The following is a 144,179-nucleotide window of genomic DNA, read 5'->3' on the forward strand; positions in this document are numbered from 1 at the left end:
CTGTTCTCAGTAGCCGGGGGCCGCCGCTAATAGCCAGCATGCGTCGATCGCCGCGGCTGGCTATTAACCCTTTTGATCGCCACTGTCAAAGCTGACAGCGGCGTCTAAAGGGACAGTTGAATGCTCCCTGGTGGGCTAGTGGGGTGGATCGATCCCCCCCCCCCCCCCCGCAGCGCGATCGCAGGGGGGGCGATCCACTATGGTGGTAGCCGGAGGGCTTACCTCTGCTTCCTCCTGTCCCGCTCTGTTATTGATAGATCCTGGCTGGACCAGGCTCTATCAATGGATCACAGAGCACACAGATTAATAGAGTTCAATAGAACTCTATTCATCTGTCTGAGGAATCTAATGATTCCTCCTATAAGTATAATAAAGTGTAAAAAATAAATAAATAAAATAAAAGTTTTAATAAAAGTTTGAAAGACACACATTAACCTAGTGGTCTTCAAACTGTGCCCCTCCAGATGTTACAAAACTACAATTCCCAGCATGCCAGGACAGCCGTTGGCTGTCCGGGCATGCTGGGAGTTGTAGTTTTGCAACATCTGGAGGGCCACAGTTTGAAGACCGCTGCATTAACCCCTTCCATGTTAAAAGTTCAAATCACCCCCTTTTCCTATATAAAAACATGTAAACATAATAAAAATAAACATATTTGGTATCGCTTCGTGCGTAATTGTACAACCTATGAAAATATAACATTATGTATCCCGTACGGTAAATGTAAAAAAAATACCAAACCACAGATTTGCAATTTTTATAATATCCCAGAAAAAAAAGTTAAAAAGCGATTAAAAAGTCAGATCAATACCAAAATGGTACCGATACAAAAAAACAGATTATGGCGCAAAAAGTGAGCCCTCATACAGCCTGGTATGTGAAAAAAAAATAAAGCTACAGGGGTTAAAAAATGGCAATTAAAAAAATTTGAAAAAGTCCAGAATTAGTAAAACATGACGTAAACGATACAAATCTGGTATTACTGTAATCAGGCGTCTAAAGTATAAAACTAACATGTTACCTCAACCACAAGGTAAATGGCGCAGAAAAGAAAACCACCAAATCTGCTAAATTATCTTTTACTATTTCAATTTCACTTCCCTTAATATATATATATTTTTGGTTCGGAGAATATGTTATTGAAAAATTAAAAGGTGTCATTATATTAGGTAGTTATGGCTATTATAGGGCGAGGAGGAAAAAACGGGAGCGTAAAAGCGAAAATTGGCCGGGACAAGTGGATCGTCATGAGGGACAAGTAGATTTTGCTCCATTTTAGTCCAGTGGACAAGTAGTTTTTTATAAAATTTCCACACCCCTGCCCCTGTCCCCCGCCGCGTTCTCCGGTCTTCCTCCCGTCCTCTCCGGACTTCCAGGGGCCGGGCAGGGCGGGAGGAAGTAACCGCCCCCCCCCCCCTTGGGATTGGACGGTTAGCTAACCGAAGAATCGCAGGGGATAGGAGGAGGTGACAGGCTTGCCACCTCGCTCCTATACTTTAGCATGGTCCTGGCTATCTGTGACAGCCGGGATCATGCAAAATTACCGGGCAATCGGGTCTCAGAGACCCGATCAGCCCGGTATCGCCGCAGATCGCTGTTGCGATTTCAGCAGCGATTTGCGGCAATCGCCGACATGGGGGGCCTACATGGCCCCCCTCTGCGTTTGCCCTGGATGCCTGCTGAAGCATTTCAGCAGGCATCCGGTTCCGATCTCTGCCCGGCACGCAGCGGAGACCAGAATTACTCAGGACGTATGCATACGTCCTGGGTCCTTAAGTACCAGGGTCCCAAGACGTATGCATACGTCTTGGGTCCTGAACAGGTTAAACCTAATATTGCAAATGTGTTAAAAAGGAAAACAATATATAAACATTAACAATCACAAAAGCATTCAATATTTTATTCATTAAAGTTTAACTGTACAAAATGTTTTCAGGTTATAAAACAAGTTACTTTCACACAAAACACAATGGTAAACAGTCCCTTGTTAGAAATTGCTCCATTTTTGGAATTTCACTCGGCCTCTTGGCTGTCGGTTATTGTGTGAGGCAAACTCACACTTTTTCTCGAGTGATTTTGGAAGTACTCCGAGTGTTTTTTGTTTTTTGTCGGTAAAACGCCCATTTTTGCTTAAAACACGCCCATTTCAGAGTGAAAAAAAACCCACTCCGAGTGTTTTCTAAAATGTCAGCTGTGCGACTATAATTTGGTCGCATAATTAGTCGCACAGACGTTGCGACTAAAATTTAGGCGCAATAACTGAGAAAAAGAGTTGGTTAGACTTTAGTAGATGAGCGCCATAGTGTTTGATCGCGAAGGGTCAAATTGCTTGATCTTCAAAACTGGCCCATCTCCTACTTCAAAATAAATGGTCTTGGGAGTGACGGCCCGGTCCACCAATCACTGGCCGCAGCGATGCTCTGTGCAGGCTGTTACTCCTGAGACCAGTGTGTTCCAGAAGGTGGGGGCTGGAGCGCTTCGAGGTAGGAGATGGGCCAGTTTTGGCAATCGCCGGGGGTCAAAGCGGTCAGACCCAATGCGATTAGACACTTATCCTATCCTGTGGATAGTAGATACGTTTAATTCTCCAGATATCCCCTTTAAAGATGTGGACAATTAAAAAAAATCCTCAAAAACTATTTTATTTTAGGACATTAAAAGGCTTGCAAGTGTACCAGCAATTTTTAAGAAAACTTCAAAATCCTATTTTCTAAAGAACCAGTTAAGTTACTTGTTGGCCTTTAGAGGCCTGTATGGAAAAAAAAAAATTTTAAATAATAAATTGCCCCATGATTTAGAATGTAACCCCCTTATGTGGTTTGCATGAATGAAAGCTAAGTAGAGGTAAAATAAAAAATTTGCCTTTTTTGTGTGCAAATTTTCAAATCTATAAAATTTTTTCTGTAACACAGTAATTATACAGTACAACTTAATATTTCAGAGCTTTAAAAAGCTGTGTATCACACCTTTCTTCTTGCTCTCATAGTGCAATCTCCCAGCAGGAGAAAGTGGGGCGTTTCCCAGCAGGCATGACATCATTGAAGCCTGCTAGTGGACCACTTCTGCCCTCACATCCTTGCAGTGCTGTGATGAATAGAAGACCTCAAGCTCTGTGCATCTTTCAGTGAAGCTCTGTGCAGCTTTCATTGAGTTTCTATGCAGCTTTCAGTGAGGCTCTTTGCAGCTTTCAGTGAGGCTCTTTGCAGCTTTCAGTGAGGCTCTTTGCAGCCATCAATCAAGCTCAGTGCAGAGAAACACTTCCTGAGTTTGGTCTCCTGCCAGGTTGGGAGGAGACCAAACTCACTGTATTAATTGTGGCAGGGAACAGAACAGAGCCACCTAGTGGCTGTTTTTTTTATTTCATAACATTTTAAACATATTTATGTTGATAATTTTAAAAGCAAGTGAATTGGATTGTGTCTGCTAATTACACAAGGAACACTATATTAAAAGTTGTATTTGGTGACAGGTACTATTTAAGGGCATTCTTTTTATTACAGTATTTTTCAGGCACCTTATTGGGTTTGCAAAAGATTTGAGGTGCCAAAACATAAGATACACCCCCTTCACAAGACCCTTTTTTAGAAATAAAAAATGTATATAAGGGTGGAGTATTTGACCTCTACAGATTATTTATTCAATTTATTTATTTATTTACTCAATGTTTTAGAATTAGGCATTAAAAATAAAAAATAATTCAAATTTTCGCAAAGAATGTAAAAATATAAGCTCCCCAAAATGTTTTCTGAGTACAGCAAAACCCTATATGTGGCCATTAATGCCATTTCGTCCCAGGGCAGGGCTCAGAAGGGAAGGAGCATCATATTGCACTGCTTTTAATAGAATGGTTTTGGGGTACCATGCATATTTCAGAGGCTTTGATGTACCAATGTGGTGGCCCAGTACAGGAGTTGCACCCCTGTACCCTTGCTGCCCTGTCAGGCAGTCTCCATACAGTTACCCCTGGGCTCCCACTGCACCTGTTCCTTTGTATATCTGCTTCTATGCTTGTTATATAGTGTATTGTATATAAAATGTGTTATGCCTTTAAAGGGGTACTCCGCCCCTAGACATCTTATCCCCTATCCAAAGGATAGGGGATAAGATGTCAGATCGCCGGGGTCCCGCTGCTGGGGACCCCGGGGATCGCTGCTGCAGCACCCCACTATCATTACTGCGCAGAGCGAGATCTGCACGTAATGACGGGCAATACAGGGGCCGGAGCATCGTTACGTCACGGCTCCGCCCCTTGTGACGTCACGGCCCACCCCCGTCAATACAAGTCTATGGGAGGGGGCGTGGCGGTCGTCACGCCCCCTGCCATAGACTTGCATTAAGGGGACAGGCCGTAATGTCATGAGGGGCGGAGCCATGACATCACGCTGCTCCGGCCCCTGTATCGCTCGTCATTACGCACAGAGCGAACTCGCTCTGTGCAGTAATGATAGCGCAGTGCTGCAGCGGGGATCCCGGGGGTCCCCAGCAGCGGGACCGTGGCGATCTAACATCTTATCCCCTATCCTTTGGATAGGGGATAAGATGCCAGGGGCGGAGTACCCCTTTAAGACCTGTTGTCATGTGATTGTAACCCAGTGAGGTAACAGTAACCATGCGACCTAAGGGTGACCTATGGGACCCCACCAGAGTCTTCCCCATATAAGCCCTGGGTGGAGCCTTCTCTTTCTCTTTAAGTCTTTGCTGAGTTGCAGTAAGGTCAAGGCCTAGGTGTATGTCTGGTGTCCTAAAGAGTAGTGTTGCTCGCGAATATTCGCAATGCGAACGCAATATAGCACTATATATTCGTAATTACGAATTATTTTTTTTGTATTTTTTTGACAGTACACATCACAGTGATCATCCCTCTCTGCTTCCAGCTTGTGTGGTGTAAAGAAGGCTCTAATACTACTGTGTGGCGTGCGAAGTTTCGCATATGCGAAAATTTACATATGCTAATTTTCGCATCTGCAAATTTTCGCTTATGCTAATTTTTGTATATGCTAATTTTCGCATATGATAATTTTCGCATCCACAAATTTTGGTATATGCTAATTTTCGCATCCGCGAATATTCCACAGATGCGAAAATAAAACGCGAATATTACGAATATGCTAATTTTGCGAATATATGACGAATATTCGTCCATATATTCGTGAAATATCGTGAATTCGAATATGGCCTATGCCGCTCAACACTACTAAAGAGGCCTTAAGTCTACCACTCAGCCACGGATCCTAAAGTCCAGTACCCCACAGGTATAGTCAAAGCTTGGTAAGCTACAGAAGGGATAAAGTCAGTCATAGTCTGCCATAGTCAAGTCAGTCCAAGTCAATCTGTCATCAGTCAGCATGGCTCTGCAGCAAATTGTCCCAGTCCACCATAAGTCCCAGCAAGTCCTAAGGTCTCTGAAGTCACTGATCATCTCCCTGGGCCCAGCCAAGCTGTACAGACTGTTACACCTGTCTGACTCAGTAAAGCAGCTGTTGTTCCGTAACTTGGCGTCGGAGTCATTATTGCCCCCGTACCTAGCCCAGGATCCAGCAGCATTCCTTCGGGTGGTGTAAAGCAGTGTTTTTCAACCACTGTGCCGCGGCACACTAGTTTGCCGTGACATAGTGTAAGGTGTGCCGTGGGAAAAACACCCGCCGGGTGTTTTTGCCGCGGGACATCTCTGTGTCCCGAAAGTTGCTTTTGGGACACAGGGATGCCTCTATTAAGTCCCTGCGGCCCCGCGGGGACCGCCGAGAGGTAGCGCACGCAGGGACGTCACTGACGTCCCATGCGTGCGCCCATAGCAACAATCACGGAGGACTGGAGCAGCGAGGAGGACGCGCACTGTCAACTTGGTAAGTGTTACCAGCGACGCGTCTCCTTCGGTGTTCCGAGCACCGCTCCTCTGGTCCCGGGACCTACTGCTATAGCCGGACCGGAGGAGCGGTGCTCGGAACACCGAAGTGGGGCAGTACACAGGCATACAGCCTTCAGTAATACACTGTATGGCTGAAGGCTGTATGACTGTGGGGGAACTATACTGCACCTAATGTGGGGGGACTATACTGGACCTAATGTGGGGGGACTATACTGGTCCTAATGTGGGGGAACTATACTGGACCTAATGGGGGGGACTATACTGCACCTAATGTGGGGGGACTATACTGGACCTAATGTGGGGGGACTATACTGGTCCTAATGTGGAAGAACTATACTGGACCTAATGGGGGGGACTATACTGCACCTAATGTGGGGGGACTATACTGGACCTAATGTGGGGGAACTACAATCTAATATTGGGGAACTACAACCTAATGTGGGGGAACTACAACCTAATGTGGGGGTAACTATACTGCCAACCTAATGTGGGGGAAAATAAGATATATGCAAGATAAGATATATGCAGTGTGCATAGGAATTTGTTCATAGTTTTTTTTTTTTAGTCTGGCCCTCCAACGGTCTGAGGGACCGTGAACTGGCCCCCTGTTTAAAGAGGAGAAAAGTGCAGTAAGTACTGAGTGACAGTGTACTGAGTGACAGTGACAGTGTTTATTTGATTCCTATTCAAGATAATTACTTTATATATAGTCAATATAGGCCAGTGTTTCCCAACCAGTGTGCCTCCAGCTGTTACAAAACTACAATTCCCAGCATGCCCGGAAAGCCAAAGGCTGTCCGGGCATGCTGGGAGTTGTAGTTTTGCAACTGCTGGAGGCACACTGGTTGGGAAATACTGATATAGGCACAGAGTAAATTTTTTTTTAACATTTTCTAATGGTGGTGTGCCTTGTGATTTTTTTCATGAAAAAAGTGTGCCTTTGCACAAAAAAGGTTGAAAAACACTGGTGTAGAGGATAAACCATGCCCTGGCATCACGAACACAAGGGGTTAATGCCATCTGCCTGTAGGGTAATTCCATCTGCCCTGCATCACACCCTCACCACACTAATATAGTGAAAACTACCAAAAAATGTTCAAAAAAAATCATCTATGGATGTAGTGAGTATTCAGACTTTGAGGAAAGTTTGTAGCATTGGGCTGTGAAAATAAACATTAACATTTTTTTGTAATAAAATGTATTATTATTTTTTTTTTCTGTCTGACCACAGTGCTCTCTGCTGACACCTCTGTCTGCCTCAGGAACTGTCCAGAGCAGGATAGGTTGGCTTTGGGGATTTGCTCCTACTCTGGACAGTTCCTGAGACAGACAGAGGTGTCAGCAGAGAGCACTGTGGTCAGACAGAAAAGAATTTCAAAAAGACAAGAACTTCCTGTGGAGCATACAGCAGCTGATAAGTACTGGAGGGGTTAAGATTTTTAAATAGAAGTCATTTACAAATCTGTTTAACTTTCTGGCATCAGTTGATTAAAAAAAAAAAAAAAAATTGTTTATCACCAGAGTACCCCTTTAACTTTATTCTGTAGGTTGACGGCAATACTGAATGTAATACTTATAGAAAATATTCCAATATTACAACTTATTACCCATGTACAGGGTAGTTAATAGGTGAATAATGGGGGCCCGACTACTAAAACCCCACAAATCACAAGAACGGGGGTCCCAAGTGCCCCTATTTGAGTGACGCATTCGGCAATCATTTATGCACTCTACTACTTCATTCAAACTCTATGGGGGAGATTTATCAAAACCTGTGCAGAGGAAAAGTTGCCTAGTTGCCCATAGCAACCAATCAGATCGCTTCTTTCATTTTGCAGAGGCCTTGTTAAAAATGAAAGAAGTGATCTGATTGGTTGCTATGGGCAACTGGGCAACTTTTCCTCTGGACAGGTTTGGATAAATCTCCCCCTATGAGATTAGTGAAGATAGTAAACTACAGTCCACTTCTTCATTCAAAAGGTTCACTCAGGACCCCTATTCTCTTGATTGATAGGGGTCCCAGCAGTCAGACCTGCACTGATCAGACAATTAACACTGATCCTATGAATAGGTGATAAACTCTAATCTTGGCATAGCCCTGTAAAAATCTGTTGTGTTGCCATAATATTCTGAGAACTAAAAGTTTACTTTATATTAGGGATCGACCGATTATCGGTTTGGCTGATATTATCGGCTGATATTCACGATTTTTTACATTATCGGTATCGGCAATTACCTTGCCGATATGCCGATTATGCCCCGCCCCGAGACCGCCGCCACCGCTGCCCCATTGCCTCCCCCATCCCCGATTTTATAATTACCTGTTCCCGAGGTCCGCGTCACTTCTGGCTCCTGCGGCGTCCTGCGCTATTGCTGTGCGCTGCGCAATGACAAGTGACGTCCTCTACGTGATGTCACTGTCAGTGCGCACAGTGACAGCTCAGGACGCCGCAGGAGCCAGAAGTGACGCGGACCCCGGGAACAGGTAATTATAAAATCGGGGATGGGGGAGGCAATGGGGCAGCGGCGGTGGTTGGACTAGGGAGGACCCCAGGAAAGGCAGGGGGAGAGAAGGGTGTGGCGGTGGCGGTCTCTGGCCCCGCAAAAGCCGCTGCAGTTCATTGATTTAAAGCGCCTGCTTTAAATCATTCATCTGCAGCGGCTTCTGCGGGGGCGGGTGGGTGGGTGGGGGGTACATAGCCGATAACTTATACCGTAATATCGGTATAAGTTATCGACTATCGGCCTCAAAGTTCACATATTATCGGTATTGGCCTTAAAAAAATCAATATCGGTCAATCCATACTTTTTATTGGATGGAGCTGTGTGTGAGCTTATTTATTTATTTATTTTTTTTATGGGTCGAGCTGTAGTTTGGTGCCATTTTGGGGACAACCTTGGCTGTCCGGGCATACTGAGAGTTGTAGTCTTGCAACAGCTGGAGGCCCCCTGGTTGGGAAAAACAACTATAGATAACGGTCACCAACCTCCTCCATTAATATATAGAATACATATTTACAGCCATAGTGAGGAGACAAAGGATCAGGCATGTGGCAAGGTTAAGCTAAGGGACAAACCTTGAGTGCCAAAAGTCACCTAAACAGATACTCTAGACCATTTTGGGAAGAGGTTATCTAAATACAAGCCAACTCCAACAAAATCATGGGGGGGGGTGATTAATTAACAGGTTTAGAGTTTTTTTTTTTTTTTTTTGGTATAGAGCAATGTCACTCACAGCAATTTCTCTGTTGCACAAAGTTAGTGTGACTTTTTGCTGCTTCACCCCTGTATTGATTTTGGCAAAAAAATCCCTTTTTTTTTTTTTTTTATCTGGGTAGAGAAAGAAAAAAAAGTTGTGAGTTTGGTGCAATGTCCTCAATTACAACTTAAACATACACTAGCCCAGACCTGGCTTACAAAGCTGCTTGTGGACGACATTTTTTTAAAAGTTGCACATTTAAAAAAAAAAAAAAAAGTTGTTCACCAGGTCAAGATGTTTGGCAACCACTTACATCCGGCGAACGTACACATTGACACCACACAAATTGAAGGTGTAGAAAAATTGTTCACCTACACCCAGTGTGGGGGGGGAAGAGGACGCCGCTGATCAGAAAATACATAATTGTGAGTCCCTAGATGTAACTGTAATCACTTATATGGTATACACATCCTGTGTACAGCTGATATCTACCACCATATGGTCCTATATATAATCACTTATATTGGTAAAAAAATATTTAAATTAGCTCACCACACCACCTTCGCAAAACAGCTCAGGCTCCATTTAAGAAGTCTCAGAACTGATTGGGATTTATGTCAAGCCAGAACTCTCTCCAGAAGGAAAGAGGACCCATCTGCAGACAGCTGTTTCGGGGTGTTTGCCCCTCGTCAGTACAGAACAGGGTGATCTGGCTTGGCTGTGGTGAGAGGCCTGTGGCTTTAACCCCTTAAGGACCAAGGGCGTACAGGTACGCCCTTGGTCCTGCTCTCCTGATATAACGCGGGGTTACACAGTAACCCCGCGTCATATCGCGGCGGGCCCGGCGTCATAGTGAAGCCGGGACCCGCCTCTAATAGCGCGCAGTGCCGATCGCGGCACCGCGCGCTATTAACCCTTTAGCCGCGCGCTCAGAGCTGAGCCGCGCGGCTAAAAGTGAAACCGAAAGTTCCCGGCTAGCTCAGTCGGGCTGTTCGGGATAGCCGCGGCTAATCGCGGCATCCCGAACAGCTGACAGGACAGCGGGAGGGCCCCTACCTGCCTCCTCGCTGTCCGATCGCCGAATGACTGCTCAGTGCCTGAGATCCAGGCATGAGCAGTCATGCGGCAGAATCGTTGATCACTGGTTTCTTATGAGAAACCAGTGATCAGCATAGAAGATCAGTGTGTGCAGCGTTATAGGTCCCTATGGGACCTATAACACTGCAAAAAAAAAGTGAAAAAAAAAAGTTAATAAATATCATTTAACTCCTCCCCTATTAAAAGTTTGAATCACCCCCCTTTTCCAATAAAAAAAAAAACACAGTGTAAATAAAAAGAAAAATGAACATATGTGGTATCACCGCGTGCGGAAATGTCCGAATTATAAAAATATATCATTAATTAAACCGCTCGGTCAATGGCGTGCGCGCAAAAAAATTCCAAAGTCCAAAATAGTGCTTTTTTGGTCACTTTTTATATAATTTAAAAATGAATAAAAAGCGATCAATAAGTCCTATCAATGCAAAAATTGTACCGTTAAAAACTTCAGATCACGGCGCAAAAAATGAGCCCTCATACCGCCCCATACACGGAAAAATAAAAAAGTTATAGGGGTCAGAAGATGACAATTTTAAACGTATTAATTTTCCTGCATGTAGTTATGATTTTTTCCAGAAGTCCGACAAAATCAAACCTATATAAGTAGGGTATCATTTTAATCGTATGGACCTACAGAATAAAGATAAGGTGTCATTTTTACCGAAAAATGTACTACGTAGAAACGGAAGCCCCCAAAAGTTACAAAACTGCGTTTTTTTTTCAATTTTGTCGCACAATGATTTTTTTTTCCGTTTCACCGTAGATTTTTGGGCAAAATGACTGACGTCATTACAAATTAGAATTGGTGGCGCAAAAAATAAGCCATCATATGGATTTTTAGGTGCAAAATTGAAAGAGTTATTAAAGGCAAGGAGCAAAAAACGAAAATGCAAAAACGGAAAAAACCCCGGTCCTTAAGGGGTTAAACGGGGTCAGTACTTTCCTCGGGGAGAGGACACCTCTTCAGGTGTAACGGAGATTCAAGTTAGGCCATTTAGCACTGCGTGGGCTTCTGGGTAAAAAAATATTTTAATTAGCTCACCACACCACCTTCACAGGTAGTGTGTCCTGCAAAACAGCTCAGGCTCCATTTAAGAAGTCTCAGAACTGATTGGGATTTATGCCAAGCCAGAACTCTCTCCACTTATATTGTATACAGATCCTTTATTGTATACTGGTCTGTGTATAGTGGTTTTATTCAGTACAGTATGGTGGTATTATCCAGTTATTGTGTGGTGGTATATATTAACTCCCTGTACATATATAAATGTTAGTTTATTGTGTGTGTGGGATTTGGGTGGAATAGGGGCGTGGCAGAAGATTGACGAGTTGCAGAACCTAGCAGGGGCCCTTGTATTTTTTTTTGGTCCGGGGCCCCGAGTGTTGTCAGTCCGCCCCTGGGGGGAGGGGAGGGAGGATGTGTAATTAAGGGGGGGGGGGAAAGGTGGGGGTGTAATTAAGGGGGGTGCGTGTGTGTGTGTGGGGGGGGTGGGGGTGGGTGGGGGGTTGCCAAACAAAGGGTCCACCCCGGGTGCCAAATGCTCTAGGAATGCCCATGCCTACACCAGCCTTAATATACCCCCCCCCCCATTATATTTTGGTGTTCCTTGAGTTCATATTTGTCACATAACGATAAGGAGATTCCATTGTAAAATAAAATGATATACAGGAAGAAGATTCCAAACATTATTTCAGAGGACACGAGTCCCAGACCTATGAGTCCACATTTTACTGCACAGGTGAATTCTAAAGGCAGAGGATACAATCTGTACTTTGTCAGTATGCAAATCATACAGTATATCTATTCTTACGAACATAACTATACACTATTACAATACATTTTCACAGCTTGGGGTCAAGCAGCTTCTATTGAACTTGTTCTTTACTTTGCCTATATTGGAGACTAAATGAGTACCCAGGGTTGTCCGGTCTTCCAAACAAAACTTTATGGGAGAGGATGTATCCCTTATCCTGGGGATAGGGGATATGTTGTTAAGTACCAGAGTACCCCTTAAAGGAGAAATCTGTCAAAAATAAACTTATCCCATATACACAGGATAGGAGAAAAGTAGCTGATCACGCGGGGTCCGAGCACTGTGGATAGGAGATAAGTTTACTTTTGCCAGAATTCCTCTTTAATAACTGGTTGCTGTCCAGAGACGAGCCGGGTCATCCTGAGACAGAAAGCGGTGTATGGCGCGAGTTCCCGACTCGAGCCCGTGTCATACCAGCCGGCCCCCATCTGATTGCTGTAGCTGGGGACCGGCGTTAATAGCCGACATACGGAGATTGCTGCGGGCGGCTATTAACCCTTTAGATCTCCGCTGTCAATGTTGACAGTGGCGCCTAAAGGGACATTTAAACGCTCCCTGGTAGTCCAGTGGGGTGGATCCCCCCCGCTCCCCCCACTGGACTACCAGGAAGCGTTTAAATGTCCCTTTAGACGCCACTGTCAACATTGACAGCGGAGATCTAAAGGGTTAATAGCCGCCCGCAGCAATCTCCGCATGTCGGGTATCGCGGGGGCAATCCATTGCTGAGGTAGCTGGAGGGTTTACCTCATGTCCTGTGGCTGCTGCGGCTCTGACAATAATAAAGCCTGGCAGGACCAGGCTTTATCAATCAAGCGCAGAGCACACAGATCAATGTGGTTCTATGGACTAAAAGTGTAAAAAAAAAAAAAAAGGTAAATAAAAAGTTTTAAAAAAAAACACCCATTAACCCCTTCCATATTAAAAGTTGAATCACCCCCCTTTTCCCAAATTCCATATAAATTTTTTTTAAAATAAACATGTGGTATCGCCGTGTGCGTTAATGTCCGAACTATAAAAACATAACGTTAATTAATCCCTTAACGACACAGGACATAAATGTACGTCCTGGTGAGCTGCTACTTTATGCACCAGGAGCTACATTTACGTCCTATGCATAACCGCGTGCATCGGAGCGATGCTCGCGTCATGCGCTGCAGCGGATGTCCGCCATTAACCCCTCAGATGCCGTGATCAATACAGATCACGGCACCTGCAGCATCACGGACACTAAAATGGATGATCGGATCGCCCGCAGCACTGCCGCGGCGATCCGATCATCCAGCATGGCAGCCGGAGGTCCCCTCACTTGCCTCCACTGCCTTCCATGGGTCTTATGCTCTGGTCTGAGATCGAGCAAACCAGAGCAGAAGATCACCGATAACACTGATCAGTGCTATGTCCTATACATAGCACTGAACAGTATTAGCAATCGAATGATTGCTATAAATAGTCCCCTATGGGGACTATAAGAGTGTAAAAATAAAAGTAAAAAAAGTTTAAAAAAAAGTTTAAAAAAAAAGTGAGAAACCCCCTCTCCCCAATAAAAACATAAATTGTCCCATTTTCACCCCCAAAAAGTGTAAAAAAAATTTTTATATACATATTTGGTATCGCCGCGTGCGTAAATATACCAATTATTAAAATAAAATGTAAAAAAACATTTACAAAATAGCTGCTTTTTTATAACATTTTATTCAAAAAAAAATTATAAAAAAAGTATTAAAGGTTTTATATAAGCAAATATGGTATCAATGAAAAGTATGGATCACGGCGCAAAAAATGAGCCCTCATACCGCCGATTATACGGAAAAATGAAAAAGTTAAAGGTCTTCAAAATAGGGAGATTTTAAACGTTTTAATTTGGTTAAACAGTTTGCTTTCTTCTTTAAGTGCAACAGTAATAGAAAAGTATGTTATCATGGGTATCATTTTAATCGTATTGACCCAAAGAATAAATGTCATTTTTACTGTAAATTGTACGGCGTGAAAACAAATCCTTCCAAAATTAGCAAAATAGTGGTTTTCATTTTAATTTCCCCACACAAATAGTATTTTTTTGGTTGCGCCATATATTTTATGGTACAGTGAGTGATGTTATTACAACGGACAACTGGTCGCACAAAAAACAAGCCCTCATACTACCGTATATACTCGAGTATAAGCCGAGTTTTTCAGCACGATTTTTCGTGCTGAAAATGCCCCCCTTGGTTTATACTCGGGTGAAGTCTCCGCCTGTCAATCCCTTCATCAGTGGTCTTCAACCTGCGGACCTCCAGATGTTGTAAAACTACAACTCCCTGCAAAACTACAACTCCCTGCGTCCCATGCGTCGTTGCTATGCACTGCACGGCGCGGCGCAATGACAAGTGACGTCATTGCGTCTCGCAGCACATAGCAACGATGCAGGGGACGCACACCGGAGGCCTTAAGCAGCGCGGACCCGACCCCGACAACAGGTAATTATACAACCGGAGATGGGGGAGGCAACGGGGCAGCGGCGCCGGCAATGGGTGCCGCTGCCCCTTCCCTCCCCCTGTCTGTCGGCGCCGCTGCCCCTTTGCCGGCGCCACTTCTCTCCCCCTGGCTATTGGCGCCGGCAATGGGGCGCCTGCACTGATAGTCAGGGGGAGAGAAAGGGCAGCGGCACCAATAGCCAGGGGGAGAGAAGGGCCGGCAGCAGGGCTCTAGACCCCAGGACAGGCAGGGGCAGAGAAGCCGACAGCGGTGGCGGTCTCTGCACCTACAAAGCCGCTGCAGTTCATTGATTTAAAGTGCCCGCTTTAAATCATTGAACTGCAGCGGCTTATCGGCGTATAAGACGCAGGTAGACTTTAGGTTAAAAATTTGAAATACGGTATTTCCCACCCTAGGCTTATAGTCGAGTCAATAATTTTTCCTGGGTTTTTGGGGTAAAATTAGGGGCCTTGGCTTATATTCGAGTATATATGGTAGTCTGTGGATAAAAATATAAAAGAGTTATGATTTTTTGAAGGTGAGGAGGAAAAAACAAAATGTAAAAATAAAATTGTCTGAGTCCTTAAGGCCCAAATAGGCTGAGTCCTTAAGGGGTTAAACCGCATGGTCAATGGCGTAAACGTAAAAAAAAATCCAAAGTCCAAAATTGCGTATTTTTGGTCACTTTGTATACTCTAAAAATATTTATAAAAAGTGTTCAAAAAGTCCCATTGAAACCAAAATGGTACCAATATGAGCCCTCATACATCCCCATGTATGGAAAACATAGGGGTCAGAATATGACAATTTTACACATACTAATTTTGGTGCATGTAGGTATAATTTTTTTAAAGTAGTAAAATAAAAAAAACTATATAAATTGGGTATCCTTGTTACCTTATGGACCTTCAGCATAAAGATATGGTGTCATTTTTACCGACAAGTATACTGCATAGAATCAGAAGCCCCAAAAATTTACTAAATGGCGTTTTTTTTCCAATTTTGCCCCACAAATATTTTTTTTCTGGTTTTGCCGTAAATTATGTGGTGAAATGATTGATGTCATTATAAAGTACAATGGGTGGCGCAAAAAAGCCCTCATATGGGTCTGTATGTGCAAAATTGATAGCGTTATGATTTTTAGAAGGGGATGAGAAGATATATAAATGCAAAAAAAAAAAGGACAGAGCATGTAGGACCCCTTAATAATGATAACGGGGAGGTTGTCACAGGCGATAAAGAGAAAGCGGAGCTACTGAATGGGTTCTTTAGTTCTGTATACACAAGGAAGAAGGAGCTGACATTGGCCAGGTCAGTGCTGGTAACACATAATGTAATGTACTGAACTGGCTTAATGTAGAGATGGTACAAGGTAAGTAAAGTGATATAAATGTAAGCAAATCTCCAGGACCGGATGGACTACACCCAAGAGTTCTTAGAGAGGTAAGTTCAGTAATATCTGTACCCCTGTTCATGATATTTAGAGATTCACTGGTGTCTGGTATTGTGCCAAGGGACTGGCGCAAGGCGAATGTGGAGCCAATCTTCAAAAAGGGCTCTAGGTCTTCGCCAGGCAATTATAGACCGGTAAGTCTAACGTGCATTGTGGGTAAATTGTTTGAAGGATTTATACGGGATTACATACAGGAATAGATAGGGGATAATAGTATTATAAGTGATTGCCAGCATGGGTTTACTAAGGATAGAAGTTGTCAAACCAAACCAAGTAGAAGCCTTAACAGGAATGGCTGTGGATATAGTGTTTCTGGATTTTGCCAAAGCGTTTGATACTGTCCCTCATAGACGTCTGACAGGTAAGTTAAGGTCTTTGGGCTTGGAAACTTTAGTTTGTAAATGGATTGAACACTGGCTCATGGATCGTACCCAGAGAGTGGTGGTCAATGATTCGTACTCTGATTGGTCCCCGGTTATTAGTGGTGTACCCCAAGGTTCAGTACTGGGCCCGCTGCTGTTTAATTTATTTATCAATGATATAGAGGATGGTATTAACAGCTCTGTTTCTATCTTTGCAGATGACACCAAGCTTTGTAGCACGGTACAGTCTATAGAGGATGTGCATAAGTTACAAGATGACTTGGATAGACTAAGTGTCTGGGCATCCACTTGGCAAATGAGGTTCAATGTGGATAAATGTAAAGTTATGCATCTGGGTACTAATAACCTGCATGCATCGTATGTCTTAGGGGGGATTAAACTGGCAGAGTCACTGGTAGAGAAGGATCTGGGTGTACTTGTAGATCACAGACTACAGAATAGCATGCAATGTCAGGCTGCTACTTCCAGGGCCGGCAGGATATTGTATCAAAAGAGGCATGGACTCAAGGGACAGGGACATAATACTCCCCATTTATAAAGCATTGGTACGGCCTCACCCGGAATATGCTGTTCAGTTTTGGTCGCCTGTCCATAAAAGGGACACTGTGGAGTTGGAAAGGGTGCAGAGATGTGCGACTAAACTAATATGGGGAATGGAACATTTTAGCTATGAGGAGCGATTAAAGGAGTTACAATTGTTTAGTCTTGAGAAGAGACGTTTAAGGGAGGATATGATAAACGTATATAAGTATATTAATGGCCCATACAAAAAATATGGAGAAAAACTGTTCCAGGTTAAACCCCCCCAAAGAACGAGGGGGCACTCCCTCCGTCTGGAGAAGAAAAAGTTTAGTTTCAAGGGGCGACACGCCTTCTTTACCGTGAGAACTGTGAACTTATGGAACAGTCTACCTCAGGAACTGGTCACAGCAGGAACAATTAACAGCTTTAAAACAGGATTAGATACATTCCTGGAACAAAGTAACATTAATGCTTATGAAGAAATATAAAATCCCATCCCTTTCCCAATATCGCGCCACACCCCTACCCTTCAATTCTCTGGTTGGACTTGATGGACGTATGTCTTTTTTCAATTGTACTAACTATGTAACTATGTAACTACTAACTATGTAACTATGAGGAAAAAGCAAAAGTGCAAAGATGGAAAAACCCTGTGTCCTTAAGGGGTTAAGGCATCTATGGAGAGGGGTTATTTTCTAGCAGTCCTAATGCCGACATGTTCTACCTGCGTCTGATGTCTGCGGGATGTCCACCAGACATTTTCCGGGCGGACATTCTGCAATAAATCTGCCGTGTGAACATACCCTAAGGATAGTGTCACATACTACATACCAACTGCAGACCCATGGACCATCTAACATAGCTCCTCCTGGGTTCACTAGATTATAAAACGCTGCATGCAACATTTCTTGATCTGGTGCCTGCAAACCAGATGGCAACCCCCCATAGCATACTGATGATGGCATCAATATGCAATCTATTAATGTATGATGGCCTCGAATGAAGGTCTCTGGTCTCTACACACAGGATGGATTTGCTGCAGACTATTTCTGTAGAAAATCCACAGAAATCAGAAAAGATGATTTTGATAAGGATTTAGTGCATACTTGCTTCTGCAGATTTTCCTGTCGATTTGGATAGGCATTCATTCTTGCAACCCCCTGCTGCAGCCTGTTTTCTGCAACCCCCTGCTCCAACCATCACTCTGCATCCCAGCTGGGGTATGGCACTCCTCAAAAGAGTACTACAAAAATTGAAATTAACTGGTCTAGAGGAAGTTGTGTAGTTCTTTCCAGTCTGAGCACAGTGCTCTCTGCTGCCACCTATGTCCATGTCAGGAATTGCCCAGAGCAGGCGCAAATTACAGTACAGTTCCTGACACGGACAGAGGTGGCAGCAAAGAGAACTCTGGTCAGGCTGGAAAGACCTACACAACTTCTTCTGGAGCATACAGCAGCTGATAAGTAGCTGACCTACAAAGTTAAAGACTTCCATCTGATTGGTAGAGGACTCCATAAATGAGATTTTACTAAGGACCTGCCGGTAATCCACAACAAAATTCACCACTGCAGTTTTTCTCTTCCCCATTGAAGTTAATGGAGAAAATCTGCAACAAATCTGCAAGTAATCTGCCACAGAAAATGACATATTGGGGATTTTAAAATTGTCCAATATGCACTTACCTAGCATTGTACTTCACTGTGGATTGTACCTGCAAAAATCTGCAACTTTTCTGTACTGTGTGAATTTACCTTGGATGTTCTTTTTAACTCACAACAACCATATATCTTAAAAATAATAAAGAAATGAAGTTTATTATATTAGATTGTTGTACATTTTTCCTATGTCTAGCAACCAAGTGTAGCTACAGAAAGCTGCTCATGAGTTAGTATCCACCATCATCTGAACACTACCTGTTTTACCTTTGTATGTTGCAGTAAACAGGATAAAGCTAAACCCAATTGTCACACTAAATAAGACTAAATAAGAGTCACCAAACTGAGCAGAATCCAATAATCTCACCCACTTTACAACATGCAGTCTATTCCTTTCCATGCCTGACATTCTTGCAGTGTAAAGGTGTAAGTGACCTTTAGCTGATACGTCCACAGTTGCCCTGCTAAAGGTCAGTACCAGCTGTTGGGTGAGACTATTTTGAGCCTCTTCCCCCCCTTTCCACTTCTCCCATTGGACACCTGTCACTGCCTAGTGATTGGACACCATGAGAAGTAACACTGGGTATATAAGCCTGATGACCTGGGTGGGACTCGGGGGACATCTCAGGGACCAGGATATTCATCTGACTAACTTCACGGCTTTGTTTCCCCACTCAGAAGCCACAGTGAACATTCAGAGGCCATCAGCCTAAGGCATAGTAGTCACAGCTCTAGACAGTACACACTTTTGAAAGCCACCATGCCTCACCGTTTGGTCATCGTACGCCATGGCGAAAGCTCATGGAACCAGGAAAATCGGTTCTGTGGATGGTTCGATGCTGAACTCAGTGAGAAGGGGGTAGAAGAGGCTAAACGAGGAGCTCAGGCCATCAAAGAAGCAAAGATGGAGTTTGACATCTGCTACACATCTGTTCTGAAGAGGGCAGTGCGCACACTGTGGTATATCCTGGATGGCACCGACCAGATGTGGTTACCGGTGCACCGGACCTGGAGGCTGAATGAGCGTCATTATGGAGGACTGACTGGACTCAACAAGGCAGAGACCGCAGAGAAGCATGGAGAGGAGCAAGTGAAGATCTGGAGGAGGTCTTTCGACATCCCTCCACCACCCATGGGAGAAGATCATCCTTACTACAAGCTCATCTCCAAGGTAAGGAAGAACAATAATGGCTTCCATTAATCTCTATTCATAGATATACACCAGATAGCACAGAACTTGTTGCACACTTCATTTCCTTTGCTATCCCATGGCCGTACCATGATGTGTCTCAGAAGCTTTATGGTCTGACCATTTCTGTCTTATTATAATAGTGGATTGTATATTATATAGATTTAGACACCCATATGGTCCCATAGCCGTTACATAGGCAGGGGAGAACTGACAACACTTGGGGCCCCTGGACCAAAAAAAGGCAAGGGCCCCTGCTAGGTTCTGCAACTCGTCAATCTTCTGCCACGCCCCTATTCCACCCAAATCCCACACACAATAAACTAAAATTTATATATGTTAGAAACACTTTAATGTAGGTAAATTTCCATGACCAATAATACTGCTATACAAGGAGTAAATATATACCAGCACACAATAACTGGATAATACCGCCATACTGTACTGAATAAAACCACTATACACAGACCAGTATACTATAAAGGATCTGTATGAGTGATTATACACAGGACCATATGGCGGTAGATATCAGCTGTACAGAGATCTGTATACAATATAAATGATTACATACAGGACCATATGGTGGTAGATATCAGCTGTACACAGGATCCGTACACCATATAAGTGATTACAGTTACATTTTGGGACTCACAATTAAATCTTTTCTGATCAGCCGCGTCCTCTTTCCTTTTCTTCTCTGACCGGATAAGACCGCCATGTGGATCTCTTAACATCTGCAGGATAAACATGTCAGACTCTGCATTTTTCCAGTGACTTCCCCCCCCCCCTCCTCTACACAATCTTTCCATCTATAACCCCCTAACTGTTATAAAGCCATCATTGGTGTCCTGCACAGTAAAAGGGCAGGTAGGTAGGTAGCCAGGTAAATAGGTAAATAAGTAGGTGAATAAAGAAGCCAGATATATAGGTAGGTGACAAGCCAGGTACGTAGGGGCTAGCTAGGTAGTTAGGCAGACAAGTATGAAGGCCAGGTATGTACATAGTTAGGTAGTTGGGTATGTAGGTAGTTAGATAGCCTGGTATGTAGGTAAGTAGTTAGGCATCTTCCCTGTAGGTATAGGCAGCAGAGTTAAGCCCCTTCCCTGTAGGTATAGACAGCAGAGTTAACCCCTCCCCTTCCCTGTAGGTATAAGCAGCAGAGTTAACCCCCTTCCCCAAAGGTATAGGCATCAGGGTTAGCCCCCCACCCTTCCCCATAGGTATATGCAGCAGAATATACCAATAGGTATAGGAACAGAGTTAACCCCCCTTTCTTCTTAGGTATAGGCAGCAGAGTCCCCCCCTTTCCCTGTAGGTATAGGCAGAATTAACCCCCCCCATTCCCCATAGGTATAGGCAGAGTTAAACTCCCTTTTCCCCATAGGTATAGGCAGAGTTACCCCCCCTTTCCCCATAGGTATAGGCAGAGTCAACCCCCCTCTTTCCCATTGGTATAGGCAGAGTTACCCCCCCCCCTTTTCCCCATAGGTATAGGGAGAGTTATGCCCCCCTTTCCCCATAGGTATAGGCAGAGTTACCCCCCTTTCCCCATAGGTATAGGCAGAGTTCCTCCCCCTTTCCCCATAGGTATAGGCAGAGTTACCCCCCCTTCCACCATAGGTATAGGCAGAGTTAAACTACCTTTTCCCCATAGGTATAGGCAGAGTTACCCCCCCCCCCCTTTCCCCATAGGTATAGGCAGAGTCAACCCCTCTTTCCCATTGGTATAGGCAGAGTTACCCCCCCTTTCCCCATAGGTATAGGGAGAGTTACGCCCCCCCCTTTCCCCATAGGTATAGGCAGAGTTACCCCCTTTCCCCATAGGTATAGGCAGAGTTACCCACCCTTTCCCCATAGGTATAGGCAGAGTTACCCCCCTTTCCCCATAGGTATGGGCAGAGTTCCCCCCCTTTCACCATAGGTATAGGCAGAGTCCCCCCCTTTTCCCCATAGGTATAGGCAGAGTTACCCCCCCTTTCCCCATAGGTATAGGCAGAGTTACCCCCCCTTTCCCCATAGGCATAGGCAGAGTTGCCCCCCCTCTTTCCCCATAGGTATAGGCAGAGTTGCCGCCCCTTTCCCCATAGGTATAGGCAGAGTTGCCGCCCCCCTTTCCCCATAGGTATTGGCAGAGTTACCCCCCCTTTTCCCATAGATATAGGCAGAGTTACCCCCCCCCCTCTTTCCCATAAGTATAGGCAGAGTTACCCCCCTCTCCCCTCTTCCCCATAGGTATGGGCAGAGTAAAAAAAATGATGCTCACCTGATGTCCCACACAGCGATCTCCTCAGCAGCAGGGGCCCGCGTCTTCTCACCTCCACAGTACAGATGCTGATGAGTGACGTCATCGGCGCATGTACTGCGTGCTGTGTGGGGGCTGAGGTCACGTCTCCTCTGTGTAAGCTGCAGATACGGCTCACACAGAGGGGACGCCTTCTCCTGTATGTGCGTGCTGACGGCAATGCAGGGCTTGAGGACTTCAGCGCAAAGAATGAACATGTTCTTTGTTGCGCTGATCAATTTCAGACACATTCACACTGATGTTAACGTTCATTGCATGGAATTGGACAGGAATTACGCAGTGTGGACATACCCTAAGACAGAGAGATTTGAAATAAAAGGAGCCTGAAGGCGGACTTGCCCGTTATGTCGGCTGGCATACTGCTTCATGCACCATTCTGAAGCCATTACGAGAGAAAATTTTATGCTTTAGGGTAGGGTCACATGTGCAGTCTTTTGCTGCGTATTTGCTGCTGCATATTTTCCTATGCAGCATATATTTTTCTATGTAGCTAGTCAATGGGTACCAATTTTACTTCCCATTGACTTCCATGGGTAGGAAAATACGCAGCAGCAAATATGCAGCAAAATACGGCACATGTGACCCTACCCTTAAGGTCAATTTATGGCTTTATAAAAGCTGTGACTGACCCCTCCAGTCCAGCAAAAGGATTATGTTTGTCTGTGTGGTTTTTCTCTGGGGTGAGAGGGCAAGGATTGTTCTGACCCTCCTTTATTGTTGGTATTGTTCCATACAGTCCTGTGCACAAGTCCCGTTCATCAGAAAAGTGCTTGTGCACAGAACTTGGCTGAGAGAGGCACTGTTGCCTTAGCAACCGTACTGCCCACCGTGGCCTGCTTCTCCCCATGCTGGGCCGCGCGGGCTCAAAACTTTAAACTTATACTTTGAGGAGATTATGGGCTCAGGATGGCATTAAATTTAAAAAGAAATGTTATACTTGCTGTGCCCGTCCAGACAGTGCCCATTTCGGGTGAGCAGTGCCAGCGCTTACTGTTTTGTGCTCGACACACAGGAAGTGCACGCTCAGCCAATCACTAGATAGGAATCTACTGTGTCGAAATCTTATGAAAATGATGGACATTGAAAAAAACTGCAGCATTGGCACCAAAATGGGTGATATAGGATGGTGCAGACATCTGTTAAGGTGGTAGTAGCTTTCTTCCAAAAACACCACCACACCAGTTGGCACTATTTACTTCAGGGGAAATGAGCTGCAATACGACACACAGCCTGAGGGCAGGAGAGGTGCTGTTTTTGGAAAAAAAAAATCTGCTATGTTTTTCTCATTCTGGATAACTCCTTTAATCCCATCAATGTCTGTACTGATGTTCTGATGAACTTAAAGCCCTGACCTATGACAGTCTGTAGGCATAGACCAGTGGTCTTCAACCTGCGGACCTCCAGATGTTGCAAAACTACAACTCCCAGCATGTCTGGACAGCCAACGGCTGTCCGGGCATGCTGGGAGTTGTAGTTTTGCAACATCTGGAGGTCCGCAAGTTTAAGACCACTGGCATAGACCATCCACTTCTCAGAGTAGCCTATAGAAATCTGTGAAGGTGTATGTCCCATGTATTAATTGTATATACTACGTTATACAGGACACTACTTACATTCTCTGCTTCTTGTACAGGATAGACGCTACAAAGACCTGAAAGCATCTGAGCTTCCATCATGTGAAAGTCTAAAGGACACTATTGCCCGTGCCCTCCCATTCTGGAATGAAGTCATCGCCCCACAGATCCTCGCTGGCAAGAGGGTGCTCATTGCAGCCCATGGGAACAGCCTTAGGGGCATTGTCAAACATCTGGATGGTAAGTGTAATGAATCCTATATATACAGTAACCCCCCAACATGCGATGGCCCCAACATATGATCAAATCGACATACGATGGCCTCTCAGAGGCCATCGCATGTCGATGTCAGCATCGACATACGATGCTTTTATGTGTCGGGGCCATCGCATTAACTGCTGAGAATGAGCATCCTTTTTTTTTTAAGAACTGTCCAGAGTAGGAGAAAATCCCCATTAAAAAACATACGCTGCTCTGGACAGCTCCTAAAATGAACAGAGATGTCAGCAGAGAGCACTGTGCTCGTAATGTCAGCAGAGAGCACTGTGGTCATGATGTCAGCAGAGAGCTCTGTGTTCCAAAAAGAAAACAATTTCCTCTGTAGTATTCAGCAGCTAATAAGTTCTGGAAGGATTAAGATTTTTTATTAGAAGTCATTTACAAATCTTGTAAAGAATGGAGAGGCTCCTGTGGAAAGTTTCACTACAACAACCCGAGCAACTCAAACTGACACCTGTACCTAAGATGTCTGAGAAAGGGCTACTAAACAATAAAGATAGTTGAGGCTCAAGGTCTCTGGATAAGGAACACACTTGTTTATTAATATCAAGATAAATCACATATTTATTTATTAATTAATTTATATCAAACTGATAATCCGGGATCACAGGGCCCTTGTAAATCCACTAGTCAGAGAGATTTAGATATAAATATAACATAAAAAATCATAAAAATTCATATATAGAAATTCATAAATATAGAAATAAAAAAATATAAAAATATAAATATATATATGTATAAGACCACCGGAAATGGTAGCAGCTAATTCAAATCGGCACTCTGGATAGCAATTGGTATGTCATAAAATTATAGGTAAATGTCCATTAAAGTGCCATTGCAGTCCTAGAAGAACATCACAGTCTTTCACACTTATAGAATGTCCTTTTGATTGTAACAGTTAAGTGGCAATTGTGTAATAATCAGGTGTCTGTGACCTCAGACTTTGCCAAAGCAACAATGTTTCTTATATATCATACAGAGCAATTGTAGGATACTGTCTTCTTTAGTTCAGTAGCACTGGTTAGTATACTCAAATACCGGCAATTCATTCAAACGATGCGCATAGTATTAAAGTGGATTTATCTCACCGGTCCGGATGCAATATACAGATGTATAGTTACCGCTCCTTGCTTATCCTCAGCGATGTCAGGCAGCCGTCTGTCCCTGCTCTCTGGCCTGAGATCGTACCGCTGGAGTCTCTGCCGACTCCTATTTACGTGGTGCTATCGGATGGTGGGCAATGTACACAGGGGCTGCAGCGCTTGCAAAGGCAGGTATTCCAGGTGGCATCCTCGTGCAGGTAGCACGCGTTCCCGGTCTTTGACCGCGCGCTCAAGGAATGTCCGTGTGATAGCTGGTGGTTTCTATGGACTGCAAATAGTGATGGTTAAACAAGTGGTCTCATAACATCTCTTAGGGGGGTCGCCGGACGCGTTTCAGCGCCCACTAGGTGCTTTCTTCAGCAGCTTGGATATAGCCAATATATCCAAGCTGCTGAAGAAAGCACCTAGTGGGTGCTGAAACGCGTCCGGCGACCCCCTCTAAGAGATGTTATGAGACCACATGTTTAACCATCTCTATTTGCAGTCCATAGAAACCACCAGCTATCACACGGACATTCCTTGAGCGCGCGGTCAAAGACCGGGAACGCGTGCTACCTGCACGAGGATGCCACCTGGAATACCTGCCTTTGCAAGCGTTGCAGCCCCTGTGTACATTGCCCACCATCCGATAGCACCGCGTAAATAGGAGTCGGCAGAGACTCCAGCGGTACGATCTCAGGCCAGAGAGCAGGGACAGACGGCTGCCAAACATCGCTGAGGATAAGCAAAGAGCGGTAACTATACATCTGTATATTGCATCCGGACCGGTGAGATAAATCCACTTTAATACTATGCGCATCGTTTGAATGAATTGCCGGTATTTGAGTATACTAACCAGTGCTACTGAACTAAAGAAGACAGTATCCTACAATTGCTCTGTATGATATAAGAAACATTGTTGCTTTGGCAAAGTCTGAGGTCACAGACACCTGATTATTACACAATTGCCACTTAACTGTTACAATCAAAAGGACATTCTATAAGTGTGAAAGACTGTGATGTTCTTCTAGGACTGCAATGGCACTTTAATGGACATTTACCTATAATTTTATGACATACCAATTGCTATCCAGAGTGCCGATTTGAATTAGCTGCTACCATTTCCAGTGGTCTTATACATATATATATTTATTTTTTTATTTCTATATTTATGAATTTCTATATATGAATTTTTATGATTTTTTATGATTTTATATGTTATATTTATATCTAAATCTCTCTGACTCTGTGGATTTACAAGGGCCCTGTGATCCCGGATTATCAGTTTGATATAAATTAATTAATAAATATCTAATTTACAAATCTGTTTAACTTTCTGGCACCAGTTGATTTAAAAAAAAAAGTTTTCCACCGGAATACCCCTTTAAATGTGTAATACCACACACAACCTGCAGAGGGATGTGGCGCTGTTTATGGAAGACAGAGCCCATATTTTTTCTTAACTTAGACAATTCTGTGAACCCTACCTCTATAAAGAACATGCAATACTTTACTGCTGATATGGGTCACCACTGTAGGGTATATATATATATATATATATATATATATATCTATATATATATATATACTGAGCCATATAACAGGGTAACCTTTGGGGCTAGGTCACCTCTTAGACGCCTCTTTTAGTATCTGGCTTGGTTGCTTACATACACCTGTCCCCGCTCATCATCTGTCTGGTTCAGTTACCCTGACCTTTTCCAATTGACCTTATAGTGACATTTTCCAAAATGACCTTACACCGGTTCTTCCGCAGGAGTTAGCAAGTTATATGTATAACCCCCACCCTATAGGACAGTGGTCTCCAAACGGTGGACCTCCAGATGTTGCAAAACTACAACTCCCAGCATTCCCGGACAGCCAACGGCTGTCCGGGCATGCTGGGAGTTGTAGTTTTGCAACATCCGGAGGTCCAGCATTTGAAGACCTAGGCTATAAGATGACTATTCATGTGTATATACTCTCATTATAGCCATTTCTCCTCCTCAAACTACTGTCACCGCACGTACTTCTCCCTGACCTCTATACAACCCTTCCTCTTCTATCTCTCATTCCTAAGCCTCCCTGTTACTATTCTTGAGGACGCCAATTCTAGAAGCCATATAAAAATATCCACAGCTGCTTCCTCCCATTCTGCCCTCTTATAGTGCCACCTAATGGTCAGCAGCGGTAACACACCTGCAATATGACAATACACATAGGCCCTCATTTACTTAGAAAATCGGGTTGAAAGTCTATGTTGCTTTCTTACCCGACTGCTTTTTTCCCCTGGTATTTATTATTATGTCGCATCCTGTTTGTCGCATGTGGGTTTTGTTGGTTTTGGTTTCCAACTCCTCTGAGTTGTCGAGAAAAAATCCACAACAATTGAACAAAGTCGGGTTGGAAAGCTTTATAAATACGTGGGAAAGCTCAGAAATGTCGGGTTACGCCCCTTTTTTGGGTTTGGGAGAATCCACATCGGGTCCGTCGGGAAAAAATGTTGCATCGTGTCGCAGACTGGTGCACGATATCTGCGACATGTCGCAGACAAAGATGCGACAGACAAAACAAGTCGGCTTTAGAATAGTAAATGAGGGCCAATATCCGTATCAATAGATAACTACTGTAAACAATATTCTAATACAGTGACCCCCGACCTGCGATGGCCCCGACATATGATCATTTCAACATACGATGGCCTCTGAGATGCTAGGGCACCGCGTGAGCCGGCGCAGGACGTAAATATCCGTCCTGCGTCATTAAGGGGTTAGAGGCGTTATGCAGGATAAGAAAATCATGGCTTCTTTCTTCCCAAAACAGCGCCCCACCTGTCCCCAGGTTGTGTGGGGTACTGCAGCTCAGCCACATTTAGTTCAATGGAGTTGCGATACAACGCATAAACTGTGGACAGATACAACGCTGTTTTGGAAGAAAGGAGCCATGTTTTTTTTTATACTGACAAAAATATATTGTGTGGCGACCCACGGTGATGGTGGGACCTCGGGTGTGCGGTGTAGGTGAATGGAGCAAGATGATATTAATCCCAGGGGCAAGGTGATATTAATCCCTTAACCCCTTAAGGACCCGGGCTTTTTCCGTTTTTTCATTTTCAATTTTTCCTCCTTAACTTTAAAAAATCATAACTCTTAAAAATTTTCACCTAAAATTATATATAATGGCTTAATTTTTGCGTCACTAATTCTACTTTGTAATGACATTAGTCATTTTACCCAAAAATCTACGGTGAAACGGGAAAAAAAATCAATGTGCGACAAAATTGATGAAAAAACTCTATTTTGTAAGTTTTGGGGGCTTCTATTTTTACGCAGTACATTTTTTGTCAAAAATGATACCTTATCTTTATTCTGTAGGTCCATACGGTTAAAATGATACCCTACTTGTATAGGTTTGAATTTGTATCACTTCCGAAAAAAATCATGAATACATGCAGGAAAATTTATACGTTTAAAATGGTCATCTTTTGACCCCTATAACTTTTTTATTTTTCTGTGTTCAGGGCGCTTTGAGGACTAATTTTTTGCGCCGTCATCTGAAGTTTTTATCGGTACCATTTTTGTTCTGATCAGACTTTTTGATCACTTTTTATTCACTTTTTTGTGGTATAAAAAGTGATCAAAAATGCGCTATTTTGGACTTTGGAATTTTTTTGCGCGTACGCTATTGAACGAGCGGTTTAAAAAGCGGTATATTTTTATAAATCGGACATTTCCGCACGCGGCGATACCACATATGTTTATTTTTATTATTATTTACATAATGTTTTTTTTATTTTTGGAAATGCCGGGTGATTTAAACTTTTATTAGGGGAAGGGATAATTGAAAGGGTTAATGATTTTTTTACACTTTTCTTATGCAACATTATAGCTCCCATAAAGGGCTATAACATTGCATTAACTGATCTTTTACACTGATTGATCCATCTCCATAGGAATGGATCAATCAGTGTTTTCGGCGATTGAATGCTCAAGCCTGGATCTCAGGCTTGAAGCATTCATTCGGCGATCGGACAGCACAGGAGAAGGTAAGAAGACCTCCTCCTGTGCTACAGCTGTTCGGGATGCCGCGATTATACCGCGGCGATCCCGAACAGCTCCCTGAGCTAGCCGGGCACTTTTACTTTCGTTTTTAGCCGCGCGGCTCAGCTTTGAGCGCGCGGCTAAAGGGTTAATAGCGCGCGGCACAGCGATCAGTGCCGCGCGCTATTAGAGGCGGGTCCCGGCTTCACTATGACGCCGGGCCCGCCGCGATATGATGCGGGGTCACCGTGTGACCCCGCGTTATATCGCAGGACCGGGACCCATGACGTATGCATACGTCATGGGTCCTTAAGAGGTTAATGTTCGTGACGCCAGAGCCAGAGTGGTTTTTGGGTACCGGAACCACCCAAACGGTATCTCCGCTATTCCAATGGCTAAGCAGTGAAAATGAGAATCCACAACCAGGTTATGGTTTAACGGAGGCTTTACTGAGGTCAGATAGGTGTCATTATCTTCATAGCTAGGCCAGAATCCCAGAGAGGTGGCCAGGAACACAGAAGGACATTGCAGCTTCCTGGGACCAATTATACTTGTAATAGACGTTAGTTAATTGACTTGAGACTTGACTAGACTGTAGGTAGTGACAGCAGACATAGACCTGACTTACCGGAATGACTGTAGATTGGAGCCCTCCCAGGTGCTGGACACTAGCACTGAGATCTCTGGTGTTTGCTGATCTCAGTAAAGTGATGATGGTACAAGAGCCAAAGAGGCAAATTGCAGCACCTTCCTTCCTTATAGAGGGGGGCTGTGCCAGAGCCCATTGGTCAAGCTGCGGGTCATGTGTTTTACTGGAGTCCTCCAAAGGTCCTTTATACTGACTATCCATTGACATACTGAGGAGACACTGCAGGAGAGCCCCCAGGTCACCGAGGGACTCAACCTGACAGGACCTAAGTGTAGTGCAGGACCATGTTCCGTACTGGGACATCACAATTGTGCAACATGTCTGCTGCTTGCCATTGCTTAAAGGGGTATTCCAGGCCAAAACTTTTTTTTATACAGTGGTCCCTCAACATACGATGGTAATCCGCTCCAAATGGACCATCGTTTGTTGAAACCATCGTATGTTGAGGGATCCGTGCAATGTAAAGTATAGGACAGTGGTCTACAACCTGCGGACCTCCAGATGTTGCAAAACTACAACACCCAGCATGCCCGGACAGCCAACGGCTGTCCGGGCATGCTGGGAGTTGTAGTTTTGCAACATCGGGAGATCCGCAGGTTGCAGACCACGGGTATTGGAGGTTATACTCACGTGTCCCCGCCGCTCCGGACTGTCACCGCTGCCCTGGATGTCGCCGTCCATCACTGTCCCCGAGGTGTCTCCGACGCTCCAGCATGGCCTCTTCTTCCCTGGCATTCTCGTTATATGTTAATGCTGCCTCTGAGAGGCCATCGTATGTTGAAATGATCGTATGTCGGGGCCATCGTAGATCGGGGGGTCACTGTATATCAACTGGCTCCAGAAAGTTAAACAGATTTGTAAATGACTTCTATTAAAAAATCTTAATCCTTCCAATAGTTATTAGCTTCTGAACTTGAGTTGTTGTTTTCTGTCTAACTGCTCAATGATGATGTCACGTCCCGGTGTCACGTCACGGTATTCTCCCATCATGCACAGCTCCCGGGACGTGACATCATCATTGAGCAGTTAGACAGAAAACTTCAGAAGCTAATAACTATTGGAAGGATTAAACATTTTTAATAGAAGTAATTTACAAATCTGTTTAACTTTCCGGAGCCAGTTGATATATAAAAAAAAGTTTTTGCATGGAATACCCCTTTTACTTTATTACAGTTGTGATAGAAGTCGCAAGCAAGTTGCAGTCACACACGACTTGCATTGGGGTCAATTGTGCGCAACGTGCGACCGAAGATTAATCGAAGATGGACTTTTTGGGGGAGATTTATTAAAACCTGTCCAGAGGAAAAGTTGCTGAGTTGCCCATAGCAACCAATCAGATCGCTTCTTTCATTTTGCAGAGACCTTGTTAAAAATGAAAGAAGCAATCTGATTGGTTGCTATGGGAAACTCAGCAACTTTTCCTCAGGACAGGTTTTGATAAATCTCCCCCCTTTGCCATGCAACAGCATTCACTAACATTTTGTGTGACATTACACGACCAAAGTCTATGCAAACATTCATTTGAAAGGCAAAAACTGTCAGAAATCTTAAACTAATTTTTTTCAGCATCATTTTGCTTTTTGAGACTCTTTTTTTTCATTATTATTTTTTTTTATTTTTTTTTGGGTTTGAGCAAAATTTACAGCTCAAGAAACTGCTTTTTGCTAAAGAAAAGTTGTTCGGCATGTTAAAAAGGAAGACCGGGGAACTGAACCTATCAGACACTTATCCCTTACTCACAAGATGGGGGATAATTGTCTGATCGAGGGGGTTTGACCGCTGGGATCCCCACAATCTCTTGTATGGGGCCCCGGCTACTTATGTGTGCTCAGTGCACTTCAGCCCCCACCTTCCTGGATGGACGCAAGTGACGGCCCGCTCAGCACTCACATACCCACTGAGCCGGGACATCGATGTGGCCAGTGATTGGCTGAGCAGGCCGCCATTTGTGTCCGTCCAGGAAGTTGGGGGTGGGAGCTTGCCGAGGACATGTAAGTAACTGGGCCCTGTTACTGGAGATCGCGGATGGTCTTGTGGACCCAACCCCCCGCGATCAGACACTTATCTCCTATTCTGTGGATAGGGGATAAGCGTCTAAAAAATTTAGTTCCCTTGACTATCCCTTTAACATCCAAAAAATTTCCCAAAATACGTGCCAAAGCATGAAAGATTCTTTTCGGATGTGAGATTAAACTGAATGTGAACTAAGAGACATTTTGCAATTGAATTTATTAGTAAAAAAAAAGTTTTTCTGGGGGTGTAAAAAGATTGCAACCAGCAGGGTCAAAAAGAAACAAAAACACAACCCTAAATTTGTGGTTGCAACTTAAAGGGGTTATCCAGGAAAAAACTTTTTTTTTTTTTATATATCAACTGGCTCCAGAAAGTTAAACAGATTTGTAAATTAAGTATACAAGGTACAGAGTCCGGCACTGCAACGGTGATCACTGCGGTAAACCACGAGGACACAGGTGGATACTGACACAAGCCAATCCAACTAGGTGCTCAGTCCAAAAACACAATAATTGTAAGCACAAAGAAGATGTGAAAAGTATAAGACGGCACTCACCGGGATTTTCAGGCTTGCAAAAACTTTCTTTATTGCATAAGCAAAAGGTGCATAGCGGTGCGGTGTGAAGGCAGGTATCCGGCCAGGATACCTGCCTTCACACCGCACCGCTATGCACCTTTTGCTTATGCAATAAAGAAAGTTTTTGCAAGCCTGAAAATCCCGGTGAGTGCCGTCTTATACTTTTCACATCTTCTTTGTGCTTACAAGATTTGTAAATTACTTCTATTAAAAAATCTTAATCCTTTCAGTACTTATGAGCTTCTGAAGTTAAGGTTGTTCTTTTCTGTCTAAGTGCTCTCTGATGACACGTGTCTTGGGAACCGCCCAGTTTAGAAGAGGTTTGCTATGGGGATTTGCTTCTAAACTGGGTGGTTCCCGAGACAAGTGTCATCAGAGAGCACTTAGACAGAAAAGAACAACCTTAACTTCAGAAGCTCATAAGTACTGAAAGGATTTCCTGGATAACCCCTTTTAGTGTCACCCACCGGACCTGCAGGCATCACTGGCCTCGGTGGCGGTCACATGCAATCTCTTCGCAGGAAGAGACCACTAAAGCCAGTGATCTGCAGCATCAATGTACAGTACATGGTGTTATTACAGCAGTTTCAGTGGGAGACACAACAGGGACATAGAATTTAGAAGAAAGTGAAGTTATTTTTTTTCTTTTTTACCCTCAACTGGCTTGGATTCTGGCCTGGATTCTTGCCTGGATTCTTAAATTTTAAACAGTGAGAGCGTATGGGTCAATTCACATGGCGGAATTTCTGATTGCGGAATTCCGCCTCAAATTAAAGCCCATAGACTTCTATGGGATTCCACACTCCCATTCAACCTTCTGAAATTCCGCTTGCGGAATTCCGCACTTCTATGGGATTCCGCATTCCCATTTAACCTTCTGAAATTCTGCGGAATCCCATAGAAATTCTGCCGTGTTAATAGACCCTTATGGTCTTTTTGCTTTGCAGAAGTCATCACAATCCATACTCAAGTTTTTATCTCTGATACATTTCTTTTTCTTCTCCATCATGCAGGCATGTCTGACGCGGCCATTATGGAGCTTAATCTCCCCACCGGAATCCCTATCGTGTATGAGCTGGATGACAACTTGAAGCCAATCAAACCCATGTCCTTCCTGGGAGACGAGGAGACAGTAAAGAAGGCTATGGAGGCCGTGGCTGCACAAGGCAAGGTCAAGAAATAAAGAGAAGAAACGGCACTTAGAGAAAGTAAAGTGGACTATTAGAATAAATCCTTCTCTCGCGGCCCTTATAGAATTTTCTTGTTATTGTAAGAATCAAGAAAGCATCTCATTTGTATTCTACTGTTAATGTGTTCTATATTAGTCCATGTTATGTTGACTTTCTGCAGTCTTAATCTGAAATTACAATGGGAAGATACCGTAAGTGATAATTCATGGATCTACTCAATGATGTATTTAACATAAAGGGAGACCCAGTATCTGCTATCAGACACATGGAGATGGACCTGTTCTGCTTTGGATGCGTTCCAAGGGACCGCTCTAGGTTGATGTCCTGCTCCAAATTAGGTAATACGTGCACAGAGAAAACACACACTGACTCAAGGCTAGGTTAAAATGGATTTTCTGTTTGTTGTATTGCATACACACAATATGCATTCTTCAGTAGGGCGTAGCACATTGTGTAAGCATTGTAATCGGTTAGTAGACTATGTTTACGTAAGCATTGCATCATGATTTCTGTGCCAAGCTGGTTGGTCACACAGGGTGTAGTACAGGATGTAACCACCATCTTAGAAGAATGATCTTTATTTTATATCTATTATCCATAACAGTTCCCCCTTCTATATGGCCATGTAAACCAGTGCAGGTACTGTATGGCAGCATTATCAAAGCAGGAACAGGCCAGTTATGTTCTCATATCCTACAAGAAATGGGACAGCGGGTGGGATGGGCTGTCGTCTTCCATAGTTAAGGAGTATGAAGGCAATTTTCTGTCCTAAGTATGTATCAAGTCTGTAACTGTTTGTATACCTGGTCATCTATACCCCTTACCTTTGGATTTATACACATAAATGTGATGTTATCACTTCTTTACCCCTACTATCTAATCCCATAACTAGACCCACCCCATCCACCACAAATGGCCCCATTAAGTCTCACTTAACATATATAACAGCAATGTGTGTTCCAAATTCCAGTACAATTTTATGTCTCTGGTCAATAAGCGTTCATACTGTGTCTTTTTACAAACTATCTCTACATTGCAAGATGGAGGTAGTGTTCTTGTATCTGAATAAATGAATAATATGCCCAGAATACAGTGGTCCCTCAAGTTACAATATTAATTGGTTCCAGGACGACCATTGTATGTTGAAACCATCGTGTGTTGAGACCAGAACTCTATGGAAACCTGGTAATTGGTTCTGAAGCCACCAAAATGTCATCCAAAAATAGGAAAAAGTGAGGATTAAAGAAAAATAAGTAAATAACTAATACAGATAAAGCAAATCCTTACATATAAAAAGTAATAAAGATCTGCTGGGAGCTGTAAATCACTGTCTATGTCAGTGTTTCCCAACCAGGGTGCCTCCAGCTGTTGCAAAACTACAACTCCCAGCATGCCCGCACAGCCTTTGGCTGTGCGGGCATGCTGGGAGTTGTAGTTTTGCAACAGTTGGAGGCAACTTCTTTGGGAATCACTGGTTTATGTAGAGGACAGGAGCTTCTTCAGGGTCCTATACAGTACACGCAATGTCCTAAAAAAAAAAAAAAGGAAAGTGGAGCCGCCCTCACCTGATGCCCAAAGGAGCAGCCAACCCTGGCACAGGTAAAGAGTACAGAACATGTAATACCTCCCTGTACTGTAGGGGGCGCTACCAGACACCAGTCAGTGCATGCAGAGGTCTTACCAGTGAAATATCCATTCTGATTGGTTGGTTCCTCCAGCCATTGACACGTTTCACAGATTCCAAAGCATTGTATGTTGAGTCTGGTTTCAAGTTACAATGGTCCAGAAAAGACCATTGTATGTTGAAACTATTGTATGTTGAGGCCATTGTAAGTTGAGGGATAACTGTACATAGAGCAATGTGAGAACGTATGTGCGGAGGGATTGATAAAAATATTGGGGAAGATAAATAATAAAGTGTGGGGGCCAAAAATATGGTGAGGCTCGTGCAACTTACATTGTCTTATATGACTGCAGAGACTATAAACCCCGTACAAAACCTTACGCTCCCCCCCACCCCCCCCTGAATAATTACAAGGAACAATAGTATAACTTTTAACGTGGGTGGAGTTGGCCACAGCTTTATTTAAATTAATTATTAACATTTTGTATTAAGGCACCTAAGTAGTAGCGGTCACATGGTACTGCCTCACCGACTCTGGCAAGGAGGTGCAACCCCGGACCGGACAACAATTTCTTATCAGACACCGCCTGCTGTGATGTAGAAAAGAACATAACAAGATAACAACAGACAACCAAAACAGGGAGGGAGGGAGGGTGGGAAGAACTGGGGTCACAGAAGAAGTCATAATAGTGGGGGAAACAAAAGTGGAATAGAAGGTACTAATTACTGTGTGAAGCATTATTACCATTTAGGACCCTATAGATTGCATATATATATATATATATATATATATATATATATATATATATATATATATATATGGGGATGGTGCAGAAAAGTTTGAAGCCTAAGATGTTTTTCAGAAATGAGTTTGAGGAGTTAACGACTACAAAGAAGATGTCATCTGTGAGTCCCTGAATGTGTGGTGTCAGGGATGTGGATGGTGAAATACACAGTTCGTGATGCCAGGGCAACGTTAACCTCCACATTCCGAGGATTGAGATAGCTCTCCTGGGCCAAGCAAGGGGGCAATGATGACCATGATTCAAGGTTACGGAAAACTATCTTTAATGAGGCAGGAATGTTGTTAAATCCTTCACAGTACAGATTAAGCCCAGGAAAACTGTCGCCTTACAGGGATTTGTAGTTGCTGCAACTGCAGACTTGCGATTAATGACGGCCCAAGCTAAACTGGAGACTTTATACTGACTGACAATTGGTTCTCCCCTGAAGCGTTGTGCTTCCCGCCAGGCTTGAACTTCATCTGAGCGATGGGGTTGTCCTGAGATTTATGTGGCTGCAGATTTTAGGTTTCTTCTCCTTAGGCCTCCTCAGACTTCTCCAAACACTGTTATTCCACACTGTACCTCAGCTAGAGTACAACTCAACACTGACTAACCCCCCCCCCCCCCCCCCCCCCCTACACTACATAAGGACAATGTGGGTGGCTCCCATTGGGCCATCAGGGTCACCTAGGAACACTTCAGAGTAGTGGGCCCAAAGCAACAGGCAACATTTAACCAACAGGACGACATCCTGTGCTGGGACTCTACATATGTAACTGCACTGTAATCACTATGTGGTGTGCAGAGCCTGTGTAGTACTGGTACCACCATATTTACCTTAATGGGCCGCACAATTTGAGAATACCTCGCTTAAAATCTATGTGCAGCCCTGAGAAGTTTAGTCTATTTTAATTTTGGCCCACACCTGCTGCCAAGTTGTGCAGACCTGGTCTAAACTGAGACTAGACAGTTTTCAGATATACCAGATTTATCAACCAGCCTTATACACTTAAATTGGGCACATTTGAAGACTATGAGGGAGATTTATCAAAACCTGTGCAAAGGAAAAGTTGCTCAGTTGCCCATAGCAACCAATCAGATCGCTTCTTTCATTTTGCAGAGGCCTTGTTAAAAATGAAAGAAGCGATCTGATTGGTTGCTATGGGCAACTGGGCAACTTTTCCTCTGGACAGGTTTTGATAAATCTCCTATCTGTCTAACTTAGTGCTGTTTAATGCTGGGTTCACACAACATAATAATTTTTCTTCTTGGATTCATTTAACTTTTTTTTTTTTTGGACACATATTATGGCCGCAATTTCAGGGAAATAAATACCATATTTTTCGCCATATAAGACGCACTTTTAGGAAGTAGGTGCGTCTTATATGGCAAATACACATTAAAAACCTGTCCTATCCCGGCAGTCCATGCGGCCATCAACGGGCGGGACCCGCGGCTAATATAGGACATCACCGATCGCGGTAATGCCCTGTATTAACCCTACAGATGCGGCGATCAAAGCTGACCGTCGCGTCTGAAGCGAAAGTGACACTAACCCGGCTGCTCAGTCAGGCTGTTCGGGACCGCCGCGGTGAAATTGCGGCATTCCCAAACAGCTTACAGGACACCGGGAGGGGCCTTACCTGCCTCCTCGGTGTCTGCTCCGTGCCAGGATCCCCTGCATGGCTGGCGCTCTCCTTCGTCGCCATCACGTCGGCGCGCACGCCGTCCCGTCATCCAATAGGAGCCGCGTGCGTATCGACGTGATGGCGGCGACGGAGAGTGAGGATACCGGGCAGCAGAGATGTTCCAGAGCGACGGGGACACCCTGGGAACGCGGCGACAGCAATGGAGGGCGACATCCAGGGCAGCGGTGACGAGCGGGTCCGGAACGGCAGGGAGACGTGAGTACTACCTCCTATACCAGTCGTCTTCAACCTGCGGACCTCCAGATGTTGCAAAACTACAACTCCCAGCATGCCCGGACAGCCAACGGCTGTCCGGGCATGCTGGGAGTTGTAGTTTTGCAACCTCTGAAGATCCGCAGGTTGAAGATCACTGTCCTATACTTTACATTGTATTTGGTTCAGAATCTTTATTTTCTGGATTTTTATCCTTTAAAATTGGGTGCGTCTTATATGCCGGAGCGTCTTCTATGACCAAAAATACGGTACACTAAATAAATGGATAAATAAAATACACAGAGGTTTTTGCAGTGTGAACCCAGCCTATTAAATATACAGTTTTAGTAAATCTGGGTTAGTTTTGGCATTAATACATACAATGTAAACTTAGAGTAGACTGTTTAGTAATACAACTAGAGATGAGCGAACTTACAGTAAATTCAATTCGTCACGAACTTCTCGGCTCGGCAGTTGACGACTTATCCTGCATAAATGAGTTCAGCTTTCCGGTGCTCCGGAGGGCTGGAAAAGGTGGATACAGTCCTAGGAAAGAGTCTCCTAGGACTGTATCCACCTTTTCCAGCCCACCGGAGCACCGGAAAGCTGAACTCATTTATGTAGGATAAATCATCAACTGCCGAGCCGAGAAGTTTGTGACGAATCGAATTTACTGTAAGTTCGCTCATCTCTAAATACAACCTCTGCACAGTAAATAACATCACATTTCCTCATTTTGCAGTCGAAAGAGCAGCTATTATGTGCGTATGGAGGTGTACAATAGAGTGGAATTGTTATAGCTATAACTGTGGGGATGTTTTAGAGTTTACGGAGCTGAATTCACCTTGAGTTATCTTCTGACATATCACTGCTCACAGAACCCCACCAAGTGTCACAATGAAGGGACTGTGGCATTCAGTAAAGCACCATCAAGCACTGTGAAAAGATGTTAACTTGGGATCAGAGACAGCACTTCTTCAGAAGCTCCAACAGCAGAAAAAGAAGATCAAAGCGCACACTGGTAGATAAAACTCCATCCTTTATTCCATACTTCTTATAGCATAATATTGCAGATATCATCTTCAAGACCTTAGGCAACAGCTGTTTCCTGCTAAAGGTGCTTTGTCTTTGCCCAGGACAGAAGCATCATTGCTGTCAATTACACCTACAGTGGAACTGTTATTCTACATGGTCCATAATAGTCGAGCAAAAGAACCTCTATGCGGCGCTGCTGGTTCCGTGGATAAGTATAATCAGGGCCGGCCTTAGGGGTGTGCGAGCTGTGCGGCCGCACAGGGCGCCGGGCGGCCAACACAGCTCGCACCAGGTATATGTAATTTGTATTGCCCGACGTGCAGTCCGGGCGCCGGGTAGGTAGCTTCTTCAGACATTTAGCGCTGATTCAGGCAAGCAGCGCTAAATGCCGTTGTAATGAAGAAAACTGTGCCCTGTAGTGGAATATGACCCTCCGCACAGGGACACAGTTTTCTGCTTTGCAGGCCGCTCCCTCTCATTCCATTCCCACTACCCTCCCTCAACTGTGTCCCTATGCGGAGGGTCACATTCCGCTTCAGGGCACAGTTTTCTTCATTACACAGGGAGGTTTCACTTACCCCGCCCTCCTCCCCGTCTCTGGTTGGCTGGCCGGCCCGAGTCTGAAGAGGGACGTCGAGCATGTGACGTCCCTCCGCAGACCCGCACAGGAGGACGTCAACGACGTCACTCGTCAGGCCGACACCGGAGAGAAGCGCAGGACAGGTAAGTGTGTCTATGTGTGTGTGTGTGCATGTGTGGGTGTCTGTCTGTGTGTGTGTGGGTGTCTGTGTGTGTGTGTGCATGTGTGGGTGTCTGTCTGTGTGTGTGTGGTTGGGTGTGTGTGTGGGTGTCTGTGTGTGTGTGTGCATGTGTGCGTGTCTGTCTGTGTGTGTGTGTGTGCATGTGTGGGTGTCTGTGTGTGTGTGTGCATGTGTGCGTGTCTGTCTGTGTGTGTGTGGGTGTCTGTCTGTCTGTCTGTGTGTGTGTGTGTGGGGGGGGGGGGGGGGGGGGGGAGAACCTGCTACTACCTAATGTGGGGAACCTGCTTCTACCTAATGTGGGGAACCTGCTACTACCTAATGTGGGGAAACTGCTACTACCTAATGTGGGGAACCTGCTACTAGCTAATGTGGGGAACCTGCTACTACCTAATGTGGGGAACCTGCTTCTACCTAATGTGGGGAACCTGCTTCTACCTAATGTGGGGAACCTGTTACTGCCTAATGTGGGGAACTATACTATACCTAATGTGGGGAACTATACTGCCAACCTAATCTGGGGGAACTATACTGCACCTAATGTGGAGAACTATACTGTACCTAATGTGGGGGAACTATACTGCACCTAATGTGGGGAACTATATGGCACCTAATGTGGGGGAACTATACTGCACCTAATGTGGGGAACTATACTGCACCAAATGTGGCGGAACTATACTGCACCTAATGTGGGGAACTATATGGCACCTAATGTGGTGGGGGAACTATACTGCACCTAATGTGGCGGAACTATAGTGCACCTAATGTGGGGAACTATATGGCACCTAATGTGGTGGGGGAACTATACTGTACCTAATGTGGGGGAACTATACTGTACCTAATGTGGGGGAACTATACTGCACCTAATGTGGGGGAACTATACTGCACCTAATGTGGGGGAACTATACTGCACCTAATGTGGAGAGCTATACTGCACCTAATGTGGGGGAACTATACTGCACCTAATGTGGGGGAACTATACTGCACCTAATGTGGGGGACTATACTGCACCTAATGTGTGGGAACTATACTGCATCTGATTAAGGGGGGCAGGGGACTGGTGGAGGGGTACATGGGACTGATTAAGGGGGCAGGGGACTGATTAGATATAAAACAAAATATTTGTCACAAATATTTTTTTCCTCTTTGTGTACGTTTATGGGGGGGGGGGGGCGCGCCACAAGGTTGGCCCGCGCAGGGCGCCTGAACACCTAAGGCCGGCCCTGAGTATAATGAACCAAATCCGGGAGGTCTATTGCATTTCAATAAAAATAATAAAACCAGTGCAGGATAAGATTACGCATTTCAGGGGAGCCACCCCCTTCTTCAGATCAATGTGCAGACAGTAAAAACATTAACTCTATAAATAGGTGCAGGAAAGGGCGCCAGGTAAATTGGGGGAGGAGCCATGCAAAAACACATTCTATGTAAATACAGTGGAGAAATACATAAAAAACTTATACAAATTTACAGGACATAATGGGTATGCAAAACATATAATCTCAGAACAGAAAAATTAGCCTATAGTGTCAAACAACCTAGGATCACAGAAAGACACTAAAATAAAACTTTTATTTAGTTTCCACAAAAAAAAAAAAAAAATTCAATGTGGTTGCCCGTAACTGTGGTGTCTGGGGTGTTGCAACGGTGTAGCAGGGTCTGGTGGTATTAACCCTGGGGGGTAAGGTGTTATTAACCCCTGATTTGTCGTGACGCCAGGATGTGGTTGTTTTCTGTTTAAGGCCCTGCCGACAACCAACCCAGAAACGGCAGGAAATAAAGGAATGTCCACAGCAGGAATTGGGAGATAACTGAAACTTTTACTTAAACTTCTTACGGAACAGTCTTTACAGTTATGCAGTTTCTCTCGAGGCAACCGGCACACAGGATACCTCACAGGCTTGCTGGGACTTGTAGTATTGAGATTTATGCAGTGTGCTACTAGTTATATGCTTGAGTTGAATAGTAGTCACTAGGAATTGTAGATAGAGCTTGGTAACTCACGTTTTTAGTGGCTGCTGGTTCATTAGGCTTTGGCCTAGTTGAGATGAATTGAGTAGTATATGCTGATTGTGCTTGCTTTAGTGTCCAGCAGGAAGAGAGTGAATTTAGAGACTACAGCCCCTTATATACTAGGGGGGCTGGACTAATCCCATTGGTTGTCAAGCCTGGAGGTACTGTACCCAGGGAACTCTGGGTACATCACATGACAGTATCACATGACCCAGGAAGGTACTATACATTTTATACATTTGTACAACCTTTATACATACTGAACAATATGTACAATACACTTACAATGAATTTATATGAGGCAGGAACTGATGAGTAATGGGTGAAGCCCTGCAGGAGAGCCCTATGGACTCTTCCTGAGGGGACTTAATACAGGAACAGGACAAGGTCCTGTACCGGGACACCGCATAACCAAAAAATATATATAATGATAATAATTGTACTTATGGTCCTCACATGGAATAGAACTGATACATTTTTTTTTCTTTTTGTTTATAGTTGCTCCAACCAATCTGGAGACTTACCAAGTCGAAATGGGTACAAGATGAATAACTAAAGGGAAGGATGAGGAAATAGGGAGGGTGGAATGGGGGTGGGGGGGACGGGACCTAAGGAGCAATCGGCCTTTGGATGTACGGCTACTAACTGCTGACCCTATACCTCAGGTCCCTGATGCTACCCCTAATCCTGGGCGAAGTAGACGTCCTTATAAGGACGGCCCTGGTCTGGTACCTACCCCGCACGGCCTACACTCACCCTGGATAAATCACAATGAGGAGGCTAACTGTCTCACTAGATGTTGCTGTCTAGATAAAGGGATAGGAAAAGGGACAGTTAGACCTATGGTCACAATGATTGATGGTGAGAAATTTGCTCTGGATGCATTGCATGCTGAGGATATCACAGCATCTCACACCACATGACAGAGCACCACCAGGGGGACTTCAGTGCTATCCGGGCTACCCCTATCGAACGCATCGCCAAGGATGTAAACCAGAGATACAACACCCTCAGGAGATGTGAAAACTTTTGGATCCATACCCTCCGTACTCTGTCTCCTGGGGGTCTGAATGAAATGATCGAGTGCAATCTTTAATCCAGCTGCTACCCCCCACCTTTTCCAGTTCACCCCCACTCATCCTCACATGACGGTTACCTCGTACACTACTATCATGCAGACATCGTCTGCCCATTCCGTATACCCCGTGTTTGATATCCCCATCTCCCAATCCAATACCCATCCCCCTTCCCCCCCCCCTTTCCCCCACCAGTACTATTACCCACCATAGATTCTATACTTTATATAATTTATGATTCAATACCACCCATTTTTACCAACCTTTGCATCTTGTTTTACTCTATTTTGGTCATACCTATTACCCATATTTATTATTCATTATTATTATTTATATATATATATATATATATATATATATATATATATATATATATAAAAAGAAACAGCGGCACTCCAGAGATATGCAAAAACAAGCTTGAGAAAGGCCTCATTGTGAGGATGAAACATCGCACTGAACATGATGGGTGAAAAAAGACATCCATTTTTGCATATCTTTGGAGTGCCGCTGTTTCTCTTTTTTTGCATCTTACCAAGGAAGGTTTTGGAGTTTCGGACCTGTTGCAGCTGAGCACCCATCTGTGACTATAAGTCATTTTTACTGTGCCGGTTCCCCCCGCCCTTTTTTTCATTATATTGTTAGGTTCGACCCCAAAGGTTGAGTCGTCTTCTGTCGATGCCCAATTAGTGCCTTGAAGGCTTGTAAGGGGCTGCAGTCACCCTACTTTCCCCCCAACGTCACCCTGCCACTCAAATGAAGACACAGACACAAGTGATGTGACTAAGCCGAGGGCAGTAACAAGACTGGACCCTCTTCTCAAGTGTATTTTCTCATATACCTGATTTTTAATATGACATGCGCAGTAAACTTTACATTGTATGAAACACAGGAAACCATAAATCATTTGCGTAGTCAGCAGAAAGTTGGATACAAAAAATACATAGTTAAGCTGAAATATAATGAACCATTGTTTCAAGGACACATCTGTGGTAGAAAAAGATGTGTCCTTGAAAGTTCTGTATCCTGCGTCCTGTAGCCCTGAAGATAAGATACCAATTGTCTCTAGTCCATAAATTCAGTAGTTTTGTAGAAAAACAAGAATGATAGAATGCAATAACTTAGACTGAAAATATGGAGTCTTTGAACACAAAATGGAGTCTCCTCTACCCAATTCTATTAATATACATATATATTTATATTATCTATATTATTATTTATTTATTACCACTAGCTGCCAGTACTTTTATCAATCATATATTATTATTCTATAATATTACTTGCATCATGTTTTACTCTCTTATCTCCATATTTATTGCCCAGATTGACTATTCATGTACTAATTATATAACTACCACTACTTGCCAATGCATTCTACTATATGCCAATGCATTTCTTAATAATAATTATCATATCTTCTCATTATGCATCATCTTAAGTTGCAATACCATTTTTTGCTACCACTACTATGATTCATCTTTAGCTCTCTCCTGCGGCCACCTAGCTAACCCCCCCCCCCCCCCCCCCCAAGCTCCCTGGCGCCTGCACTCACATCCACAGGCGCTGCAGTCTATTTGCCATGGCCGCCTCTGATGTCACGCCTGCTCACATCTGGACCCCGGATGTTTACATCTGCGGTCTGGATGTTCAGCTTACTGTAGATCTATACGGGTTTTCATCTAACAAGTCACAACAATGAATTTCATTACAATTTTACATGACTTATGCTATGTTTTGAATACCCATCATGTCCTATACATTTGTATATACGTTTTTTTTATGTATTTCTCCACTATATTTACTTAGAATGTGTTTTTGCACGGCTCCTCCCCAATGTACCTGGCACCCTATCCTGCACATATTTATAGAGTTAATGTTTTTACTGTCTGCACATTGATCTGAAAAAGGGGGTAGCTCCCCCCAAACCTGTAATCTTATCATGCACTGGTTTTATTGTTTTTATTGATATGCGATAAACCTCCCAGCTTTTAAACCTACTCTTCTCCGGATTTGGTTCATTATACTTATCCACGGAACCAGCAGTGCCGCATAGAGGTTCTTTTGCTTCACTATTACTTGCCTTTCTCCAGGAGACGGTTTCACCTCACCTCTAACTTGCTCTAAGGTGAGCAGCCACTACCTAAGGGATCCACATGCCCAACATCTTCTTCCCCTCTCTTTCTGTTTCATCACCCAAACGGTATCACACGAGGCTCTCCCTCCGGTCTCTTGTTTTTTCTTCTCTCACACAGGCTTCCTATTATACATGGCTGCCACTTTTACATCAGAGAATCCTGTTTATTTCTGGACTTCTGCCTCCTGTAGAGTTATAAGCAGTGATGCATACAGTACTATGTGCATCAGTGTTCACTACTGTACATTTGCGTGTCCTGGTCTGGTCTACATGAACTGTATCCATCACTGCTCACTACCATATAAAAGCAGGTAGTCCACAGATAAACGGGAGTCCCTGCTCATGTACATGGTGCTTTTTTATGTTAGAAAACTAAATGTATTGCAAGTCTGCAGTTACAGAATATTCTCCAGATCTGCAGCATATCCACAGCAAAATTTGCAATACTTGCTTACTTACTCACAGCGGATCCAATTGATATACAACCATTCTGCCCTTACTGTACTCTAACAAAAACTTGCTTTAGCTACATTGTTAGGTTATACTGTAGTCCTTAGAAATGATGGCTTCTGTATGTGGAGGAAAATGTGAACATACAACCTGGTGTATAAATACAATTCTGAATTACAAGACTGCTGCTATAATCTTCCTGAATTACCTATAAAGGCCCTGTACGCCATTCTGTCAGCTAGATGTAAACTCACAAAATACATTTCGGAAGCATTTAAAGGCCCAGTAATATTTTCCATAAGGGCAATTTCTGATTCTATACATAAGCCTCCAAATTTCATGGTTGACTTAAAGGGGTACTCTGCCCCTATACATCTTGTCCCCTATCCAAAGGATAGGGGATAAGATGTCTGTTAGCGGGGTCCAGCTGCGGCACCCCAGACATCCGATGCACGGAGCAAACTACCGGATGACTGGTGATGCGGGGTGGAGGTTTGTGACGTCACGGCCATGCCCCGCTCGTGATGTCACGGCCAAGCCCCCTCAATGCACGTCTATGGGAAGGGGCATGACAGCCATCCCGCCCCCTCCCATAGACTTACATTGAGGGGGGCATGGCCGTGATGTCACGAGCCTCCGATGCTGCACCCGATGCTCTAAACGAATGCCGGGTGCAGCAGGGAGATTGCTGGGGTCCCCAGTGGACCTGCAATCAGAAAACTTATGCCCATCCTTTGGTTAGGGGATAAGATGTCTAAGGGCGGAGTACCCCTTTAAGGATATTATACATGTTTCTGGGTATAAAGGGATAAACTGGGCTTTTAAATCTGATGGCCTATCCAGAAGGTTAGCTCGGTGTGAATCTGACTTTCTGTACTTCAGCCGATCAGCTGTGGCGGTGGTGCTTGTGCGAGTGCCGCAGCCTCTTGAATGTTAACTGCTGCTTATTCTTTTCATTGCCATACTTTTAGTAGCTACATTATAAGGCACTGCAGGGTTGCCTTGTTCACCTTTGTTGCATCAAAACGTGTGAACCCAGCTTTTTTGTTTCTTTACACAATCATTCCTGTCAGCACATAATATAAAGCCTTATTACCCATTAGAACAAATTCAATACAAATCTGATTGCAAACAGATATTTTCAAGACCAGAGAGTGGAGCCATCCACTGGGGAGGTACGCCACCCACGTATGCAAGAGACACCACTGTCAAAACGTAGTACATCACCGCACAGTGTTATTATCCACCCAAGCTAGATATTATCCTGTATCCTCTGTAGTAAACAGCCATTCTTCCTCTATATACTTGAATATATAATCAACACCAAGTGCTCTGGTTCCTATCTAATCCGATCTCAAAACTAGACTGCATGTTATATGGCTTAGAACTTAGAAACTGTGGCTTTGTGAACTATTTTCCAGGTTTAGAACATCTATATTATATAACTTGAATTTCAGTTTTTAAAGGGTCAGACTTTAAGTGAAGGTCTGAAATTTGGGACCCTGCTGTTGAGGATCCCCAAATCCCAGTTCTCGAATAGAGAGCATCATGATTGTCATACAGTTACTGAATAGCACCAGTATAAAATGAACAAATATCACCATTAGAGATGAGCGAACTTTTCAAAAATTCGATTTGGCCGATTCGCCGAATTTTTCGATAAAGTTTGTTTCGATCTGAATTTTTTCGCGGCGAACCTATATTAACCCTTTAACGACGCAGGACGTATGTTTACGTCCTGCGCCGGCTCCCGCGATATGAAGTGGGATCGCGCCGCGATCCTGCATCATATCGCGTCGGTCCCGGCGCTCATCAACGGCTGGGACCCGCGGCGATGTGCGGTATTAACCCTTTAGAAGCGGCGGTCAAAGCTGACCGCCACTTCTAAAGTGAAAGTGAAAGTGACCCGGCTGCTCAGTCGGGCTGTTCGGGACCGCCGCAGTGAAATCGCGGCGTCCCGAACAGCTGACAGGACACCGGGAGGTGTCCGATCGGTGAATGACTGCTCCGTGCCTGAGATCCAGGCAGGAGCAGTCAAGCGCCGATAACACTGATCACAGGCGTGTTAATACACGCCTGTGATCTGTGTAGAAGATCAGTGTGTGCAGTGTTATAGGTCCCTATGGGACCTATAACACTGCAAAAAAAATGTAAAAAGAAAGTGTTAATAAAGGTCATTTAACCCCTTCCCTAATAAAAGTTTGAATCACCCCCCTTTTCCCATAAAAAAAATAAAACAGTGTAAAAAAAAGAATAAATAAACATATGTGGTATCGCCGCGTGCGTGAATGTCCGAACTATAAAAATATATCATTAATTAAACCGCACGTTCAATGGCGTACGCGCAAAAAAATTCCAAAGTCCAAAAAAGCGTATTTTGGTCACTTTTTATACCATTAAAAAATGAATAAAAAGTGATCAAAAAGTCCGATCAAAACAAAAATCATACCGATAAAAACTTCAGATCACGGCGCAAAAAATGAGTCCTCATACCGCCCTGTATGTGGAAAAATTAAAAAGTTATAGGGGTCAGAAGATGACATTTTTAAACGTATAAATTTTCCTGCATGTAGTTATGATTTTTTCCAGAAGTGCGACAAAATCAAACCTATATAAGTAGGGGATCATTTTAACCGTATGGACCTACAGAATAATGATAAGGTGTAATTTTTACCGAAATATGCACTGCGTAGAAATGGAAGCCCCCAAAAGTTACAAAATGGCGTTTTTTCTTCGATTTTGTCGCACAATGATTTTTTTTTATGTTTCGCCATGCGTTTTTGGGTAAAATGACTAATGTCACTGCAAAGTAGAATTGGCGACGCAAAAAATAAGCCATAATATGGATTTTTAGGTGGAAAATTGAAAGGGTATGATTTTTAAAAGGTAAGGAGGAAAAAAACGAAAGTGCAAAAATGGAAAAACCCTGAGTCCTTAAGGGGTTAAAAAAGGCTATTTCTAGCCTACATACAGCCTCTATAGGGGTATAGAACACTTTGCTGTGTTCTAAAACGCATATGGAGTGTGCTGGGTTAGTGAAATGATACTGTTATTCAGAATAACATGCAGATTACCGGCATCGCTCTTAGAATCACTGCCGCACAGCAGCACAATTACAGAGCCTGGTGGTGGCATCAGTGTCAGGAGACCATATAGTGGCTGAATGACATAGCGTGGAGGTGTTGGCAGCATGAGGACACCATATAGTGGCTGAATGACATAGCGTGGAGGTGTTGGCAGCATGAGGAGACCATATAGTGGCTGAATGACACAGCATGGAGGTGTTGGCAGCATGAGGAGACCATATAGTGGCTGAATGCCACAGCCTGGAGGTGTTGGCAGCATGACACAGCTTGGATGAGGCTGAAGCACGAGGACACCATATAGTGGCTGAATGACACAGCGTGGAGGTGTTGGCAGCATGAGGAGACCATATAGTGGCTGAATGACACAGCGTGGATGTGTTGGCAGCATGAGGACACCATATAGTGGCTGAATAACACAGCGTGGAGGTGTTGGCAGCATGAGGACACATATAGTGGCTGACTGACACAGCATGGACATGTTGGCAGCATGAGGACACCATATAGTGGCTGAATGACACAGCTTGGATGAAGCTAAAGCATGAGGACACCATATAGTGGCTGAATGACACAGCGTGGAGGTGTTGGCAGCATGAGGACACCATATAGTGGCTGAATAACACAGCGTGGAGGTGTTGGCAGCATGAGGACACCATATAGTGGCTGAATGACACAGCATGGACATGTTGGCAGCATGAGGACACCATATAGTGGCTGAATGACACAGCTTGGATGAAGCTAAAGCATGAGGACACCATATAGTGGCTGAATGACACAGCGTGGAGGTGTTGGCAGCATGAGGACACCATATAGTGGCTGAATGACACAGCATGGACAGCTTGTCAGCATGAGGAGACTATATAGTGGCTGAATGACACAGCAAGGAGGTGTTGGCAGCATGAGGAGACCATATAGTGGATGAATGGCACAGCCCGGAGTTGCCAGCAGCATGAGTAGGCACTAGGCCTTCACAATCCCTAATATTAAAAGATGAATTAAGAAATTTAAACCGAAGATTTTGGATAGCGGGTGCTACCTATGAGAAAATTTGAAATTCCCAGACCCAGGCCCAACAGCGGCATCGGTAACCCATATATTGCCTGAATGACACAGCCTGGAGTTGGCGGATGCACGAGTACACACCAGGGCTTCACAATCCCCCCCAAAAAACACCACAATTTTAGAAATTTTTTTAAAAGATTTTGGATAGCGGGTGCTACCTATGAGAAAATGTGAAATTACCAGACCCAGGCCCAGCAGCGCCATCATTTTTTTATTTGAAAATTAAAACAAACTTTTAGTGTCCTGGACCCCATCGTGTGAGTACGAAGGACCAAATCCAACAAGCCCCCACAGCAACATCAGTAAAGCATATATTGCCTGAATGACACAGCCTGGAGTTGGCTGATTCACGAGTACACAGCAGGGCTTCACAATTCCCCCCCAAAAAACCCACAATTTTAGAAATTTTTGAAAAAGATTTTGGATAGCGGGTGCTACCTATGAGAAAATTTGAAATTACCAGACCCAGGCCCCACAGCGGCATCAATAACCCATATATTGCCTGAATGACACAGCCTGGAGTTGGCTGATGCACAAGTTCACACCAGGGCTTCACAATCCCCCCCAAAAAACACCACAATTTTAGAAATTTTTGAAAGATTTTGGATAGCGGGTGCTACCCATGAGAACATTTGAAATTCCCAGACCCAGGCCCAGCAGCACCATCATTTTTTTTATTTGAAATTTAAAACAAACTTTGCGTGTCCCGGACCCCAGCGTGTGGGTACGAAGGACCAAATCCAACAAGCCCCCCACAGGGCTCATTTTGCTTATGCTAATTTTGGGATATGCTAGTTTTCGCATATGTCAATTTTCGCATACGCGAATTTTCGAATATGGCCTATGCCGCTTAACACTACTAAATGGTACAATACTTGGATGTACCTATGCGGTATGCACTGATGAGGGCAGTAATATGCCTAACTGTACGCAGAAAAAAACTCTGTATTTTTGTAAAACACCAGCCGGTGGATACTATTGTTTGGACTTTGACGGTATGGAGCACCTTGACAGCTTAACAGGTACTAAATGGTACAATACTTGGATGTACCTATGCGGTATGCACTGATGAGGGCAGTAATATGCCTAACTATTAGCAGAAAAAACTATTTTAAAAATAAAACAGCCGGTGAATAGTATTGTTTGGACGTGCACAGTATGTAGCCCCTTGACAGATTAACAGGTACAAAATGGTGCAAATGCACTACAGTCCACTGAACAATCATGTATTTCTGAACAGCAGCAGGACCCAACAGTGCAGCACCACAAAAAAAAATCCAGGGATTAAACCCTAAATTGCACTCTGTCACACAATTCTGAGCAGCAGAAGATTTGTGGAGCAAATAAAAATAAACTCAATTGGGCTGAACAATGTGGAGGTAAGATGCTTCAGAAAGTTCAGGCAGCTTGGAGATCTGTATGAGGCAGCTGACAGCTATCTGCCCCTCTCTGCTGCAATGCTCAATAACGTGAATAGGAGGTTTAGCAATCAATGATCCTTCTCAGAGTAACATCACAGCACTCTGCACTCCTGCCTTTCCCTAATGCTGATGTGACTAGCAGTTGCAGTGTAATGCTGTGGTATGAGCTATTCACACACACACAGTCCCGTCCTCTCCATCTGAGTGCATAGATGAAATGAAGAGAGGCAAGATGGCCGCCGATTATATAGGGGCTGTGACATCACAGGGGTCAGTGAACACTGATAGGCTGCATCTCACATGTGATTCAGGGTCATCCCTCCTACCTTCATTCTCGCTGCTGTTTCCCGCCCTCCCATAATCCCCTGCCCCATGTACTCACATGTGGATCCACCATCTTAGGTCTCCAATAGCCTGCAACGCTGTAAAATGGAGTTTAATTAAGCGATTCGCGTGATCGAATCGCGGCGATATTCGCATTCGTTGCGAATCAAATTTTTCATGAAATTCGTAACGAATTCGGGTTCGTCAACTTCGATTCGCTCATCTCTAATCACCATACTGTTACTGAACAAATCGGAGCAACCAATATTATCTAAAGGTGTACTCTGCCTCTAGACATCTTATCTCCTATCTAAAGCATCTAACATGTAAGGGTGTAGCGGTGTAGGTGGATGGGGCAAGATGGTATTAACCCCAGGGTCAAGGTGTTATTAACCCCTGATGTTTGTGATGCCAGAGTGGTTTTTGGGTACTGGAACCACAAGAACGGTATCTCCGCTATTCCAATGGCTAAGCAGTGAAAGGAGAATCCACAACCAGATTATGGTTTAACGGAGGCTTTACTGAGGTCAGATAGGTGTTATTATCTTCACAGCTAGGCCAGAATCCCAGAGAGGTGGCCAGGAAATCAGAAGGACCTCGCAGCTTGCTGGGAACAATTAGACTTGTAATAGACTTTAGAATCTTGACTTTAGGCTGGACTTGACTATAGGTAGTAGTGACAGCAGACATAAACTTGATTTACTGGAATGACTGTAGATTGGAAGCCTTCCAGGTACTGGACACTAGCACTGAGATGTTTGCTGGTCTCAGTAAAGAGCACAAGTGCTAAGAGCTAAGAGAGAGAATTGTAATGGCCGCCCCCTTATATAGAGGGGGGCTGAGCCAAAGCCCATTGGTCAACTGCGGGTCACGTGTTAAGCTTGTGCCCTCTGGGTAACATGTGACAACATAAACATAATATGTGACATCTCACAGGTCCTTTAGATGATCTCTCACAGGTCCTTTATACCAACTATACATTAATACACTGACTACAATTCTATGACAATAAATTACAGTATAGTAACAGCACGGGAGACACTGCAGGAGAGCCCCAGGTCACTGAGGGACTCAACCTGACAGGGCCTAAGTGTAGAGCAGGACCATGTCCTGTACTGGGGCATCACAGACATCACAAACATCCCTAAACACAAGTCGCCCTTAACGCAGGTTCTGTTAGAGTTGAGGGTCGAGGTGGACCTGGGGCCGGATGCAGTCCTGAGGCATTTTCTGCAAACGTCCATTCCAGGCTGGTAAATTTCCTTTGGTAAAAACTGATAACATAAGAGTTTCTGTAATATTGTGCACACATGCTCTGATTTTTGGTTACTCAATCGAGAACAGGATTAATAATGACTAGGACCAATTTATAGAACTTTACTTTAAGGACCTTTGACTATGCATTTGATGACTTGACTATGCAAAACAGTGGATTAAACACAACATGACATTTGGTCTATGCATGTAACATAATACTCATGACTAGACTTAAGACTATATATTAGACATTTGCGGATTGGGTTGTCTGAGGCTTTCTGCCCAATGCCTTGGCTACTGGGGTCCCTTGGCATTTAAAACATTTCTCCCCAGAACACTATATTAAGTTTATTCTTGTCACTTTTATGCTAGACAACTGATACAGATAACATTTTGACATTTCTGTTACCTCATATTGACAACATGCATTACCTAGTATCAGGAGTACCTTCTGGCCAGTAAAGTATCCTGTGCACGAACACAAGAACATATGACATTAGATATTTGACATATTACATGAAAGTAGACTGTGTGATTTTGAGTGCTACAGTACTACTGTATGTGACTTGAGGTGTACATTACTTATGGTGTACATCAGAGGTCAAGTCCTGGGAAAAAAAGTGTGGGAACTCACCCAAGATTTCCACTTGAAGGGGTACTCCACCCCTAGACATCTTATCCCCTATCCAAAGGATAGGGGATAAGATGTTTGATTGCAGGGGGCCCGCCGCTGGGGACCCCCGCATTCTCCCTGCTGCACTCGGCATTCGGTTACAGCATTGGGTGCAGCTCCAGAGGCTCGTGACGCCACGGCCACAGCCCCTCAATGCAAGACTATGGGAGGGGGCATGATGGCTGTCATGCCCCCTCCCATAGCCTTGCATTGAGGGGGCATGGCCGTGATGTCACAAGCCTCTGTCCCCCTTCGCCAGTCATTCGGCATGGAGCGAAGTTCACTCCATGCACCGGATGTCTGAGGTGCCACAGCCGAGATCGCAGGGGTCCCCAGCGGCGGGAGCCCTGTGATTAGACATCATATCCTCTTTCCTTTGTCCATGTTGGGATCGGGGCCCCAGGAGCGACGGCGGCGGCGAGGGACAGTCCTGTGACGGAGCAGCAGCAGGAGGTGAGTTACAGCCTCCTGCTGTTGCTTAGCAACAGCTCCCAGCATGCAAAAAGGGCATGCTGGGAGCTGTAGTTATGCAACAGCAGGAGGCAGACCACCACAAGTCCCAGCATTCCCTTATGGGCATGCTGGGACTTATGGTTTTGCAACAGCTGTAGGCACATTTTTTCTATGGAAAAGTGTACCTTCAGCTGTTGTATAACTACAACTCCCAGCTTGCACAAACAGCTAAAGTGCATGCTGGGAGTTGTAGTGGTGCATCTGCTGGTTGCATAACTACAACTCCCAGCATGCCCATTGGCTGTCGGTGACTGCTGAGAGTTGTAGTTTTGCTACAGCTGAAGGCACACTGGTTGTGAAACTCAGTTTTTTTTTACCTAACTCGGTGTTTTACGACCGGTGTGCCTCCAGCTGTTGCAAACTACAACTCCCAGCAGTCACCTTACACCATGCACCGTACATGCTGGGAGTTGTAGTTTTGCAACAGCTGGAGGCACACTGGTTTTGAAACACTGAGTAAGGTCACAAACTCGGTGATACATAACCAGTGTGCCTACAGCTGTTGCAAAACTAAAACTCTCAGCATGTACAGTCTGTCAGCGCATGCTGGGAGTTGTAGTTTTGCAACAGCTGGATGTCCCCCCAATGTGAATGTACAGGGTACACTCACATGGGCGGAGGCTTACAGTAAGTATCGGGCTGCAAGTTTGAGCTGCGGCAAATTTTCTGCAACAGCTCAAACTTCCAGCGAGAAACTACTGTGAACCCCCGCCCGTGCGACTGTACCCTAAAAACACTACACGTGTAGTGTAGTGTTTTTAGGGTACAGTCGCACGGGCGGGGGTTCACAGTAGTTTCTCGCTGGAAGTTTGAGCTGTTGCAGAAAATTTGCCGCAAAATTTGCCGGGGACAGAGGCTTGTGACATCACACCACAAAAAATAAAATAAAAAGTAAAAAACACTACATATACACATACCCCTACACAGCCCCCCTCCCCTCCCCAATAAAAATGAAAAACGTCTGGTACTCCACGGTTTCCAAAACGGAGCCTCCAGCTGTTGCAAAACAACTATTCCCAATATTGCCAGACAGCCACTGACTGTCCAGGCATGCTGGGAGTTTTACAACAGCTGGAGGCACCCTGTTTGGGAATCACTGGCGTAGAATTCCCCTATGTCCACCCCTATGCAATCCCTAATTTAGGCCTCAAATAAGTATGGCGCTCTCACTTTGGAGCCCTGTCGTATTTCAAGGCAACAGTTTAGGGTCACATATGGGGTATCGCTGTACTCGGGAGAAATTGTGTTACAAATTTTGTTTTTTTTCTGCTTTTACCCTTTTTAAAAATGTAAAATTTTTGGGAAAAGAAGCATTTTAGGTAAAAAAATTTTTTATTTTTTTTACATATGCAATAGTCGTGAAACGCCTGTGGGGTATTAAGGTTCACTTAACCCCTTGTTACATTCCCCGAGGGCTCTAGTTTCCAAAATGGTATGCCATGTGGTTTTTTTTTGCGGTCCTGGCACCATAGGGGCTTCCTAAATGCGGCATGCCCCCAGAGCAAAATTTGCTTTCAAAAAGCCAAATGTGACGCCTTCTCTTCTGAGACCTGTAGTGCGCCAGCAGAGCACTTTTCACCCCCATATGGGGTGTTTTCTGAATCGGGAGAAATTGGGCTTCAAATTTTGGGGGGGTATTTTCTGCTTTAACCCTTTGTAAAAATGTAAATTTTTTGGGAAACCAAGCATTTTAGGTAAATTTTTTTTATTTTTTTTACATATGCAAAAGTCGTGAAACACCTGTAGGGTATTAAGGTTCACTTTACCCCTTGTTACGTTCCCCGAGGGGTCTAGTTTCCAAAATGGTATGCCATGTGTTTTTTTTTTTTTGCTGTCCTGGCATCATAGGGGCTTCCTAAAGGTGATATGCCCCCCAAAAACCATTTGACGCTCCTTCCCTTCTGAGCCCTCTACTGCGCCCGCCGAACAATTAACATAGACAAATGAGGTATGTGCTTACTCGAGAGAAATTGGGTTTCAAATACAAGTAAAAATTTTCTCCTTTTTATCCCTTGCAAAAATTCAAAAATTGGGTCTACAAGAACATGCGAGTATAAAAAATGAAGATTGTAAATTTTCTCCTTCACTTTCCTGCTATTCCTGTGAAACCCCTAAAGGGTTAAAATGCTTACTGAATGTCATTTTGAATACTTTGGGGGGTGCAGTTTTTATAATGGGGTCATTTATGGGGTATTTCTAATATGAAGACTCTTCAAATCCACTTCAAACCTGAACTGGTCCCTGAAAAAAAGCGAGTTTCAAACTTTTGTGAAAAATTGGAAAATTGCTGCGGAACTTTGAAGCCCTCTGGTGTCTTCCAAAAGTAAAAACTCATCAATTTTATGATGCAAACATAAAGTAGACATATTGTATATGTGAATAAAAAAATAATTATTTGGAATATCCATTTTCCTTACAAGCAGAGAGCTTCAAAGTTAGAAAAATGCAAAATTTTTCATCAAATTTGGGGATTTTTCACCAAGAAAGGATGCAAGTTACCACAAAATTTTACCACTATGTCAAAGTAGAATATGTCACGAAAAAACAATCTCGGAATCAGAATGATAACTAAAAGCATCCCAGAGTTATTAATGTTTAAAGTGACAGTGGTCAGAATTGCAAAAAATGGCCGAGTCCTTAAGGTGAAAAAGGGCTCAGTCCTTAAGGGTTTAAAATGAAAAAATAAATAAATAAATAGATAATAATAATATTTGAATAGAATTGTGTTTGTCAGCAAATATAACATCTAGTACCTGTGTTATTGTTTTTTTCTGCCATTCTACCATTCACTGCTGCTTTTAGGACCTTCTAGCTTGGGCCATTAGATCCATCAACTGCTTGTGCAACATTTTTCTTTTAGAAATGAGCTAAATAATAACTGAAAACAGCAAAGTGTAACGAATATACTGCATTGAACGATTTACGATTCACTTATTATATAGCGTAATGCCACAAGGGTGTCTCATAAAGACATACAGTATGGTGCCATATGGACATTGAAGTAGAATAGAGGACATAGTAGATTAAGTAAAATACGATAAATAACTCAAGGACAAAAGAAAACGTTGAGAAACACAATTCACATCCAGGCCCATCAGATTGAATGGAAATAAATAAATAAAGAGGAAATTACCTTTCATTGGTAATGTGTGAGACAATAGGATGATCAAAACAGACTCGGCTTACGTGGGTATTGTGGCAGAGCGTATGAATGTTTTCATGAAAATTAAAAAAATGCTTAGGATAACATAAAAATACAGTAAATCTGGAGAGATAACGGAAGAACAAATATATTGGAGGAATTTAGAGGTTCCTAAAAAGATCTTTTAAAGAGCAATTCTGACACTACTGGTATTACCATTAAGCTTTTAAATACCTTTTATTTACTTACATCAACAACCTCAGCTGAGATACACATTTTGATTTTCCTCTTAAAATGTGCTGAAAAAGGAAGTGAAAGGGGAGATTATGGTCATCGACATGTTGGAAGGTGAACCTTGGGCACAGTCTCCAATCCAGATATCTCTGTATTTTCCTCCATTCAGCTTTCTCTAAACCCTGACCCCCAAAGCAGCATGCTTTGGGGATTGTTTTGCAGCAAATGTGACAGGGAGACTGGTCAGGGTTGAGTATAGGTTTAGTATGCTTTACTGTAGGGATAGTATTGGGCAGGTGATGAGCAGTGTCTGGTTTCCTCTAGACCAGTGATTCTTAACCTTGTTGGAGGTACTGAACCCCACCAGTTTCATATGCGCATTCACCGAACCCTTCTTAATTGGAAAAATATAATATTTTTTTTTAAATTCAAAACATAGGAGGTATATATTTAAGTATATATTTATACATAGGTGCACAAAATGAACAGAACCATTAAAGAACAAAGAACAAAGCCATAATGAATATTTACTGCAAATCAGTGTGACTTCTGCTGTTGTCTTTCAGAGACCAGTTCAGAAATGCGCGGCTTTACCTTGGCCAGTGCCTCTCTCATGTCATTTTCGCAACAATGGCAGTGTTCCCCCACATTAGGCAGGCAGTGTTCCCCCACATTAGGCAGGCAGTGTTCCCCCACATTAGGCAGAGTTCCCCCACATTATGCAGACAGAGTTCCCCCACATTAGGCAGGCAGTGTTCCCCCACATTAGGCAGGCAGTGTTCCCCCACATTAGGCAGGCAGTGTTCCCCCACATTAGGCAGATGTCACGATTCGGCTTACAGGTTGTGGATCCACTGTGTCAGCGAGGGATTGGCGTGGACCGTGCCTGTGGACCGGTTCTAAGTGGCTACTGGTGTTCACCAGAGCCCGCCGCAAAGCGGGATGGTCTTGCTGCGGCGGTAGCAACCAGGTCGTATCCACTAGCAACGGCTCAACCTCGCTGACTGCTGAGAAGGCGTGGGACAGAAGGACTAGGCAGAGGCAAGGTCAGACGTAGCAGAAGGTCGGGGCAGGCGGCAAGGTTCGTAGTCAATATGTATAGCAGGAGATCAGGTAACACAGGCTTGGACAACACTAAACGCATTCACTGGCACAAGGCAACAAGATCCGGCAAGGGAGTGCAGGGGAAGTGAGTAGATATAGCCAGGGAGCAGGTGGAAGCTAATTAAGCTAATTGGGCCAGGCACCAATCATTGGTGCACTGGCCCTTTAAATCTCAGAGAGCTGGCGTGCGCCCTAGAGAGCGGAGCCGCGCGCGCCAGCACATGACAGCCGGGGACCGGGACGGGTAAGTGACTTGGGATGCGATTCGCGAGCGGACGCGTCCCGCTATGCGAATCGCATCCCCGCCGGCAATGTCAATGCAGCGCTCCCGGTCAGCGGGTCTGACCAGGGCGCTGCAGGGAGAGAGCTGTCCGGGCATGCTGGGAGTTGTAGTTTTGCAACATCTGGAGGTCCGCAGGTTGAAGACCACTGATGTAGGCAGTGTTCCCCCACAGACATACAGCCTCCAGCCATATACAGTGTATTGCTGAAGGCTGTATGCCTGTGTACTGCCCACTTCAGTGCTCTGACCACCACTCCGGCTATAGCAGTAGGTCTCAGGACCAGTGGTCGGAGCACCGAAGATGACGTGCCGCTGGTCACTTACTAAGCTGGCCAGCACGCGTCTTCCACCTTCTCTATCCTTCAGTCCTCGGCGCCTTTGTTTCCATGGGCGCACGCACGGGACGTCAGTGACGTCCCGGCGTGCGCTATGTCCCGGCGGCCCTGCATTTTTAAACCTAACGCGGGGCCGCAGGGAGTTAATAGTGATGGGGGGAATTGCCCCGTCGCTACAAGATGGGCAAACACCGACTCTGCTCGGTGCCCCAAGCAATTGCTTGGTTTGCCTATCCTGTTGCGACCTCCCCCGCCTAACCCCCAGGACTGACTCACCGAACCACTCGGGTTCGATCGAACCCAGGTTGAGAACCACTGCTCTAGACATATTAAGGCCAAAAAAGTCCAGTCTTGGTTAAATCTTAGTTTCATGAGACCAGAGATAGTCTGAGAGTCCTTTAAATGCTTTTTTTTCCCCCCATATTTCTTGTACTGAGGATAGGCTTCTTTCTGGTTGCTCTGCCTTAAAGGGGTACTCCGGTGAAAACCTTTTTTCTTTTAAATCAACTGGCTCCGGAAAGTTAAACAGATTTGTAAATTAATTCTATTAAAAAATCTGAATCCTTCCTGTACTTATTAGCTGCTGAATACTACAGAGGAAATTCTTTTCTTTTTGGAATGCTCTCTGATGACATCACGAGCACAGTTCTCTTTGCTGACGTTATTATAATAAGTCTTTATTTATTTATTGTTGTCCTTAGTGGGATTTGAATCCAAGGCCCCAGCAATGCAAGGCAGCAGTGCTAACCACTAAGCCACCATGCTGCCCTTAGCATACATCTGCTATGCACGGTTGCTAAAATGGACAGAGATGTCAGCAGAGAGCACTGTGCTCGTGATGTCATCAGTGTTCCAAAAAGAAAGGAATTTCCTCTGTAGCATTCAGCAGCTAATAAGTACTGGAAGGATTAAGATTTTTTAATAGAAGTCATTTACAAATATGTTTAACTTTCTGGCACCAGTTGATTTAAAAGAAAAAGGTTTTCACCGGAGTACCCCTTTAATGCCTAGATTGGTAGAGTGCTGAAGTGATGGTTGACCTTAACAAAGTCCTGAGATAAGGCTGTCAGCACCACTCCACTCCCTCTTGTATTCATCAGGATTTTAACCCTGCAGGTCTGTGCGCTCTGTAGATCCTTCGGTGCCTGTGTCTGAAGTGCAGTATGCGCATATAACTTCTTAGAAGAAAACAAATGACACGGCTCCCGAACCTCTACTTCAAACTTGCTGCTTTATTGCCACTGGCAAGGCGTACAATGAGGATGCACTACACCAACAACGCATGGTTGATGGTTTACCTTGAAGTTTCTCCCATCTGCACACAGGATCTTTGGGGCTCAGCCAGAGTGATCAATGGGTTCTTGTCCACCTCTCTTACCAAGGCTGCTCTGCCCTGATTACTTAGATTAGTGGAGCAGTCAGCTCCAGGAAGAGTCCTGGTTGTTCCAAACTTCTTCCACATAAGAATTAAGGAGGCCACCATGTTCTTTGGAAGTGTTGTGGACCAAATTCCATCTGTGCTTCCATGCAACCCTGTCTTTGAGCTCTACAGGCAGTTGTATCCACCTCCTGATTTTTTTTGGTATTGTCAGCTGTGAAACCTTATAAAGACAGAACTGTGTTTTTACAAATGCCCAATCAATAGAATTTATCAAAAGTGACACTGATCAAAGTGTAAACACATCTCAGAGATGATCAAGAGAAATGGGAGGAGCCAGAGCTAGATCTCAAGTGTTTATACGTTCTATCTTTTAAATAAACTTGCAAAAATGTCTTCAATGCAATTTTTTCCTTCTTATTGTTCGATATTAATGGCGAAAAACTAGATTTTTGTAGTCTGCAACATAACAAAATTTGAAAGAACGTGAAAGGCTCTAAAGACTTTCATAATGCATTGTAGATAGGAAAAGACCATCAACCACTTGGGGGCTGCAATCATCCAAATAGGCAGGGAAAGGGGTGTGGGGGGGAGATTAGGGCTTCACATCACAACCCCTGTCCTGGCATAAATAGAAGGTTCTGACAATATTGACTCCATCATCTAGGCTAGGGGCTTAAATGACAAGTATTGCAGTGATCTCAGATGCCGGTCACTGATGGCGGGAGTCAGTCTGCAGACAGCGCCTCCTATGTGTAAACTAAATGTACAGTGTTTTTTTTTAAATGTCATATTCAACACTAGTACTGTAATACGCTACCGCTCAAAAATTTGCAGCATATTAAATGGTAGAAAGAAACAGCGGCACTCTCGATGCAAAGCTTCTAAAACCCCTTTACTCCTTAGCCTGTTTTGACCTTAACCCCTTAAGGACATGCACCGTAAATGTACGGCGCTGCATTAGCACATCTTAGCGCACAGCGCCGTACATTTACGGCGCGGCTGTAATACGAGCGCAGGAGATGCACTCACTTCATCTGCCTCTGTCTGTCTCCCAGGGTCTTCTGCACTGATCTGCATTCCAGCAGACCAGAGCAGAAGATCACAGATAATACTGATCAGTGCTATGCCCTATGTATAGCACTGAACAGTATTAGCAATCTAATGATTGCTATAAATAGTCCCCTATGGGGACTAAAAAAGTGTAAAATAAATGTAAAAAAAAGTTTAAAAAAAAAGTTTTAAAAATAAGTGAAAAATCACCTCCCCCAATAAAATGTTTTTTTCACCATATTAATACATAAAAGCGTAAAAAAATTATAAATAATAAACATATTTGGTATCGTTGCATGCGTAAATGTCCGAACTATAAAAATATAATGTTAATGATCCCCTACGGCGAACAGCGTAAACAAAAACAAAAAAAGGCAAAAATGTCTTTTTTGTCACATCAAACTGCTAAAAAATTTAATAAAAAGCGATCAAAAAGTCACATGTACACAAATCTGGCACCAAAACAAACTACAGATCATGGCGCAAAAAAGGAGCCCTCACAAATCCCTGAATACGGAAAAGTAAGAAAGTTAGAAGTGGTCAAAATAGGGCAATTTTAAGCATACTGATTTTGTAAAAAAAAAAAATTTGATTTTTTAAAAGAAGTACAATAATAGAAAAGTATATAACCATGGGTATCATTTTCATCATATTGACCCAGAGAATGAAGAAAATATGTCTTTTTTATCATAAAGTGTACAGCGCAAAAACGAAGCCCCCCAAATTAGCAAAATTATGATTTTCGTTTAAGTTTCCTTACACAAATTTTTTTGGGGGGGGGGTTTACCATACATTTTAGGGTAAAATTAGTGATATCATTACAAAGTACAACTGGTCATGCAAAAAACAAGCCCTCATATGGGTCTGGGAATGGAAATATAAAAGAGCTATGAATTTTAGTAGGCGAGGAGGAAAAAACAAAAACGCAAAAATAAAATTGGCTGCGTCCTTAAGGTGAAAATGAGTCCTTAAGGGGTTAATGACCAAGGCAAATTTTCAAAATCTGACATGTATCCACTTATTTGGTAATAACTTTGATACCAAATGTATATACTTATTTTTAATATTTTAGTTCATTTATAGCATAAAAACTATTTTTGTAAAAAAAAAATCATGTCTTTTTTTGTGGGACATGTTGACATTTTTGGGGGGACTATTTTTGGGTGTTTTGCAATGTATTTTATATATATATATATATATATATATAAGGGGTCATTACTTTCCTCAGGGAGAGGACACCTCTTCAGGTGTAACGGAGATTCAGGTTAGGCCATTTAGCACTCCGCAGGCATTCTGGGTAGGGGAATATGCAAAGCAGCTCATTACACAACCTTTTCAGGTCGTGTTCCCTGGTATCAGCTTAGCTCCTGTTAAGGAATATAAACTTCCCTTTTGGGGAGTAGTCTGGCTTGGCATATATCCCGTTCAGCTTTTTATATTCCTTACCTGGCAGGGGAGATACCATGATCGCTACGGTCTGAAGAACTCCAAGCATTGTGGTAGAGATTTTGCGTAGTACGATTGCAGTACTTTTCGTTCTTATTAGAACCGCATTTCTCAAGAGCATACCACCTGAAGATCGTCTCCTGCCTGTCTCGGAACATCTGAAGAAGGAGAAGATCTTGAAGACTGCAGCTCCGGAAGAAGCCGACGAAGAACCTGGAAGAAGGGAATCGGCGGTGAATTCTGGAACAGCGGCGAAGACGAAGGCGGCGCAGAATCTTTTCGAAGAAACTCGCTGTCTCTGGAGAAGGATTTGCATAGCTCCTCCCACCGGGACCGGATCTGCATAGCTCCTCCCACCCGGGAAAGAAGACTTTGCGAAGCCTCTCTCCACAAGCAAGCAAGGAAGCGAAAAAGAGCCTGCTGGAAGAAGCCATGGCCTCAACCAGCAAGTCCACCCAGGAGGCTGCAGGGCAAGGCCTGGAGGTCCAGCCCCAACCACAGCAAGCTTCAACCTCCACCACGGCAAGGCAGAAGGGCGGCAGAATTCCCAACCTGGAAGCTCCAACCCTGGAGCCCTGGATGAGGCAGACTGTTGCCTTGAAGCTCAAGCCCGTGGACGGAAGGGTGCCGGACATGTCCCACGACGTGTTCTGCAAGAAGATGCTGGCGGATCAAGGCTTCCCCACGGCTGACACCCTGGGAATAGCAACCTTCTTTTCGGGAATCTTCTACATCACCTTTGCCACCATTGGGACCTGTAGAAGATACTGGGAGGCGGTGAAAGCGGCGAGTCCCGAATCCCCTTTCTCTCGCTTTGTGGGCAACTGCCTTATTCAAAGAGAGGAGAGGCGGGTGACGGTCTCAATGCGGAACCCACACACCCCAGGCACGGACATCTCGACCTTCCTGAAGTGCTTCTGCACCGTAGTGAGGGAGCCCATCCGCATCCTGAACTCACTCGGATACTGGACCTGCAAGTGGTCTGTGGTCGTCAGACTCAACAAGAACCTTGCTTCTCCAGACGGACTACAGTACCTGCCAACGACATTTTCCTTGGGCAACTCCACAGGACTTATCTTCTACCTGGACATGCCGCAGACCTGCAGGAGATGTGGCAAGATGGGCCACGAGGGCAAGGACTGTACGGAGGATGCCTGCAGGTTTTGCCGTGTGACAGGTCACACGACCAAGGACTGCCCCAAGAGCAAGACCTGCAACCTCTGCGGATTGGCAGCCCACAGCTACAAGGACTGCCCCCAGAGGGAGAGAACATGGGCATCTGTGGCAGCGAGAGCACCGAAGCCAGCCCCAGCTCCGGAGCCAGCACCACGGATGGCCAAGCCGACCAAGGAGGGTAAGAAGGCGAAAGCCACCACCCCTGCCCCGTCCCTCCCCTGCCCCTCCCGCCCCATCCCCTGCCCCTCCTGCCCCAGACCCGTCCCACCCCTGCCCCATCCCACCCCTGCCCCTCCTGCCCCATCCCGTCCCACCCCTGCCCCATCCCGTCCCACCCCTACCCCATCCCGTCCCACCCCTGCCCCTCCTGCCCCATCCCGTACCACCCCTGCCCCCCGTACCCCACCCCTGCCCCGTCCTCCCCTGCCCGGCCCACCCCTGCCCCGTCCTCCCCTGCCCGGCCCACCCCTGCCCCGTCCTCCCCTGCCCGGGCACTCTCTCCTGCCCCCCGCCCCACCCAGCCTCCTTTCTCTCCTGGCCCAGCAGCACCTAACCCCCCTCCAGCTGCTGGTGCCCGCCCTTCGGAGGACTTTCCTGTGATTCCTCCCCCAGGTACCATACAGGACGGGAAAAGGAAGGGAAAACGCATCAGAAGAGTCCCACAAAAGAAAGATTATCGAGACCTGCGAGACCCCTCAAGCTTCAGATGAGGAGGAGGAGATAGAGCAGGTCTGCGAGAGCCTTGAAGCTTCAGAAGGAGAGGAGGGGATGGAGCAGGCCCAAGTGGAGCAGGTCCAAGCAGAGCCAGTCCAAGCTCAATCTATGGAGGAGCTGCTGCAGGACCCAGAGGTCAAGAAAATCCTGGACACTCCGGCCAACACGGTCTACGATGAGTTCTTGGAAAGGCGCTACGAGAAGCCACAGAAGCCGACAGGCGCCAGAGAAGAGGACCTGTCCGACCAGAGTGGTAACTAATATCTGAACTAACCTCTCTTTTTATTCCCATGGCTGATCTCAACATCTTCTGCATTAATGTGAGGAGTATTAGAGCTTGGTTTAGATTTCAGACTGTCCTTACGTTCTTAGATTCCCAGAGGTGTGATGTTTACATGTTGCAGGAATGTGCTTTGTCTGCTTCTAGGTCTTACAACCATCTGGCCAGGCGGTGGCCTCACGGCCCTTCCTACTGGTCTGGTGGGGGTGACAATAGGTCTGCGGGGGTGGCCATCCTGATCAGGGGAGGTAACTTTGCACTTGATTCCGTCCGGGAGCTCGTCTGTGGCAGACTTCTTGTCGCAGACGGTTCCTGGGCGGGTGCGGGTGCGGCTCATCAACGTGTATGCCTCCCCTGAGAGGGATGTCCGACTGGAGGTTCTCCAGGCCCTGCGGGCTGAACTCGCCACCACTAGGGCAGTAGTGTTGGGTGGTGACTTCAACTGCCCCATTGAGGTGGACGGGCGCAGTTCTGGCACATCCGCCAACCTGGACGTGACGTCTAAACTGCTGATTGAGATGGTGACAGAGGCATCCTTGCAGGACATTGTTGGGTCCATCGGGAACGGCTCCGTAAACTATACGTGGAGCCGCCCCGATGGCTCGCTCCGTTCTCGGATAGACTTCATCTTCACTTCGAGAGCAGTCAGAAAGGTGTCGTACTCTATGGTCCCCTGCTTCTTGACCACAGGGCCATTCGATTCCGGGGGACTCTGGGCCACGGATTACCACCTGTCCCAGGCTCCTGGAAGTTGAATTGTGCCCTGTTGGAGCGGAGGGAGGCAGACAACAGGCGTGTGCGAAGAAGTGGGACTTCAGGAAACTGCAGCGCGAGCTGCGGTCCCTGCAGGACCTGCTCCAGTGTGGCTGGGACGTCAGGGAGGAGCTGGAGGAGACCAAAAAGAGCTTGAAAAGGCACATCGTCTTTCGTTCCAAGGCGGAGAACCTGGAGAAGGGTGAGAAGTGCAACTCTTTCTTTTTCAGGAAGCTCCATGCTGGCCACACGCCCCTGACTGAGCTACGAGATGAGACCGGACACATGAGGAGTGGCAAGGAGGAAGTGATGTGGGTCGTCTCCGACTTCTACAGCAACCTCTACGCCCCCAAGTCATCCGACCCCGAAGCCGCCGAGAGGTTCCTGTCAGGTATCACTAACGTTGTTGATCCCGCAGGTGCGGCGGCTATGGACGATCCCTTGACGGTGGGGGAGCTGCTCTCTGCCGCTAAATCCTTTAAGCCCGGCAGGACCCCGGGCAGTGATGGTCTCCTGGCCGAGCTCTACGTAGCGCTGGGTGACCTGATCTGTCCGGACCTGTTGGAGGTGTACGAGGAGATGGTGGTGGGGGGCAGAATGCCTCCGTCGTTGAGGGAAGGGATGATCAAGATCTTGTATAAGCGGAAGGGGGAGAGATGTGACCTGAAAAACTGGCGTCTCATCTCTCTCCTGAACGTGGACTACAAGATCCTCGCAAAGGTGCTGGCCAACAGGCTGAAACCTGTCATGGGGCAGATCGTCCATCCAGACCAGACCTGCAGCATTCCTGGTTGCAGGATTGCCGACAGCCTTGCCCTCGTGAGAGACACGGTCCATTACATCCAGGACCGCGGGGGCCGCGCCGCCCTGGTCAGCTTAGATCAGGAGAAGGCGTTCGACCGTGTCTCCCACGCATTCATGGACAGGGTTTTGCGCAGGCTCGGTCTGGGGAAGATGTTTTGCTCTTTTGTTAACGTTATGTATTTTGACATTTACAGCACGGTGTTGGTGAACGGCTGGAAGACTGACCCCTTTCCAATTCTTTCAGGGGTTAGACAAGGCTGCCCTCTTTCACCTCTTCTTTTTGTTTGTGTTATAGAGCTCTTCGCTGAGACTATCCGGCAGAATGGAGAGATCAGAGGGATCACGCACCAGGACCAGATCGCTACGAGGTCAAGTGCTCGCTCTACATGGACGACGTGACCGTCTTCTGCGCTGACCAGCGTTCGGTGACTGCGCTCGTCCAGAACTCGAGGACTTCGGCAGAGCTTCGGGGGCAAAAGTCAACTGCGGGAAGTCGGAGGCCATGCTCTTCGGGGAGTGGCACCTGGCTTCTTCCGCCCCCTTCCCCTTTACCGTTAAGCCGGACTTCATTCAAATTCTTGGAGTCTGGTTCGGGAAGGAAGGAGCGGCCCTTAAGTCTTGGCAAGACCGACTAGGAAGGATAAACTCGAAGATCGGACTGTGGAGCTCCAGAAAGCTCTCGATGGAAGGTAAGGCACTTGTCCTGCGGAGTGAAGTTTTGCCTGTACTCCAATATACCGCACAGGCCTGGCCTCCCCATACCACCGTTTGCAAGGCCATCACCCGGACAGTGTTTGGCTTCATCTGGGGCAAAATGGACAGAGTCAAGAGGTCTGTGATGTACAAGGAGCCCCGCAAGGGTGGGAAGGGAATACCCGACATCCCCACTCTGCTGAGGGCCTCCTTTGCATGTGTCACCGTGCAGCGGACTCTTGTTGAAAAGACTGGCTCAGCGGGCAGGTCCATGTCTCGCTTGCTTCTCATGCCCCTCTGGAGACAGCTGGGCTGGGACAAGTGGGACATCTCCATCCCTTACAACTGGAACACTCCCTGGTTCTATGGGGATGTTGTCCGGTTTGTGAGGGAGCACCAGCTGGAAGGACTGAAACCCGACCTATGGAAGCCGAAGACAATCCACAAGCTCATCCGAGCTAAGGACTTGACCGAGCTGGTTCCGGGACTCCCCGCAGCCACTGCAGAGACAGTTTGGAATAATGTGGCCTCAAAGCGGCTTACCAACGGACACAAGGACTTGTCGTGGATGGCCGTCATGGGAGGTCTCTCTCTCAGGTCATTCATGCATGCCCGCGACCTGTGCAGGACCCGGTACTGCCCCCGGTGCCCCTACGTGGAGGAAACATCTTTCCACGTGTTTTGGCAGTGCCCCTTTGCACAGGGTCTGTTGGACGCCCTAGAACATGAACTCAGAGACTCAGTGCCCAGGAGCTGCCTATCGTACCATTCGGTGCTTTACGGTCTGTTCCCTGGGACCCACGACGTGGAGGCCATCCAGGAGGCCTGGCGCCTTATGAACTGTTTTAAGGACGCAGTGTGGCTTGCCAGGAACCGCCTCGTGATCAACAGGGAAAACATGTCCGTCCGAGACTGCCGCAGGTTCATCAAGAACCTGCTTAGAGACTATTCCATCTTGGACAGCCCGGCCGTTGATGAGGAAGAAGAGGAGTGAAGACCCCTCTCCTTCTCCCATGTCTCCCTGAAGATACAGCCCAGCAGTTTGGCCCTGTGATCCGCCCCCTCCCTACCCCCACATAGTCGCCCACACCCCTACCCCGATCACAGATTGTATTGTTTTGTTGTTCGATCTCTTGTGCCTTTCTATTGCAGGATTTAGCTGAGTGTTAGAGTAGCATGGTGTGCGATGTATAGCTTAGGGAACCTTTGCTGTGTATTGTACTATCATGCTTTGTGTGACTGTAATTTATTGTACGACTTGTAATGACTGAACGGAAAATAAAGCTCTTTCAATCAAAAAAGCTGTCTGCAGATGGGTCGAAACTTCCCTTTTGGGGAGTAGTCTGGCTTGGCATATATCCCGTTCAGCTTTTTATATTCCTTAACAGGAGCTAAGCTGATACCAGGGAACACTACCTGAAAAGGTTGTGTAATGAGCTGCTTTGCATATTCCCCTATATATATATATATATATATATATATATATATATATATATATAATTTATTTTAGTATTTCTTATATTCTTTTCAAATTTATTTATTTTATTTTTCACATTTTTCTTATTTATTTTTTTTCAAATTTTTTTTCACCTTTTACATTTCTTTTTTTACTATTATACACATAATTCAATGGAGTACACATCTGTACTCCATTAAATTATACCTATGACTGTCAGATTTACACTAGTAGTGACTGATCCTCCTGTTGCCATGACAACAGAGGCCACTGTCAGGCCTCCGGTTGCCATGACAACCATCAGCGCTCTGCTTTCACTTTGCAGAGCGCCAATCGGTGACAGAGGGAGCTCCCTCCCTCTGTTACCCTAATAGATGCTGCGGTCACAGTGACCGCATAGTCTACAGTGTTGACTCAGGATCGGAGTGCAGCCGCAGGGCTCCCCTCTACTGCGACTGTTTCACAGTGGGAAGTGATGGAGGAGTGGGGGAATGAGGAGACCCCCGCCAGATCCCTGCTATCGGTTCGTTTGTACTGACAGACCAATAATAGCGTTCGCCGGCGGGGACCGCTGCGATTGGTCTCTGGCTGGTTTCAGGCACAGCCAGCCTCAATAAACTGTCACAGCGCCGGTAAAGTCAGCCGTAATCACCACGTACATGTACCTGATTTTGCATAAACAGGTTAATGTGCGGGGATCGGGATACAAAGGAATAACTGGAGATGTTCCACAGAGCAACACAGTGTTTCACTGGCGGCTTCTTCCGGCTTTGTGCCATGATGTGGCGGTAGCGCCCCTGAAATACAAAAGCAAAAGCAACTGCCATCTTTGGTCACCGGAACCACCTCCAGACCTGCGAAACGCATTACCCTGGGATTACCACCAGGCACTGTACTGACATGGTCTATAAGTCTTGGACATCCATGTCCGGTTCTTATAGATCCAAAGTGCTCTTGGATACGGATATACAAACAACGTATCATCTTGCCTATATAGTACAGGCCACAGGGGCACTGCACTATATATACAACATATTTTGATTTGCACGTTATCAGTTGAGCTACTCACCATTCGATACCCCCTATTCTACAGAATTTTTATTTCTCATTAAACTGGCACATAGAGCACTGATTACACTTGAAATTACCCTGGGGGGGGGGGGGGGGGGGGGATTTATCTAACCAATTGCTTGTTTCTTGTTTCAATCTTGTAGAACTCAATTACCGTATTTTTCGTCCTATAGGACGCACCGACGTATAAGACGCACCCAATTTTTAGGGGCAAAATCTAAAAAAATAAAGATTTTGAACCCAATAGTGGTCTTCAACCTGCGGACCTCCAGATGTTGCAAAACTACAACTCCCGGGCATGCTGGGAGTTGTAGTTTTGCAACATCGGGAGGTCCGCAGATTGAAGACTACTGCATAGGAGGTAATACTCGCGTGTCCCCGCCGCTCCGGACCCGTCACCGCTGCCCTGGATGTCGCTCCATCGCTGTCGCCGTGTCCCCGTCGCTCCGGAATGTCTCTGCTGCCGGCCGGGTATCCTCGCTCTCCGTCGCCGCCATCACGTCGTTACGCACGCCGACACACGTACGCGTGATGACGAGGAAGGAGAGCGCCGGCCATACAGGGGATCCCTGAACGGAGAAGACACCGAGGAGGCAGGTAAGGTCCCGGTGAGATCGCGGCGGTCCGGAACAGCCCGACTGAACAGCCGGGTTAGTGTTACTTTCCCTTCAGACGCGGCGGTCAGCTTTGATCGCCACGTCTGAAGGGTTAATACAGGGCATCACCGCGATCGGTGATGTCCTGTATTAGCCGCGGGTCCCGGCCGTTGATGGCCGCAGGGACCGCCGCGATAGGGGTGTATTTGCCGTCTTATACGGCGAAAAATACGGTAAGTACCCAAAGTGCATGTGCGTTTATAGGAAAAAATGGGTTTGTTAAGGGCAATGTCTCTGAGGTCGGGGTCATTCTCAATAAGGAACCAATGCTTTCTAACAGCTGCTTGTATAACATCATTCATGGGCGAGTGCTGGAAAGAAAAAGTAAAATGTTTTAAATTCGGGAAGGCTGACTTTTTTGAGACATGAGCTGTGCTTGAGAAAGTGTACTGGCCCTATCATAAGCTGCATGGATTACATCAACTGGATACTTTCTTTTTACAAGACGTCCTGCTAGTTCTTGGGCTTGCTTTTTAAATTAGTTTTTATCACTATTAAGTCGTTTTAAACTAACAAATTGTCCGTAGGGGAGTGCCTCCTTGACGTGAGGGGGGTGATAATTATCGTAGTGGAGTAGGGCATTGGTAGCCGTTTCCTTCCTAAAGCCTGAAGTGACTATGGTACCCCCCCACAATCTCCATCCTCACGTCAAGAAAGTCAACAACCAGGTCTCCCAAATTGGACGTGAATTGCATATTCATTTTAAAATCCATATTAAGATACTCAAACTCTGTGAACTGCGATGGGGACCCTGACCAAACAATAAAAATGGCTTCAATATAATGCAAAAAATTTGATGATATATTGAGCATAAGGATTTAAAGCATTAAAAAATGTATTCTTCTCAAAGGCAGCCGAAAATTAATTTGCAAAAGAACATGCAACTGGGGTCCCCATCGCAGTTCCGGAGTCTTGTATGAACCACTGTCCCTAGAACTTAAAAGCATTGTGGCCCAAAATAAACGGCAATGAGTCGAGACAAATTGACATACGACAAATCGTATGAAGTTCCTCTCTATGCTGATAAAAGTGTTAAAGGGGTACTCCTGTGGAAAACTTTTTTTTTTAAATCAACTGGTGCCAGAAAGTTAAACAGATTTGTAAATCACTTCTATTACTTCCAGTACTTTTTAGGGGCTGTATACTAAAGAGAAATCCAAAAAAGAAATGCATTTCCTCTGATGTCATGACCACAGTGCTCTCTGCTGACCTCTGCTGTCCATTTTAGGAACTGTCCAGAGCAGGAGAAAATCCCCATAGCACACATATGCTGCTCTGGACAGTTCCTAAAATGGACAGCAGAGGTCAGCAGAGAGCACTGTGGTTATGACATCAGAGGAAATGCATTTCTTTTTTTTATTTCTCTTTAGTATACAGCCCCTAAAAGGTACTGGAAGGATTCAGATTTTTTAATAGAAGTGATTTACAAATCTGTTTAACTTTCTGGCACCAGTTGATTAAAAAAAAAAAAAAAAAAAAAAAGTTTTCCACGGGAGTACCCCTTTAAAGTCTTGCTCTAGAATATCCTAGCACAAACCAGAGGATTTGCAGTACAATAAGTATTCGTTATCATAATACAGTGATTCCCAACATGATTATCATTGGGGAAACCCTGAAAATGATTGCACTTTCCTTTCTATCTGAAGGGAGCGTTGTGTCGGGTCTGGTAAAGTACTCTTCAATTCTATATTCTTGCTGAGGTTTCATTACTAGTTTGCCCGTCCCTATGCCAAGCATTGATGAGGCTGAAGTCACTGTGCCATCCATACTGTAATGCAGACAGCATTTTCTGCTGCTGTCTCCTGAGGAGCTCCTAACAACATTTCAGGCCACCGCAGATAGGAAACACTATTATAACGTCTTCAGCAGAATAATGTATAATACATTGAGATTATATAGGCTATATTGTCTCTTTTCATTTTGTCCATATAGACAGACCATTGCCAGCCAATAATATGTCTTACATCAGTGTAAGGATCAAGGTAGCAGTCACAGACATAGCAGTAACAACTAACACAATATACATGCATGTGACATCATTGCATTTTCTTTCTGTGCTGTGATGTCATTGTGACATGTTTTACATGTGTTATTCATTTACCATGATATCATGGTGTGCTGCATCCCATTACTGTCACATGACTGTGTTTTTCTTGTTTGTTGAGATTACTGTGTTTATTATCCCATTATTGTCACATCACTGTGTATTATCCCTGTACTGTGACACCACTGTTTATTATCCCTGTACTGTGACATCACTGTGTGTATTATCCCTGTACTGTGACATCACTGTTTATTATCCCTGTACTGTGACATCACTGTGTATTATCCCTGTACTGTGACATCACTGTTTATTATCCCTGTACTGTGACATCACTGTTTATTATCCCTGTACTGTGACATCACTGTATTTATTATCGCTGTACTGTGACATCACTGTTTATTATCCCTGTACTGTGACATCACTGTTTATTATCCCTGTACTGTGACATCACTGTGTATATTATCCCTGTACTGTGACATCACTGTTTATTATCCATGTACTGTAACATCACTGTATGTATTATCCCTGTACTGTGACATCACTGTGTATTATCCATGTGCTGAGATCACAATGTGTTTATTATCCCTGTACTGTGACATCACTGTATTTATTATCTCTGTACTGTGACATCACTGTATTTATTACTCATGTGCTGGAACATCACTGTATTTTTATATATGTCCTGTTGCTGTGACATCACTGTGTATTATCCCTGTACTGTGACATCACTGTGTATTATCCCTGTACTGTGACATCACTGTATTTATTATCTCTGTACTGTGACATCACTGTATTTATTACTCATGTGCTGGAACATCACTGTATTTTTATATATGTCCTGTTGCTGTGACATCACTGTGTATTATCCCTGTACTGTGACATCACTGTGTATTATCCCTGTACTGTGACATCACTGTGTATTATCCCTGTACTGTGATATCACTGTATTTATTATCCCTGTACTGTGATATCACTGTGTATTATCCCTGTACTGTGACATCACTGTGTATTATCCCTGTACTGTGATATCACTGTATTTATTATCCCTGTACTGTGATATCACTGTGTATATTATCCCTGTACTGTGACATTACCGTATTTATTATCCCTGTACTGTGAGTTCACTGTGTATTATACCTGTACTGTGACATCACTGTATTTATTATTGCATTTATTATACCTGTACTGTGACATCACTATTTATTATATCTATACTGTGACATTACTGTATTTATTATACCTGTACTGTGACATCACTGTATTTATTATATCTATACTGTGACATTACTGTATTTATTATACCTGTACTGTGACATCACTGTATTTATTATATCTATACTGTGACATTACTGTATTTATTATACCTGTACTGTGACATCACTGTATTATATCTATACTGTGACATTACTGTATTTATTATACCTGTACTGTGACATCACTGTATTTATTATATCTATACTGTGACATTACTGTATTTATTATACCTGTACTGTGACATCACTGTATTTATTATTGCATTTATTATACCTGTACTGTGACATCACTGTATTTATTATATCTATACTGTGACATTACTGTATTTATTATACCTGTACTGTGACATCACTGTATTTATTATATCTATACTGTGACATTACTGTATTTATTATACCTGTACTGTGACATCACTGTATTTATTATTGCATTTATTATACCTGTACTGTGACATCACTGTATTTATTATATCTATACTGTGACATCACTGTATTTATTATCTCTGTACTGTGACATCATTGTATTTATTATCCCTGTACTGTGTGACATCACTTTATTTATTATCTCTGTACTGTGACATCACTGTATTTATTATCCCTGTACTGTGACATCACTGTATTTATTATCCCTGTACTGTGACATCACTGTATTTATTATCTCTGTACTGTGACATCACTGTATTTATTATCCCTGTACTGTGACATCACTGTATTTATTATCCCTGTACTGTGACATCACTGTGTTTATTATTCCTGCACTGTGACATCACTGTTTATGTGCTGTTGCTGTGACATTACCGTATTTATTATTCCTGTACTGTGACATCACTGTGTATTATCCCTGTACTGTGACATCACTGTGTATTATCCCTGTACTGTGACATCACTGTATTTATTATACCTGTACTGTGACATCACTGTATTTATTATCCACTGTACTGTGACTTCACTGTGTGTATTATCCCTGTACTGTGTCATCACTGTGTATTATCCCTGTGCCGTGACATCACTGTGTGTATTATCCCTGTACTGTGACATCACTGTGTATTATCCCTGTACTGTGACTTCACTGTGTGTATTATCCCTTACTGTGACATCAATGTGTGTATTATCCCTGTACTGTGACATCACTGTATATTATCCCTGTACTGTGTCATCACTGTGTATATTATCCCTGTACTGTGACATCACTGTGTATTATCCCTGTACTGTGTCATCACTGTGTATTATCCCTGTACTGTGACATCACTGTATGTATTATTCCTGTACTGTGTCATCACTGTTTATTATCCCTGTACTGTGACATCACTGTGTATTATCCCTGTACTGTGACATTACTGTGTATTATCCCTGTACTGTGACATTACTGTGTGTATTATCCCTGTACTGTGGCATCACTGTGTGTATTATCCCTGTACTGTGTCATCACTGTGTATTATCCCTGTACTGTGACATCACTGTGTATTATCCCTGTACTGTGTCATCACTGTGTATATTATCCCTGTACTGTGACATTACTGTGTATTATCCCTGTACTGTGTCATCACTGTGTATTATCCCTGTACTGTGACATCACTGTATGTATTATCCCTGTACTGTGTCATCACTGTGTATTATCCCTGTACTGTGACATCACTGTGTATTATCCCTGTACTGTGACATTACTGTGTATTATCCCTGTACTGTGACATTACTGTGTGTATTATCCCTGTACTGTGACATTACTGTGTGTATTATCCCTGTACTGTGTCATCACTGTGTATTATCCCTGTACTGTGACATCACTGTGTATTATCCCTGTACTATGACATCACTGTGTATTATCCCTGTACTGTGACATCACTGTGTGTATTATTCCTGTACTGTGACATCACTGTGTGTATTATCCCTGTACTATAACATCACTGTGTGTATTATCCCTGTACTGTGACATCACTGTGTGTATTATCCCTGTACTGTGACATCACTGTGTGTATTATCCCTGTACTGTGACATCACTGTGTGTATTAACCCTGTACTATAACATCACTGTGTGTATTATCCCTGTACTGTGACATCACTGTGTGTATTATCCCTGTACTGTGACATCATTGTGTGTATTATCCCTGTACTGTGACATCACTGTGTGTATTATCCCTGTACTGTGTCATCACTGTGTATTATCCCTGTACTGTGACATCACTGTGTGTATTATCCCTGTACTGTGTCATCACTGTGTATTATCCCTGTACTGTGATATCACTGTATTTATTATCCCTGTCCTGAGATATCACTGTGTATTATCCCTGTACTGTGACATTACCGTATTTATTATCCCTGTACTGTGAGTTCACTGTGTATTATACCTGTACTGTGACATCACTGTATTTATTATTGCATTTATTATACCTGTACTGTGACATCATTGTATTTATTATATCTATACTGTGACATCACTGTATTTATTATACCTGTACTGTGACATCACTGTATTTATTATATCTATACTGTGACATTACTGTATTTATTATACCTGTACTGTGACATCACTGTATTTATTATATCTATACTGTGACATTACTGTATTTATTATACCTGTACTGTGACATCACTGTATTTATTATTGCATTTATTATACCTGTACTGTGACATCACTGTATTTATTATATCTATACTGTGACATCACTGTATTTATTATCTCTGTACTGTGACATCATTGTATTTATTATCCCTGTACTGTGTGACATCACTTTATTTATTATCTCTGTACTGTGACATCACTGTATTTATTATCCCTGTACTGTGACATCACTGTATTTATTATCCCTGTACTGTGACATCACTGTATTTATTATCCCTGTACTGTGACATCACTGTATTTATTATCTCTGTACTGTGACATCACTGTGTTTATTATCCCTGTACTGTGACATCACTGTATTTATTATCCCTGTACTGTGACATCACTGTGTTTATTATTCCTGCACTGTGACATCACTGTTTATGTGCTGTTGCTGTGACATTACCGTATTTATTATTCCTGTACTGTGACATCACTGTGTATTATCCCTGTACTGTGACATCACTGTGTATTATCCTTGTACTGTGACATCATTGTATTTATTATACCTGTTCTGTGACATCACTGTATTTATTATCCACTGTACTGTGACTTCACTGTGTGTATTATCCCTGTACTGTGTCATCACTGTGTGTATTATCCCTGTACTGTGACATCACTGTGTGTATTATCCCTGTACTGTGACATCACTGTGTATTATCCCTGTACTGTGACATCACTATGTGTATTATCCCTGTACTGTGACATCACTGTGTATTATCCCTGTACTGTGACTTCACTGTGTGTATTATCCCTTACTGTGACATCACTATGTGTATTATCCCTGTACTGTGTCATCACTGTGTATTATCCCTGTACTGTGTCATCACTGTGTATTATCCCTGTACTGTGATATCACTGTATTTATTATCCCTGTCCTGTGATATCACTGTGTATTATCCCTGTACTGTGACATTACCGTATTTATTATCCCTGTACTATGAGTTCACTGTGTATTATACCTGTACTGTGACATCACTGTATTTATTATTGCATTTATTATACCTGTACTGTGACATCACTGTATTTATTATATCTATACTGTGACATTACTGTATTTATTATACCTGTACTGTGACATCACTGTATTTATTATATCTATACTGTGACATTACTGTATATATTATACCTGTACTGTGACATCACTGTATTTATTATTGCATTTATTATACCTGTACTGTGACATCACTGTATTTATTATATCTATACTGTGACATCACTGTATTTATTATCTCTGTACTGTGACATCATTGTATTTATTATCCCTGTACTGTGTGACATCACTTTATTTATTATCTCTGTACTGTGACATCACTGTATTTATTATCCCTGTACTGTGACATCACTGTATTTATTATCCCTGTACTGTGACATCACTGTATTTATTATCCCTGTACTGTGACATCACTGTATTTATTATCCCTGTACTGTGACATCACTGTATTTATTATCCCTGTACTGTGACATCACTGTATTTATTATCCCTGTACTGTGACATCACTGTGTTTATTATTCCTGCACTGTGACATCACTGTTTATGTGCTGTTGCTGTGACATTACCGTATTTATTATTCCTGTACTGTGACATCACTGTGTATTATCCCTGTACTGTGACATCACTGTGTATTATCCTTGTACTGTGACATCACTGTATTTATTATACCTGTACTGTGACATCACTGTATTTATTATCCACTGTACTGTGACTTCACTGTGTGTATTATCCCTGTACTGTGTCATCATTGTGTGTATTATCCCTGTACTGTGACATCACTGTGTGTATTATCCCTGTACTGTGACATCACTGTGTATTATCCCTGTACTGTGACATCACTATGTGTATTATCCCTGTACTGTGACATCACTGTGTATTATCCCTGTACTGTGACTTCACTGTGTGTATTATCCCTTACTGTGACATCACTGTGTGTATTATCCCTGTACTGTGACATCACTGTGTATTATCCCTGTACTGTGTCATCACTGTGTATATTATCCCTCTACTGTGACATCACTGTGTATTATCCCTGTACTGTGTCATCACTGTGTATTATCCCTGTACTGTGACATCACTGTATGTATTATCCCTGTACTGTGTCATCACTGTGTATTATCCCTGTACTGTGACATTACTGTGTATTATCCCTGTACTGTGACATTACTGTGTATTATCCCTGTACAGTGACATCGCTGTATGTATTATCCCTGTACTGTGTCATCACTGTGTATTATCCCTGTACTGTGACATTACTGTGTATTATCCCTGTACTGTGACATTACTGTGTATTATCCCTGTACTGTGACATTACTGTGTGTATTATCCCTGTACTGTGACATTACTGTGTGTATTATCCCTGTACTGTGACATTACTGTGTGTATTATCCCTGTACTGTGTCATCACTGTGTATTATCCCTGTACTGTGACATTACTGTTACATAGTTAGTACGGTCGAAAAAAGACATATGTCCATCAAGTTCAACCAGGGAATTAAGGGGTAGGGGTGTGGCGCGATATTGGGGAAGGGATGGGATTTTATATTTCTTCATAAGCATTAATGTTATTTTGTTCCATGAATGTATCTAATCCTGTTTTAAAGCTGTTAATTGTTCCTGCTGTGACCAGTTCCTGAGGTAGACCGTTCCATAAATTCACAGTCCTCACGGTAAAGAAGGCGTGTCGCCCCTTGAGACTAAACTTTTTCTTCTCCAGACGGAGGGAGTGCCCCCTCGTCCTTTGGGGGGGTTTAACCTGGAACAGTTTTTCTCCATATTTTTTGTATGGGCCATTAATATACTTATATACGTTTATCATATCCCCCCTTAAACGTCTCTTCTCAAGACTAAACAATTGTAACTCCTTTAATCGCTCCTCATAGCTAAGATGTTCCATGCCCCATATTAGTTTAGTCGCGCGTCTCTGCACCCTTTCCAACTCCGCAGTGTCCCTTTTATGGACAGGTGCCCAAAAATGAACAGCATATTCCAGGTGAGGCCGTACCAATGCTTTATAAAGGGGGAGTATTATGTCCCTGTCCCTTGAGTCCATGCCTCTTTTGATACATGACAATATCCTGCCGGCTTTGGAAGCAGCAGCCTGACATTGTGCTATTCTGTAGTCTGTGATCTACAAGTACACCCAGATCCTTCTCTACCAGTGACTCTGCCAGTTTAATCCCCCCTAAGACATACGACGCATGCAGGTTATTAGTACCCAGATGCATAACTTTACATTTATCCACATTGAACCTCATTTGCCAAGTGGATGCCCAGACACTTAGTCTATCCAAGTCATCTTGTAACTTATGCACATCCTCTATAGACTGTACCGTGCTACAAAGCTTGGTGTCATCTGCAAAGATAGAAACAGAGCTGTTAATACCATCCTCTATATCATTGATAAATAAATTAAACAACAGCGGGCCCAGTACTGAACCTTGGGGTACACCACTAATAACCGGGGACCAATCAGAGTACGAATCATTGACCACCACTCTCTGGGTACGATCCATGAGCCAGTGTTCAATCCAGTTACAAACTAAAATTTCCAAACCCAGAGACCTTAACTTACCTGTCAGACGTCTGTGAGGGACAGTATCAAACGCTTTAGCAAAATCCAGAAACACTATATCCACAGCCATTCCTCTGTCAAGGCTTCTACTCACCTCTTCATAAAAGCAAATTCGATTGGTTTGACAACTTCTATCCTTAGTAAACCCATGCTGGCTATCACTTATAATACAATTATGCCCTATGTATTCCTGTATGTAATCCCTTATAAGTCCTTCAAACAATTTACCCACAATGCACGTTAAACTTACCGGTCTATAGTTTCCTGGGGAAGACCTAGAGCCCTTTTTGAGGATTAGCACCACATTCGCCTTGCGCCAGTCCCTTGGCACAATACCAGACACCAGAGAATCTCTAAATATCATGAACAGGGGTACAGATATTACTGAACTTACCTCTCTAAGAACTCTTGGGTGTAGTCCATCCGGCCCTGGAGATTTGCTTACATTTACTTTACTTAACTTACCTTGTACCATCTCTACATTAAGCCAGTTCAGTACATTACATGATGTGTTACCAGCACTGACCTGGCCAATGTCAGCTCCTTCTTCCCTAGTATATACAGAACTAAAGAACCCATTCAGTAGCTCCGCCTTCTCTTGATCGCCCGTGACAACCTCCCCGTTATCATTATTAAGGGGTCCTACATGCTCTGTCCTTGTTTTTTTGCATTTATATATCTAAAAAAATATTTAGGATTAGTTTTGCTTTCTTTGGCCACCTGTCTCTCGTTTTGAATTTTTGCTGTTTTTATTACATTTTTACAGATTTTATTAAGCTCTTTGTACTGTTTAAATGTTATCGCTGACCCATCAGATTTGTATTTTTTGAAGGCTATTTTTTTGTTGTTTATTGCTCTTTTAACATCATGTGTCAGCCATGTAGGATTTAGTTTTAATCGTTTATATTTGTTCCCCTTTGGTATATATTTAGATGTATTTAGAGTTGATTTAAAGATGTCCCATTTACCTTCTGTATCAGTATTTGACAACACCTCCCCACAGTCTATATCCTGTAGTGCAGCCCTCAGCCCAGGGAAATTTGCCTTTTTAAAGTTATATGTTTTTGCCTTCCCCGCCTGTCTTTGTTTTCTACATTTTAAGTCAAAAGTAACTATATTGTGGTCGCTATTCCCAAGGTTTTCCCGCACATTTACATTACCAACCAGCTCTGCGTTGTTGGAAATGATCAGATCCAACAAGGCATCACTTCTTGTTGGGTCCTCCACAAACTGGCCCATAAAATTATCCTGCAATAAATTTAGGAATTGTCGCCCCTTTGTAGTTTTAGCCAACCCCGGACCCCAATCTATATCTGGATAGTTAAAATCTCCCATTATTACCACTGTACCTCCCCGGGCGGCCCTCTCTATTTGTTTATGAAGCCGAACTTCTATCTCTTCAGTGATATTAGGGGGTCTGTAGATTACCCCAAATATTATTTTTTCAGTATTTCCCTCCTTTTGTAATTCTACCCACAGTGATTCCACCTCCTCAAAATCATCACACACTATGGCATCGTTCCCACTGACTTTCATACCACTTCTTACATACAGACAGACTCCACCACCTTTTCTGTTCATTCTATCCTTGCGAAACAATGTAAACCCTGCAGATTGACAGCCCAGTCATGCGAGGAGTCCAGCTATGTCTCAGTGACCCCAACTATATCAATATGTTCCTCCAGTATCAAGGCCTCAAGCTCCCCCATTTTATTTGCTAGGCTTCTGGCATTTGTGAACATACACTTAACATTTCCATCCTTTATGTTATTGGGGTTAATGGGATTCAAGGGTGTAAGTTTTATTTTCCTATGAAGCCTATTCCTATTAACTATTCTAACCCCTCCCTCCGCTCCACCCCCAGGTACATTTATAATTCCCACCTCTCTATCTACACTATCTTCCCCCTCTTTGCTGTAGGTTCCCTCCCCCCAAGTCCCTAGTTTAAACACTCCTCCACCCTTCTAGCCATCTTCTCCCCAAGCAAAGCTGCACCCTCCCCATTGAGGTGCAGCCCGTCCCTACGGTAGAGCCGGTAACCGACAGCGAAGTCAGCCCAGTTCTCCATGAACCCAAACCCTTTCTTCCTACACCAGCTTCTGAGCCACTTATTTACCTCCCTGATCTCCCGCTGCCTCTCTGGTGCGGCTCGTGGTACTGGTAGTATTTCAGAAAAGACTACCTTGGAGGTCCTTGCCTTAAGCTTGCGGCCTAAGTCCCTGAAATCATTTTTAAGGACACTCCACCTACCTCTTACTTTGTCATTGGTGCCAATATGTACCATGACTGCTGGGTCCTCTCCAGCCCCGCCCAGCAACCTGTCAACCCGACTGTGTATTATCCCTGTACTGTGACATCACTATGTGTATTATCCCTGTACTGTGACATCACTGTGTGTATTATCCCTGTACTGTGACATCACTGTGTGTATTATCCCTGTACTATAACATCACTGTGTGTATTATCCCTGTACTGTGACATCACTGTGTGTATTATCCCTGTACTGTGACATCACTGTGTGTATTATCCCTGTACTGTGACATCACTGTGTGTATTATCCCTGTACTATAACATCACTGTGTGTATTATCCCTGTACGGTGACATCACTGTGTGTATTATCCCTGTACTGTGACATCACTGTGTGTATTATCCCTGTACTGTGACATCACTGTGTGTATTATCCCTGTACTGTGTCATCACTGTGTATTATCCCTGTACAGTGACATCGCTGTATTTATTAAATTCATAGTGTAAGATCACTATTGTGCATTTTCATCCTGTTATTCTGTCACTTTATACCATGCATCATCCATGTGCAATATTATTATAAGCTTTAGTTATAGATTGTTCTTGTATTCCCCAAACTTTAACAATTCTGGAGTATCTTTACTCAAAAATTTGTGCTGTTCCTCTGTTATTCATCCATACCAAAAAGGTATACCGGTAAATAAATTGTTAACTGGCTGTTACCAGCCCCTTGCCAAAGAAGTGTGTCTATAAATAGTCTGATACAGGCAGCACTGATGGGACAGTACCAAACTTCATAGGGACACACCCCTTTGACAAGGAGAATGTTAACACCCAGTTGTCAATTCATTCATACATTTCTAGGAGGGACAACACAATGCATTCATTATCTCTGTGCTGTGACATGTGTGCAGTGTACCTGCATGTCATATCATTATTAATCAGTATTAATGTTTTGTGCCATGATGTCATAATGTACATAGTGACCTTTATGTATTATTCCTCTGCTATGATATTATGCTCTTTCTAAACCTTCTACTATGGCATTACAGCATTGATTATCCCTGTACAGTAACATCACTACTTTCATTGGATCTACACTGTGCACAGTGCTGTGACATCACTATGTTTACTGAATCTGTACTGTGACATCACTATGTTTACTGAATCTGTACTGTGACATCACTGTTTACTGAATCTGTACTGTGACATCACTATGTTTACTGAATCTGTACTGTGACATCACTATGTTTACTGAATCTGTACTGTGACATCATTATGTTTACTGAATCTGTACTGTGACATCACTATGGTCCCTGTAAATCCCTGTGTGCATTATTCTTTTATTGTTATATCACCTTGTGCATTTTCCCTGTGCAACAGGGGGGCCACAATAATCATATGCTTTTCTTCTTCTTGATGCTAAAGATTGTCATAAAGATTAGGGCCCCCTGAAAAATTTGCGATGGGGACCCAAGGTTTCTTAAGGATACTTAACTTCATAAGAATAAATCAGAAAAAAAAAAAGAAATAATCAGAACTGGAGGAATGCAGACTATATAAAATAATAAAAAAAAGGGTAAAGCATAAAAGGTACAAAAGATATTATATACATATGAAAACTGAAGAAAATAGAACACAATGAACCAGAAGGACAGAACAGTTTGAAAAGGAACATGAATGCAGAAACAGTAGATAGATGACAGTCGGAGTGCAACAGTAATGGATAATATAGATGTAAAATAGAGAAATAAAACAAAGGAAATAGTATCAAAGGAAAAAGAGGAAATTCAAGGGAGCAGAGAGTTAATAAAAAAAGAAAATATGATGGTGTGAAGGTTGTGGAAGTGGATAATAATGGAAGCGAAGAGATACTGGAAAATAAATGGAAATATAAGAAAAAAGGATAAAAAATTAGATGAAAAGGCAACACAACAGTAACAGATGGTAAGTGGGAGGAAGGAAGGAGTAATAGAAGAAAAGAAGAAAGAAGAGAAAAGACAGGTAACAATGGGGGTGGAAAGTATTAGGAGCAAGAAATGTAAGACAGAAGATATTAGAAGAGTAAATGAAATAAGAAAGTAGGGAGAGTTGAAAAAAAAAAAAAAAGACCAAGGGCAAAGAAAAGATATTGGAATAATGAAGAATGGGCACAATGGGAGAAAAAAAATATGGAATTAACCCCCTGTATTCGTGATGCCAGGGTGTGGTTTATCCTCAATACCACCCGAAGGTATACTGCTGGATCCTGGGCTAGGCACAGGGGAAATAATGACTCTGATGCCAAGTTATGGACAATGGTAGCTTTACTGAGTGACAGATGGTACACTCTATACAGTGTAGCCAGGCCCATGGAGGTGACTAGTGACTTCAGAGACCTTAAGGGCTTGCTGGGACTTGCAGTGGTTTTGGACAATTTAGTGCAGGCCATGTTGACTTGACAATAGATGACAGTGACTGACTTGACTGGAGACAGACTAAGCTGTGACTTTATCTTACTTGTAGACTTGTAGCTTGTGGCTGCAGACTTGACTTGAGGCTCCTATGACTCCAGACACACTCAGCACCTCAGCAAAGACTCAGGAACTAAGAGAGAGAAGAGACTCCTCCCAGGACTTTATGGGGGAGACTCTGGTGGGGTCCCATTGGTCACGCTTAAGTCACCAGGTCACTGATACCTACGGGGTAACAATCACATGACAACTCACATGACAAATGGTGATCACATGTTAACCTTTCTTAAAAATACAACTGTGGTGGCCCAGTACGGGAGGTGTTACACCGTGCTCCTGCTGTCCTGTCAGGCAGCCTCCTTCAGTGTCCCCAAGGCAGGGGACTTGTTTCCCCATTGTAAATATGTTTTACCATGTAAAGTGTTATAAAATGTAATGTTGCTTTAAGAGTTATGCCATGTGATATGTCACGTGATTGTTACCCAGGAGGTACCAGTGACCAGGTGATCCCAAGCGTGACCTATGGGCTCCCTGCTAGTCTCCCCATATAAGCCCTGCATGGCCCTAGCGTCTCTCTTTGAGCTCTGCTCTTCTGCTAAGCTGAGGTCCAGTGCAGTCGTGCCTGGTGTGTGTGCCCTGAGTGTTGGAGGCCTCAAAGTCAAGTCCTGCAGCCACCATCAAGTCAAGTAAGCTAAAGTCACAGCTTTATGAGTCAAGTCAAGTCAGTCCCTGTCATCTGTCAAGTCAGCGTAGTCTGCATTCAATTATCCAGTCCTTCTTCAAGTCCCAGCAAGCCCTTAAGGTCTCTGCATCACTGGTCACCTCCTTGGGCCCTGGCTGAACTTTATAGACTTTACTAACTGTCTACCCTCAGTAAAGCTACCGTTGTCCGTAAACTGGCGTTGGAGTCTTTATTGCCCCCGTGCCTAGCCCAGGATCCAGCGGTATACTTTCGGGAGTGGTTATAGGCTAAATCATGCCCTGGCATCACAAATACAAGGGGTTAATGCCATCTGCCCATAGGGTAACAACATCTGACCTGCTCCACACACTCCACCACCACACAACATTCTTATGTACATAACATAGGGGTTAATATACAATTACAGAAGAACAAATGCAGGGGGGGGGGGGGGCAGGGAACACTGCAGGGAGGCTGCCTGACACCTGTACTGGGCCACCCACCAGTAGCTCCCCCTCTTAAATACAGCCATCCTCGGCGTCCAGTCGTGGAGGGCGGACAACTGGACGTGGCCACTGAGGCCTAGACTGACAGTTCCTGGAGCATTATTGTCGAATGTCCTTCAAAGGTCTGAATAAAAAGAACTGAGACGAGTCCATGTAGCATTTTTGTGAAAACATCCATACATGGTCCTTACAATAACGGGGCATAAACCTGTGGGATTCATTACCCTTATAAATACATTTTTATCACATTTAATTTAAAAGGTGTTACCTTTATATACAACAACTCTGTTGCTCTACGTGCTTTATTTATATTTTCAGGGGAACCCTCTGGCCAGGAGAGTACCCTGTACACGTGGACAGGAAAAATGTTAGACAAGTGAATTATGGACTGGAAAGGTGCATGTTAGATACAGTCCTAACTAGGCATTTGACTAGCTTATATAATACATTATGTAAGCTGACTGAATTAGGCTGAGTGTTATACTGACAACTTTGTACACAACACTACCATTATTCCTTATACCTAGCTGGTAGTTATCATGGCGATGAGGTAGTGGCTACGCTTCCCCTGATCTGGTCAGGATACCTCCTATATAAATTTCATAAACAAAAGACACTGTACACTTAAACATTTTCGTACAAACACATTATATATATATTATTACAGCACACCATAAACATTATAGTACACCACCATGGGCATTCACTTGTGCAAAAATATAAACGAAAATATATTACTATGACAGTATAGACATGTTTTTCTAGTACCACTCCACAGTGCTGGTATGTTCTGAGTTCAAAGTAAAGAATCACGGCTAAAAGCCGGGCGTGTACACTTACACAAATGGTTACGAATAAACTTTTTGACAAGTTCATCAGGCACTTCTTCTTGAGCGTTGCATAACCTGTAACAACAAACGTACTTCACAAAGCAAAGTTAGTGACAGATAGCAGAATTATCACTGGTAGACTTCCTCAACCTGGATATTTGTCATCCCAGCCTCGCCTGTCAGACTGCTTCCAAGGCTGGGACATGTAACGGGGTCCACATGGACTGTGCTCCCTCTGATGGACTCACTCGGGTGTTCCAGCTCACCCGGGACAAAGTAGACCCAGTAATGGTGGGGCTAATGGTGACCACCATTTGCACAGCAGCAGCTTGCGCCACTGGGGGAATAGATGTTGGTGCCTGTTGGGCTGGCCAACCCTCCTCTGCAGGATTAGGCCGAGGAACTTTAGTTGGTGCCCGCTGGTTAGGCCAAACCTCCTCGACAACAGGAGTAGGCCTGAGCACAACTGTAGATGACTGGACTGTCAGAACTGAGGGATGGGGCTTCTCTGGCAGGGGAAGAAGGTGCTCCCTCATATACTGATTTAGTCCGGGCTCATCACCAAATAGCCACCAGGGTAACGGTGGTGACCGAGGACGTACTGTAGACTTCTGGACTTGGGGGTTTGCTCTGGGCTAGGGGTAGAAGGAGGGGTAGAGAAAGCGGCCTCAGCCGGGGTACTCACCTCTGACTCCTCTGTATGGATTTCGGCCCAGGATCCCCAGGTCCGGTGGTGAGGGTACATCCTCACCGGCAATGATGCACGGGAAGACGCCGGCGCTCCCTCCACCGGGTCGCTGGCCAGTGTCCATCATCCTCGGCAGCGGGACTCAGCAAACAGGCCCCTTGGCCCCGACAGAGATGCGATGCAGACAATTCTTCAGCTTCTGAAACATTTGTGCCGTGGCAACTTTCTGGTTCTCCGGTGCCATCTTGGGACTTTCCGACTTCGTGCTTGCCTGTTCCGCCATGTTGCTCCACTTGTAGATTTCCGGCAAACTGAGAGAATCCGGCAGTGTTGCTCCTTTTATTCAGGGCTCCGGGAAAATGGCCGCCGGCTGGAAGTGCGTCAGCAGTGCAGCACTGACTTCCTCTCCCCCGGCAACAAGGGGTGGATCTTTACAGTTCCACTTCGGCATTGATACAGCAACATGGTTTCCATGCCCAGGGGCGCGACGCTGACCAGCGCGGGATATTTTTTGCTCGCTTCTCCAGCACATCTTTAACCCTTGCAGGTAGAGGCAGGTACAGGCAACACTTTGTAATGCAACATAGCCTCAGACCTGATCTTGCTCACCACTTGGAGGTGGCCGTGACAAGGCTATTGGGCTTACACTTCATGATCATTAAGTACACTAACGACCTGTTAGTTTAATATATGTTGCTGAGAAGCATTAGATCAAGGTGCATGTTGTGGATGTGCGCGCATGTGTTTTTTCTCAAGTTGAATTCACATTGTGTTTTCTATCCCCTCTTTTTTTTGCTTGGTCTGCACTCTGCCCCTCCCCGTCAGCCCAGGCCTATATAATTGGCAGGAAGCTGCTTTAGGGCCCTATTCCTCTTGGCAGCCTCCCAGTCTCATACTGGGAGCACATGGTGAGTGAGCTTTTTACATCAGTTCCCCCTGGTGCGGTGCTGTTTGGCATTCGTTGCTGCCCTGGCGCTGTGTCTGTGGGGTGGTGCGGCCCAGGGACTGGTTTGAGTGGCATTGGGGCTGCTCTGCCAGTTGGGTCATTCCCTCTGTGGGCACTGGTGTTGGGGCGGTGGTGGTCGCCACTTAGTGCTATGCCATTTTATGCTAGTGATGCTAGGGACCCACTACTTACAGGTGGCTGTGATGTGGCTAGTGGGCTTGCACTTCATGATCATTAAGTACACTAATGACCTGTTAGTTTAATATATGTTGCTGAGAAGCATTAGATTAAGGTGCATGTTATGGATGTGCGACCATGTCTGTTTTTTTCTCAAGTTGAATTCTGATTTTGCACTTGATTGACACAGTACTTGAACACTTTACAATGGCAGACAACAGTCTTCTCTTCACCTCCCCCTCTATTTCACAAGCGCCTCAAGTAAAACTCTTTTCACTGACAGAGTCCCGTACACTTTCTGGTGTAAATTTTATTCGCATCGGCATGCGATTTTCTCACAATACTGGGCACAGTTCAGACTGGGGGGTACTTTAGGCATAAGGCGCACACCTGTATCCTGTTCATAGGCTGCCAAAAGTTGGGGGATGGGGTGTGATGCAGGGCAGATGGAATTACCCTATCGGCATATGGCATTAACCCCTTGTATTCGTGACACCAGGGTGTGGTTTGTCCTCAATATCACCGGAAGGTATACCGCTGGATCCTGGGATAGGCACGGGGGCAATAATGACTCCGATGCCAAGTTACAGACAGCGGTAGCTTTACTGAGTGACAGATGGTACAGTCTATACAGTTTAGCCGGGCCCACGGAGGTGACCAGTGACTTCAGAGACCTTAAGGGCTTGCTGGGACTTGCAGTGGTTTTGGACAATTTAGTGCAGGCCATGTTGACTTGACAATAGATGACAGTAATCAGAAGACATTATGGTGAATTCATAACAGGATAAAATGTATAAATATAAGAATAGATCTTTATAAAATTAATGCAAGGATTTTTTTTTGATAAAAGTACAGCATTTTTATGAATACATGTTCTATCTGTTTTATCTTCTCCTAGTAAAGCTGGATGCTAATCAGCATAGCTGTCACTATGTGTGTCATCCATCTTTCACAGACTCCTGAATGTCTGATCAACTTCTTTGTCATTCAGGAATCCGAGAAAGCTTTGACTATTTCAGCATGCTGGGAGTTGTAGTTTAGTAACAACTGAAGCTGCAATGTTTGTAAATAACTGTGTTAGAGCAGTGTTGCCTCCAGCTGTTTTAAAACTACAGCTCCCAGCATGTCCACACATCCTTTATCTGTAGTTTTGCATACACAATAGAAATCTCCTCTACTGGATACCGGTATGCTTTATGGCCGGTATCCAGTATGCTGTAAAATCTAGACTATCCTGTCTGGCTAAAAGACAGGCGACCCCTAGTGGTGGCTATTTTGAGCTTGAATTTCAGGTGAAAATGTAAAAAAATTTTAACAGGTGTATATTGTGAAATGTCATATTATAATGAGTCCTGCAATATATGAAAAGTTTTTAACAATGACAGTGCCTCTTTAAGCATGTTGAAGGAAAGAGAAGAAAGGGAATATTAGTAAAAAAGCTGAGGAAAGGAAAGTAAGAGGATGCTAAAGGAAAAAGGGGAATGCTTGGAGAAATGTTAGAAAGGAAGTGATGGAATACTACAAAGAAACATAGCAAACAATTAAATATTCAGAGAATAAATTAGCAGAAATGAAAAAGAAATAAGAATTAGAGAGAAATCTTTGTAGAATAATAGAGAGAGAAGCTACTACAAGGATTAAAGAAGAGAAAGAGAAAAGGTAAGGAAGAAGAGAAGAAGGTTGGCAGAAGCTATGGAGGGGAACGAAGACGGAAAGCAGAGGGAATGAAAAAAGATAAGAAGGAAAAAGGGTCTGAAGAAGCTGTTGAAGGGAATGAAGAAGGGAAGAAGTAGGAAAGATAAAGGGAAGGAAGGAACAATCTACATGAAAAAGTGCCGGAAGACAAAGAAGGTAAGGATGAAAATATAGAGAGAAGATACTGATGGAGGGAAGAATAAAGGTGGAAATAATTGGAAGAGTTAAGAAAAGAAGTTAAAAAGGAGATATTGGGAGTTAGAAGAAGAGGAGGTAGAGAAGAATATGGAAAGGTGAAAGATGAAACGTGAAGGGATGAGAAAGAAGAAAGGAAGGTAAAGATAAGAAGAGAGAGGAAGGAGAATAGAGAAGCTATTGAGGTAACTGAGGTGGAAGAAAAGAGGGAATTGGACTATAGTACAGGGTGAAAGCCCTAAAAAAGGCAAAAATTCAGAAAAAAACTAGTTTAATCATTTAGAAGGACAAATGGAGAAAACAGATAACGAGAGAAATAGCTGTAAAAAATAAATAAAAAGGGGGACCAGCAGGATGTAGAGCAAGAGATTGGACTGAAAAAGGAGAATGTGAGATATGTAACGGATGCAATGAAAAAGGAAGGAATGGCAGGAAAATATAGTCTATAAACATAAATAGAAAGAAGAGAGGGAATAAACTGCAAATACAGAAGAGTAATGACAGAATAGAAAATACAGGAAATAAGGATTCAATGCCAAGAGAGGTCTTAGAAAGAAGAGAGAGTGTGGAATCCATAGAGGAGCAATAATCAGGTGTATACACTAATGGATGTAGTAAAGGGATGACAGAAAATGAGAATGAAAATGCTGGGAGGGGATGAATGATGGGAGAATTGATGACTACGAGAGATGACAGTAGAATAGAATGAGAGGCGGCATAGAGAGGGACTGCAGAAGTGATCAGAAGGAGAGAATGGACAAGTAGAAGTAGAATGCAGGGGAGGAGGAGAGGCATAACACAATGAACATAAACCGAATACAAGAGAGCAGCTATAGAAAAGGCAGGAAGGGGTAATGGTTTAGTAGAAGGGAGAGGGAAGGAGACACCCGGGGTAGATGTAAGTAGATACGGATGTATATTCCTTACCTGGCAACCTTTTTTTTCCTTGCTATTATCCATGCACTTCCAATCAACAAGTCCCAGGTAATCGGAGCAGGGATCTTCCATGCAGGCTCAGACACAGCCTCAGACACAGAGGGGAGGTAAGCCATTGGCACAGAGACGTCTACAGATTTTAAATTGCATTGATTGAGATAGCAAAATAGTGCGTATAGTGTGTGTACGGTGATATGTGAAGCTATTTAAAGCTGCGCTGATATATATGTTCATTTATACATATAGATAAAACTGTATTGTGTTCCCAGCAAGCTATGTATTGATGGAAAGAGGCATATTATATATCAGTATACCTTTTTATGCTGCAGTGAGTGAATGGCATTTGTTAATGCAGTGCAGCTGCAGTAAATAGAGTTCTACTCCTATAGAGCTGCCTGGTATAGGTTATGCATCTATGTGAAGTACATATATGTTCCTGCTGTAAGGAGTAGTAGACACCAGCATAGGACATATATGTTGGTGGCCACTCCTGGGGTAGACTCATACAGGTGCTGGATCTTGGTGTGGGAGGAAGGTGATTAACTACCTATCTGCCCTTTATATTTCAGCTCATGGTCTGGCGTACTGGAAGAAAAGTGAGAACCCATTAAAAAAGGAACAGATGAACGTGAATCACTTCACACCTAGAATATGATAAAGTGAAGAGTAGACGGGGTTGTGAGAATGAGGGGGTCTCTCTGTATGTTTGTATCTTTATCGCATTTAGGACAAATTGAGCTCATGATCTGAAAGATAAAAATACCACCTCTCCAAATATTAACATGAGATGGTCTATGACAATCTAAGACATGTCAAGGTGTCAGGGCGATCTGTAGTATCCACTTCTTTACTCTGATACACAACCTTGTAACAGAATGACACCATCTCTTCCTTGGATGCCAACAACTCTGCCCCCTGCCACAGGTGTGGTGTCCCTACGTGGTCCTGGGTGGGGCGTGGTATATGGAATAATCTGTGGCTGTGGAGTCTTGTGCAATGGACTGGTCCTGGCCGTACTGCTTAGCTGTAGGCACACCTTGGTGTCTGACCTGTATGTGGTGAACCTGGCCTTGGCAGACCTTCTCTCCTTACTTGGGATGCCTCTACTTATCCATCAGCTGCTCCATGATAGAGGCTGGGTCTTTGGAGATATCCTGTGTCGTGCTGTGACAGCTTTGGACCTGAACAACCAAATCACTGGTGTGGGTATTATCACTGCCCTCTGCGTTGACAGGTAAGTCTGAGGAGACACGAGTGCTTCTTTTTTGTAAGTGCATGTTCTTCACAATCACCTGCACGGTGTCCTGAAAGCTATGTATGTCTAGGCATGTAAAGATATGCTTGCCGGGCATGTAACACTATATAACTAGGAATATATGCCACCCAGGAGAGTGGCAAGGGAAACAAGGTGACAACCCTTGTGAGATTTACAATGGAAGTTAGAATTGAGCAACTCTGCAGAAAGGTTTGCCAAACCCAAATCTATAGAATCAACCATCAACTTATTTAGTCTTAGGTTAGGTTCACACTCCGGAATTTCTGCCTGCCATTCCAGTTTGAAATTGCAGACAGAAATTCTGCTTACTAAAATGTATTCAATGAGTATTACGTTCACCAATTCACACTTCATAATTTTTTAAGCAGAATCTGTGAATGGAAAATTTGCTTTCGAATACCCGCCTGAAGAAAGGTGGTGCTCATTCTCCAGGTGGATCTACTCGCGGAAGACATAGCCATCTATAGGAGATGGCAATGTCAGCTCGGTCGTAGCGCCGAGTCAGTCGGCGCTGGCCGCACTCAGAATCCCTAGACGGAATTTTTCCGTCTGGAGATTCCATAGTGTGAACCTAGCCTAAGGGTCTATTCACACAGCAGAATTTCCGCTTGCGGAATTCCACCTCAAATTGAAGCTCAGAGATTTCTATGGGATTCCACACTCCCATTTCTACTCCCCAATTTCTGCTTGGGAATTTTGAATCCTATAGAAGTCTATGGGCTTTAATTTAAGGCAGAATTCCACAAGCGTAAATTCTGCCGTGTGAATAGACCATGTGGTTATATTCAAATGACAGAATGTCGACTTGTATAATTCTACCTCAAATTAAAGCTAAATCTGATTGGTTCTAATGGGCAACTTTTCCTCTGGACAGGTTTTCATAAATCTCCCCCTAAGTGCTCTGATTCCTCCAGAAAAGTCTAAAACAACACATTTCAGACATTTATTCTAGAATAAATCTAGGGAATAAAAACACTTAGAAACAGGAACAACTTTTACAAGACTAAATGAATTGATGGCTGATTCATCGTAGATTTGTTCAACTCTCACTTCCATAGTAACTTACTGTACAATCACCCAACTCTTATGGAAGCCATATAGGTTAGATATTATAGACATGGATGTATAACATGTTAATTTAAACAACTTGGCAGAAGGTATTCAATCGGGGCATGCTGTTTGAAGCAGACATTTGAGGACTAACTTTATGGCTTCAAACATTTACAGAACTTATTGGTAATATATATCTTCAAGACTTCAAGCATTATAGCTTTGTCATTATTAATCTGGATGTTCCTGTGATGTCCGTCCAACAACTTGAAATTGAAGTCTTTAGGATATTGGAGGAATGTCAAATCCTGACTCATCAAAACAAAGACACTTGTGGTATTCTATTCCAGGGGTTAAGACTGTTGGCAAAGAATAGATATGGTATATAAGACGTTACTAGGATATAAAGCAGTAGCACTGGGTGACATATGAAATCAGAATAAGTTGTCGCAGTCACTATGAAATTCAGATGGAAAGTGTATTTAAGCTGATTGTTTTATGTTCTTCCAAAGAATGGACTCCCGAAATAGATCTAATGTGGGTAATAAGATAATTTAAAGACTATGGTTCCTATTGAGTCACAGTGTAATTATTATGTAGGGATGTACTGGGTTCATATGCTTTACTTGGAAAAGGAGGAGGAAATGCCCTTTATTACAAGGTATTAAGAAAAAGACACTAATACTTTGAGTTGCCCTAGAAACTGGAAGAAAGAAGGAAAAAATTGTTGTATGCATGATATCCAAGGGTATATGTAGTATAAATAAGTGTCTTTGAGTCGATGTTTTTTTTGTATATTACAGTGGTTTCAAATTTACTAGGCGTTGACTAATGTCTACAATTTGCCCCTTTACGTAAATTTTGCATCATAAAGAGTCATACAGAAGTAAAGAACAGCCCTCAGGGTTCAGGAAATTGCAAAATACTGTCCATTACCCTGTATGTGCTGTTTTCAGAATACATGTGTCATTGTCATGAAAGTGGAGGGGGGGCAGGAAGAAGTGAGTAGTGAACCCTAAAGCTGTCCCTAAAAACCACTCTCCCTGCCTACTTGCCCATCCACCCTAAACGATGGATCGACAACTTGGAGCTGGTCCCTTCCATGCACTAAAGTGAATAGGCAGCAAAGTCAACAAAACAAACAGAACTGTACAAAGTTGGGGGACAAGTCAGGAACATAACGGGAATACAATAAGCAACAGTCAGATATATAAATACAAATAAGGCAGGATATAGCATAATAACATACAGTTCAGAAACCAGGATCAAGATTAACAGCAGATATTATATTATGAACAAGACTAGATATGGGGATACGTTTACAACAGACAAAACCAGGAGATGCAGGGGATAAACAGGTTAACTGAATGTCAGAATACTAAACAGGTTAGGGAGGAAACAAAAATCCTAAATACAAGCAAACACGAGTACAGACACAAGACTCACTTACTTCTAGATAGACGGATTAGCACAAGGCTCAGAACAGGATTCTATCCTAGGAGATCCAGGATCAAACACGGTCAAAACAGGACTGACAAATGCACAGTGTGAATTCAGACTACGGCAACATAAAGCAAATGCAAAACGAACAATACAAGAATACTAAAACCCAACAAAATCTATATATCATACAGGACAGATAACCATGGATAAAACTCAGGATATGTGCAGAGACAGAGTACAGGTCTAATTACCAGCACAGAGCAGCACCTGAAGAGGCCTTATATATCCTCCCAGTGCTGAAGTCAGGAAGGGTAACACAGAAACTGTTCAAACACAAACAATGTCTGAACAGGATCCAAGTAGTGTTGAGCGGCATAGGCCATATTCGAATTCGCGAATATATGGCCGAATATTCGCCATATATTCGCGAATATTCGCATATTCGTTATATTCTCGTTTTATTTTCACATATGCGAAAATACGCGTATGCGAAAATTAACATATGTGCAAATTCGCATATGCGAAAATTAGCATATGCTAATTTTCGCATATGCGAATGTTCGCACGCCAGTCTCGCACAGTAGTATTACAGCCTTCTTTACACCACACAAGCTGGAAGCAGAGAGGGGTGATCACTGTGATGTGTACTGTCAAGAAAAAAAAAAAAAAAAAAACGAATATTCGTAATTACGAATATATAGCGCTATATTCGCGAAATTCGCGAATTCGCGAATATGCGATATTCGCGAATAATATTCGAATTGCGAATATTCGCGAGCAACACTAGATCCAAGGCAGAAAATACACAATACAGATAAACAGACATTACAACATGCATCAGGTATGGACAGCATGGTGGCTCAGTGGTTGGCACTTTCCCTGAGAGCACTGGGGTCTTGGGTGTCACTCAGCCAAGGACACATCTGCATGCAGTCTAAATGTTCTCCCTTAACGTGTGTGGGTTTCTCCTAGTTCTCAAGTTTTCTACCATACTCCAAAAAAGTGCTGTTGGGTTAACTCAGTTTCAATAAAAATTGCCCCAATTTGATTGTGAGCCACAGGGACTGATGAATGTGATGAAAATCTCTGCACAATGCTATGGAATATATTGGCTTAATACTGTAAGCGACATGAACAATTGGAGGCCCCTTCTCCAGTGGCATACATAGAAGAAAGGGGTCCATAGTAGTAAGGCCCCTTGTTCTCCCTGACACTTAGATCAGTACTCCCCACTAGTGTTGCTCGCGAATATTCGCAATTCGAATATTATTCGCGAATATCGCATATTCGTGAATTCACGAATTTCGCGAATATAGCGCTATATATTCGTAATTACGAATATTCGTTTATTTTTTTTTTTTTTCTTGACAGTACACATCACAGTGATCACCCCTCTCTGCTTATAAGCTTGTGTGGTGTAAAGAAGGCTGTAATACTACTGTGTGAGACTGGCGTGCTAAAATTTGCATATGCGAAAATTCGCATATGTTAATTTTCGCATATGCGAATTTGCACGTATGTTAATCTTGCATATGCTAATATTCACATATGTTAATTTTCGCATACGCGAATATTCGCATATGCGAAAATAAAACGAGAATATAACGAATATGCGAATATTCGCGGATATAAGACGAATATTCGTCCATATATTCGCGAATATTCGCGAATTCGAATATGGCCTATGCCGCTCAACACTACTCCCCACAGTTTCTTATCAGTAGCAAAAGGTATAGGACCAACCAGGGCTAAGCCTCCTCTCTCTCCAAGGGCCCCCACAGTAGCCGCATGGTTTTTCTCTATGGCATTCACACCATCCACTGCTCTGTTAATGCAATGCTTGTCAGTAGTTGTTTACAGCCTGTGCCTGCAGTGCATTGATAATACATGCTGGAGCCATACATGCCTGTGATAAAGAGAATGATTCTGGTAATAGCATTCCATTAGGAATTTGCTGCTAAAGCATTTCCATTATATAATTATTACCTTGACTCTAAGGCATGTCCTGTCAATTCAGGCTGCTAAACCACAGGATGCTGGACTGTGACCAAAATTGTAAGGTATATACTATTTGTGTAGTTGGCAAAATTTGAAGAAAAAAAATGGGGGACACTTTTAAATGAATAATGTGCAATGTTCAAATGCTCTGAAACAAATTTCTCACCTGTTAGTTCCACTCTACCACATTTATACAATAAACAAAATGTCAAATGTCCAAAATCTAATCTAATACCAAATTCCTTCATAGTGATAGAGACTGTGCATATATTTCTAAATTGTGCTTACATAATGTTACGCCGAGCGCTCCGGGTCCCCGCTCCTCCCCGGAGCGCTCGCTACACTCTCCCCACTGCAGCGCTCCGGTCAGATCCACTGACCCGGGGCGCTGCGATTCCGCTTCCAGCCGGGATGCGATTCGCGATGCGGGTAGCGCCCGCTCGCGATGCGCACCCCGGCTCCCGTACCTGACTCGCTCTCCCTCGGTCCTGTCCCGGCGCGCGCGGCCCCGCTCCCTAGGGCGCGCGCGCGCCGGGTCTTTGCGATTTAAAGGGCCACTGCGCCGCTGATTGGCGCAGTGATTCCAATTAGTGTGTTCACCTGTGCACTTCCCTATATCACCTCACTTCCCCTGCACTCCCTTGCCGGATCTTGTTGCCATCGTGCCAGTGAAAGCGTTTCCTTGTGTGTTCCTAGCCTGTGTTCCAGACCTCCTGCCGTTGCCCCTGACTACGATCCTTGCTGCCTGCCCCGACCTTCTGCTACGTCCGACCTTGCTTCTGTCTACTCCCTTGTACCGCGCCTATCTTCAGCAGTCAGAGAGGTTGAGCCGTTGCTAGTGGATACGACCTGGTCACTACCGCCGCAGCAAGTCCATCCCGCTTTGCGGCGGGCTCTGGTGAAAACCAGTAGTGACTTAGAACCGATCCACTAGCACGGTCCACGCCAATCCCTCTCTGGCACAGAGGATCCACTACCTGCCAGCCGGCATCGTGACAGTAGATCCGGCCATGGATCCCGCTGAAGTTCCTCTGCCAGTTGTCGCTGACCTCACCACGGTGGTCGCCCAGCAGTCACAACAGATAGCGCAACAAGGCCAACAGCTGTCTCAACTGACCGTTATGCTACAGCAGTTACTACCACAGCTTCAGCAATCATCTCCTCCGCCAGCTCCTGCACCTCCTCCGCAGCGAGTGGCAGCCTCTGGTCTACGCCTATCCTTGCCGGATAAATTTGATGGGGACTCTAAGTTTTGCCGTGGCTTTCTTTCCCAATGTTCCCTGCACCTGGAGATGATGTCGGACCAGTTTCCCACTGAAAGGTCTAAGGTGGCTTTCGTAGTCAGCCTTCTGTCTGGAAAAGCCCTGTCTTGGGCCACACCGCTCTGGGACCGCAATGACCCCGTCACTGCCTCTGTACACTCCTTCTTCTCGGAAATCCGAAGTGTCTTTGAGGAACCTGCCCGAGCCTCTTCTGCTGAGACTGCCCTGTTGAACCTGGTCCAGGGTAATTCTTCCGTTGGCGAGTATGCCGTACAATTCCGTACTCTTGCTTCAGAATTATCCTGGAATAATGAGGCCCTCTGCGCGACCTTTAAAAAAGGCCTATCCAGCAACATTAAAGATGTTCTGGCCGCACGAGAAATCCCTGCTAATCTACATGAACTCATTCACCTAGCCACTCGCATTGACATGCGTTTTTCCGAAAGGCGTCAGGAGCTCCGCCAAGATATGGACTCTGTTCGCACGAGGCGTTTCTTCTCCTCGGCTCCTCTCTCCTCTGGTCCCCTGCAATCCGTTCCTGTGCCTCCCGCCGTGGAGGCTATGCAGGTCGACCGGTCTCGCCTGACACCTCAAGAGAGGACACGACGCCGCATGGAGAATCTCTGCCTGTACTGTGCTAGTACCGAACACTTCCTGAGGGATTGTCCTATCCGTCCTCCCCGCCTGGAAAAACGTACGCTGACTCCGCACAAAGGTGAGACAGTCCTTGATGTCTACTCTGCTTCTCCACGTCTTACTGTGCCTGTGCGGATGTCTGCCTCTGCCTTCTCCTTCTCTACTATGGCCTTCTTGGACTCTGGATCTGCAGGAAATTTTATTTTGGCCTCTCTCGTCAACAGGTTCAACATCCCAGTGACCAGTCTCGCCAGACCCCTTTACATCAATTGTGTAAACAATGAAAGATTGGACTGTACCATACGTTTCCGCACGGAGCCCCTTCTAATGTGCATCGGATCTCATCACGAGAGGATTGAACTTTTGGTCCTCCCCAATTGCACTTCTGAAATTCTCCTTGGACTTCCCTGGCTTCAACTTCATTCCCCAACCCTGGATTGGTCCACTGGGGAGATCAAGAGTTGGGGGCCCTCTTGTTCCAAGGACTGTCTAAAACCGGTTCCCAGTAACCCTTGCCGTGACTCTGTGGTTCCTCCAGTAACCGGTCTCCCTAAGGCCTATATGGACTTTGCGGATGTTTTCTGCAAAAAACAAGCTGAGACTCTACCTCCTCACAGGCCTTATGATTGTCCTATCGACCTCCTCCCGGGCACTACTCCACCCCGGGGCAGAATTTATCCTCTGTCCGCCCCAGAGACTCTTGCCATGTCTGAATACGTCCAGGAAAATTTAAAAAAGGGCTTTATCCGTAAATCCTCCTCTCCTGCCGGAGCCGGATTTTTCTTTGTGTCCAAAAAAGATGGCTCCCTACGTCCTTGCATTGACTACCGCGGTCTTAATAAAATCACGGTTAAGAACCGCTACCCCCTACCCCTCATCTCTGAACTCTTTGATCGCCTCCAAGGTGCCCACATCTTTACTAAACTGGACTTAAGAGGTGCTTATAATCTCATCCGCATCAGAGAGGGGGATGAATGGAAAACGGCATTTAACACCAGAGATGGACACTTTGAGTATCTGGTCATGCCCTTTGGCCTGTGCAACGCCCCTGCCGTCTTCCAAGACTTTGTTAATGAAATTTTTCGTGATCTTTTATACTCCTGTGTTGTTGTATATCTGGACGATATCCTAATTTTTTCTGCCAATCTAGAAGAACACCGCCAGCATGTCCGTATGGTTCTTCAGAGACTTCGTGACAATCAACTCTATGCCAAAATTGAGAAATGTCTGTTTGAATGCCAATCTCTTCCTTTTCTAGGATACTTGGTCTCTGGCCAGGGACTACAAATGGATCCAGACAAACTCTCTGCCGTCTTAGATTGGCCACGCCCCTCCGGACTCCGTGCTATCCAACGCTTTTTGGGGTTCGCCAATTATTACAGGCAATTTATTCCACATTTTTCTACCGTTGTGGCTCCTATCGTGGCTTTAACCAAAAAAAATGCCGATCCCAAGTCTTGGCCTCCTCAAGCGGAAGACGCCTTTAAACGACTCAAGTCTGCCTTTTCTTCGGCTCCCGTGCTCTCCAGACCTGACCCTTCCAAACCCTTCCTATTGGAGGTTGATGCCTCCTCAGTGGGAGCTGGAGCTGTTCTTCTACAAAAAAATTCTTCCGGGCATGCTGTCACTTGTGGTTTTTTTTCTAGGACCTTCTCTCCGGCGGAGAGGAACTACTCCATCGGGGATCGAGAGCTTCTAGCCATCAAATTAGCACTTGAGGAATGGAGGCATCTGCTGGAGGGATCAAGATTTCCAGTTATTATTTACACCGATCACAAGAACCTCTCCTACCTCCAGTCTGCCCAACGGCTGAATCCTCGCCAGGCCCGGTGGTCTCTGTTCTTTGCCCGATTTAATTTTGAAATTCACTTTCGGCCTGCCGATAAGAACATTAGGGCCGATGCTCTCTCTCGTTCCTCGGATGCCTCGGAAGTTGAACTCTCTCCGCAACACATCATTCCTCCTGACTGCCTGATTTCCACTTCTCCAGCCTCCATCAGGCAAACTCCTCCAGGAAAGACCTTTGTTTCTCCACGCCAACGCCTCGGAATCCTCAAATGGGGTCACTCCTCCCATCTTGCAGGTCATGTGGGCATCAAGAAATCTGTGCAACTCATCTCCCGCTTCTATTGGTGGCCGACTCTGGAGACGGATGTTGTGGACTTTGTGCGAGCCTGCACTATCTGTGCCCGGGATAAGACTCCTCGCCAGAAGCCTGCTGGTTTTCTTCATCCCCTGCCTGTCCCCGAACAGCCTTGGTCTCTGATTGGTATGGATTTTATTACTGATTTACCCCCTTCCCGTGGCAACACTGTTATTTGGGTGGTCGTTGATCGATTCTCCAAAATGGCACATTTCATCCCTCTTCCTGGTCTTCCTTCAGCGCCTCAGTTGGCTAAACAATTTTTTGTACACATTTTTCGTCTTCACGGGTTGCCTACGCAGATCGTCTCGGATAGAGGCGTCCAATTCGTGTCTAAATTCTGGAGGGCTCTCTGTAAACAACTCAAGATTAAATTAAATTTTTCTTCTGCATATCATCCCCAATCCAATGGACAAGTAGAAAGAATTAACCAGGTCTTGGGTGATTATTTACGACATTTTGTTTCCTCCCGCCAGGATGACTGGGCAGATCTCCTTCCATGGGCCGAATTCTCGTATAACTTCAGAGTCTCTGAATCTTCCTCCAAATCCCCATTTTTCGTGGTGTACGGCCGTCACCCTCTTCCCCCCCTCCCTACCCCCTTGCCCTCTGGTCTGCCCGCTGTGGATGAAATTTCTCGTGACCTTTCCATCATATGGAGAGAGACCCAAAATTCTCTCTTACAGGCTTCATCACGCATGAAGAAGTTCGCGGATAAGAAAAGAAGAGCTCCTCCCATTTTTTCCCCTGGAGACAAGGTATGGCTCTCCGCTAAATATGTCCGCTTCCGTGTCCCTAGCTACAAGTTGGGACCACGCTATCTTGGTCCTTTCAAAATTTTGTGTCAGATTAATCCTGTCTCTTACAAACTTCTTCTTCCTCCTTCTCTTCGTATTCCTAATGCCTTTCACGTTTCTCTTCTTAAACCACTCATCATCAACCGTTTCTCTCCCAAATCTGTTCCTCCCACTCCTGTTTCCGGCTCCTCGGACATCTTCTCCGTCAACGAGATTCTAGCATCTAAAAAGGTCAGAGGGAAAACCTTTTTTTTAGTGGATTGGGAGGGTTGTGGTCCAGAAGAGAGATCCTGGGAACCTGAGGACAACATCCTAGACAAAAGTCTGCTCCTCAGGTTCTCAGGCTCTAAGAAGAGGGGGAGACCCAAGGGGGGGGGTACTGTTACGCCGAGCGCTCCGGGTCCCCGCTCCTCCCCGGAGCGCTCGCTACACTCTCCCCACTGCAGCGCTCCGGTCAGATCCACTGACCCGGGGCGCTGCGATTCCGCTTCCAGCCGGGATGCGATTCGCGATGCGGGTAGCGCCCGCTCGCGATGCGCACCCCGGCTCCCGTACCTGACTCGCTCTCCCTCGGTCCTGTCCCGGCGCGCGCGGCCCCGCTCCCTAGGGCGCGCGCGCGCCGGGTCTTTGCGATTTAAAGGGCCACTGCGCCGCTGATTGGCGCAGTGATTCCAATTAGTGTGTTCACCTGTGCACTTCCCTATATCACCTCACTTCCCCTGCACTCCTTTGCCGGATCTTGTTGCCATCGTGCCAGTGAAAGCGTTTCCTTGTGTGTTCCTAGCCTGTGTTCCAGACCTCCTGCCGTTGCCCCTGACTACGATCCTTGCTGCCTGCCCCGACCTTCTGCTACGTCCGACCTTGCTTCTGTCTACTCCCTTGTACCGCGCCTATCTTCAGCAGTCAGAGAGGTTGAGCCGTTGCTAGTGGATACGACCTGGTCACTACCGCCGCAGCAAGTCCATCCCGCTTTGCGGCGGGCTCTGGTGAAAACCAGTAGTGACTTAGAACCGATCCACTAGCACGGTCCACGCCAATCCCTCTCTGGCACAGAGGATCCACTACCTGCCAGCCGGCATCGTGACACATAATAGTGTCAAAAACTGTTTAGATTAGCCACAATCAGTGTACAGGGTCCAGATAAACAGTGCATACAGAGTCCAGATAAACAGTGCATACAGGATCCAGATAAACAGTGCATACAGGATCCAGATAAAAAGTGCATACAGGATCCAGATAACAGTGCATACAGGATCCAGATAACAGTGCTTACAGGGTCCTTATAAACAGTGCATACAGGATCCAGATAACAGTACATACAGGGTCCAGATAAACAGTGCATACAGGGTCCAGATAACCAGTGCATACAGGGTCCAGATAAACAATGCATACAGGGTCCAGATAAACGGTGCATACAGGGTCCAGATAAACGGTGCATACAGGGTTCAGATAACAGTGCATACAGGGTCCAAATAAACAGTGCATACAAGATCCAGATAAACAGTGCATACAGGATCCAGATAAACAGTGCATACAGGGTCCAGATAAACAGTGTATACAGAGTCCAGATAAACAGTGCATACAGGGTCCAGATAAACAGTGCATACAGGGTCCAGATAACCAGTGCATGCAGGGTCCAGATAAACAGTGCATACAGGGTCCAGATAAACAGTGCATACAGGGTCCAGATAAACAGTGTATACAGGGTCCAGATAAACAGTGCATACAGGGTCCAAATAAACAGTGCATACAAGATCCAGATAAACAGTGCATACAGGGTCCAGATAAACAGTGTATACAGAGTCCAGATAAATAGTGCATACAGGGTCCAGATAAACAGTTCATACAAGGTCCAGATAACCAGTGCATACAGGGTCCAGATAAACAGTGCATACAGGGTCCAGATAAACAGTGTATACAGAGTCCAGATACACAGTGTATACAGAGTCCAGATAAACAATGCATACAGGGTCCAGATAAACAGTGCATACAAGGTCCAGATAGACAGTGCAGGGTCCAGATAAACAGTGCATACAGGGTCCAGATAAACGGTGCATACAGGGTCCAGATAACAGTGCATACAGGGTCCAGATAAACAGTGTATACAGGGTCCAGATAAACAGTGCATACAGGGTCCAAATAAACAGTGCATACAAGATCCAGATAACAGTGCATACAGGATCCAGATAAACAGTGCATACAGGGTCCAGATAAACAGTGTATACAGAGTCCAGATAAACAGTGCATACAGGGTCCAGATAAACAGTGCATACAAGGTCCAGATAACCAGTGCATACAGGGTCCAGATAAACAGTGCATACAGGGTCCAGATAAACAGTGTATACAGAGTCCAGATACACAGTGTATACAGAGTCCAGATAAACAGTGCATACAGGGTCCAGATAAACAATGCATACAGAGTCCAGATAAACAGAGCATACAAGGTCCAGATAGACAGTGCAGAAAGGATCCAGATATACAATGCATATAGGGTCCAGATAAACAGTGCATACAGGGTCCACATAAACAGTGCATACAGGATTCAGATAAACAGTGCATACAGAGTCCAAAAAACAGTGCTCATAAACAGTGCATACAATGGTCAGCTAATGGTGAGTACAAATATCCAGATATACAGCATCACAGATCACTGGTATTATATCGGTAGTATTATTGCACCAAGATAGACAATGTCATGTAGTGCACATAAACTTTGTAATCAGAAGCATAAACTGTAGATGCTACAATCCAAAGTATATTCTGTAACAGGACCCCTGAATACATGTAATTGTTAAAACGTATATCCTCCTATAGGTACAGATAAGTCTTCGTACTCTCTTAGACACCAGGGCCCAGGTGTGACTGTTTCCGCTAACTCTTATAGCAATGCCTCCGTAAATCATACCATGTCTAGATCAACAGTTTACAGTGACGTCTAACAATCAGACACTACCATTTCAGGAAAAATACGGTGTCCACAGACAACTAGGGTGGTGGTAAGAGGATACAACAACTAGGGTGGTGGTAAGAGGATTGATGTTATGTGATCCGATCCCAGCATGCACAAATGGTATGTGTGGGCTGAGTTTTTATAGCACATATAAGTATTTATAAGTATTTATGGCATCACCTATGGACAAGTGCCCTTTAAGACAGGTCCCAAGTAGGTCCCGTTAATGAGTGCCATCTCATTGATCAGCTCTCAGTTTATGAGCCTTTACACTGCTCATTTTTCTGTGCAGGCTTTGCCACACCAACAATTGCTGGATCGTTCTTAATTTTATTATTTTTGGCCACAAACCCCCCATTCCCACAGGGTGATGTGTGGCTGACTAATGATGATATTTACTCCTGACTAAACTATCCAATCAGCCAACCAATGAACGTTCTCTCGTTTATCAGCTGATCGCTGGCCTTTTAGTCTGTGATCACACGTTGCTTTACCACATCATGGTACCAATGCATTATTGCTGCAAATAAATGAAACCGTGGCACAACATTTCCTTTTCACAGCCCGTTTGAAAAATTGAAACAAAGACGCAGCAGTAGAGTAATGTGGTAACACAACGTGTTAATATAGCTTTACAAATGCCAATGATCAGGTAGGTGTAGTATTCCTATGATAGATCATTCAGCGAATAATACTCCCATGTAAAGGCTCATAAGGCCAATTTACACCTGGGATGGTATGATCTGTTACGAGATCATTTGGGGTCAATATAATGTAGTAGTGTGCTGGCCATATCCCATATAAAGGTTTATGACATCACCTCCACCATCCTTATGCCACATGCTGGAGGACATGTGTAGTTGTATCTCTCCACTTTCTATATAACATAGTATAACCAAGCAGAGTTAGTTATTAAAGGGAACTAATCATCAGATTTTACCCTATATAATGCTTGGCAAAGCGTTATATAGGGTAAAATCTTTATTTTCACCATTCCCGGGGGATGCTCCTGCCCCCAGGGATGGTGAAGATATGAAGTTATAAACTAGTCACCGCCGCCGTAAGTAGTCACCTGGGCGGGGAGCTCTTCTCACCTACTCCCGTTCTTCGGCCGGGAGCGACGCCCCCTCCGCTTGATTGATGGGCTGTGTCATCGCTCTGCTCCGTCTGTTCAGTGAGCGGAACGATGAAGTGGCCCATCAATCAAGCGGAGGGGGCGTCGCTCCCGGCCGAAGAACGGGAGTAGATGAGAAGAGCTCCCCGCCCAGGTGACTACTTACGGCGGCGGTGGTGACTAGTTTATAACTTCATATCTTCACCATCCCTGGGGGCAGGAGCATCCCCCGGGGATGGTGAGGACAACAATTTTACCCTATATAACGCTTTGCCAAGCATTATATAGGGTAAAATCTGATGATTGGTTCCCTTTAACCAACATAGGAGAATGAAGATGGCACTCACCAGTATTGGCGCAAGAAGGGTGGCTCTTTATTTACAGCAATGCAACTGGCGGACAAACAGCATCGGGATGAGGGACGCCGCGGCGTCTCTCATCCCGATGCTGTTTGTCTGACGGTTGCATTGATGTAAACAAAGAGTCACCCTTCTTGCGCCAATACTGGTGAGTGCCATCTTCATTCTCCTATGTTTGTTATTATGGACATGTTCTCTGATCGAGCACCCCGGTGGACTGGAACTGTGTCAGGTGCCCATTAGAGCTGTATGAGATTGAAGCAATATCACCACGGCTGCTGTGCCGAACGCCTATTGTGACTTGGAGTTATTTAATAGTTCCACATTCTCTGCCAATCTTCAGAAGCATTCCTCTTTAATGTGTGTACAAATCAGAGGCATATGTGGGCACTTCGCAGGCATATGTAGTCACATCTTATTTGGCAGCACTTCACTATTATTTCCGTTTAGAAATGAATGTGTTATATCTTGATATACACATAGCTGAGTCCTAATACTACTGTTTCCATGATTTATGCTTTTCCTTGTTTGTTGACAGATATGTAGCGGTGGTGCACTCTTCTACACTGGGCCAACGGCGGAGTGTGCGTTGTACGTGGATAGTAACAGGCTGCGTTTGGCTTTGCTCACTTCTCCTCAGTACTCCTGTTCTACTCTACTCTGGAGTGAGGTGGGGCGATGGCGTGGCCCTGTGTGTATTGGATCTTCCAGGAGCTCCACCATCCCTTTACTGGTACACACTAATGCACAGTCTCCTGACGTTTTTACTGCCTTTGTCAGTCATAGTGGTATTGTACTCCCTTACACTTCACCACCTTTCTCGAGTTATGAGAAGAGTCCAAAGGGCTCCATCCCAGCGTAGTCGGAGGGTCACACGTATGGCTCTGGCTATTGTGGCTGCTTTCCTATTCTGCTGGGCTCCTTTCCATGCAGTGCAGCTTGTTAACCTGTTCTCCACTGGACCTCCTTCAACCTCTACTTTCTACCTCAACCAAGCTGCTATATGCCTAGGATATGCTCACAGCTGTGTCAGTCCCTTGCTGGTTATCTGCTGTACTGAGGGCTTCCGAGAACGCCTACCGCATGCACGGTGAGCAAGCACTTGCATTCATATTCCACTTTTGGTTATAGCCAAGGGTGCATGTCACCCAACTGTTGCTTCACAGTATAATGGGACACATATCCGGCCCATCAGCTCTCCTGATTTGTCTGTTTTAGTATATACTTGTGTATTTTGGGGCATTGTGACATTGCATTTTATGATTGTCGATGATGTAGTCAGCTATTGACTATGTTCAGGTCATTCTCTGAGTTTACACATGTTTGGGGTCAGACCCAAAAGTTTAGCACACCACCCTTTTTGGTCCAAGCCCAAACATGTGAACACTTAGAAAAATCATCTGAATGTAGGCACTAGCTGATTACACTCAGGACATTAAAGGGGTTCTCCGGTGCTTACACACCTTTTCCCCTATCCAAAGGATCTTGCACGCGGCACAACGATTGTAATCAGTCCCCGGAGCGTGGTCGCTCCAGGTGTGATTACAGGCGACCATTGGGCCGGCGGCGTGTGACATCACGTCTCCGCCCCCGTGTGATAGCTGTCACGCCCCCTCCCGTAGGCTTGCATTGAGGGGCGGAGCGTGACGCCACACGGGGGCGGAGGCGTGACATCACACGCCGCCAGCCCAGTAGTCGCCTGTAATCAGACCCGGAGCGACCACGCTCCGGGGACTGATTACAATCGGGGTGCCGCGTGCAAGATCACGGGGGTCCCCGGCAGCGGGACCCCTGCGATCAGGCATCTTATCCACTATACTTTGGATAGAGGAAAAGATGTGTAAGCACCGGAGAACCCCTTTAAAGTCAATAGGGCCCCTGTCCATGTATCTATACATTGGCCTCCCATTTTAAATAAAGTTTTTATGTTAAACATTATTTTTTGCTGTATATATAGCACTATAAGGCTAAGCTTCTACTTGGTTTTTTTGTCCTGCGTTTTTTTGTTTGAAAAAATTTGTTGGGTACCAAAAAAAAAAAGGATGCAGTAGTGATGGAAGAAAATGTATTTAATGAAATTTATATTCTTTTTTATAACAAAATTTTTATACATTTTTAATAAAGTGTGTGTTTCACTTTTTTTTCTCTCTGTTTTGACATTTTTTAGGTAGTACTACTACTCCCAGCATGGAACAGACTGTTCCTTGATGGGAGTAGTAGTACCTGTACTAATAGACATATCGCCTCGAGTGTCAGTCCTGACACCCACTGTGATCCTCCTGTATAATGTATAGATGCGGCAGCTCTCCTATGGTCCCCTGCACTACCGTAGATATACACCTATTCATATTTCCCGCAGAGAGTTGTGATTGGCTGGAACCATCTGGCCAATCACAACTCTGTGGGAAATATGAATAGGTGTATATATACATCAGTGCAGGGGACCATAGAAGAGCGGCCGCCGCATCTATACATTATACAGGAGGATCTCAACGGAACCCGGGGCGATCTGTCAATTAGTACAGGATCTACTACTCCCATCATGGATCAGTGTGTGTTCCATGCTGGGAGTAGTAGTACCACCTAAAAAATAAAGAATAAAAAGTGAAAAACACATACACACTACATTTTTATTATTGTCGGCTATATTTTTAGTTCCCTGCCCGCCCGCATCAATTGATCCCTGTTTAAAAATGTATAAAAATGTAATTATAAAAAAAGATACATTTCGTTAAATACAATTTTTTCCATCACTACTGTATCTTTTTTTATTATTATTTTTTAATGGTACCCTACGAAATTTTATTAAAAAAGGTATCTCCATGACTTTTTTGGATCGATAAAATCCAAAAGAGAATAAAAACCGCCTGAAAAAAGTCAAACTTAAAACCCACCTGCCATTTTTCTTGGAGTGTTTTACTCCCATAGACTTCTATGGGAGAAAAACACCACAATTTCAAGAAAAAAACACCAGTTGTTCATCATGCTGCGATTTTGCAAAACCGCCAAGGAGCTGAAAAATGCCAAAAAAGAGTGAAAAAACGGCAAAAGGATTAAAAAAATGCCAAACTGAAAAACACCAAGTGGAAAAACAATTTTTGCGATTTCTCATTGATTTACAGCTAAAATCTGGCCGCAGCGTTTTTTGGCCCAAAAAAAACGCCATGCGGCAGAATTGGCGTTTTCCTTGGCGTTCCCCCCCCCCCCCAAAAAAATAAAATAAAAGTAGAAACTTAGCCTAAGGCCATGTTTACACACATAAAAATGACCATTTGTTCATCCACAACTGGTCAAAAAGACAGTTGCAAAGCCATTTATGAATACAGAATTAGATAAATACTGGAAAAACTATGGGGCAGATTTTCCAATATGTTTCTGCATAAATCTTGTCATAAAAACAATTGGAGCAATTTGTTATACACAGATTTTTATGTGTTTTAGACTCCTTTCTTGACGTGGCTTAAAATGTGACAAATATTAGCATAGACTATTGGTACAATGTAAGCCAACCAATCATTTATGAAAAAAAAAAAAAAAAGTCTTGGATTTGGATTTGATGTTCTTATAGATGTCAACAGCCAAACATATGACAACATAGTGGCTTTTTGTCATTTGGCTTGTTTATACTGTCATATAATAATGAATTCATTTGTAATTACAGTTGTTGCCGATTTCTTTTTCGCCGCTGGGCAGGGTTCTGGCCAATTTCAACCTTCCCGCACAATGGTCCAAGCTCTGCCATCAACAGTCCACCAATGGATGGAATATGTGCTCCTCAGCACCGCAGGAGGACTATACACCTTGAGACCCCCCCATGTTCTGTCACTGAAAACACCAGGATCAGTCTCGGGATACGGGATGAAAGTAGCATCTTGTAATATCTGCTGCATCTAAGTTTCACCAATTCTCTATAAGATTCCAGTAGAAGAGAAGCTGGGAGCTGTGCACAGAAGTTGCCATAGACCACAGCAACCATCATATTGTAATTTTACTAGCACAGCTGAAAAGATAGAGTAAGCAGCTTACTGGGTAATAAATATATTAGTTTAGTGATTTGCAATGTGTGACTCTCTGGCTGACAAACTACAACAACCAACAAGCTGGAAGTTATGGTTTGGCTACAACTGGAGAGCCACTGGTCGGAGATGACTGTGTTAGTGCTTGGTTACCAGTCTACTTGTTTTCAAAATGGTTTGAGGTGTTACTTTAGAGTTCTATTTTATGTACAAAGATCTATAACGGCACAATCATTGATCATAATTATCTAGAAGAAGACTACCTTTCAGAATTCTATTGTCCATGTGAGATTATTTATTTAAAGGGGTACTCCCGTGGGAAACTTTTTTTTAATTTATTTATTTTTATCAACTGGTGCCAGAAAGTTAAACAGATTTGTAAATCACTTCTATTAAAAAATCTTAATCCTTCCAGTACTTTTTTGGGGCTGTATACTAAAGAGATATCCAAAAAAGAAATGCATTTCCTCTGATGTCATGACCACAGTGCTCTCTGCTGACCTCTGCTGTCCATTTTAGGAACTGTCCAGAGCAGCATATGTTTGCTATGGGGATTTTCTCCTACTCTGGACCATTCCTAAAATGGACAGCAGAGGTCAGCAGAGAGCACTGTGGTCATGACATCAGAGGAAATGTATTTCTTTTTTGGATTTCTCTTTAGTATACAGCCCCTAAAAAGTACTGGAAGGATTAAGATTTTTTAATAGAAGTGATTTACAAATCTATTTAACTTTTTGGCACCAGTTGATTTAAAAAAAAAAAAAGTTTTCCACGGGAGAACCCCTTTAAGCTGTTGACAGACAGGGAATATATTTGCACTAAGGCCTTGTTTACCTGGGTTTTTCATGATTTTTTTTTTAGCTTAAACAGGTAGTAAAATGGAAATAACGAGAAAAGGACAGACATCCTATTTTTTGCTAACAGAAACGCATGATATTTGCACAGTCTGAACAAGGTCTGATGTTTTCAAGACACAGACCTCAATGGACAATATCTAGAGTTTTATGCTCAGTTCCATTCTCCAATGGAACTTATAAGACTAATGCAACACAGCAATGGATGTCTTATGCAACTGCATGAAATGCTGCTTAGCCTTACAGCCCAGAAGTAAGACATTATATCACAAATCTTGGCTCGAAGGGATATGATGACAATAGACATTTAGGCTTCAACTAAAAGTGGTTTCTCTTCCCTATTGCAGTTGGGATCTGCTGGTCTCAATGGGGACAGAGAACCCCCATTTGTCAGAAACATAAGGTCCCAGCACTGTAATTCCCCACTTATGCCCTTTTTCAGACTATCCCTTTAAACCACACCTCTATTCTTACTAAACTTAAAGGAGTTCAGCAGTGTCTGACATTTATCCCCTATCGGCAGGAAAGGGGATAAGTGTCTGATTGCGGGGGTCCGAATGCTGGGAACCCCTGCGATCTCCTGTACGGGGCCCTGGCTCTGCGGCAACTCTTCCATGCAGGAGGAGTGTCGGCCGCAGCATGATGCCGCAGCCGACACGCTCCCTCCATGTATCTCTATGGGAGAGCATTCGTACATCCCTGCCTCTCCCATAGAGCTGTATGGAGGGGGGTGTTGTCGACCTCAGTGAGGTCGACGACACGCGCATTAGCCGCGCAGAGCCACGGCAATGCCATGTCCCACGTCCTGCAGATAGGGGATAAGTGTCTGAGACTGCAGAATTACTTTAATTTGCAGGCATAATTAAAAATGTTACATGGCTCACTAATCTTAGATAGAAAGATAAGGATATAAGATAAGGACAACACTAGTAAATACTTGACAATGAGGTTTCTATTTATTGAAAAAAAAAGATTTATTTAAAATGTGAATAATACACTGCCCCCTAAACCTAGTAACTGGTTGTGCCACCCTTGGCAGTAACAACATTTGCTATAACTTGTGATGACTCTTTTACATTGCTGTTGAGGAATTTTGGCACGCTTCTTTGTAGAACCGTTTTAAAGCGTCATTTAAATTAAAGGGTTACTATCATTTAAAAAAAATTATGAAAAAAACAACTTTTGACATATTTCCTAGACATGCCAAATGTTTTGATCACACTGGGTCCCACTCCTAAGACCTGTTGCAACTGCTAGTTATCAATCGGGAAAGTTGGCAGCAGCACATGGCTCTCTCCCCAGCTGTCAATCAAATCCGACCTTTCCTCTATATAAATCTATGCAGCAAATAGGTAGGATCTGGTGGCTGCCCAGGGAGATGAGCATGATGCAGGGCACTTCATCAGCTTATAACTAGCAATTTTCTCCGGTCTCAGGAATGAGACCCAGTGCGCTTAAAACTTTTGACACATTTGGGCAACATGCAAAAATAAGTTTTTTGTTTTTTTATTAAACTAACGCTTTAAATTTTGACATGTCGCACAACATGTCAAAAGTTAAAGGGTACCTCTCATCAAATAAACTTTTGATATATTTTAGATTAATGAATGTTGAATAACTTTCCAATAGCATGTTAATGAAAAATATGCTTCTTTCTATTGTATTTTTCCTGATCAGTCCTCTCGGCAAGCATTTCTGACTCATGCTGGAGTCCTAAACACTCAGAGCTGCCAGCCTGCTTTGTTCACAGCCAAACAGGCTGTGAACAAAGCAGGCTGGCAGCTCTGAGTGTTCTCCTTTGTGAACAAAGCAGACTGGCAGCTCTTAGTGTTTAGGACTCCAGCATGAGTCTGAAATGCTTGCTGCCAGGACTGGTAGGGAGACCCCTAGTGGTCATTTCTTCAAAGTGGAAAATTAAATAGAAAGAAGCATATTTTTTAATAACATGCAATTGTAAAGTTATTCTGCATACATTAATCTATAATATATCAAAAGTTTTTTTTGATGAGAGGTACCCTTTAAGATCCGATGCCATAGCTGGGTGAAGCACACGATAGCGAGCTTTACTCCTCAACTCGGCACTCAATGCAGGAGAATTAATTCCTTTTCCTGAATTGAGTGCCAATCTGGGAAGTAAAGTGTATTACCATGCACTTCACGCAGCTATAACTAACAATCAGAGGGGGTTGAGCACCGAGATCCCAACCAATCTTTTAACCTTTGACATGTGACATTTTCATTTAGCTACATTGGAGGGTCTTCGAGCATGGATTGCAACTGCATCTGAATATCAGGATTATGATTCTGTCACTCCGCAACCTTACTTTTACTTATTTTTAGTCATTCAGATATTGACTTTCTTGTGTACTTTGAATTATCATTTGCCATTCATAGTTCCATCAGACTAGACCAGACCATCCCACCACGACAATGTCTCTGACAGCTGGAATGATGTAATTGGACCCATGTCCTTCAAAAACATCTACATTTGACTCACCTATTTACAGAACAGAATTGCAAAAGTCTTGGGACTCTTCTAGATGTTGTTTTACAACATGAGACAAGCTAATGTGATGAGACAAACTAATGTGTTCTTTTTGGTTTGCACCTTGCAACTCTCCCACAGACCTCCTAGATGAGTGGTTTGGGGTAATGGCTCTCCCAGTGGTTCATTGAAGTCACAGATCCTAAGAAATGGCTTTTACACCCTTCCTGGACTAGGATATTTTAGTGATTCTGTTTGGCCCCCTGTACTTGAGTAGCTTTAGTATGTAGAACCACATTGGCCCTCATTTACTATTCTAAACCCGACTTCTTTTGTCGGGTTTTTTTGGCGCATCTTTGTCTGCGACGTGTCGCAGACATCATGCGCCAGTCTGCGACACGATGCAACATTTTTTCCCGACGGACCCGATGTGGATTCTCTGAAACCCGAAAAAGGGGCGTAACCCGACATTTCTGAGCTTTCCCACGTATTTATAAAGGTTTCCAACCCGAATTTGTTGAATTGTTGTGGATTTTTTCCCGACAACTCAGAGGAGTTGGAAACCAAAACCAACAAAACCCACGTGCAACAAACAGGATGCGACATAATAATAAATACCAGGGGGAAAAAGCAGTCGGGTAAGAAAGCAACATAGACTTACAACCCGATTTTCTAAGTAAATGAGGGCCATTATGTTTTTGAGACTTTCTATCTTCTTCAAATTGCCAGAATGGTTTAGACACAACAGGTCTTTCAGGAAACATGCCTGGGAGTATCTAGTAAAATTAAGCCCAATTTCATCAATTGTGGTTGATTTAGTATCTATGGGGGAAATTACTTTTGCTTTGGTTCCGATAGGTCTGAACAGCATATTTCCTTCAATAAACTAACTCATCATTTACGAACAGCCTTTTCTAATATTAAAAGTAGTTGATAAACTAAAACATTCAAATATGCAAAAGTAGAAGACATGGGGAAAAGGAAAATACTGTATTCTTTATATTAGCAACAGGACATGTTTGCATGATCAGACTACACACTGGTGTTTGTTGTCTGTTACCATGGAGACACATAACTCTGCATATAGGACTGTATACACAAAAAGATATTAGGATATTTTTTTTAGATAGGATACATTTTGTTATTCATAACAATTTCCAGACACTGATTCATTAAAAACAAAACAAAAATTATATAGAGATTTTACAGCTTTACAGTAGGGGACCAAAAGGGGGTGTCACCTAAACAATGTCTACATTGTTGCTGCAGTAAAAGGTAACTCTGCCTCATAAATAAGTCATAATATTTTAATAATGTTATGCTATAATAATTTTTGGTCTCTCAATCCCATTCCAGATACTTGTTATGTTGATTTAAAAAAATGATACCACCCATTTGTATAAATATATTTTATTAAGCTCCTACAATGGATCATTTACAGCAGCCATTTTGGTAAATTCCTACCTAAGTTGTCAAAATATATTCACTGACACCAAAAAAGAAATTTCCAGGTTAAAAAAATAAAATAAAATTAGGACATCTTCACAAAGCTTATAACCGCATGGCTTTTGATAAATCAGAGTGGCTTCCATGCGGTGTCACCTTCGAAAACCCCACTCCCACTAACTTTAATGGAAAATGGGGTAGGGAACTGCACAGAAAAGCTGAAGCTCCTATTAAGGTGAATGGATACCTCAGGGCTAACACAGCATTGCCAACACCCCCCCCCCCCCCCCCCGCACCGCACTGCCTGCGGCTCAGAGAAAGTCGCGGCGCAGCTCCGCACACTGGAGCAAATTATGACTGTGTGCCTATGCTCATGAACAGCGACAGGCTGCTACAGCATGGAAACCATACTGTAACAGCAAATACCGGGAGCACAGAGTAATATACAAGTAATATATACATATAGGGGGAGATTTATCAAAGAGGAAAAGTTGCCCAGTTGCCCATAGCAACCAATCAGATCGCTTCTTTCATTTTTAACAAGGCCTCTGCAAAATGAAAGCAGTGATCTGATTGGTTGCTATGGGCAACTGTGCAACTTTTCCTTTGCACAGGTTTTGATAAATCTCCCCCATAGGGGGAGATTTATCAAAACCTGTGCAAAGGAAAAGTTGCACAGTTGCCCATAGCAACTAATCAGATGGCAGCTTTCATTTTGCAGAGGCCTTGTTAAAAATGAAAGAAGCGATCTGATTGGTTGCTATGGGCAACTGGGCTACTTTTCCTCTGGACGGGTTTTGATAAATCTCCCCCATAAGCACTAAAAACACAGACAATGGGGAAGATTTCTCAGAACCTGCCCAGAGGAGAAGTTGCTGAGTTGTCCATAGCAACCAATCAGATCGCTGCTTTCATTCTTGAAAAGGCCTCTGAAAAAATGAAAGAAGAGATCTATTTGGTTGCTATGGGCAACTCAGCCACCTTTTCTCTAGACAGGTTTTGATAAATCTCCCACAATGTTTCTAAGCTCTAATGGAGATCTTTTTAGTATCTTTTGAGTAGCCATATGCCAAGCAACAGAAAAACGTATCTACATTTATACATATTATTTTCTAAAACATGTTTAAAGGGTTTGTCTGGGTTCACAAATTGTTTGATATGTGGTTGAGGCCTGGGTAAAAATTGAAAATGAATGATCCTACAGCTCCTGTGCCAGCGCCTTAGGGTATGTTCACACTGAGGAATTGGAGAGGAATTTCCACGAGTAATTCTGCTCGCTTATTCCTCTCCAGTTCATTCAGCAGTGCCATACCCCATAGTATTTAGTTAACTTTCCTCTCCTCAGTTCACACCGAGGAAATTCCGCTAGCAGAATTCTGTCACAGAATTCTGTTCCGCATGAAGAATGAACATGTTCTTTCTTCATGCGGAACTCCATAGAAGTAAATGTAAAAAATGTTGGCAGTCTGCCACGCTTCCGTGTGGAATTCGCGCATTACTGTGTGTCCTATCCTCTTTCATTTCCGCAAGAAAACGGAGCGTAATTCCGCACAAATTCCGCACGAAAAAAAAACGTCGTTTTGGAGCGGATTTTGTAAGCGAAAATTCCGCTCACACCTTAACCAGTGTGAACATACCCGTATAATTTCCTGTTTGTCACCTTTTGTTCCTGCTTCCGAGACAAGCTGTCTCGGCAGGACCTGCTGGCTCAGCCAATCTATGGCCGCAGAGGTGTTTCACCTCATTCAGTGATTGGTTGAACGGACAGGTCCTACTAAAATGTCTCGTTTTGGAAGCAGGGACAAGCAACGGAGAGCAGGAGACCAGAAGGCACTAAAACAGGAGCTGCAGGGAGCTTGTACCAAGGCACATATCAAAAATTAGTGAACCCAGACAACCTGATATCTATGAACTTAGTATAAAAAGTACAAATATGAAGGAGACACTGATAGAGGCCACACACACACAGCTGTTGTAGCTTATGTCAAGCAAAGGCTTATTGATAGTGAACTAAATGACTAATAAAAGACATATATTTTGTAGAGATGAGCGAATTTACAGTAAATTCGATTCGTCACGAACTTCTCGGCTCGGCAGTTGGTGGCTTTTCCTGCATAAATGAGTTCAGCTTTCAGGTGCTCCCGTGGGCTGGAAAAGGTGGACACAGTCCTAGGAAAGAGTCTCCTAGGACTGTATCCACCTTTTCCAGCCCACCGGAGCACCTGAAGGCTGAACTAATTTACGCAGGATAATCCATCAACTGCCGAGCCGAGAAGTTCGTGACGAATCGAATTTACTGTAAATTCGCTCATCTCTAATATTTTGTATCAATATACAAATATGCTTGTAGTAAGACTGCACGGTACTATGCTGCCACATCAAGCAAATGCAGCAGCGTCACCCACACAGCGGGCTGCTCTAATGTAGGCAAAGTGGTAGTCAAAGACTGGTGTCCTGTAATGTCTGCTCACATAGCATCTCAAAGGACAAGTAATGTCATTCAGTATCACAGGCTTAATGGTCATAGTCATGCTTAGTAATGAATGATAGAACTGATCTGTCATCCATGAATCATAATCCCATCATCAACTTTAATTCTGTATTGCGTGGGGGTCCAGAGGAATTCATGCAAACAGTATAAGCAGCAGCGCGGTTAGGGAAAATAAGTGGGTGTTTGCAACCAATGCACCAAGTCACATATTATTAGAATTTTGATCATCTAGAACTGTGGTCTTCAACCTGCGGACTTCCAGATGTTGCAAAACTACAACTCCCAGCATGCCCGGACAGCCTTTGGCTGTCCGGGCATGCTGGGAGTTGTAGTTTTGCAACATCTGGAGGTCTGCAGGTTGAAGACCACTCATCTAGAATCTGGCCCTGCAGTGCAGGTTATAAAAAGGTTAATAGGGTACTCTGGTGAAAATCAACTGGTGCCAGAACGTTAAACAGATTTGTAAATGACTTCTATTTAAAATCCTTAACCCTTCCTGTACTTTTCAGGTGCTGTATGCTCCGCAGAAAGTTCTTTTTAAATTGCTTTTCTGTCTGACCACAGTGCTCTCTGCTGACACCTCTGTCTGTCTCAAGAACTGTCAAGAGCAGGAGAGGGTTGCAATGGGGATTTGCTTCCACTCTTGATAGTTCCTGAGACAGACAGAGGTGTCAGCAGAGGGCACTGTGGTCAGACAGAAAATAAATGTAAAAAGAAAATAACTTTCTCTGTAGTATACAGCAGCTTATAAGTACTGGAAGGATTAAGATTTTTAAATAGAAGTAATTTACAAATCTGTTTAACGTTCTGGCACCAGTTGATTAAAAAAAATGTGTACCCCTTTAAGCTCTGTTCCCACTTGCGTTATACCAATGCTGTCTTTCAGCTGTGTAAAAACGTGGACAGCTTATCTGAGCATTCCTCTTAAAGAGGTTTTGCCATCTTGGGCCCCTAGCCACAGGAAGCAGATAAGTGTCTGATTGTGGGTGTCCAATTGCTGGGACCCCTTGCAATCTTAAAGGGGTACTCCCATGGAAAACTTTTTTTTTTTTTTTTTTAAATCAACTGGTGCCAGAAAGTTAAACAGATTTTACTTCTATTAAAAAAAATCTTAATCCTTCCAATACATTTTATGGGCTGTATACTACAGAAGAAATGGTTTTCTTTTTGGGTTTCTCTGATGTACGACCACAGTGCACTCTGCTGCCCTCTGCTGTCCATTTTAGGAACTGTCCGGAGCAGCATATGTTTGCTATGGGGATTTTCTCCTGCTCTGGACATTTCCAAAAATGGACAGCAGAGGTTAGCAGAGAGCACTGTGGTCGTGACATCAGAGAAATCCAAAAAGAAAAGCATTTCCTCTGTAGTATACAGCCCCTAAAAAGTACTGGAAGGATTAAGGATTAAGATGGAGCATAACTGTCAATGCTTGTAAAACTCTTTTCTATGATTGGTTAGGCTTTTCTGATTATAGAGAACCGTGTGGCCAAAAGGTTAAAGGGGTACTCCACAGAAAAACATCTTATACCTTGTCCAGAGGATAGTGGATAAGATGTCCGATTTCAGGGGTCCCGCCGTGCCGAATGACTGGTAAGTATAGCTGCCACGCCCCCTCGATTTATGTCCGCTCTGTGTCGGATGACTGGCAACTACAGCCGCCAGGACCCCTCCATTCATGTCTATGGGAGGAGGCGTGGCGATTACGTAGTAGCCACCATGCCCCCTCCCATAGACATGAATGGAGGGGGCGTGACGTCACGACGTGGAAGCTCCAAGCTTCCGTGTTCCCTCCGCCACCGCTGCCGGCCAGGAGATCGCGGGGATCCCCTATCTCTGCACTTATCTCTGACCAGTACAAGAAAAACAGGAAGCGGAACCCTCAGTGTTCAGCCTCCTGTTAAAGACTTAGCAATGCTGGAGGCTGAGAGGCGTGGGTTACCAGTGGATCTCAGGTGTGCAGCATTTTCCCTTCCACTGCCCCCACCACTGTTCCTTCCATGCCTAGATGCCTATTGGTACATCTGTAAATGTGGAGCAAACATCTTTTATAAATGTCACAGGCAGTATATAAATGAGGCTCAAGTAGTTAGTTGGGCGTGCGGCTTGCTGAAGTAGTCCTGGCTCCCTAGGCTGTCATTACGCCTATTGTGGCTCTAATAATGCCTATCTAAGTATCATTGAACAGCTCAGTCAGGGCCTGATGTCATTGCTAGTCATAGCTAGACTGTCAGTCAGGCCTGGATAGGAGTGAATAGAGCCTGAATAGGCGTGAATAGAGCCCAGACATTGTGACTACTTCAGCAAGTCCCATGCCTAACTGATTACTTAAAGGGGTATTCCAGGAATTTTTTTATTTGACTATACTACAGGGGCTGTGAAGTTAGTGTAGTTCATAATATAGTGTCTGTACCTGTGTGTGACGGTTTTCTCACAATTCTTCTGTGATTTTCACCCCAATATTTATTTTTACCAGCATACAAAATGACTGTTGTCTCAGATTTTTTCCAGCTTGCAATGCGGCCGAGACCTGACATCACTAGTCAGCTGATGAAAGGGAGCCTGTCTGCTTCAATGGGTGGAGCAATCAATCTGCAACTAATAAAATAGCTGGAGGCACCCTGATTGAAAACCACAGGTCTTTTGATGCATGCAGCTCATTTATGTTTCAATGGGTGGGGTGGCTGATGTGTGGGAGGGAGGAATATGGAATTACGGGATTTGTATGCAAAAAAGAAAAGTCAAACAGGAAATACCAGTTTACAAAAAGCTAGCTACAGTGTTATGGTAATCTCACAACATAGCCATTTAGCCCCAAGACAAGCGCAGATCCTTCCTAAGCATGTCCATTACTGCCTGCCAGGTACGTACTAAAATCACCTTATGGTGGAGAACCCCTTTAATTTGTGTGACATTTATAACAGTAGTTTTCTCCACATTTACAGATGTGCCAGCAGACATCCAGGTATGGTAGATCACATGATATTAACTTCGATCACCTGTTGCCACTAGTTAAATTTAGTAAAACGAGTAAAACTTAGTGTCCGTTCCCTTTGAAGGGGTACTCCCCTGGAAAACATTCATTTTTTAAATCAACTGGTGCCAGAAAGTTAAACTATTTAACAATCTATTTAACAATCTTAATCCTTCCAGTACTTATCAGCTGCTGTATGCTCCACAGGAAGTTATTTTCTTTTTGAATTTCCTTTCTGTCTGACCACAGTGCTCTCTGCTGACACCTCTGTCCATGTCAGGAACTGTCCAGAGCAGGATAGGTTTGCTATGGGGATTTGCTCCTACTCTGGACAGTTCCTGACATTGACAGAGGTGTCAGTAGAGAGCACTGTGGTCAGACTGAAAGGAAATTCAAAAAGAAAAGAACTTCCTCTGGAACATACAGCTGCTGATAAGTACTGGAAGGGTTAAGATTTTTAAATAGAAGTCATTTACAAATCTGTTTAGCTTTCTGGCAATAGTTGATTTCCAATTTTTTTTTCCAGTGGAGTACCCCTGTAAACCCTATACTATCCTAGACCACAAGGGACATTGACACCATCACGTTTTACTTCCACAGACCTCAAGCATACAGACATTTTATCCATAGGATGGGGGATAACTTGCATATTGGTGGGGGTCTGACCGATAGAGGATATCTTGATTAAAAAAAAAAAACATTTCACATCCCAAGACCACCAGGAATGTAGACAATAAACTTCAGCATGTTAGACCTGAATGCTGTTTAATACTATTTGCCTGGAAACTCTGTGGCCCTGCATCTGGCTGTTTTATAACAGATTATTTGGGCCTTGTACATATTTATTTGATGCTGTTCCATATTACCTGGCATAGAGGGAACAGTAGTCAAGTCCCAAACTGCCCTGTTCACTAGCTATAAAGGCTTGAAACTTTAAAGGGGTTATCCAGGAAAAAAACATTTTTTATATATCAACTGGCTGCAGAAAGCTAAACAGATTTGTACGATTGAGCACTTACGTGCGAAACGCGTCAGACGTTGTCCTCTGTCAAGTGATTTCTGTGAATTTTCCAAATAAAGAACAAGCTTTTATCCACAAGCCCAGCGCTGGACAATCCCTTTCTTTCATAGATTTGTAAATTACTTCTATTAAAAATCTTAATCCTTTCAGTACTTATGAGCTGCTGAAGTTGAGTTGTTCTTTTCTGTCTAAGTGCTCTCTGATGACACCTGTCTCGGGAACCGCCAAGTTTAGAAGAAAATCCCCATAGTAAACCTCTTCTACTCTGTGCAGTTCCCGAGACAAGCAGAGATGTCAGCAGACAGCACTGTTGCCAGACAGAAAACAACAACTCAACTTCAGCAGCTGATAATTATTGAAAGGATTAAGATTTTTTAATAGAAATAATTTACAAATCTGTTTAACTTTCTGGAGCCAGTTGATTGAAAAAAAAATTTTTTTCCTGGAATACCCCTTTAATGGATCCATATCTTTCTTTTCTTTTTTATTTTATTTTTTTTATTTTTCTTTACAGGACAGAATTGCATATTTTGGTTATCAAAGAGAAAATGAAACTTGACTGAAAGCAACTAGTGTGAACAGAGTCTTACTGTGTGTATATTTTTACATTCTTCTATAAAGCCCTGTAAGATGTGTTGCTTACAGGCTGATGGATGCCATAAGAACATGATGTTCTGTACTGACATACATCTGAATATACCAATGTACAGTGATGAGCAACCTCTGTATTGTGTTTGTGGGGTGCTTCCAACTATAGCCACATATCTGAAGACACTTAATATTAAAGGGGTTCTCCAGGAGTTTAGCATATGTACAAATATCGTAAGGTGATATATAAAAAAAAAACATTCTTATTCTGTACTGACCACTGTTGTGCTGCTCCAATAATTTTTGTGGACTGTAGTGTAATGGACATTGATATTGCTCTGAAACTTCATGTTTTATTATAGCCCGGTCCTCTCTTAGGAGGCTGCAGCACACAGCCCCCAGTATTGTAAAACATCACTTTTGCACAAATATAGTTAGTGTCGGAATGGCCCGCAGAAGCACCAGAGGATCCTACAGAGGGAACAAGCTGTGACCCAATGATGTTCCCAAAATATGGGCCCCAAAGGTCCTGCAGTATACAAGCTCATTTGGAGCTGACATAAGAACTAACCAGAAATCCTATTGAAGGGGTTTTCTAGAGAATGCTTTTTTACAGTTAAACATGGCCCTACTGGGGTAAAAACAAGATACAATGTGTACTCACCTTCCCTACTCCCCCACTGATTCAAGGGAGGCTGGTCACATTGCTGAGCACTTCCTGATCTTGATTTCAACACTGGCCACTGATTGGCTGAGTGGACACATCCTTGAGCTGAGATAAAGACTAGGAAGTGCTACTATATACATACATAGGGCTCAAGTCCTGCAGGAACACATGGGAACGGGGTTCCTGCACTTTTCCCCAGCAGGAAAACTGTTCCCATTAGCAGGAGTCCTACAGGACCAGTTTTTGAGTGGAAATCTTGGATGAGTTCCAACACTTATATATGGTGAGGGTGGGTGTGATGCAGGGCAGATGAAATTACCCTAGGGGCAGATGGCATTAACCCCTTGTGTTCGTGACGCCAGGGTGTGGTATATCCTCTACACCTCCCGAAGGAATACCGCTGGATCCTGGGCTAGGCCCGGGGGCAAATAATGACTCAGACGACAAGTTACGGAACAACGGCAGCTTTACTGAGTCAGACATGTAACAGTCTAAACAGCTTGGCTAGGCCCACAGAGGTGACCAGTGACTTCTGAGACTACAGGGCTTGCTGGGATTTATGTTGGACTGGGACAATTTGATGCAGAGCCACACTGAGTTGAGACAGATTGACTTGGACTGACTTGACTGAGACTGACTGTACCCCGTTTGTAACTTACCAGGTTTTGACTTGGACCTGGGGGGTAGTGGACTTTAGGTTCCGTGGCTGCGTGGTAGACTTTAGGCCTCTTCTGGACTCCAGACACTCTCTGACAGGACTTGACCTCACTGCAACTCAGCTAAGCAGAAAGAGAGAGAGCAGAGGCTCCACCCAGGGCTTATATGGGGGAGAATCTGAGGGGTCCCAAAGGTCACCCTGTAGGTCACATGGTCACTGGTACCTTCCCTGGTTACAATATCATGACAACAGGTCTTAAGGGCATAACACATTTTATATGCAATACACCATACAACACAGGCCCCTAGGAATATACATAGGGTACAGGGGTGCAACTCCTGTACTGGGCCACCACACACACACACACACACACACACATATATATATATATATATATATATATATATATATATATGCAAAGCAGCTTAACCACACCAGGTAGTTTTCCCTAAACACATACTCTCTCTTCCCAGAATGCCCAGTGAGGTGCTAATGGCCTTTGAAGCTGTTACCCCCTCTAGATATATATTTGTGTGTTATCCTCGGCAGCCCTTTTAAATTCCCCTTGGTGATGCTGCAGGGGAATATAACCTTTGCTTCCAGGTTTCACTGCAGATTGTAGCTGATCCTGGTGGTCTCAGCAGCACAGCTTTCAGAACAACCCCCTTAAGGAAATCCTTATAGAGCTCACAATGTACTGTATTACAAGGATGGGATTATAGAGATGTGAATGTATAAGATTACCATGTACACAGCAGGAGAAGCGCTGTTGCCTTACCAACCCCCTAAGATATGTTCCGTGCATCAAGTTGGAGACTATTTCTCATTTGTGCTCTGTGGAAATTACCTTGTTGCTGTGTATTTGAAAATAAAGAGGAGATTTTTCTATTATATCGTTGGTGTCCATAAATGTAATCGTCCTCCTGTATTAGGGTGGATACACACGTGGTATCATTTTACGCCACAGATAAATCCCTTCCATGCAAAATGTTGATGTCTTAGATGTGATTTCATTGTGGACTTTGATGCAGATATCAGATTCTGCGCTGCAGTTGTGAAATCCACAGAAATTTACGGCAAATCCACCATATGTCAATCCACACTAATGTATCCACCATGGAATTTCGTAAGACAGGAGCAGCAGTGTGGGTGAGATTTGAGAACAATCTCATTCACACACTGTTGGAAATATGTGCTCCATCTCCATAAATTGATCTGCAGTATGGATTTTAAATATGTGGCATGGTGCAGATATGCTCTGAATTTATTGTGGATTTTAGAAACAACGAAAGAAACGCAGTACGCACTCACCGCTACCGTGGCTGTATCCAATCCGGGGGGCCAGGGCTCAAGGTCCCACGAGCTGCATGCGAGAACGCTCGGAGCGTTCTCGCATGCAGCTCGTGAGACCTTGAGCCCCAGACCCCCGGATTGGATACAGCCACGGTAGCGGTGAGTGCGTACTGCGTTTCTTTCGTTGTTTCTATATGATACTGTTCAGCTTTGTATGCACCCCGCAGGCCGTCACATCTACGAGGACCCGTTCATCCCTGCTCGATTGCTTAAAGGGGTACTCTGCCCCTGGCATCTTATCCCCTATCCAAAGGATAGGGGATAAGATGTCAGATCGCCGGGGTCCCGCTGCTGGGGACCCGGGGGATCGCTGCTGCAGCACCTCGCTATCATTACTGCGCAGAGCGAGATCGCTCTGCATGTAATGACGGGCGATACAGGGACCAGAGCAGTGTGACGTCATGGCTCCGCCCCTCATGACATCACGGCCCATCCCCTTAATGCAAGTCTATGGCAGGGGGCGTGATGACCGCCACGCCCCCTCCCATAGACTTGTATTGACGGGGGCGGGCCGTGGCATCACGAGGGGCGGAGCCGTGATGTAACGATGCTCCAGCCCCTGTATTGCCCGTCATTACGTGCAGAGCGATCTCAATCTGCTCAGTAATGATTGCGGGGTGCTGCAGCAGCGATCCCCCGAGTTCCCAGCAGCGGGACCCCGGCGATCTGACATCTCATCCCCTATCCTTTGGATAGGGGATAAGATGTCTAGGGGCAGAGTACCCCTTTAAGCTATTGTAATCTAGTCTCGTGTCTATTACCAGTCTATTACGCCAGTGTGCCCTCCCCATTCACAGCTCTCAGTGATTTATTGTGGATTTTCCCTTTTGGCTTCAACACAGAAATAATAATGCATCTGTATGTTACTCACTAGGTCATGCAGATTCTTTACATGTCTTTTTTTATGTGTCTAGCTTCTGTGTTTGGCTCACAAATCCCTCTGTTCTGCTGCTCACTCATTCTGTCATTCACTGCTTAGGAAGGTGCCTGTCTGAGGAAAGAACCGAATCTGCCCTCACTCACCATGCATTCACTTCCTCCCTGGGTCTGCTGTGCTGTGCTGGGTCTCCTCATCCAATAACTGCAGACTGGTCTGTAACACTCTGCTCTATGTTTTCAGACAGGAGACTGATAGAACAGGAGTGAGCACAGAGGAGTGCTAGTCCTGCCCTCACTTACTGAACTTTGTCCCAGCATATGCTTCAGCTGGGACAAAGATGATGCTGCAGCTGGGCAGGATTATAGTCAGGAGGGTTTGGGGACCCCTAGTGGTGGTCTTTTTTTTTTTTATAAGTCATGATTTTCATAAAAAGTAGATAACATTTTTTTATAAAGTATATTAGAAAGGTTAATGAACAACAGTGAAAACAGAAGAAACATGGGCACTCACCATTAAACGTAGCCTTTATCTCTATTTAAGAGATGCTCATGGATGGGGAAACATAAAAAGCCAGAGGAAGCAGGTTTTACTTGAAAATAGTCTGTAGCCTGCTCAACCCCAAAGGCCGCAGAAGTCGTTTACTGTTTCCCCATCAATGAGCATCTTTCAAATAGAAGAATAAAGGCGATGTTTTATGGTGAGTGCCCATATCTTTTCTATTTTCACTGTTGTTCATTACGGATCCTCTCAGACTTTGTTCACATGTGAATACAACTACTTGCGTTTTTACCTGCACTCGTACATTATTTGGAGTTTTTTTGTTTCCAGATAGTTTGCAGTAGTGCCACACGTAGCCCACTCCTGTGGATGAAAAGCCACCCCTCACATGAATGGTCTCAGGATGCTTTACTGTTGGCATGATACAGGACTCATAGTAGTGTCACCTTTTCTTCTTTGGACAATCATTCTTCCAGTTGTCCTAAACATCAGAGAAAATAACTTTACCCCAGGCCTCTGCACTCCAATTCCTGTACATCCTGCAGAATATCATTCTGTCCCTCATGTTTTTCATGAAGCGAAGGGGCTCCTTTACTGCCCTTCTTCACACCAGATGTTTTCACCTCACTGTGTGTGCAGATTCTCTGCCACTTATCTGCTGCCATTACTGAGCATTAGTGTTATTCGCGAATATTCGCAATGCTAATTTTATTTGCGAATATCGCATATTCGCGAATTCATGAATATTCGCAAATATAGCACTATATATTCGTAATTACGAATATTCGCTTTTTTTTTTTTTTTCCACAGTACACATCACAGTGATCATCCCTCTCTGCTTCCAGCTTGTGTGGTTTAAAGAAGGCTCTAATGCTACTGTGTGAGACTGGCGTGCGAATTTTCGCATATGCGAAAATTCGCACATGCTAATTTGGGAATATGCTAATTTTCGCATATGTAAATTTTCGCATATGCGAAAAAAATTCGATATTACGAATTTTGCGAATATATGACGAATATTCGTCCATATATTCGCGAAATATCGCATATTCGAATATGGCCTATGCCGCTCAACACTACTGAGCATGTTCTGCACTGGTGTTGAACCAATCCCGAGGCTGAATTCTTTTTAGCAAATGGTCCTGGTACTTTCTGGACTTTCTTGGGCCCCCTGAACCCTTTTTCACAGCAACTGAACCTCTCTCCTTGAAGTTCTTGGAGCAATCTTACAAACAATAATGTAAAGCTCCTTTGATGCAAAGTAATAATTACTGCAAGCTTCCTTGGAGTTAACCACAGTTAACAGAAGAAGACAATGGCCCCGATTTACTAAGAGTGGAGTGGAGTTTTCTTTGTGGGGTTTTCTCCCAACAGGTAATTTTCCATGGTATTTACTAGCAGGGGCGTACCTGGAAACCACAGGACCCTTATGCAAAAAATCACACCACATACTGTACCCCCTGAATATAATACTGCCACACACTGTACCCCCTGAATATAATACTGCCATACACTGTACCCCTGAATATAATACTGCCACACACTGTACCCCCGAAATATAATACTGCCATGCACTGTACCCCTGAATATAATACTGCCACGCACTGTACCCCCGAAATATAATACTGCCACACACTGTACCCCCGGAATATACTTCTGCCTCCCATTGTACCCCCTGAATATAAAACTGCCTCACACTGTACCCCCTGAATATAATACTGCCTCACACTGTTCCCCCTGAATATAATACTGCCTCAGGCTGTTCACCCTGAATATAACATCACTACCTCATACTGTACCCCCTGAATATAATAATACTGCCTTACACTGTGCCCCCTGAATATAATACTGCCTCACACTGTACCCCCTGAATATAATATTGCCTCACATTGAACCCCCTAAATATAATACTGCCTCACACTGCACCCTCAGAATATAATACTGCCACACACTGTACCCCCTGAATATAATATTGCCATACACTGTATCCCCTGAATATAATACTGCCTCACACTGTACCCCCTGATTATAATACTGCCTCACATTGTACCCCCTGATTATAATACTGCCTCACATTGTACCCCCTGAATATAATACTGCCTCATATTGAACCCCCTGAATATAATACTGCCTCACACTGTTGCCTCTAAATATAATACTGCCTCACACTGTACCTCCTGAATATAATACTGCTTCACACTGTAACCCCTGAATATAATACTGCCTCACATCGTACCCCATGAATATTATACTGCCTCACACTGATCCTCCTGAATATAATACTGCCTCACATTGTTCCCCCAGAATATAATTACTACCTCACACTGTACCCCCTCAATATAATAATACTGCCTTGCACTGTACCCCCTGAATATAATACTGCCTCACACTGTACCCTCAGAATACAATACTGCCACAAAATGTTTCTTCTCAGTACAGCTTAATCCGACCCTTGCACTTCCCCTCCTTTAGACACCACTGAGCTCCTCCTCCAGACATCTAAGTCTTCCTCATGGCTGCTCTGTTCCACCCCCAGACACCTAAGACCTCCTACAAGCTCCTCTGCCCCCTCTGTAGACCCATAAGTCCTCCTACAAGCTCCTCCGCCACCCCCCCCCAGAGCCCTAAGTCCTCCTACAAGCTCCTCTGCCCCCTCCCTGGACCCCTAAGTCCTCTCCAGGCCTCTCTACCCCCTTTCCAGACCCCTAAGGACATGTTCACATGGTGGAATTTCCATGCAGAATTCCACAGAAGAATTCTGCCAGAATTTACTGCCCATTACTATTAATGGAATTCCACTGTCCCATTCAGATAACGGAATTTCAGCAGTGGGCATTCCGCAGCGGAAATTCCACATTCCGCAGAAATATAAGACCAATCTCATATTTTGCTGAATTCTGCCGCGGAATCCCATTGTCGATACGGCTTCAATTTCGGCAGAATTTCTGTGTTACTCTGCAATTCTGGTGGAATTCTGCAATTCCATTCAGCAAGATGCTGAATAATTTTTTTTCCAGAACTGTGGAAATTCTACTGTGTGAACATACCCCAAGTCCTCTCCAGGCCCTGGCCCCTGGCCTTGATCTCTGGCCCCCCACCCCTTCACATTGATATACTGTTACGCCTAGCGCTCACGGCGTCTGTCTCCCCGCAGCGCCCCGGTCAGTCCCGCTGACCGGGAGCGCTGCACTGTCATGGCCGTCGGGGATGCGATTCGCACAGCGGGACGCGCCCGCTCGCGAATCGCATCCCAGGTCACTTACCCGTCCCGGTCCCCTGCTGTCATGTGCTGGCGCGCGCGGCTCCGCTCTCTAGGGCGCGCGCGTGCCAGCTCTCTGAGACTTAAAGGGCCAGTGCACCAATGATTGGTGCCTGGCCCAATTAGCTTAATTGGCTCCCACCTGCTCCCAGACTATATCTGCTCACTGCCCCTGCACTCCCTTGCCGGATCTTGTTGCCTTAGTGCCTAGAGAAAGCGTTTACTGTGTTTGTCCTTACTGTGTACTTGACCTCCTGCTATTGCCATATTGACTACGATTCTTGCTGCCTGCCCCGACCTTCTGCTACGTCCGACCTTGCTCTTGTCTACTCCCTTGTACCGCGCCTATCTTCAGCAGTCAGAGAGGTTGAGCCGTTGCTAGTGGATACGACCTGGTTGCTACCGCCGCTGCAAGACCATCCCGCTTTGCGGCGGGCTCTGGTGAAAACCAGTAGCAGCTTAGAACCGGTCCACTAGCACGGTCCACGCCTATCCCTCTCTGGCACAGAGGATCCACCTCCAGCCTGCCGAATCGTGTCAGTAGATCCGGCCATGGATCCCGCTGAGGTTCCCCTGCCAGTTGTCTCTGACCTCACTACGCTGGTCGCCCAGCAAGCCCGACAGATCGCCCAACAAGATCACCAGCTGTCGTACTTGACCACCATGACACAGCAACTTCAGTCGCAGCTACAGCAGCTTCAGTCACAGCTACAGCAATTTCAGTCACAGCTACAGCAGCAACAACCATCTCCTCCGCCGGCTCCTGCACCTCTTCCGCAGCGAGTGGCCGCTCCTAGCCTCCGCTTGTCCCTGCCGGACAAATTTGATGGGGACTCTAAGTTTTGCCGTGGCTTTCTTTCGCAATGTTCCCTGCACTTGGAGATGATGTCGGACCAGTTTCCTACTGAAAGGTCTAAGGTGGCGTTCGTAGTCAGCCTTCTGTCTGGGAAAGCTCTGTCATGGGCCACACCGCTCTGGGACCGCAATGACCCCGTCACTGCCTCTGTACACTCCTTCTTCTCGGAAATTCGAAGTGTCTTTGAGGAACCTGCCCGAGCTTCTTCTGCCGAGACTGCCCTGCTGAACCTGGTCCAGGGTAATTCTTCAGTGGGCGAGTACGCCATCCAATTTCGTACTCTTGCTTCCGAATTATCATGGAATAACGAGGCTCTCTGCGCGACCTTTAAAAAAGGCCTATCCAGTCGCATCAAGGATGTGCTGGCCGCACGAGAGATTCCTGCCAACCTGCAAGAACTTATCCATTTGGCCACCCGCATTGACATGCGTTTTTCTGAGAGACATCAAGAGCTCCGCCAGGAAAAAGACTTAGATCTCTGGGCACCTCTCCCACAGTCTCCGTTGCAATCTACGCCTGGGCCTCCCGCCGAGGAGGCCATGCAAGTGGATCGGTCTCGCCTGACCCAGGAAGAGAGGAATCGCCGTAGGGAAGAAAATCTTTGTCTGTACTGTGCCAGTACCGAACATTTCTTGGTGGATTGCCCTATTCGTCCTCCACGTCTGGGAAACGCACGCTCGCACCCAGCTCTCGTGGGTGTGGCGTCTCTTGATTCAAAGTCGGCTTCTCCACGTCTCACGGTGCCCGTGCGGATTTCTCCTTCAGCCAACTCCTCCCTCTAAGCCGTGGCCTGCTTCGACTCTGGTGCCTCTGGGAATTTTATTTTGGAGTAATTTGTGAATAAATTCTGCATCCCGGTGACCCGTCTCGTCAAGCCGCTCTACATTTCCGCGGTCAACGGAGTCAGATTGGATTGCACCGTGCGTTACCGCACAGAACCCCTCCTGATGTGTATTGGACCCCACCACGAAAGGATTGAGTTATTCGTCCTTCCCAACTGTACCTCTGAGGTCCTCCTCGGTCTGCCATGGCTCCGGCTTCATTCTCTCACCCTTGATTGGACCACCGGGGAGATCAAGAACTGGGACCCTGCCTGCCATAGGAAGTGCCTCTCCCCCCCTCCCAGTCCCGTCAGGCAAGCCTCAGTGCCTCCTCATGGCCCCCGTCCTGGTGTCACACTGCCCCATGCCAGGCTTCGCCCTCTGCCCTCCCTTCCCATTCCCACTCCTGCTGTACTGCCTGCCGTTGAGGAAACCCTCCATTCTTTCCCGGTGTCCTCATCCCAGGGGAGGCAGTTACCGGACAAAGAAAAGGGGAGACCTAAGGGGGGGGGGGGTACTGTTACGCCTAGCGCTCCGGGTCCCCGCTCCTCCCCGGAGCGCTCACGGCGTCTGTCTCCCCGCAGCGCCCCGGTCAGTCCCGCTGACCGGGAGCGCTGCACTGTCATGGCCGTCGGGGATGCGATTCGCACAGCGGGACGCGCCCGCTCGCGAATCGCATCCCAGGTCACTTACCCGTCCCGGTCCCCTGCTGTCATGTGCTGGCGCGCGCGGCTCCGCTCTCTAGGGCGCGCGCGCGCCAGCTCTCTGAGACTTAAAGGGCCAGTGCACCAATGATTGGTGCCTGGCCCAATTAGCTTAATTGGCTCCCACCTGCTCCCAGACTATATCTGCTCACTGCCCCTGCACTCCCTTGCCGGATCTTGTTGCCTTAGTGCCTAGAGAAAGCGTTTACTGTGTTTGTCCTTACTGTGTACTTGACCTCCTGCTATTGCCATATTGACTACGATTCTTGCTGCCTGCCCCGACCTTCTGCTACGTCCGACCTTGCTCTTGTCTACTCCCTTGTACCGCGCCTATCTTCAGCAGTCAGAGAGGTTGAGCCGTTGCTAGTGGATACGACCTGGTTGCTACCGCCGCTGCAAGACCATCCCGCTTTGCGGCGGGCTCTGGTGAAAACCAGTAGCAGCTTAGAACCGGTCCACTAGCACGGTCCACGCCTATCCCTCTCTGGCACAGAGGATCCACCTCCAGCCTGCCGAATGTATGTATGTATTATAGAAGTGTATATGACTGGTGTATTGTCGATGTGTGTGTGTATGATAGACATATGTATGATGGATGTGTGTATGTATTATAGATGTGTGTATGCATGATGGATGTGTGTATGTATGATAGATGTGTGTGTGTATGATGGATGTATGTATGATAGATGTATGACTTATCATACACACATTTATCATACACACAGCTGTCATACATATATACACCCATCCATCATACATACACATCCGTCATACATACACACTTAAACTATGCGTTCACACATCCATCATACACACATAAACCCATTTATCATACATACACACATCATACATATGCACACATCCATCATACACACACACCCATCAATCATACATACACACATCTATCATACATACACCCATTCATCATACATACATACATACACACATCACATACACACATAAACACATCAAACATACACACATACACACATTATACATACATACATTCATAGACACATCCAGCATGTATACACAGATCACCCACCCCATCCTCTCACCCCGAGACAGAGGACTTCATGATGCTGGTGACACAGGGAATGGAGTGGAGCGGAGGCTGCTGCTTTCTTTGCAGGTGCCGGGGATGAAGCACGGTCGGAGGAAGGGACAAGTCAGAGGGGCTTGGAGCAGACGTGTGTGCCTACGCAGGGCACGTCTGCTCCCATCCGCCCCTTTGCTCTGCTTTTAAAAGGGCAGCGTCTCTTCCCCACCTAACTACACCAACGGCGGGACCAGAGTTGGGGGGGGGATCGGAGTTAGCGGCGGGCCCAGAGCGAGGAAGGGGGGGTTTAGTCGGTGGCAGTGAAAGACCTCCCCTCAAAACCCGGGCCCTCGGGCAGTGCCTGAGGGCCCGGCCTGTCAGCCCAACATGCAGCTACAGTATAGTGTAGTGGCAGGGGGGTCCTGCAGGCCCCCCCCTACCTATGAGGCCCCGTTGCCATGGCAACCTTTGTTTGACCACTGTTTACTAGTTTGCCACTTTTCCCTACGTTTTGCTTTTTTTTTTTTTTCAAGTGTTCTGAGCTGTTGGGTTTACCAGAGCTCAAATCCACATTATTTTATGTGGGAACATAAGTTCATTTTTTTCCCCAGTGCATCAGATAACAGGGTGCCGCACCAGAGATGATGATCCGACATCTTATCCCCTTCCTTTGGATAGGGGAATAAGATTTTTAGGGGCAGAGTATATTTTCATGGTAAGGAATGACACTGCAATTTATTCATCTGATCACTCTTCATAAGTCTAGAGCTAATGTAAATTGCCACTATAATAGATAAAGCAGCAACTTTTGTAAAAAAAAAAAAAATAATAATAATTTGTAACAGTCTCAATACTTTTGGCCACAACTGAACACTATAGCAAAGATATAGCCTGAGAGCATACATGGCATTGAAGTAAGCAGCAAAGAGCAGAAATGCCAGGATGCAGTGCACAACAATCATACCTGGTATATATGTCATAAAAGTAAATAACAGAAAACCTTTTAACCCCTTAAGGACCAGGGTTTTTTCCATTTTTGCACTTTCATTTTTTCCTACTTACCTTTAAAGAACATAACTCTTTCAATTTTGCACCTAAAAATCCATATGATGACTTATTTTTTACCCAAAAAATGTACAGCGAAACCTAAAAGAAAAAAAAAAAACAGTGTGGGACAAAATTGAAGAAAAAACATAATTTTGTAACTTTGGGGGGCTTCAGTTTCTACGCTGTACATTTTTCGGTAAAAATTACAACTTCTCTTTATTCTGTAGGTCCATACGATTAAAATGATACCCTACTTTTATAGGTTTGTGTGATAGCCTGGGGGATGTAGGGTATGGGGAGTGTAGCTGTGCGGTTATTAAAGGGTGTTTGTTAACCCTTGCTATTCGTGACGCCAGGGTGAGGGCTCCTCAGCAATGTTTGTCCTATCACCACCCTTCCCAAGAGCGATAGGGAGGTAGATAATAATAGATTGTCCACAACCGGAGAGTTTTCTGAAACAGTATTAACTTTTACTGAAGGTTTTCTGCAAGCTTCCATAACATAACCGTCTCTAAGCATAACAACGGCTTTTCTTGGAGATTGACAAAGGTTGGGACTTTAGCATTTAGAGTCTTTTAGTACTGTGCGTTGTTCCACTGGATTTAGGGGTTTAGTTGCAGTCCAGTAGTCACGCTTGCATTAGCAGGGATTTAGATTTGAACTCACGGTTTTAGTTCTGCTGAGGCAGGCAGGTTTTTGAGGCCTAGCGTGTCTTTGAAAGTTGCGTAGCACCGTCCTGTTAGTCCGGCATCCACGAGAGCAGCAACCCAAGAGAGCGATAATTGGACACAGCTCCCTTATATGGGCAGGGGCTGGACTAATGCTAATTGGTCCATACGGATGTCAATCACCATTACAGAGATTTGTGGGTAACACGTGACCCAAGGACCTCCAACATACCATAGAGGTTACTAGCATGGTCACATGACCGAAGGTCCTGCGACGCTGAACAAGGTAAGCACTATAATGGCAAAGGAGATACAGCGATTGGCACCAAGCCTCTTGGAGTTAACACATGTGCGGGATAATTCGCTATGCACAAGATGAAGCAACACAGTTCCTACAGAGATCTACCGGAGCAACTCAAACAGGGGTGCTGAACCACAATGGAAAAGGCAGTGAGCAGACAAAATCCGTGGTAGAAGAAAATGGCAGCACTCACCGGGGTAGTTGCAGAAATTCTTCTTTATTTTAAAGTGCGGAACACATCCAGTGCAGCAGGCCACGGACGCCAAACTACGTTCAAAAAGATAGGTGACAGCTGTTGCTCATATAATTATTAAATATATACATATATTATCATTAGAGATAGACTTGAGGAGAGGCGACTAGGGGCTGTCCCACCTGGGGGACCCTACCTGAACGTAGTTACTCTGACTTTGGGGACCTCTACACTAGGTATAATATGCAATACTGTACTGGGACACCACATTTGATTTTGTCATACTTCTGGAAAAAATCATAACTACATGCAGTAAAATTTATACCTTTAAAATCTACTGATCCCTATAACTTTTTTTATTTTTCCGCATATGGGGTGGTATGAGGGCATTTTTTTTGTGCCGTGATCTGAAGTTTTGAACGGTACCATTTTTGTATTAATTGAACTTTTTGATCACTTTTTATTCACTTTTTCATTATATAAACAGTGACCAAAAATACGCTATTTTTGACTTTGGAATTTTTTTTGTGCGTACGCTATTGACCGTGGGGTTTAATTAACAATATATTTTTATAATTTGGACATTTCCGCACCTGGTGATACCACATATGTTTATTTTTATTTACACTGGGGTTTTTTTAGATGCGAAAAGGGGGGTGATTCAAAGGGGGTGATTTCACTTTTTCTTTGCAATTTTATAGCCCCCATAGGGGACTATAACACTGCACACACTGATCTTTTACATTGATCGTTGTTATCCCATAGGATAACATTGATCAATGATTCTGCTGCTTGACTGATCATGCCTGGATCTCAGGCACTGAGCAGTCATTCGGTGATTGGACACACAGGAGGAAGGTAGGGGCCCTTGTGTGCTCCAGCTGTTCGGGACGCCGCGATTTAGCCGCGGCTGTCCCAAACAGCCTTCTGAGCTAGCCGGGGTTAGTTTACTTTCACTTTAGGCATGGCGATCAACTTTGAACACAGCGTCTAAAGGGTTAATAGCACGCAGCACCGCTATCAGTGGCCCCGCGTTATAGAAAGGGAGCGGACTCACCCTTGGTCCTTAAGTGGTTAAAAAAAATCAAAATCAACTGGTGCCAGAAAGCTGTACAGATTAGTAAATTACTAATATTTAAAAATCTTACTCCTTCCAGTACTTAGCTGCTGTATACTACAGAGAAAGTTGTGTAGTTCTTTCCAGTCTGACCACAGTGCTCTCTGCTGACACCTCTGTCCGTGTCAGGAACTGCCCAGAGCAGGATTGGTTTACTATAGGGATTTGCTTTTATTCTGGACAGTTCCTGATACGGACAGAGGTGTCAGCAGAGAGCACTGTGGTCAGACTGGAAAGAACTACACAACTTCCTCTGGAGCATACAGCAGCTGATAAGTACTGGAAGGATTAAGGTTTTTAAATAGAAGTAATTTACAAATCTGTGTAATTTTCTGGCAACAGTGGATTTAAAAAAAAATTACGCTGGAGTACCCCTTTAACGACGCAGGACGTATATTTACGTCCTGCGCCGGCTCGCGCGATATGAAGCGGGATCGCGCCGCGATCCCGCATCATATCGCGTCGGTCCCGGCGCTCATCAACGGCCGGGACCCGCGGCTAATACCACATATCGCCGATCGCGGCGATGTGCGGTATTAACCCTTTAGAAGCGACGGTCAAAGCTGACCGCCGCTTCTAAAGCGAAAGTGACCCGGCTGCTCAGTCGGGCTGTTCGGGACCGCCGCGGTGAAATCGCGGCGTCCCGAACAGCTGACCGGACACCGGGAGGGCCCTTACCTGCCTCCTCAGTGTCCGATCGGCGAATGACTGCTCCGTGCCTGAGATCCAGGCAGGAGCAGTCAAGTGCCGATAATGCTGATCACAGGCGTGTTAATACACGCCAGTGATCAGCATAGGAGATCAGTGTGTGCAGTGTTATAGGTCCCTATGGGACCTATAACACTGCAAAAAAAATGTAAAAAAAAAGTGTTAATAAAGGTCATTTAACCCCTTCCCTAATAAAAGTTTGAATCACCCCCCTTTTCCCATAAAAAAATAATAAAACAGTGTAAAAAAAATTAAAATAAATATCGGTATCGCCGCGTGCGTAACTGTCCGAACTATAAAAATATATCATGAATTAAACCACACGGTCAATGGCGTACGCGCCAAAAAATTCCAAAGTACAAAAAAGCGTATTTTGGTCACTTTTTATACCATTAAAAAATGAATAAAAAGTGATCAAAAAGTCCGATCAAAACAAAAATCCTACCGATAAAAACTTCAGATCACGGCGCAAAAAATTAGTCCTCATACCGCCCTGTACGTGGAAAAATTAAAAAGTTATAGGGGTCAGAAGATGACATTTTTAAACGTATACATTTTCCTGCATGTAGTTATGATTTTTTCCAGAAGTGCGACAAAATCAAACCTATATAAGTAGGGTATCATTTTAACCGTATGGACCTACAGAATAATGATAAGGTGTAATTTTTACCGAAATATGCACTGCGTAGAAACGGAAGCCCCCAAAAGTTACAAAATGGCGTTTTTGGGTAAAATGACTAATGTCACTGCAAAGTAGAATTGGCGACGCAAAAAATAAGCCATAATATGGATTTTTAGGTGGAAAATTGAAAGGGTTATGATTTTTAAAAGGTAAGGAGCAAAAAAACTAAAGTGCAAAAACGGAAAAATGCTGAGTCCTTAAGGGGTTAAATCTTAAAGGGGTACTCTGGTGAAAAACTTTTTTTTTTTTTTTAAATCAACTGGTGCCAGAAAGTTAAACAGATTTGTAAATTACTTCTATTAAAAAATCTTAATCCTTCCTCTACTTATTAGCTGCTGAATACTACAGTGGAAATTCTTTTCCATTTGAAACACAGAGCTGTCTGCTGACATCATGAGCACAGTGCTCTCTGCTGACATCTCTGTCCATTTTAGGAACTGTCCAAGGTAAAAGAAAACATATGCTGTTCTGGACAGTTCATAAAATGGACAGAGATGTCAGCAGAGAGCACTGTGCTCGTGATGTCAGCAGACAGTTCTGTGTTTCAAAAAGAAAATAATGTTTTCACCGGAGTACCCCTTTAACAATCAGTGTTACCATGCCTAAGGAGAATAGTATATATTTATAATAATGTGCTATAAGGGTTATGATCATTGATGATGTAGAGCAGTGTTTCCCAACCAGGGTGCCTCCAGCGGTTTCTAAACTGTAACTCCTAACATATCCGGACATCCATAGTGTTGCAATTTTGCAGCAGCTGAAGGCACATTGGTTGGGAAATGCTGATGAAGACGACAGAGGACCTAACAAAATTCTAATGTCTCAGTCACACTTGTGATGCATACACACAACGCTGGCTTTCTGCAGTCATATTCAGGCATAGCTAAAGTGGTGAGCTATCTTTACAGCTATTAATATCCTCCTAGGTTGTTGTAATGTCTGCTTTTTTATTCACACTGTATTCGATCCTCTCCTGCAATTCTAATAATACAAAAGATAAAAGCAGCAGCGCCATCTACAGTTCAGATACAATATTACAAGTTTTATAATCAGAAAATTGGACATAAAGGGGGGATATTCCATAAATGTCTGATATCTGGTTTCCAGGAAGCCGAAAGTAGCAGAGTGGGCTGTTTTACGCAGTTTACGTTACTCCAATAGAGCAGTGGTCTCCTAACTGTGACCCCCTAGATGTTGCAAAACTACAACTCCCAGCATGCCTGGACAGCCAACGGCTGTCCGGCCATGCTGGGAGTTGTAGTTTTGCAACAGCTAGAGGGCCACAGTTTGGAGACCACTGCAATAAGGTATAACTGAGGATTTTCCTAGCTTCAGTGACGGAAAATATAGTTTTTATTAAAGACAGGAGGCGAACATTATGCTATTTTTTCTTTACTACTTTAAATAGCAGTACAGTAAAGGGTTAAATAATTACAAATGTTAGGCTGGATTCACACCACGTTTTTGCAATACAGTTATCGTATCAGGTTTTTGATTTTAAAAAAATGGATTCTTCAAAACCGGACTAAACTGTATCAAAACGTGTGTACAAATTTTAATCCATATACGGTTAAAAACTGTATACGGTTTGAAAAATGATGTCCGGTTGCATCTGTTTTTTAAAGAAAAAAACATATACGTTTTTAACTTTTCATTTCATTATGAATAAAGTTTCACTTGTTTGATTGAAATTCCAAGAAAAAAAACTGTGCAAAGTCAAAAACCGTATGGTGAAAACTACGCACATACGGTTCTGTACAGTTCCCATTGGTTCCCATGTTAAAAAAGAAACTTATACATTTCAATACGGTTTTTCACCCGGACCAAAAACCGTGGTAGGCTACGGTTTTGGGTACGGGAAAAAAACCTGACAAAACCGTACAGGTTGCAAAACGGACACACGATATATGATTTTCAATGGAGAGTTCATGCATACCGTTTTCAATACGGTTCCGTACGGTTTTCAAATTGTAACGTATACAGGAACCGTATTGCAAAAACGTGGTGTGAACCCAGCCTTAAACACAGGAAAAAATGAAATATTATGCAAATTAGGTATGGTAACAGTAACCAATCACAGGACATCCTAGGTGAGAAGGTGAGAAGAGTCAACCAACATCCTCTTTCTTTGGTGCGATGAACAGGTAATTCAACAACATATGTCCGGCAGAATGATCAGCGAAAAATTAACCAACTTCAGTCATAGAAGAGAAAACACAACGTAAAACTGGAACTGGATCTCTTTCCGAGAAGAATGTCAAAATGAAAGAGATGAGGAAAAAAAACAGGGTTGGGTTAACAAGGGTGGGATAAAGTTCGCCTCCTGCCCTAATAAAATTTATATTTTCCGTCACTGAAGCTAGGAAAATCCTAAATTTTATTGCAAGAAAGGAGGCCTTCACATTATGCATGTTTGAAGCTTATATAACATAAGAAAATACATATAAATAAATAATATAACAGTATAAGAAAATATCTAATATAACAGATGGAGAGCAAAGTGCATACCAGCTCACCCCACAATGGGCGCACGGACCTGACGTGGACCTCGTCCAAAAATCTCAGGAAGAAACAGAAGTGTCCAGCGCTTGACTCAGGAACAATTCTTTTAGTAATATGCCAGGGTAGACATACAGGAATACGGTAAGAGTGACATGTTTCGGCTTATACTAGAAAGCCTTAGTATGACTAGATTTTTGCGCCAAATTTTACATCCCAGAAAATTTGGGCAGAAATATCTCACAAAATATTCCATGGTTACTAGTGTCCAGACAAGCGATTACTGTATAAATAAAACATTTCTGAGCTTAAATGTGAGTGCAGGTGCAGTGACCAAGAAAAAAAAAAGAAAAAAAAAATTTTTAATAAAAATTATCAATAATAATTTGTTTTTAAATAATTACTTAAATAACACCTCCCCCCCCCCCCAAAAAAAAAAAAAGAAAAAAAAAACTACAAAAAGCTGGTGTGAATTTTTTTTATGTAAACTGGACTCTCACCCCTTTGACAATTTCATGTAAAGCAGACAATATACATGGACACGCCCACTCTTACAAAGCTGACATGAACAGTGTAAACCACGGCACAAAACTCTTTGAAAATGTGGTTGATACTTTTCATGCCAAAATTTTGGCACAAAATTGATTTTTTTGGGTGCAAAATTCTTTGAGAATCTTCTCCAGTATGTAGATTGGTTTTGGTATGCCTATACATGGAAAAAAGAACTCCTTGAGAGAATTTTCTGCAAGAAATATCGAAAGCTTTAACGTCAGACGCTCTTTTAAAAGAAATGAGACATAAAAGAACCGTAAGTTTAAAAGATAATAAATTTAAAGGTAGAGCATCATTATCACCCCAGATGTAAATGTTGACATCCCAGGTCGATTGATACTTGAGTGAAGGAGGTCTTCTAAATTTGATGCCCTTCATCAATTTGCAAACTAAAGGATGCTTTCCTAAAGGCAGAGCTTGAATAGGAGTATGATAAAAAAAAAAAAAAAAAAAAAAATCGCTGAACGATATTCATTGAGGACATGAGTTATAGAAGCTTGTACGGGATCCAAATCCTGTTGTGTGCACCAATCACATCAAAGTCTTCAGGCTGATCTGTAAGCTGTTCTGGTACTTGGAGCCCAAGCGTCCAAGAGTATATCTCTAGTTGATTGTGAAAATTCTTAATCAGGTTCTGTTGTCCCGAAACGAACCAAGCAACTAGAGATAGAAGGCCTGACATGATTAATGGATGAGGATTTCCTGAGGGATCCAGTAGAATTGATTGGGAAGATGGTAGGATTCTTGGGAAATCTATGGCCATTCCCAGAATTTGAGGGAACCAAGCTTGAGTTGGCCACCAAGGGGTCAATAAGACTACTGTTGATTTCTGAGATTTGATGTGAAGAAGGACTCTCGGAATAAAGGCAAAAGGGGGGAACACATATAGGGTCTGAGAAGGACAGGTCAGAAAAAATGCGTCTGTCCCTTGGGATTCTGGATCGGGTCTCCAGCTGAAGAATCGAAAGATCTGATGATTCAGACAAGATACAAAGAGATACAAAAGAGCTTCTCTTGTATTGACCATGAAACCGAGGAATTCTAATTCCTTTGATGGAATTTTTTAAAATTGATCATAAAACCTAGATTGGATAGTAGACTCAAAGTCCATTGGATATAAATATGTATGAGAGAAAGAGATTGAGCCATGATAAAGATATTGTCTAAATATATTATTAAACAAACGCCTTGAGATCTCAGAGCGGCTATTACAGTTTTCAATAGTTATGTAAAGCACCATGGTGCTGAGTATAGGTCGAATGGTAGACTTGTAAATTGCTATTATTGGTCCTTCCAAATAAACTGGAGGTAAGGTTGAGATAGATGGTACATAGGCACCGTGAGATAGGCATCTTTTAGGTTGATTTTGACCAACCAATCGTTTTGAATTAGTAAATCTCTAGATGGATAACTTCCATCTTGTAATGTTGATACAAAACAAAATTGTTAAGAGTTTTTAGGTTTATCACAGGTCTGAAACCTCGGTCTTTCTTTTTTACCAGAAAGAGGTTGCTCAGATAACCCGGAGAATGAAGTGGTACTTCTACAATTGCACCTTTGAAATATAGTTTCTTGACTTCCAGATTTATTATATTTGAATCTGACTGAGAAAAAAACTATTGGATGAGGGTTTTGCATTTGAATTGGAGGGGATACAAATTCTATTTGATATCCCAAGACAGTATTTAGGATCCAGGAATCAGATGTAATCTGATGGAGTCCAAACGTGGAAAAAATGTGCTATCCTTCCCCCTAAGGTTATATGAGAAAAATACTGAAGAATTGGGCTTACCTGTAGTGAGCCTGGAACCAGGGTATCCCCGATGTCCTCTGGCTCTCCAGGGGCAACCTCTTGTGGGAAAGAATGGATTTTATTGATAAGTGGTGGATGGATATGTAAATGAAGATGTAAAGGGGGGGGGGGTCTGAAATCTTGTCAGGAAGGGGGTCTGTAAAATTGTCCCTCATGGGATTGACGGCTGGGAAATCGATCCCTTCTTTTTCCAGCCCTCCCAAAAATTCTACTCTGGAACACTTTCTTGAGGGACGATTGGGCTTTGTCGAGAGAAGAGAAAAGTCCAAAAGTATTTATTTATTTATTTCTAAAATGAATCACCAAACACAAGACCTTCTGTTGGAGAATCAAGTTCGGAAGTGGCCAATTGAATGAGTTGTGGGTCCAGCTTTAGTAATATAGACCTTTTTCTCTCAGAGCATAAGGCAGAATTGGCATTGCTGAATAAGTGGATTGCCCTTTGGGCCCAACCACGTAAAATAGTAAGATCTACGGGTTTATTTGAAATAATGGTGTCTTCAGACAGATCTTTTATTTTTGTTAATGGGCCTAATAGATCCATAAATCTGTCTTGGATAGTTCTGAAGGATCTGTCCACACCCTTCATCAGGTTTTTACCCGATTTGGTCAAATATTTAATTAATATAGGGTCCAGTTCAGGTGTATCAGCCAATTTGTGAGGCAAGTGGATCGTGGGCACTCCCCCCTGAGTTTATTTCTTGTTGCCTTGTTTAAGGGTTTTCTGACCCAAGTATTCATAGATTTCAACACTCGTGGGTGTGGAACCCACTCACCCGATCTTGGGTGCTTGATCTGGCTAGGATCAAAGTATGGAACATCAGAAGAATCAAGTAAGACATTGGCCCTCATTTACTATTCTAAACCCGACCTCTTTTGTCGGGTTTTTTTGTCGCATCTTTGTCTGCGCCATGTCGCAGACATCGTGCGCCAGTCTGCGACACTATGCGACATTTCTTCCCGACAGACCCGATGTGGATTCTCCCAAACCCGAAAAAGGGGCGTAACCTGACATTTCTGAGCTTTCCCACGTATTTATTAAGGTTTCCAACCCGAATTTGTTGAATTGTTGTGGATTTTTTCCCGACAGCTCAGAGGAGTTGGAAACCAAAACCTACAAAACCCACGTGCGACAAACAGGATGCGACATAATAATAAATACCAGGGGAAAAAAGCAGTCGGGTAAGAAAGCAACATAGACTTACAACCCGATTTTCTTAGTAAATGAGGGCCATTATCAGAGGGTAGACAAATAACATTGTATCTGATATATCTTCCTATTCGGACATGTCATCCAATTCAGATAAGTCCGCATCTTCAACGGGTGATTGACTTGGGGAAGACACGTAAGAATCTAGCTTCATTCTGTTAGAAACTTTATATGCCCGTTTCTTAGATTTCTCCTCACGGGTTCAGGGTCCTGGATGTGATATATGCACATCTGATAAATCACTTTCTGAGAAAGTAGTCATAACAACCTGATCGCTTTTATTATTTTTAATATATTTTGGTTGTTTAGGTAAAGAGGGATCAGTAATAGTCAAGTGCCTGTTCAACCACATTAGTGGAAGTTTCGTCTGCGGACCAGAAAAAAATCTGAACATCCAATAAGGGGGATTTTTGTGAATTAGCTCGAGTCATGGCCAGTGAAACTGACCTAGAAATAGCATCCTGCGTTGCGGACACTGCTGATTTTATAGCTGATTGAACTGATCTAGAGACCTATTGGTCAACCATTGATTGTAAAATAATCAGCATCCATATACTCACGACTTTTGGAGATATTAGAGGGGTGTCACGATGCCGGCTAGCAGGTAGTGGATCCTCTGTGCCAGAGAGGGATTGGCGTGGACCGTGCTAATGGACCGGTTCTAAGCCACTACTGGTTTTCACCAGAGCCCGCCGCAAAGCGGGATGGTCTTGCTGCGGCGGTAGTGACCAGGTCGTATCCACTAGCAACGGCTCACCTCTCTGGCTGCTGAAGATAGGCGCGGTACAAGGGAGTAGGCAGAAGCAAGGTCGGACGTAGCAGAAGGTCGGGGCAGGCAGCAAGGATCGTAGTCAGGGGCAACGGCAGAAGGTCTGGAACACAGGCTAGGAACACACAAGGAACGCTTTCACTG

At 44.0% G+C, this 144,179-nt stretch overlaps 2 protein-coding genes across 4 annotated transcripts; both read left to right on the forward strand.

Moving 5' to 3' along the window:
* The first annotated feature begins 7,783 nt into the window (after positions 1 to 7,783).
* Positions 7,784 to 34,416, forward strand: PGAM2 (phosphoglycerate mutase 2). Its single transcript, XM_056569202.1, has 4 exons — positions 7,784 to 7,937; positions 19,123 to 19,615; positions 23,569 to 23,749; positions 33,160 to 34,416. Exons 1-4 carry the CDS (start codon positions 7,798 to 7,800, stop codon positions 33,327 to 33,329), a joined length of 984 nt encoding a protein of 327 aa, XP_056425177.1. The 5' UTR covers positions 7,784 to 7,797; the 3' UTR covers positions 33,330 to 34,416.
* A 3,972-nt stretch (positions 34,417 to 38,388) lies between these two features.
* Positions 38,389 to 110,229, forward strand: LOC130368043 (melanin-concentrating hormone receptor 1-like). Of its 3 annotated transcripts, none has more exons than XM_056571255.1 (4): positions 38,389 to 38,667; positions 91,411 to 92,075; positions 106,408 to 106,959; positions 109,531 to 110,229. In XM_056571255.1, the coding sequence occupies exons 2-4, from the start codon at positions 91,717 to 91,719 to the stop codon at positions 109,745 to 109,747; spliced, it is 1,128 nt and encodes a 375-aa protein (XP_056427230.1). In that variant the 5' UTR covers positions 38,389 to 38,667; positions 91,411 to 91,716; the 3' UTR covers positions 109,748 to 110,229. The 3 variants fall into 3 exon arrangements, with proteins under 3 accessions (XP_056427230.1, XP_056427231.1, XP_056427229.1); XM_056571256.1 differs by lacking the exon at positions 38,389 to 38,667 and adding an exon at positions 39,351 to 39,404; XM_056571254.1 differs by lacking the exon at positions 38,389 to 38,667 and adding an exon at positions 89,753 to 90,948.
* The last annotated feature ends 33,950 nt before the right edge of the window (positions 110,230 to 144,179 follow it).

The sequence above is a fragment of the Hyla sarda genome, chromosome 4 (assembly GCF_029499605.1).
Source record: "Hyla sarda isolate aHylSar1 chromosome 4, aHylSar1.hap1, whole genome shotgun sequence".
NCBI lineage: Eukaryota > Metazoa > Chordata > Amphibia > Anura > Hylidae > Hyla > Hyla sarda.

Coding starts and splice junctions, on each gene's coding strand:
- PGAM2 (XM_056569202.1), top strand. CDS start 7,798: ATGAGATTAGTGAAGATAGTAAACTACAGTCCACTTCTTCATTCAAAA. Junction 19,616..23,568: donor ACTACAAGCTCATCTCCAAG/GTAAGGAAGAAC, acceptor CTTCTTGTACAG/GATAGACGCTACAAAGACCT. Junction 23,750..33,159: donor CATTGTCAAACATCTGGATG/GTAAGTGTAATG, acceptor TCCATCATGCAG/GCATGTCTGACGCGGCCATT.
- LOC130368043 (XM_056571255.1), top strand. CDS start 91,717: ATGACACCATCTCTTCCTTGGATGCCAACAACTCTGCCCCCTGCCACA. Junction 92,076..106,407: donor ACTGCCCTCTGCGTTGACAG/GTAAGTCTGAGG, acceptor GTTTGTTGACAG/ATATGTAGCGGTGGTGCACT. Junction 106,960..109,530: donor GAACGCCTACCGCATGCACG/GTGAGCAAGCAC, acceptor TTGTAATTACAG/TTGTTGCCGATTTCTTTTTC.